Below are 144,179 nucleotides of genomic sequence, written 5' to 3'. Positions count from 1 at the left end.
TTTTTCTCTCTTCACACACACACACGCACACGCACACACACGCACACGCACACACACACGTATATACACACACTTGTTCTTTTTTATTATAAGAAACTGGCCAAAGAAATTATAGAGCCTTTGAATTAAGTAGCCCCCAAAAATTTCAAGATGAGTTGGTGAGCTATAGAACCAGGAAAAACAATGCTTTAGTTCTAGTTTAAAGTCCAAAATTCTCAAGATGAGCCAAATGTTTTATGTTTTTGTTTGAGTCCACAGACAGGGAAATGTTGTTATACCAATTCAAAGCAAGAATAATAATAATAACAACAACAACAATTCTTTTTCCTTTTTTTGTAGTTGGGATTGAATCCAGGGGTACCATTTTCACTTCCTGCTTTTTATCCACTCCAATGTTGATATGCATAATGGCTTCTTTCCTTGTAGTATTAATTCTAAAACAATTAGCAATATTACATACCTCTTGGGGAACAAGACTTCTTAAAAGAGTCATCATTTTCATGTTGCCCTTAAAAGGTGTGTTCATAATAAATCAAGGTTTTACAATATATGAACTTTTGAAATCTGTTTTCTAAATGTATCTTTTAAAATTTTCCATTTGTTTGCTGATATGTCACAGTTTCAAATATTATCATGTTATAATAAGTCTTGATGTCCGAAAGGGTAATTACCTACTTTTTAAAAAATTCTTCAAAACTGTCTTGACTCATCACACTTTTCATTATGTTATATATAAAGTTGCCTTGAGGTTTAGTTCAAAAAGCTAGAGCTGTGTTTATTTCATTGATTTTTTTTTAATGAACAGACCAATTTGAGGAGAATTTAAATATTCAAGAATATTATCTCTTAACTAATATCAGGTCTTAAATAACATGAACGGAAGATTTTTCTTCCACTTTCATGAGAATGAAAGAAGCATGGAAGATGGACTCTTAGGCTGTGTTCTCCTGAGGATTCATTGCAACTGCTCTCTGCCTCCATTTCTCCAGCAACACAAAGGCTTCAGTGGTGTGGATTCCCTCCAGAAGCTGCCCCAAAACTAAATAAACAGATGTGTATATATCACTTTAAACAAAGGCAAGAAAAATATAATAGATGTAAGCCATTGTCAAGGATGGTGTTATTAACACAATGAAATATTACTGGGCTTTAAAAAGAATGAAAAGATAGCATTTGCCAGTAAATGGATAGAGCTGGAGAATATCATGCTAAGCAAAATAAACCAATCCCCAAGAATCAAAGGCTGAATAGTTTCTCTGATATGCAGATGCTGATTCCTAATGGGGGATGAAACTAAGGAACAATGGATTTACTTTAGATGAGGTAGAGGGCAGTGAAGGAAGAAGAGGGAGTATGGGGGTAGTGAGAATGGTAGAATGAATCTGACATTGTTATTCTGTGTGCATATATGACCACACTGCTGGTGTGATTCTATGTCATTTACAACCAGAAGAATGAGAAGTTATATTCCATTTATATATGATGTGTCAAAGTGCATTCTACTGTCATGTATAACTAATCAGAAAAAAAAGATGGTATTATCATCATTTTTATTAGCTGTTACATCAAATATTACAAAGGGTTCATACTGGAACCTAGATTATCAAAAAGGAAAGCATAATTACATGACTATGAGTAGCATTAACTCACTGAATAATTTTGGATGACATTGTGAAATGCAACCCATTTTATAAAATTTGAATATGTTGATTTTCTATAACTAAACTAAACCATATTGTTTGATTGGAATGATTGAGACAAATGCATTTTAATGTTTATATAATTTTAAATCTTTTTTCATATATGGAATATTTTATGAGTCTTCTTGTTAACATACAAGAACACATATACACACCTGCACTCGTATTTCTTGTTTTTTTTTTTTTTTTTTTTTTTTTTTTTTTTAAGAGAGAGTGAGAGAGGAGAGAGAGAGAGAGAGAGAATTTTTAATATTTATTTTTTAGTTCTCGGTGGACACAACATCTTTGTTGGTATGTGGTGCTGAGGATCGAACCCGGGCCGCACGCATACCAGGCGAGCGCGCTACCGCTTGAACCACATCCCCAGCCCTCGTATTTCTTGTTAATAGGCCATTTTTAGAACAATATTACTTTCACAGGGAATTTAAATAACAAGTACAGATTTATCATTTGTTTCCCGCCTCTACAATTGCACAGTTTCTCCATATATGTATTTTACACTCCTAAGCATATGTGAGAATTGTTTTAGCCTTATGCAATCTCACAGTAATGTAAGATAGTATAGAGGGTGAATCTATGTTCTACTACCGTTGGCCTATTAGTAATATCTTAATATCAGTATGGTACATTTGTGAGATTTATTAAAGCAATTTTGATATTTATGATTAATTGAAGTTCATATTTTATTCAGATCCTTAATGTATGCTAATGCTCTTTTCTATTACTGGATACTCCTTGGATCTCACAGTAATATAGTATTCATGCAACCTTAGATTCCTTTTGGCTGTCAGATTCTCAAGTTTTTGTTTTAATGACCTTGAGAATTTTGAAGGGTAATGGTCGAAGAGACTTTGCAGGATATTCTCAATTGGAACATGTTGGTTCCTCCCTCGGTTAGAACAGCTGCATGGGGTTGAGCAGGATGGCAATGCAGGTCAAGCCTCATTACCATCCCACCAAGCCAAGGCTGAGAGTGCTGTGCGGTAGCTTTTGTCCAGTTCTTCTGCTGTCAATGTTCTCTTTTCCTCCCCTTTCTATACTGGAAAAGGTCAATATGCACATTCCACACTCTATTGAGTAGTTTCTGTCCAGTGGGTGATTTCTGTCCTTGGAGTGAGGACAGTCTGTACATTATTTGGAATCGCACTCTGGTGGTTTACTCCTCCCCCATCACTTGGTTGTTAATGTCATGATTTGCCTTTATGAATATGGATGCCTGGGTCCTTGGTTTGTACTGTGGTCTATACATGCAAAATGACTTCTCTATTTTGTTGCCCAGATTGTTACAGCTTGGGTTGTTGAGACATCAGGTCAGTTGGCTCTTGGGTTCTTTCATGTCCCCTGGCCATTATAGGATTTTACTTCTTATAGAGTACGTCCTTACATTCTGCAATTATAAAATTGTTTGTTCATCATATTTCCTACCCCTATGCTAGAATCAACTGCTTCCATTTATTTAAGAGAGATGTTAGATGTGTTCACTGCTTCCAGGATTTTGCTGCTTCTAAGCCATTCTAGCTGATGGTGCTGTTTTTAACTCCTGCATAAAGAATACATACCTGTAAATATATCCACATAGCTCTATCTGAATTTGTATTTTTTTAATATTTATGTTATTTCTTTGATTTAGTAGTCACATGAAGAATTCTACCTTCTTCTTCAGCATAATCTGTAACCTTCCACATCAGCTCTGAGAAACCTGGCTCCAAACACCCATGTCATATTTCTCATTTACTGGATCCCAGTACACATGCATGTTGTTTTCAAAATTGTTAACCCATAGCCCTTGGGGAGCAGCATTACCAACTAAATAACAGTGCTTATGTGCTGTTTATCTTATTTTCAATTTTTCAGAGAGCTCACAAAGGTTACTTAAATTAGCATGACCCACCATTCCCTTCACTGAGGTAATTTCATAAACAGAAAAATTCCGAGATAGTGTGAAAATAACACTTCATAAGTCATCCTATATCCTCCTAGTTACTGATTCTCCATCTTCTTAAAAGTTAAAAAGTACGATTTCTAACACCATAAAAATAATTTTACTTTTAAATCTTTGATAGAGGATTGTGAAGTATGTAATTAAGTGTGGAAATATTTTTATGGTAAACCAATGTAAGTAATAACTAAAATATGCATATTTAATTTTAAGGATTTATAAGGTGTAGCTTTTATAAAGTAGGATATGATACAAAAATCAACAACAAAAAAAATATTACTACTGAATCTTACATTCATTTGTAAAGCTTTAGAAAACATTGAGAAGATTATTTCCATAATTATTCTAGAAATTCTTTTTCCACTGCAATATGGGAGACACCCCTGTATTTGAGGAGGTCAGCATTCTGGTAGGTGTGAAAGTGTACCGTCTCTAAACTTCATTTTGCATTTATCTAATGGCTAATAAAATAACCATATATTCATAAGTTTCCTAGGTATTAGAGTACTCTCCTTTATAGGATTAGTTGAAACCTCTTTTCAGTTTACCTAGCAGAATATGTACTCTTTCATTTTGATTTTAGTTGTGTTTTCTGTAGCCTGAATATAAATGGGAGAATACCTTATTCATCTCTGTGATTTGCCCTTGCCTTCAGTTTTCTTTCTTCCATTCCTTTGAAATAAAAGTTTTCAAAGATTAATGTTGCTGTATTTATTAACATTTCAAAAATTTTGCATTTGAAGTTTTAATGTAAAGACATTCATGACCATTTTAAATAATATTTTGCCTAATGTTTTATTTTACTCATAATTTTCTTACATACAATTCAAAATACCTTAAGTTTGCCTTTTGGTATAATATTAATTGACACCTTATAGTATTTGTGTTTATATGATTTTCCGAAGACTATTTTATCATCAATTTGCAGTATTTTCTTTACTAAGCATTATGTTTTCATATACATCCATAAGTATCTGTATATATGAATGCTTTCTATTCTCTTCTATTTGTCAGCTTTGTATTCTATTTTTTCCAACAGGATGTTACTTACATTATTAAGGATTAAAAAAAGTATTGCCATTTTCAACATGAGGACTTCTTATTCAGTCCTTTTTTGTTTTCTTTTTTTTTTGGAAGTATAATAGTCATCATGATGATGATGATGATGATTGAATGGTCTTACTTTCTTGAACATCAAAGCTTATTTTTTAAAATATGTCTGTAAAAGCTATGTTTCCAAAACCTGATCTCAAAATCTGTTTAAAATGAAAGAAAATGTTGCCTTAGCTAATAACCAGAAAGTAATTACTTATGTGATAACAGGTGTCAAAATAAGGCTACTTTGAAGGCCTTCTAATTTGTCAATTATCATACATATTCATAAGACTGTGAGGATATCCATAACAAAGCAATTCCATTAAAACACAAACCAAATTTATATGGAATATCAAGAGAATGCTACACAATTATATATAATTACTAGTATATGATCTCCTTTTATGTATTGCATCTCTGTATACCCTGTATAAAATACCATACTATACATCACACACACACACACACACACACACACACACACACACACACACACACATTTAAGAGCACATATAATTAAAAAATAAATTTAAAAGGAGAAAATATATAACTCTTTACTCATCCATATGCATTTTCAGGTAGCTTTATTTGGTTTTTTAAATTTCAACTTTTGCAATGACATAAATGCCAGGTTTCAGTGATCAATGCTGTGAGATGTATAGAATTATTTTACAAGATGTGCCCCCTGAGTTCAAAGTGCAGGCTGGCAATGCAAAGGCATTGTGAACTTTCCTATAGAGCCTCCATCAAAGAGTCACAAAAGCTGGGGGACACACATCTTTCAGTTCAGTTACTCAGTCATTGGTCTGCCTCTGACATACATTTCAGAGACTGTCCTCCATTGCTACTTGCTTCATGATACACCTCCAGGTTACAATATGGCACATTTTATAATTGTGTGTATAGTTTTGTGTTTATGTAAACTTAGACTCCAACATAAGCATGTAGAATTATGGTAGTGGCAATTTTGTCTACACTGTCAATTACTTTGTCAACTACCAGTGCCAGATTCATACTACATGTTAAATAAATACCTGACTAATGTGTGAATGTAAATAAGCAGATGACTTTGCTGTAGAACAAGTTAAAAGATAGTAGAACCATTTTAAAAGCTAACAAAAGCAATGAAAGACCTACTGTTAAGTCAAACAAACAACCGCAAGATGGAGAAAGACTCAGAGGGGGTCATGTCCAATTCTTAGACAATTGAAGAATTCTCAAAATGTTCTGTTTCAAATTCATTACTTTAATTTAACCTGAATTAACTTCTAAGTTGAAGTTTTTTTTAATACATCTCTTTTTGTACTTTGTAAAATGCCAAAATAAGAGGAAAATCTACATCCAAATTTATGATTGGATTAATATTTCTTACTTCTTATCTTTGTTAGCTTATATATATCAGTTATTTTTATCATGGGCTAAGTTCTACCTATTCATCAATCTTTACTATGATGTTAGTAACTATGTGAGTTATGTGTGTTTATTTTTGGTTAATCTCAGGTGAATACTTCATATTTCATATTCTGAAGAAACATGTGTTATACAGAAATTGTGTGTGTATGTGTCTGTGTGTCATGCTTATGTACAATTTTAACAGAAATAATATTTTTAAATTTTAGAAAAACACTCAGAGATCATGGTTAAAAAATATAAGAATCTAGCATACTACAGGGACACAGCTACATCAATGTTCATAGCAGCACAAATCACAATAGCTAGACTGTGGAACCAACCTAGATGACCTTCAATAGATGAATGGATAAAAAAATATGTGGCATTTATACACAATAGAATATTACTCAGCACTAAAAAATAACAAGATCATGGCATTTGCAGGGAAATGGATGGCACTAGAGCAGATTATGCTAAGTGAAGTTAGCCAATCCCTAAAAAACAAATGCTGATTGTCTTCTCTAATATAAGGGGGGTGACTCAAAACAGGGTAGGGAGGAAGAGCATGAGAAGAAGGTTACCAGGAAACAGGGAAGAGATGTAGGAGGGAATGGGAGGGAGAAGGGGAATTGCATGGAAGATGGAAGGAGACTCTCATTGTTATGCAAAATACATATATGATGGTATGAGGAGGAAGGGAAAAAAGAGAGAGAGAGAGAGAAATGTGTTACAGTAGATTGGGTAGAGAGAGGTGGTGGGAGGAGGTGGGGATAGGGAGGGCAGCAGAATACAACAGACACTAGTATTGCTGTATGTATATACGTGGCCGTATAACCAATGTGATCTTGTACATGTGGAAAAATGAGAATTCATACCCCATTTGAATCAAACATATGATATGTCAAGATCATTGTATTGTCTCAAGCAACTAATAAAAATAAAAATTAGAAAAAAAATAAAAGAATTTCTATAGGTATATTATTTGAAGCACACACTAGTTCTGTAAACATAAAATATGTCAAAAACTCCAATTATTAACTACACTAAAAAAAAAAGAGAGAGAAATATGATTTGGGGAGTAGAACAGGCCAGCTGTACAAAAGAGAAAGTGTAGATCTTGGCTCTGAACAAAAGCAAAGGTTGGTGGATCATTTCTTCATGGGGAGTTGGAGACTAAATGTGTTCCATGAGAAACTTGGAGCTCAGTTGAAGCACATGAACAAGATGGCTGTCTTATGAAAGAGATGGACAGAACTGTTTCCTGTCACCCAGGGTTGCTAGGAGCCACAAACAAAATATAAATGGCACCTTTGGTTGTAAAGTGACGCCAACTAGCCACTGAGGTATTATTATGCTAAGATTTACATTCATATGCAAAACGCCAACTAGCCACTGAGGTATTATTATGCTAAGATTTACATTCATATGCAAATTGGGCTCCTGCTGTTCACCTTGGCTTGCTACAGGACTCAAGTTACCGGACTGCTGGAGAGTTCCCATTGGTTGGGGAAAGAGAGTAGGAGGAAATTCCGGGGAAGGTCCGGGACCCGGGCTCCGGGAGGCGCGCGGTTCCGGCAGACGCCCGCGTGGGAGGACCGGGTTTGGCTTGCCTGCGGCGGCTTTTTCAAAATAAAGTTTTGTTCCTGCTTGACTGGCTCGTGATTCTGTGCCCAGCCAAGACTGCGACATTTGGCGGCCCGCACGGGGAACGCCTGAAACTTAGAGGTGAGTAAAACTGCTCGCCCCTGAGGGAAGGCGACAGAATGGGTGAACATTTAGAAAAACAATGTGTTCTTGTTTTGATTTATTTTGTTTTTATTTCAAGCTCCCTAGCCCTAGAATTTTCTCAGGCGAACTGGGAAAAATGGTTGGCTCAAGGTTTGAAGTTATTCGGCCCTGAGAAAGAGAAAATTGATACAACCATTGTCTGTTCCGTTTTTGTTTCATTCTGTTTTGGCTTTGTTTTATCCTATCTTATTGGGTTACGTTACCTTTATAGTAGATTAGAATCCAATAAAAAACAAACCAAAAAACTGCTAAGTAAATTGTTAGAGGTCCAGACTATGGTAGAAAAAACGCTAGGTCAAGCAAAAGAGAAGGTCTCTCAAGCTAGTCAGACAGAGGAAAATTTAAAGAAACCAAGCTTAGAGGAAAAGCAGCCATCAGGTGGAGAATTACAACAGGAGGTTGCTACTAACTCCGTTCTATCACCAGAGGGCGTAACTCAACCAACAGCTCCATCTACCGCTGAGCGGCCCTCAACTCCCGTAGTTGATGGACGGAATTCTGAGGCAGGACCCCAAAGATTAGCATGCCCTGTACTTGAGCAGGCAAGAGGGCAACGAATTCACCGTGCTTTAGATTTCAAAACAATAAAGCAATTAAAGGAGGCTGTAACGACCTATGGGCCGCAAGCTCCCTTCACAATAAGCATGGTCGAATCTGTTACCAACTTGGACATGACACCAGCAGATTGGGCTAACATGTGTCGATCTGTGCTAAACGGAGGACAATATTTATTATGGAAAGTTGCCAATGAGGAATTTTGCATGGAGACAGCTAGGCGAAATGCAGAAGCTGGTTATCCTCAAAGAAATATAGAAATGCTTTTGGGGAAGGGACCTTATGAGGGTCAAAGACAGCAAATTGAATATGACCCTGGCGTATACGCACAGATTGCTGTAGATGCAGTTAGGGCATGGAAAACTTTACAGGGGCATAGAGACTTACAAGGTCAATTATCTAAGGTAATACAAGGAACTAATGAACCTTACGCTGAATTTGTAGATAGACTTATTCAGTCAGCCTCTAGGATATTTGGTAATACAGAACAGGTAATGCCATTTATAAAACAACTGGCTTATGACCAAGCAAATCGTTGCTGCAGAGAGGTCATTAGACCATGGAGACATGAAGATTTAAACACATATATTAAATTATGTAGAGACATTAATGAACAAGGGCAAATCTTAGCAGCAGTACAACAGGCTTTAGATGCCAGGCCAAAAACATGCTATAATTGTAATCAAACAGGACATTTTAAAAGGAGTTGCCCCATAAGAGGAGGGTTTAACAAAGCGGGGTATCAAAGGAATAGAATACCGGGTATTTGCCCACGATGCCATAGAGGGAAACATTGGGCTAATGAATGCCGTTCTCAAACCACCATAGAGGGTATTCCGTTATCAAAAAACGGACAAAGACCAAGTGTTTACCCACGATATCATGGAGAAAGGTATCAGGCTCCGTTGCCAAAAAACGGACTAGAGGGCCCAATGCCCCGGGGCCCAAAACCACAAATATATGGGGCAATGGAGGAACCCAACAGCACCATCAAGGTAGTGCCCAGGACGCATTATCCATTAAATCCCTCATCAGACAAACTAGAGGGAGCGCAGGGCTGGACATCTGCTCCTCTGCCAGAGCAGTACTAACTCCAGAGATGGGAGTTCAAATCATTCCCACAGGAGTAAAAGGACCTCTTCCCCAGGGAACAGTAGGCTTATTATTGGGACGCAGTTCTTCTACACTAAAAGGACTTACGATAAGTCCTGGGGTAATTGATCCCGATTATGAGGGTGAAATAAAAATTATAGCTAGTTCTCCAAGAGGTATATCAGTAATTTCACCAGGAGATAGAATAGCACAGTTATTAATAATACCCAGCCTGCATGATAAATTTTCCAGTCGTAATGTAGAAAGAGGTTCCAAGGGATTAGGCTCCACAGGTGTAGATTGGGCTATGCTGTCTTTGAATTTAGATTCTCGCCCAATGCTAAAATTAAATATACAAGGACATAACTTTAATGGGCTGCTGGACACAGGAGCTAACCTTAGTGTCATCTCTCGTCAAGAATGGCCAAAACATTGGCCATTACAACAAGCCACTCAAACGCTTCGAGGCCTAAGAGTGGCGACTAATCCCCATAGAAGTGCTATGGTATTAGATTGGAGGGATCCTGAAGGATGTGAAGGAACTATACAGCCCTATGTATTGGATCATCTTCCCGTAAATTTATGGGGACGAAATGTCCTAGATCAATTAGGATTGACATTAACAAATAACATCAATCCTAATGCGCCCACTACTAGGGCTAAAGAAGGCTTTAGGAAAGAAAAAAGATTAAGAGAACAAGAACAAGGTATAACAGCACCTATTCAAATAGATCAAGAAATAAATAGACACGAATTGGGTTTTCAGAAAGGGCCACTGAGACAATCAAAATTACTTGGAAATCAGAAAGACCAATGTGGGTTCCTCAGTGGCCCCTGACTAAAGAAAAGATACAAGTAGCCCATGACTTGGTCAGACAACAATTAGCGGAAGGACATATACAACCTTCCGTATCTCCCCATAATACTCCCATTTTTGTCATTAAAAAGAAATCTGGTAAATGGAGATTATTACAAGATTTAAGAGCCATTAATAATGAGATGGTTATTATGGGACCTGCTCAATCAGGGATTCCTCAATTGTCTGCTTTACCAAAAACCTGGCATGTTTTAGCTATAGATATTAAAGATTGTTTCTTTTCAATTCCAATTCATCCCGAGGATAGTCCACATTTTGCATTTACTATCCCTGCACTGAATCATGAAGGTCCTGATCAGAGATATGAATGGAAAGTACTCCCTCAAGGGATGGCTAACAGCCCAACTATGTGTCAAATTTATGTTAATAAAGCAATCCAGCCACTTAGAAACCAAAATCCTGAACTACAAATATTTCACTATATGGATGATGTGTTATTGGCACATAAAGATAAAAACACATTACTAGAATGTTATGCCACACTTACAAACTTATTGAAAAATTATAATCTAGAGATAGCAATAGATAAAGTACAATTAAATCTTCCAATTAATTATTTAGGAGTTCTATTATCCTCAACCATGGTCCGTCCACCAAAAATTCAAATACGAGTAGATCAACTCAAATCACTTAATGACTTTCAAAAGTTATTGGGAGACATAAATTGGATAAGGCCTTATCTAGGCATACCAACAGGAGAGTTAGGACCTTTATTTGATATTCTAAAAGGTCCATCAGATCCAAATTCACCCCGCATGTTAACGCCTGAAGCAAGAAAAACATTAAAAATCATTAAAACGTATATGGAAAATATGCATTTGGATAGAATTGATATAAGTTTGCCTTTATTATTTATTGTACTACCAACAAAAAATATTCCTACAGGAGTATTTTGGCAGGAAGGTCCATTATTGTGGATACATTTATCTTATTCTCCTAACACTATTCTTACTAGATATCCTGAGGCTGTAGGACAATTAATACTCAAAGGAATAAAAGCAGCTAAGGGAGTATTTGGGATTTCTCCCAATAAAATTATCACTCCATATACTATGGATCAAATTGATGAGTTAGCTAATGAGTTAAATACTTGGGCAATAATCATGTGTAAAACTAGTGTTTCATTTGATAATCACTTACCATCTAATCCTTTGTTGTCTTTTTGGTCTAAACATCCTGTAGTTTTTCCAAAAATGACAAGAAAAACCCCTATCATAAATGCTCCAAATATATTCACTGATGGGTCAAACAATGGTACAGCAGCAGTAGTTACTCCTGATCAAACTTTTACATTTTTAGTTCCCAAACAATCAGCTCAAAAGGTAGAGCTTAATGCAGTATTACAAGCTTTTATGATGTTTAAAGATTCTGTATTTAATTTATTTTCTGATAGTCAGTATGTAGTTAATGCTATAATATCCCTTGAAGATGCTGGTAGGATTTCACCTTCTTCTACTGTTTTCTCTTTGTTTTCTGCTATACAAAGTCTAATCTAGGACCGAAAAGATCCATTCTTTATAGGTCATATCAGGGCACATACAGGATTGCCTGGAGCCCTTAGTATGGGCAATGAACTAGCAGATAAATCTACACATGACATACATATTTTCTCCACAATAGAAGAAACTATAAATTTTCATAAAAGGTTCCATGTCAATGCCAATACTTTACAAAAACGTTTTAAAATAACTAAAGAACAAGCCAGACATATAATAAAACAATGTCAAAATTGTGTGACATTTTTACCACAAGTTAATCTTGGAGTCAATCCTAGAGGACTGATACCTAACCATATTTGGCAGATGGACGTCACACACTTGCCAGAATTTGGAAAATTAAAATATTTACATGTTACAGTTGATACCTCTTCCGGATTTTTGATGGGCTCCCTTCATGCCGGAGAAAAAACTAAAAATGTTATAGCTCATTGCTTACAAAATTTTGCCACTGTGGGTGTTCCAAAACAGTTAAAAACGGACAACGGTCCTGGTTATACTTCCACCTCTTTTAAACAATTTTGCTCATCATTTGGTATTACTCACATAACAGGAATTCCATACAATCCACAAGGACAAAGCATAGTTGAAAGAGCTCATCAAACTATTAAAATGTACTTATTAAAACAAAAGGAGGGAATTGGAAAGGGGTATATATCCCCCAAAGATAAACTTAAAATAACCCTTTTTACTCTAAACTTTTTAAATTTAGATTCATCGGGACTTAGTGCTGCGGAAAGACACTTGTACCCCAAAAATGTACATAAGCCTAAGGTACTTTGGAAAGATATTCTAACAGGACAATGGAAAGGCCCCGATCCAGTCATAGTATGGAATCGGGGTGCTGTCTGTGTTTTCCCACAGGATGAACAACAACCGATTTGGATTCCAGAGAGATTAACTAAAACAATTTCTACAGAAAAAGAAGATGATTTGACTCAAATTCATAACAGCTAACATCCAGAGCTCCAGCTTGGCTATTCTTACATCTGCGGCAGTGATTAACCAAGGTGTTTTTTTTTTTTTCAATATCTATTTTATTATTGCATTTTTCCCACACCATAAAGTTCTATTTTATTTTATTTTATTTATTTATTTATTTTTTGAGCTCATACAAACCTAGGTTAATGTTTTTCTGATCAATTTTATTTTTTGACTGTGTTTTATTTTTTGACTGTGGAGTTTTTAAACATTGCAATGGAGATTTCACCTAGGTATAGTTACAAGGCCTTTATTTACTATTGTCTTATGTGTTGTATGTTGTGTGCACACTTCTGTTTTGTGTTGTATGTCTGTATGTATGTATGTCCATATTTCTTATATGAGGAGCGCTCATGAAAAAATGGATCCAAATTTTTTCTTTATTCACGTGATTTATATGGTTTAATTAATTAGGTGAACAGCTGTTAATGATTGTTTTTAAAGATGGTTAACAGATCTGTTTGTTTGCTAATTTAAATTTGGTAAACAGCTGTTAAGGATTGTTTTTAAAGGAGTTTAACAGATCTGTTTGTTTACTTTCACCTTTCCTTTTTATTATATTTAATAATTCTGTTCAGGATAATGTCTCTTTAGCATCATTGCCAGAATTCCCATCTCCATCCCAGTGCCGGTGAAGACTAAGATAAAACCAAACTACAGCTTCTATGATAGCAATCACAGTAAACTATATAAACTGATGCATCAATGAATATAACTCAACAAGTAATGCTATCAAGGACTTGATTTACTTTGGGAGGAAATGGACACATTGATAGACTCCTCCAATTTGAACTGCTTCCAGAACTTGCCTGGACTATATATCAGTTGCATACATTGTAAAATATCATCTGGTGCACCGAATTGTGGTACTGCTGGCATATCTTTGCTGATGGTGTCACCAGTGATGCAATTTCCTTGCCAGCTCACCCCATGTTTATTGTGGTAATACTGGCATATCTTTGCTGATGGTGTCACCAGTGACGCAATTTTTCCAAGGAGCCATCAATTGGCTTAATGTCGTGGCATTTCTGTATCCTCCTCCCTTCTACTAGTGATGGTCTAAAATTTGGGGGCCAACAGAGGTGAGGCAAAGAACCTCACCCCCCCACTGGCACCAAGGCAAAATTTGGGGGCCAACAGAGGTGAGGCAAGAACCTCACCCCCCCCACTGGTGCATAGGCCTATCCACAAGCATGGCTGAATGCTGGACCGGTAGTCAGCGACGGGTTGCTCTGATTACAGTGGATTCAACCTAAGACAGGAAGCTGACGCCTAAAGGTCAGTTCTCCCATGACGGGTAAGAACCATATGTTAAATTGGACAACCTACCAGGCACGGTCCATAGCCACATTGCTTGTTGCTTAATTAAACAGAAGGGGGCAGATACTAGGAGCCACAAACAAAATATAAATGGCACCTTTGGTTGTAAAGTGACGCCAACTAGCCACTGAGGTATTATTATGCTAAGATTTACATTCATATGCAAATTGGGCTCCTGCTGTTCACCTTGGCTTGCTACAGGACTCAAGTTACCGGACTGCTGGAGAGTTCCCATTGGTTGGGGAAAGAGAGTAGGAGGAAATTCCGGGGAAGGTCCGGGACCCGGGCTCCGGGAGGCGCGCGGTTCCGGCAGACGCCCGCGTGGGAGGACCGGGTTTGGCTTGCCTGCGGCGGCTTTTTCAAAATAAAGTTTTGTTCCTGCTTGACTGGCTCGTGATTCTGTGCCCAGCCAAGACTGCGACACAGGGTTATGGCTGCCTAGGCATGTTGCCTGTGAAGATGGAGAGCAGAGTCACAGCCTACGTATCAGGACTAAGTCAAGCACACGCTGCTGAGTGATTGACTTCAGATGCTGTGAGCCAACTCGAAGATATGGTTTTGAATTGGGAGCCCTGGGGCTCCTAGTGAATCCAGTCTTCAAAATATCAGACAAGACATGGGGAAGGATGACAAGGTGAAAGAGATTAAACCAAATATACTGACATGCACACAAAATAAAGCTGTAAGCCAGGATTACATGAAGATATATAAGAATTGGAAATTGGTTTCACTCTAGGTAAACTACAAACATTCAGAGACCAAGAGAGCACTCCATCCCCACTGACTAAAATCATTATAGAAGAATGTACATCATCCTTCCAAATTGTGGGAGAAAGGAGAAAGATAAAGGTGAAATAAATTCATTTATGCACGAAAAAGCATTGTGTCACTGACTTTCAAAACATATTAACAATATTTTGGCGATTTTAAAAGTAAATACTGCAGATTGTAAAAAAAGAAGATATTCAGGAGTGTGGGCGTGGAGCTCTCTCTTGTTAAAGTATACTAGGAAACATAAATAAGAAAATAATAGAGTTTTGAAACATTTTAAACTTCTAGAAAGTATACTAAAATATAAATTTTAAAAATATTTATATAGACATTGCAAAAATAAAGTATGTTTATAGCTTCTGAACCAGCGGATATTATGCTTCAGGGGAGAAGAATATAAAAATAAAAACTACTTTTGGCAAAGACAGTAAAAGGAAATAGAAGGAACATGGGGAATTTATTTTGCCTGCAAGAAAATAGAAAATAAAGAGGAATACAGAACCATTCTTTGTGTTATCCTCTACACAAATAATCAAGCAAGCAAACAAAATTCACCACACTTTGCTACTGTGACAGGTCACTAAAAAGAACAACCTCATGAATCAGCTCAAAGTACCTCCCAAACAACAACTTACTGCCTATGAAAGGACAGAGTAATTTACAATAGAGAAAATTGATGGATACTTCTCTAAGCAAGTGATTATAGTTAAAATCACAATAAATGGGACAGGGTAATATCATGTACCTCATGACCGATAGCACAGGGGAGAATACAGAATTACTGCGATAATACTGTGAAATAGCTATAATCTCATGGACCAAATAATCAGGACTACCTAATCAAAAGTATATGTCATGCTTTGTGCAACTCTGCAAATTGCTGCAATGTAATTCAGAAAAACAAAAATGAAGGGGACTGATTGACACAGAAGTAAGGGATAGAGACCAAGACACAGAGAACATAAGAGAACCTGAAAGGTGCAGCAAATATGATGGACTATTTGGCACATGAGAGAAGGGGGAAAAGGATATAAAGAAAATGTGGGTACAATTAAGTCTGAAGTTACGGCAAAATAATAAGCTTTTAAAAATCTTCCAAGGAATTTTGCAAGCAATGCTAGAAATAAGGCAATAGTAACAAATGCTTCATCAAATTAATTTTACTTTTAATAAATGAATAAAAATTGTATGCATTTATAGATTGCCCCCAAAATTGCAAGTATGTAATAATAAGTAATAGTATATATTATTATGTAATAAGTATTTAAAATATATATTTATATCACAAACTTAGCAATGTTTTAATGAACTAGTTTGAGAAAAAATGACTAGAAATTGACTAATTTGTGAAAAACATAAAAAATAAAGGAGCAATTAATTCAATAAGAATTCAGAGTAATCATGGAATAATCACGCAGAATAATGCATACTAATAAGTATCAAATTATCCTCAAAAGCAAATTCATAACTGACAGTTCTTAAATAGCAACTTTATGAAATATGACACCATTGGTAGAATTTAACATATTTATATCTTCTTAAACCAGATAAATAGAAAATGAATATTATTTTCAAATATAAAAGAGAAACTTTACGAATAAGAATTTATAAAAATATCAATAAATTTAAGAAATCTAAATGTAACCCTTATTATATTCTCTGACCACAGGAAGTTAGTTTAAAAATACATGGTCAAAGTGCAGAAGGCCCCACTATATCAATATGATATATTGACACATGATGTCCTACAGAAATAATTTTCTAACTTTTCTTTACTATAGCACTATTGTTACTCCTATAATTTGCAAAAAAAAAAATATTAGTGATCATTCTTATTTCTAAACATTAATGTCAGTATTTTGATTTAAATATGAATTAATCTGTACAGTAAACAGTACATATAATTAGTATTTAAAATTCCATTTCTAACTTCTGGTTTCCAGTTCAACATACAAAAACTCTTGGGAATAATCACTTCTATCCTCATAATAAGGAAAAAGCTAGAAGACAGAAAATCAGTAACTGTTGTTGGAGCCTTCAGAGAACTAAAACCCCAGGGCGGGCCACACCTTGCAAGCTGCACAGAGGCTGGTACAGAGTAGCAGAGCTTATTGGAGCCACCATGGAACAAACAGGGGGCTTTAGAATGGCAGGACATACATTTCTGGAGGGAAAGGTCTTACAAGGGATGCCCACGTTTGTGAATTTTATCATCAGGAGTCACACCTGATGCTCAAGACTGGAGAAAAATCACCTCATGTTACTCATAGGAGAAACAAAAAATGTAACCACTTAGAAATATGCTCAATTTTTTTGTGGGGGAGTACCTACAAGTGCTTTATCACTGAGCTACATTCCTATCCCTCATTTATTTTAATGCAGGATCTCATTAAGTTTCTTAGGAACTCACTAAATTGATGAGGCGGGTTTCAAAGTTGTAATGGCCCTGCCTCAGCTTCCTGAGATGCTGGGATTAGAGCTGTGCATCACTGCACCTGGCTATTTTTCTCTTCTTAACAAGGACTTTAAACTGTTTTGTCCAGTACTAATTAGCATAGATTTTACTAGAGCCTTACAAAGTTGGGAGAAGGAAAACACTCATCCAGCTCCATTTAGCCATTCTGCCTCACCTCAAAGTTTTTTTTAAAAAAAAGTTCTTAGGGACACCTGTGAATGACACAGCACAAGATGATGGACCTATTAAAGATGGTGAGCTCACTACTGGATCATGGAAGACTTCCTTTGACCCCACATTTCATCATAGCATCTGTGGGGACCTTGTAAAATGAAATGGTACTACAACTGGAAGTAACTTCAAGGGTCTTGTTCTATTTAAGAAAGTGTCTCCAGGGAAACTTAAAAATATTAGGAGAGAAAAGGAGCAAAAGTGAAAACTGAAGCCTCTGATTTCAACAGCTACAGCAATCAATAACTCATAGCCAGAAAAACATAGAACATCACACTCAGAGATTAAACTCAGTTCCTTTCACTGAACATTTCATGTCTAGCATTCAACAAAAATTAACAAGCATACTAATGGGCTCCTTCCCCCTCAAAATCTGGAAGAGGCAGGACAAGCAGCAGAACCAGACTCAGATAAGATTTTTTGATTGAATTGTCAGAACAGGGGTTTTAACATATCTTTTATTAGTAGGAAAAGGTTTCTAATGAAAAATCTGGACAATACACAATGGGGAGAAAAAGGCTAAGGTAAGTAGAATGACAAAATTCTGAAAGAATCAAAATGAAATGTTAGAAATAGAAAAACATAAAACACATGATTTTTATTTTTCTTCTTTAAAATAAAGTTTTAAATGTCATTTTAACTTCTTTCTTTCTGAAAATACAAGAATTTCTTAAGGGAAGTCCACCAAAACAGTACAGATTCCGAATCTATGAAGCATAATTACTGTTACAATTGGAATCTAGAAGGTCCCCTGAGGGTTTGTGTGATTCAGTCCCCAACTGGTGGTGCTGTGGGAAGGGGAAGGGAACTCTAGGACACAGGGCCTGGGAGGATAAGAGGGCGACTGGGTCATGTCTTGGAAGGTGTGTTTTGTCCCCAGCCCATTTCTCTGCCTTTCTGTGTTTCCTGATTACCAGGAGGTAATCAACTGCTTCTGTCACACATGCCACAATGTCTCCCTGGCATCAGAGCCAGTGGGCCATGAAGAGAAACCTCTGAAACTTTGACCCAAAATATGCCTTTCCTTCCTTAAGTTGAGTTCCCCAGGTGTTTTGTCACAACAATGAAAAGCAGAATAAAATAGTCTCCCCTGACTGTGTGAGGGGATATGAACATTTTATCAGAGAGCATTAAGAGAAGTCCATAATTGCTGACCTTATTTCCTTTTTTCTTAATACTAAGTCAAAATAAATAGGCCTCTTACATAGGACCTGTGCATTAAAAATTATGAGGGACTCATCACCATTTGACCCAACTATTCCTCTTCTGGGATTATACCCAAAGGACCTAAAAACAGCATACTACAGGGACACAGCCACATCAATGTTTCTAGCAGTACAATTCACAATAGCTAAACTGTGGAGCTAACCTAGATGCCCTTCAGTGGATGAATGGATTAAAAAACAAAAACAAAAACAAAAAAAACGTGGCATTTATACACAATGAAATATTACTCAGCACTAAAAAAAAAAAAAAAAAAAAAAACAAGATCATGGCATTTGCAGGTAAATGGATGGCATTAGAGAAGATTATGCTAAATGAAGCTAGCCAATCCCCAAAAAACAAATGCCAAATGTTTTCTCTGATATAAGGGAGGTAACTCAAAGTGGGGTAGGGAGGGAGAGCATAGGAGGAAGATTATTTCTAGATAGGGAAAAGGGTTGGGAGAGAAAGGGAAGTGGGAAGGGAATATTAAGGATGGTGGAAAGTGATGGACATCATTATACAAAATACATGTATGAAGATTTGAATTTGGTGTCAACATACCTTATATACCAACAGAGATACGATAAATTGTGGTATATATGTATATTAAGAATTGTAATGCAAAAAAAAGAGAGAGTAAAAATGATGAGGAACTCCTTGATAAAGGTGAGTAATAGTGTATTTTTTCTTGGAAATAATTCAAACCAGGACACACCTGAGAAATGTCTTTGAAGTACTGAAATCAGTTTTTTACTTAGAATTCAGAAAAGAAATTCTTCTAAAACCAAAGAAAAAATTTTAAAAAATATTAAGATACATGAAAGCTACATGAATTCAGCTCCAGCATCTCCTTACTCTAAGAAATGTTAAAGAAAGATTTCCAAACAAGTATAAAATTATATCAGATGGAAACCTGAATCAACACAAAAGAATGGCAACTTCTGGAAATCGTAAAACAAGGATAATATAAATGTTTTCTTATCTGCAGGATTCTTGGGAAAAGTAACATATCCTAAAGCAAAATCAGACCTAATGCATTATGAAGCTTATGACCTAGGTAGAAGATGTATTTGTTTGTGTGCACTCATATGCCTTATGAAATGTTTCACCACAATCACCAGGGAGGAGTGACAATAAACTGTCATCACATTTTTATAAATAATATATGTGACATGGTATGTTACCTTGAGAAGTAAAATATAGACTACAAATCCTGAAGTAGCTACAAATACCCACACATATAGGAATTATAAATGAATAACTGACAATAAGGAAGTGTAATAAAATCCTGAAATATACCCATTTTAATTAAAATAGGGTAGAAAACAAAGAACAAAATGATGGTGCAAAAGATAATAAATAGCAAGATGGCAATATAGGACAATTGAATTAAAAATCAAGAATGTACACGGTCCGAGGCTCCAGTTTCCATGGTTTCCAGAGAGAAGGTAACACACACCCATTTGCTGCTGGAACCACACCAGCTTCAATATAAAGATGAAAATAAATACATAATAAAATGATAAAAAACAAGTCCCAAGAACACAATTGTGAAAGGTGATTATTTCTGGAGAAGTGTGAATACATACTTGTCTTTCAAAAAGTGAAAGTCTTTTATGAGTTCAATGCAAAGTAATTAATCCTGTAGAGATTGATGTCCTTGGATCTTGAGTTACAATTGAAAGGAACATGAAAGCCTGTGAGAGGCCCAGGGTTCAGTCCCCATCCCTACAAATCAAGTGAACAAGTAAACAAACAGAACCACCAAAGGTAGGGTGTATCACCTTCACCTTCTTAAAGAGTCACACTAAGTGAAATAAGCCAATCTTAAAAAAACAAAGATTAGATCTTTTTTGCTGATACATAGAAGCTACACCACAGTAAAGGGGCTGGGGGAGGTTCAGTAGATTAGATAAAGGGGAATGAAGGGAAGAGGGGTGATGGGAACAAGAAAGGCAGTGGAATGAATCTAACATAATTTTATGTACATATATGTACATAAATGAAAATAACTTTGAACTCCACCATCATGTATATCCACAAGAACAGATCCTAATTAGAAAAAGATATATTCCATGCTTGTATAATTTTATCAAAATGGACTCTACTATCATGTATATTGAAAAAGAACCCCCCCCCAAAATGAAAAGAAAGTAAGAAAGAAAGAAAACTATGGGGATGTCATAAGAATATTGGGGATTATTTCATTACTCTGATATTACTCTCAGTCTTTGGGTAAGAGAAAGGATCGTTTTCATGATTTTTTTTAAGTTAATGATTTTAAAATTTGTATCAGAAGATAAGTCCTGATATTTTGGGGGTCAAGGATCATATATTTAACTCCTCAACTTGACACCATATGAAATAACCTCTGGGAGTTCATATATTTCATAAAGTACATTTATGATGTGGAATTTTTATGTAATATCAAGTGAAAAAAGTCTCTTGCCTGAGATACTGTATGATTGCTGTTTTACTTTTTGAAGAGATCTAGATGATCTACTCAAACATGGTCATAAGCAAAGAAAAACATATTTCAGAATCAATTAGTAGTTTCAATTCTGAAAAGAAATGCAGTGTAATCTCATTGAACTTTAATTTTTTTGGAGTAAACTGAGATTGATTTTTTTGTAGCAGTAGAATTATTCATAAACACAATTGCTTGATAACAAATACAAGGTTTTCAACAGGATAATTTAGAAATGACATTTATCATAAGACCTACTTTATTTCTTTGTCCAGCTCAAGGAAATCTATGAAAATATTCTGTTGTGTTTCTCTATAAATGAAGTATTTAACTTTAGTTAATACTAACACTAAATGGTTAATGAAATTATTTTAATAGGGCTGGGGATGTGGCTCAAGTGGTAGCAGCTCACCTGGCATGCGTGCGGCCCAGGTTTGATCCTCAGCACCACATATAAACAAAGATGTTGTATCCGCCGATAACTAAAAAAAAAATATATATATATATATTAAAAAATTCTCTCTCTCTCTCTCTCTCTCTCTCTCTCTCTCTTAAAAAAAGAAATTATTTTAAAATATTTCATTTTAGGAATACTTTAAAGTATTTAAAATGTTGTGTCCATATTTTTTTCTATCCTGTAATCACAGTAAACAGTATTGTGAATAAGCATAATTCATTGTGATTTCCAAACCATGGAAGGGTAATCAGACATGTAAGCCTCCTGCATTTCTTACATAAATACGTTTTGGAGTGTATGTTAATATAAATAACATACTTGTAAGAAAGAAGAGAACACTGTCAGAAAACATAATGTTTGATTTGAATGTCAAAATCACACTCATGTGATTATCGGCTTTCCTCCAAAGTCAAAGGTTGTGATCCCACATTCTGTTTGTCTCTCTTCTGTTGCAATCCCCGATTATAAATTTTTAAGATGTTATGGTTAAAATCGTATACATTGGGGAGAACAATCTTTTCCACCTGTTCCTTAGATATTGGATTAACGTTCAGAATGCATAAAGAACTCAAAAACCCTAACACCAAAAACCCCATAATAATCCAATTAATAAATGGGCCAAAGAACTAAAGACACACTGCTTAAAAGAAAAATACAAATGAGAAATAAATATATGAAAAATGTTCAACATCTCTAGCAATCAGGAAAATGCATATCAAGATGGTTTTTGAAATTTTATTTCACTCCAGTCACAATGACAATTGTCAGGAATACATATTATAATTAATGTTGGCAATGAAGAGCAGGGAAACGTATACTTATGCTTTGTTGTTGAGACTGCAACCTAGTATAACAGCTTTGGATAGAAGTATGAAGATTCCTCAAAAATCCACCCTAAGGAACCAGCACATGACCCAGCTATCCCGCTCCTTGATATACATCCAAAAGATTTAAGATAAGCATACTATAGGGACACAGCCACATCAGCAGAGCAATTTAAAATAGCCAGACTCAAGAACCAGCCTAGGTGACTATCAACAGATGAATGAATAAAGAAAATGTGGTATAGATACACAATGGGGTTTTACTTAGCCAGAAAGAAGAATGAATTATGCCATTTGCTGGTAAATGGATTGAACTAGGGAACACTAGGCTAAGTGAAATAAGACAAACCCAGACAGTCAAGGGTTGATAATTTCTCTTGTGCAGACCAAAAAAAAAAAAAAAAAAAAAAAAAAAAAGGCAGGGAAGAAAGGTTTGTGGAAACCCCATGAAAATAGAAAAGAAGCCCATGGAGTAGAGGAAGAGGATTGAGGAAGAGGTTGGAAGAGAGGGAAAAGATAAAAATTATTAAATGAATCTGGCCAAACATTCCTGTGTACATATAAGAATATACTACAGTGAACCTTACCTTTATGTTTATCCGTAATGCACTCACTCAAAAAACTATAAATTAATAGGAAAAAAATCCTTGTAGAGTACATGAAAGAGAATATGGGGAGGGAGGAGTAGATGGAAAGGGGAAGTATACTGAGGAACAAATTGGAGCAATTATACCTATGCTTTTATGGTTAAATCAAAATGAACTTCAATATTATGTATACCCCTAATGAACTAGCAAAAATAGTATCCTTTTAAATTTCATACTAATTCCAGTCAAAGGAAAACACATCCTTCTTTATAGCATCCTTTATAGATAGCATAGACTAATTTGAAACTGTGTTTTGGTGACTTGATAAATGTCCCTTGCTATAGAAAAAGACATTCACTTATTCCCAGTAGTAACCAAATCCATTATGTAGCAGGCATCATGTCCTACAAATGATGCAGTAGGAAAGGCAGCCCTCTGAGAGCTGGTGTTCTACTTGAAGGAAATAAAAATGCAACCAAACTGCTTAGAAAGAAGACACATAAGTATCCGAAAGATAAGAAGAAAAAGTAGTTCAGGGTTTGAGGAGGTCCTTTGTGATAGGCTGAAAGGGAAAACTCTGAGCAAGGGAAGGCTGGCTTCTCTGATGAATCTGAGCAGCAGGAGGAGCACATGGTGAGGAGTCAGAAGAATGGTCCTGGAGGAGAGGCAAAATGAAGACAGCAAAGTCCACAGGAGGGACAGTCGCAGAACAGAGAGAAAGCCAAGATTGAACTTAAAAAACAAAATGGAAAACGTGGAAGAGGAAAGCCAGAAGATTCTGTGACAGGGAAGAATTTGGAGTCAGATATGGAGCAGCTGGTCACTATTGGAACTCAAAGAGGAATCCTGTGATTAGTCATGGAGATGACACAATGTCTGTATGAGATATGGGGAATGTTACTTTGGGTTATGGGTATTTAGCAGGTGCAATCATAATTAAACGATTCTGCATCAGAAGTCTTCAGCTTATATATACTAATTGAAACCAAGGGAGTAAGTGAAATAGTTCAGAGAATGTGCATCAAGTTTGACTAAGAACAAATCCAAGTCATAGGACTTAAGAGGAAGTCAGAGAAGAGCCGCCCTGAAATAGGTACAGAGCAGGAAAGACCAGAAATTAATTGAGCAAGCCACGAAAAACAGAAAGCAATTGATGGTCCTAAGAAGGCAGTGATTTTAATAAAAATACATCTGAGAATGTGTGATACTAGCTAGTAGCTGGTGTTTAGAAGGAGCTGGTTACCATTCCAAGGCCCAAGCTCTCTGACTTGAGAAGACAGAAGCCAGACGAGCTGTTACTCAACTATATGAACCCAGTGAGATAGAATCTGATATTTTGTGAATGTTTGTATACTTGCATGTGTGTCCATCTGTGGTCATTCCACAGAATATATATCAATGGTATGGGACTGTAAACTTAATACAGTTTAAAAACTACTTATACCAGGTTTGATTCAATTTGTCTTCTCTCTCCATAGAACGTGGCATAGCATAAGAATAAGCAACCAAACTTGGTCACTTTGTGATATTTGCCTTCATTTACTTACTCTTTACATTAAGTTGCAAAACTGATATTGTTAAGCCATTTGTATACAGAAGATTGACTCAGTGGCCTCCAAGCTTCGATTTTCATTTTAGGGCACTTTTTTTTTTTTTTTTGTAATTGTGTTTGTCCCCTAAAGTTTCAAATGTTCTTGAATAGAGAATTAATATTCTTTATCCAATGTTCAAGGGAGTTTTAGATGTTTTTATGGGATGGGGCTTATTGTCTGACTTTGCTCCATCTATATATGTTTTTTGTAATGTAATATCTATAGTTAGTCCAATATTTTAACCTTACGGAGGAAAATGCAAGAAAACAAAAGTTTAATTTTCTCCTCCTTGAAATTACATTGTCACCAACCTTGTGACAAAAACCCTCAAAGGAATTTCTAGGTTATTTTCTCTTATTTTATGTTTTTTGGGGGGAAAATAATAATATGTTTGCTTCAGCCAATTCTTCACATATCTCTACTTCTATGTAGCAATGTCTTATATAAAACAAAATAGAATTTACTTTTTTTTCTATCTTGTCTTGTTTTCTATTTTCTACTAAAAGAAACAACTCTCAAAAATGCTATGCCTAGTGAATATTAAAATGTGTGAAAAATCAACTTCCCATTGTCTTATCTTTTATAAATAAAGCTGGAATACAAATGCAAAGAAAAGAATTAAGCATGTTGTATTACCATAAAATTTAACATGACGATGTAAGAATATACGAAACTGGCAATGTGAACATTGATTGATCTGAAACTGATAATGGGAACATGGATTGACCTTTAATGCAGTTCTCAAGCTATGTGTCTGTCTCTCCACTCACACCAACAAGATGCACCTTGAAACAGTCCAGCATCTTAAGAGATGCAATTGAGATATGGAAAATGCCATTTTAAGAATAGGCCAAAAGATGGTAAAAGGTATGTTTAATGAGTCACAGTTCAGTTGTCACTATCTTTATTGTTGAGTCAAGTGCAATTCCCACACAGTCTGTGGAGGCAAAGAGAAAGCCACTACAGAACACTACTGAAACTTCAGAACATGTGTATCTAAAATTAATTTTATAAACTTTTCTTAATTTATCTATTTTCTATATTAATAGTGAAGCTGTCAGATGATTTCATTTTTCATTGAAACATAAGAACTGTCCCTTATTGGATGCAGTATGGTCTTTATTTTTTGGAGGGGACTATGTAGGGTCAGACTAACAGGTGCCAGTTGTTTGGCTTTACCAGGTGACTAAGACATTAAGTCAAAAAGCAATTCGCATTTTTAAGACTATGTCTTTTAACACTATAAGAGATTAGACTAGTTTCTTAAAACTGTCTATTGAAATGCAGTCACATATTTCATTTTAAGACAGGGTCAAATCTGTGAATTGTGCTTTGACAATTGGTGAAATGCCACAGTGTCTGAAGTGTATTTCATAAAGAACTTTGAACTCAACAACCTACAAAGTACCCTAATAAGTGATAATTCCTCTAGAGAATCCCCAGGCATTTTATGTCATAAGGGTATAAAAACATAGAGCTGGGCTTGTCATTTATTTGACTAAAGAAGAAATTTGAAGTCCTTCTGAATTTACCACATCTCTTCCCACATGGCAGGGACATTCACCTTTTGAGACTCTCTCCCATGTTGGATGCTACTGTTTGATGCTATGAAGTTTGATCACGCCTCTGTCTTCCGGGAGCATCACCCTCGTGGGTCAGGATGGCTTCCTTCTGTTGGCTCTTGTCAGGAGGATAGAAACTGTTATTTCGGGCTGGGGATGTGGCTCAAGCGGTAGCGCGCTCGCCTGGCATGCGTGCGGCCCGGGTTCGATCCTCAGCACCACATACCAACAAAGATGTTGTGCCCGCCGAAAACTAAAAAATAAAGATTAAAAAATTCTCTCTCTCTCTCTCTCTCTCTCTCTCTCTCTCTCTGTCTCTCACTCTCTCTTTAAAAAAAAAAAAGAAACTGTTATTTCAACACATCACACTGCAGGGATGTCTAACTGTACTTTAAGAATCATATTAAGTGACATCATGTACAATCAGTATATGTTAATAAAAGTTAAATCAATCATGATGAGGGCAGGAGGGGAGACAACCAGTGGAGCCAAATGATGGATATTGGCTTTTTATACACATTTCAAGCTGTGCCTTCCTCACTCATGCTTTCTCCAGCTCTGCTCCACTGATTCTTGGTGCTCATTTTTGTATTTGCACAGTCTCATTTTCTCAATGAGCCTTCTATAATGACCCAATTGACCACTGCAACCATGTCCAGGCTGCCCCAGCATTTCCAAACATCCTTAGCTTGCTTTTCCTTTTTCCATTAGCATGTATCATCCTCTCACACATCCTCTCTCATTTAAAAGTATTTATGAAATGTTTTTGTGGCACCAGGAACAGAATGCAAGTTTCACAAGTGTAGAAATTGCTGTCTGTAAGACTTTATTAATACATTATTAATAATTGCATTTAACAGGATCTGGCATGCAGTAGCCAGTATTATTATATTTTGTTAAAAATATTTTTATTCACTGTTTCTGATACTCCCTTTGCTGAAGATGATAAGGTAATTCCATAGTCTTCATTTCTACAATGTGTGTAAGATGCATTAAATGTCAACGGAAAAACAGAAACAAAAAACTTGCTTAATGCTATATACAATAATTAAAATAGATCATGGACTTAAATGCCCAACTTAAATTTAAAATTCTTAGGAAAAAATGAAGATAAATTTCAATGGGGTTTGGGCAAGCAATGTTTTATTAACTGGAAGATAAAAAGCACAAAAAATAATATTTTGATAAATGAATCAATATAATATATTTTCTGTTTTAAATGACCATGAGGAAAGTTTAAAAAAATAGTAAGAAAACTGGATAATTAGATTAGTATAAATATGAAAAATCATTTCCTTTATACAGAATATATAAAGAATCTTAACATCGTTAAAAAATAAAGAATAAAATGGACAAAATATTTGAGCAGAAGCTTCATTAAAGGACTCAGAAATGGCCAAGAAGCATTTGAAAAGGTATTCAACTTAGTTTTCTCTAAAGAGATGCAAATTAAAACATCATAGATGCCATTGCATTTTCCTTATAATAGCCAAAATTAAATACTGATAATATCAAGTGCTATTAATATGTGAAAGAATCAATTTTACATGAGTGGTGGGAACTGAAGATATTTCAATGACTTTAGAAAACAACGTATTTTTAATGAACTTGAACATATCTTCTACATGACTCTATGTTTTTACTTCAAGATATCTGCTCAAGAGAAAAGAAAATTTAGTTCCATAAGAATTCTTTTTTTTTTAAGAGAGAGTGAGAGAGGAGAGAGAGAGAGAGAGAGAAAGAGAGAATTTTTTAATATTTATTTTTTAGTTCTCGGCGGACACAACATCTTTGTTGGTATGTGGTGCTGAGGATCGAACCCGGGCCGCACGCCTGCCAGGCAAGCGCGCTACCACCTGAGCCACATCCCCAGCCCCCCGTAAGAATTCTTTTCAGAAAATTTATCTACATGAAATTTCACGGGCGTTTACTCATAAATGACAAAATTTTTAAACAACTCTCATGTCCCAGTAAGTACTTGATAAACACATTGAATATTTTCCTTTAAGGAGATACCATGCATTCATATAAGTATGAATATATTGTTCATACACACATTATTTGGAGGATCTCAAATGTTTTCCTGAGTTAAGAAGCTAAGTTCTTCATGTACATGTCATGTGATTCCATTGGATTCTTCTCCCACTGCATAGACAGACTGGTTCCACTGAGACACTACTAATCCCATATTGAATCTCAGAATGAAGAGCATGTGAACAATAACCAAGTCAAGCTAAGCAGACCCATAGCCAGAAGCACAGTGCCAGGCAGTCTACTGTAGACAGGTCATTTATAAGTGGCCCTAAGATGTGGTGGCTTGTTTTCACATACCATGACAAGAACAAGGAAACAGAAAATTTGGGAGCAACTAGATAGATTTACAAGAGAGATTTTTTTTCTCTTTGTGAGGTATAATGTGATCTAGAAAATAAATGCCTGTCTCTGTGAAAGAAATAATCCAATAAAGAAATGGAAACTTGCAGAAAAAGTATATTATGCCATATAATTAGATCTACTATGTTGATATAACTTATAATACCAACATAAGATATGCTCATGTGCACATTTATACCATACAACAAAGGGGTTAGGAAGTTCCCTTCAAATGCTTAGAACATTCCATCCTTTAGAACAGAGAAATTACAAATGACATATTCTAGCTATTTAAATCTTATTTTTTTCTGTTAATTAACATTTTGTTAAAGTATTACTTGGCTACTGAGAAAAAGGAGTAAATATCTTAATAGAAAGTTATGACAGTAAATGTTATTTTAATTTATATTATCTAGAGTAACCACACTCCTAAGAAACACATTTAAAAGAACCTGTTAGAACCATTCTGCAGATGGATATTTGAGGATGGCCTGTAACTCATTATAACCAGGTTTAGTATCTATCCACAACCAAACTACTTTATCTTATACTACACAAATCCAAGATACCCAATCTATGCCTATTTACTAAATAATTTTCAAATTTTCTGTTTTTATTTTCTATCCCTATCCCTCATAAATGGATTCAGTTCTTCTAATGAGTACCATACATCCCAATATAATATCCTTTCCTTTGTCTAATTTCCTTACACTCACTACTACAGAAAAAAATACTTCTAAAATAAGAATCAGATCTTGTCTTTAAAATAATCAGTAACGTCTTATAATTTCCAATTATCTTAACTTAGTCTTTAAGTAATTCACCATCTGGCTCCTGTTTAAATTTACAGAATTAGTTTTAACTACATTTTGGTACTTGTTCAGTGCTTTGACCATATATAACTGACATTTATTGGTTCTTTGGGCCAACTCTTCTAAGCACTTTGCAAATATTGGTACTCTTAATTTCAAAGATCCTGTGGTATATTAAACATTGACTTTACTATTACTTTTCTAGTTTTATATATTAGATAACTAACCCCAGAGAATGTAAGTGACTTGCTCAAAAATTTTAATGCAATGTTCATGTATGAATATACCACAATGAATTCTACATATATAAATATAATTATAATGTAGTGATTGAAATAATAGTAGTAATAACAATAATAACAGAAGATAGAGCAGTGAAATAGAACAAGTAAATTGGGGAAGGGAGGTGGGGGGAAATGAAGGTACAGGGGAATGAGATTGATCAAATTGTATTTATGTGTATGTACAAATGAGGCATAATGAAGTCCACTAATTATTAATAACACATATGTATACATAATAGTAGAAAACTTTCTAACCCAAATAAATAAAATACAAAATTTTTGTAATTTGAATTTTTAAGTATGGAAATAAATTATTAGAAACATCTTGTATTTGTTCCTGTTTTCTTTCTGCTCTGTGGATTTTGCAATTTAATTTTGTGAAATCAAATCACAGATTATTTATCCTAATTTCTTTTACAGTTTCAATGGAAATAAAATGCATTTTTAGTGAAATGAATTATCACTTTTAAACACTTAAAAGTGTTAAAATAATATAAAGAATGATTATAACCTTAAATTATTAAAAATGTGTTATATCTAAATTGTCACATGTAGTTTAACCAGAATACAATTTGCTTAGAAATCTGTTTCTTCAATTTTGTTTTATATTGAGATCATTAAAATTATACCATATGTAAGCTTAGAGAGAGTAATAAGTAAAATGTCAGAATGTATCATGGTTTGATTTTAAATAATTTATTAATATTATCTTAACACACTTGAAAATATTTTATATTTTATATATTTCATTATATAATATTTACATTAGCTCTTTGAAATAATAAATTTGTATTTGTTACTTAATATAATGCATTTTAAAATAACAAAAGAAAAATATATATTCAATGCAATCTTCATCAAAATACTGATGACATTCCTCAGAGATCAAGAAAAAAAATAGTTCTAAAATGTATTTGGAAGGATAAAATACCCAGAATAATCAAAATAATTCCAACACAAAAATCCAATTAGGAAGCATCACAGTACCTGATATCCAATTATATGACATAGTTATAGTAACAAAGACTGCATGGTGCTGGCATAAAAACAGACACTTAGAACAACAGTACAGAAGAGAAGACACAGAAACAAACCAGATACAGTTATCTGACCATTGACAAAGGTGCCAAAAACATATATTGGAGAAAAGACAGACTTTTTAACCAACCATGCTGAGAAAACTGCTTATCCATATGTAGAAGATGAAACTAGGCCCTTGTCTCTCAACCTGCATAAAAATCAAAATGGAATAGGACTTCAGAATTAGACTAGATAGCATGCCACTCCTACAGGAAAGTGTAGGGCCCATACTTAAAACATATGGTTGCAGGCAACAACTCAGGAAATAATGTCAATAGTCAATAAATAAAAACAAAAAGGAAGGAAGAAAAATGTCACTGGAAATGAGAGCTGTGAGGTGATAATAAAGCACATTATGGGATCAGGTGGGAACATGATTTGACATGCCAGCGCTAGAAATGAAGACCAGGAGCCAGAAGAGGAGGAGGAGCTGAACACATCAAGTGTGTCCCTGTCCCAGGATTTGTAACGTTTCCTGTGCCGCAGTTGTTAACACTTCCATGGTCGGCTTGAATAGAGGTGTCTTTCCTCACCACTTTCCTGGTCAGCTCCGACTCCTCACCCTCTTGACATGCTGATGTCTATACCCACTCCCTGATTTTGCCTACTGCTCCCTTCATCTGAAATACTCTCTTTTTCCTTCACACACACACACACACACACACACACACACACACACATATATATATACACACACACACATTTATATTTTATATTTACATATATTTATTTATATTTCCTTGACATATATTTACCCATTTACAAACCATTTATTTCATAAAACCCCAATGCAGACCAAATTATAGAAATATGACATACTTAGGGGTAGTACCTGCCATTGCATTAGCCTTAATTTCTCCACATGGCCAGTTCTGTCTCCCCAGGTGGACTTATGGGCAGTAGCCGCACCATAGAAAGAGCATCATACTTGGACTCTCAAGTACCAGCTTCAAATCATTTTCAGCTACTTGTTAGCATCATATTTCAGTGTAAGACATTATCATCTGTTTTTCTCATCAATGAAATAAGGACTACAGTCTTCAACCTCCAATTTTGTTATGTGAGTATGTGATATGAGAGTTTTTCACAACAAAATGTACTCTAACTAGTTGTGAATTGATTAGGCCACACAGTACCCAGCTATTTGGTCAAACTTTATTCTTAAAGTTTCTATGAAGGTATTTTTCAAGATGATAGTAGTATGTGAATCAGTTACTTTGAATCGATCTTATTACTTATATATTGTAAGTAGATCTCATCCAATCATTTGAAATCCTCTATAAAAATGCTGGCCTCCCCAGAGAGGGAATTCTGCCAGAAGACTGGTTTTGGATTTGAACTGCAACTCATCCCCTAGTCTCAATACTCGTGACCTACCATGAGCAGTTTGGACTTTCCAGCCTTCCTAGTTGTCTGAGCCAATTCATTAAAACTTCTCTTTCTCCCTCTCAAAACACACATGCAAAAATACAACCAGCCTTGAAGTTTTGTTTCTCTGGAGAACCATGCTGATAAGCTAATCCAAGTAGAAAGTGATTTATTATAGAATATAAATTTATTATAGAATAAAAAAGTTCTAGGAAATCAAGGTCTTTGATTTTGGAGGCTGCACAACCAGGAACAATGAAGCCTTAAGAAACTTCCAAATGCAACAAAAACGTCTGACTGTCAACAAATCTGAAAAAAACAGTGTTTAGCTTACTGTCTTTAATGTATAGGAAGGCATGTGCAAAGAGGGTTCTCATGGGGTTGAGAGAGCTGATGTGCAGTGTCTATTGCAGATGACATATAAAAGCAACTAGCATTGTGTCTGCCAATAAAAGTCTACTTCATAACTACAGAATCATAATTTTCCTGAGGAAAGAATCTTTTCCTTTGCACCCTTCTAAAGTCCTAAATTTTCCATTTCAAGGTCACAGATTCATTGATAAGCTATCTTTATTTTTGTTCCACTTTCTTCCTATTTCCTTCAATACTATGTTCTACACATTTTAAAATTTATTTTTTTTCAAGACAAAATTCTCATTTATTCTTGAAATTATACATATTTTTAATCCACCATTCAGGACGTGTAATCTGCAGCAGGAATACGCTAGAGACTATAGAAATAATTTTAACGAACATATTTTACCTAATTATGACGCACACATACAAAATGAATATACTAACAGTTCTACTTATTTTTTCCTGCAAGTTTATTTTATAAATGATAACTGAGAATATTTTGAGAGGTTTTATGTTTAGGAGACTGTGGCTGTAGCCATGCTGGAGCTGAAATACAATGTCTTTTACTTACCAGGAGAAAACAGTCTTTGTTTGTCACTGGAAATGACAAATGTAGGGTATATGATATGTGAAAGAAAAGAGAAATGGATGATCCTGAGGATCTGTTGATGAGAACACTAGGGCACTACTCCTGGAAGGAAGAGTAATGTAAGCAGAACACTTTAGGAATTAGGAGGGTCAGTGTCCCTGTTGCTTCATGTTTGTCCACAGGGATTAATAAGTGTGTGTTTTCATGCCTAATAAGACAGGATGAATGAGTGATTTTCCTCGGGAAGAGGATTGTGATGATTTTATGAAATGTTCAAGGGACTTAAAGTCAGGAATTTGTTATTGTGGTTTTGGAAGTCAGGATAGACATGTTTTGGGTCCATAAATTTTGCAAACATCAGAAACAGCATGAAATCTAAAAGTATAAGACTAGATGATGTCATTACCCTAAGTACATGTATGAAGACACATATGGTATGAATATACTTTATATATAACCATAGATATGAACAACTGTGCTCTATATGTGTAACATGAATTGTAATGCATTCTGCTGTCATTTCGTAAATTAGAATAAAAATAAATAAATTTTTAAAAAGACTAGATGAAATCACTTAGAACGTAATTTACATAAAGAATTCCTAAGACAGGCCATAAAATACTGAAGAGAAGAAAATGCAAAAGAAAACTAAGAGGAGGACTAGGTAGCTAACCTGCAGGAATACAGGTAGCATGACCGAGTGCAGTCTGAGCAAAATGCTGGTTTCTTTGGGAAAATCAACTGTGTAAATGAGATTTCCTAGTCAAGAAGTAGCACTGAGAAGTGAAGGAATGATAAATCACAAGAGGAAAAAGGTAAAACATTGCAAAGTTTATTTGAAATCCAACATGAAATGAACATAAAATAGAAAACTATAAAAAATTTAAGACAGACAATGAAAACTTTAAAAACCAGAATAAATCAACAAGCATGAAATATTTTATAATGGTTATTAAAGATATCATAGGAAAAAGGAAAAAAAAAACACATTTGGCTTAACAAATAAGTGACCTAGAAAATATCCTAATTGATGTCATTTTCTTATCCCAGTGATTCTACATTTTAGCTAGAAAACAAACTTTAGAAAGAGTTCCACATCTTATAACTGGACTGTCAAGACATTGAGAATAACACTACACAATGAGAGCACAGTAGGAGGGAATTTTATAAATAATTTTTATGCTTAAAGAAAACATCTTTAGAAATTTTAAATTAAAATATTTTAGCTCATTTGCAAAGAAATATTTATTTCACAAATTTAATTATGGTATAAGAAATTAGAAACAAATGTGTGCATAAATTTTATATTTATAAATGCAAATTATACATGTAAAATATGAAATTAGAATTTTCTTTTTTTTTTTTTCAGAGTAGAAAGTAGAAGTTTATTAAAGGACAGCAGAAAAGACTTCTCCCAGAGGAAGAAGGGGACCCAAAAGGTGGAATCCCAAATTAGAATTTTCATCACATTAAGAAACACTAAAATTATATTTTTCCTCATGAAAAAAATTCCATACTGAGTGTCCATTAAAGACACCAAAAAATTCTTTTCACAGAGCAGTAATAGAAGACAGCAGCCTTATTCAGACATGTAACAGCTATCAAAACAATAGATCAAATACTTCAATTATTAAGCATTAGTGGTAATTTCATAAAAGAAAAGAGAAAACGATACCTGCAATCAAATCTATTCTTCAAAATTTTGCAGGTAATGGTATGTGAAAAAAATAGCATTAGAAAATTAAATTTGGCATTTGGTTGTTTGGGATTGGCTAACTTCACTTAGAATTATAGATGAATTTTAGATAGTGCAAAGAGGTGGGAGGGGAAAGGAGGGGACATGGGGGTAGAAAAATTGGTGGAATGAGATGGACGTCATTACCCCAGGTACATGTATGAAGACACAAATAGTGTGACTCTTCTTTGTGTACAATCAGAGATATGAAAAATTGTGCTCTATATGTGTAATATGAACTGTAATATATACTGCTGTTATATATAACAAATTAGAATAAAAGTAAAATAAAAAATGAAAACTAAATTTCAGTTTCAACAGACATTTCCAGAAAAGTTTTAATATTATAGTGTGACAAGTATGTGAAGTACAAGATAAATGTAGAAACAAAGGTTGATTTTCAATACTATTGTCAGATACAATTAAGAAAAATCCTTTGATTGGCACCTTCTATCCTGAGGACCTTCTGTTATTTTTGACTTTAGCTACTCATGTCTGTGCTCATTCCCTACCTTACTATACAGTACCAATGATGGAATCTTAATTTCTATCATCCTCTTCCTTCAGGAGCAACTTCTCTGTTTACATATCACCCTAACTCTCACCCCAAATTCATTTTTCCTTCAATTACTTCAGGACTCAAAATCCATTGGTTTTATTATATATTTAATTATCTGTTTGTTTATTTATTTGTTTATTTATTTATACATACCAGGGAATGAATCCATGGGCACTGAACCAATGTGCCACATTCCAATGCTTTTTTTTTTTTTTAAATTTTAAGAGAGGGCCCAAGTTTCTTAAGCCCTTACTGAATTGCTACGGCTGACCTCAAATTTGTGATCCTCCTGCCTGAGCCTACCAAGTACTACTCATTTATTGTGCTGTGGTTTCATATTCCTTCTTTACTCGGCATATATCATGTAGTTAATCATGATAATAATTCCCTTCCTCATGTCCACTCCCTTGTACCATCTCGTGTAAGGTTGTACCCTACCCCTAGTTGAATCCATGTGTGCCTAGTCTCTTCTTTCACCTGTAAGAGCAGAGCATGGCTGGAGAGACGCATGGGGTACTGTAGATGGCTCTCCCTCTGAGTCACATACTTCACAACCCACAGTCCTTAACTGGCCCAAGCCTTGCACATTTCTTTATGTCATTCATTATATATATATATATATATATATATATATATATATATATATATATATATATATATATATATATAACGATGTTTCTTACACCTTAATAATCCATTATCAAATCCCTTCGAAATTTACTGCAAGATAATGATAACTTGTCTTCTATTTTAATGAAGAAATAAAGAACATTTATTTAGCTTGACTAAATTTTAGATGGGTTTATTACAATCTCTAGGCCCCTAACCTTCTTTTTCTTTGCACATTTACTCTAGAAAGCTTCTTGTTGTGAGTTGTTTTTGAGGGTGATGAGCCCATTTGAATTCCCAGTAGAAGTGTAAAGCATTTGAAAATGCTCTTGCCAGTGTATCACATATACCCTAGAACCATTCTTCTGGAATATAGTCTACTAGAAGACAGAGCCTGTCTCTTCCAGTCCAGGTGGAGGTCAGGAGTCTACCTTTTGCAAGGTGCCTATCTTCAAGCTGTAAACTTGCTCTCCCTTTTGTCATGACGATAAGGAAATTTTACTTGTCAATAATAAACAACTATTTGGCCTGGAAATTGCTATTCTGCTGGAGCTATGAAGCTATTGGGATATGGATTCCAGAATAGAAGCTTAAAAGACCTAAGTCCTCTGTGAAGGCCTCTCCTCTTTTATGAAAGGCCACTGCAAGCCAGAAGGAAAAAGCATGGGTAGAAAGCCTGTATTTTTGCTTATCCTGTCATTCAATATCCCTCTGATGCTAACACTGGCCCAGTCTGATAGGAAATAAGTCCTCAAAGAAGCCTGAAAAATGTGTCCTTCAATTGTTTTATCGCAGTGAGCACAGAGCACTATATCAAGTACAAAGATGAGAAACACTTCCCCAGAGGATGCTCATCTTTGGATATTGACTATCATTAAACATATCCTTGTATAGATAAATTTATCTGCAAAAAAACACAATAAAATTATCCATATACCTAAGAGGAAAAACTATCCATATAAAAATCAAGGACCCACACGTCTATCTTCCAATGTTGAAACAATACCTGATTACATTAATTCTCTTCTCATACAATCCCATCCAACCTGGGTATTCTGGAACCTGAGGGGAAATGATAGAAGCAAAGACAACAGCTTGTACTTACAAGTTGCTCATGTAGCTTATCTTCTATTTTAAGACATTTTTGAGAGTGAAAGTAAACTTTAGTAAATAATCTAAGATACCTGGGATTAACCAGCAATTTTCCAAGCAAGCATATATGAATACTTCACAAATGGCCACATTCAATCCTAACATTTTTTCCCTTCTATGTGGTATACTATCCTTAACAAACACATTAGTAACTTGTAGATATTTACCTGGAGAAACGATTCAAATTCCGTTTGCAAATAATCTAAGACTTTGTTGCTTCTGACTTATAGAGTAACTGTAAGGCTAGGAATGCAAGAGATCCCCTAAGATGATGCCCTGAGATTCTGACCAGCCATTTGTGTGTATTGCCCCTTGATGACCATCAATCGCACCAAGACACACAGGAATCTCTTATTGTCCTTTTGATTCAGTTCATGAAGACACTATATATTACACTGAATTTTAGGAATTATTGTGAATATTGAAAGAAATGTTCTAAAACTTGGAATTAAAATACCAGAACCAATAAAATGCATGATATTGAGAATTTACTTTTTTTTTAAATGAAAGCACTGTTAGACATAATAAAAAAAAATGCTTTCCCACTTGGATACTTGCTTTTCCAAATTTGTGTATTTTGGCTTTGATAAAATGCCATGATAAATGTTACTCTCTGATTTAAATCATTTATCACAGTTGTGGGTTAGCAAATAAAATCTGTAGATTTCACATTAATAAAAAAAATCATTTTCTTTTCACGAAGCAATATGGATAGACCACCATAAGAATCAATAATAAGAACTTTGGAAAGAGTATGGTGATAGAGATACAAATAATCTATATTGCCAAGCAATGCAACTTGGATAAGAGGATCAAAAGTCCATGAAGAATATTCACAGAATAAATGAATGTTTCAGTTATTTACTGCTGCATGAAATATTACCTTAAACATTTGCTGTTAAATACATGTTTTATTATCTGCATGACTTTGTGGTCAGGACTCAGTTAAGTGTGTGAGTAGCGCGCAAGTCTGTGATATTGACTGAATCCTCTCAGTGGTACTAAGCTAGCAGCTGATCCAATTGGAAGAGCAGAGAACAGATTTCAGATAGAATAATCCAAAAGATATTGGTATATTTAGAACTTATTTATCCCCATTCAATTTGGGTAGGTTCTTCCTATGTGTTGATACATTCATCAATATCTTATATATTTTCCAATTTATTGGAATTATAAGTTTTACAGATACTCTCTAATGATCTTCTGCATTTCAGAATTGTCTATGGTGATATCTTCATTTTCAACTCTAATTTTGTTGGCATGGGTCTTCTCTCTCTTTCTTTTGGTTAATCTTACTAAGAATTTATCAATCTAGTTTATCTTTTCAAAATAGGATCCGTTTTATTGATTCTTTATATTATTTTTTATTCTATCTTTATTAATTTTAACTCTGATCTTAGCACTTTTGTATCTTCTGCTGGTTTTGGAATTAGTTTGTTCCTGCTTTTCTAGGGCTTTGAGATGAATATTAGATTGTTTATTTAGGATATTTCAGAAGCAAACAAGGACATTTCAAGAAAAGAAAATTATGAGCAATATTCTTGCTGAGTAAGCCTCAGCAACTTAGTGAGAGCTTAAAATATTAGCAATCTGTACTTCAAAAACACATTCAGAAGACAATACACAATGATCAGACAGGTTTGTTCCCAGAGATGCAAGGTTGATTCAAAAAATGGAAATCAATAAATGTAATACATCCCATAAACATATTTAAGGACAAAAAAAAATCACATGTTCATCTGTGAACAAAATCCTGTGACAGAATTCATCAGTCATTCATGTTAAAAACATGAATGAAACATGAAGAAACTAGGAATATAAGAAACTTACCTCAATATCATAAAGTTTATCTATATATTGTTAGGTAGTAGTTAGTAAAGAGCAGTGAAATTCATGTCAAAGTTACAGGTTTTATTTAAGTTACTATCAGAGTCTTCTTTAAACTACTTTCAAGGCAGAGGAGTAAATAACATGTAGCAACTGACTTATAGAAAAATATCCAATGCGATAGACCTTTCTATATTCTATAAGCAAATAGTAATGAAAGGAGCTAATTGGGGATTAATTAGGGAAATGCATAAAATAAATAGGATTCATGGCACTAACTCTTCACAGGGTTCACTGAGATCAGGGCAAAGTTAGGAGTTATGGCTGTAGGTGTTTCCATATATTTCAGAAGGGAGATTACTTTAGTAAAGCAGGTGCACTAAAGTAATTCCCTACCAGCTACTGACCTGAGTAACCACATTAATGTAGGATTGACTTGTAGATAGCCCCCACTCCCACCGAATAAGAGGGCCACATACCATGAAACTTCCAGAGAGGATTAACTAGGGTCAAAAATTCAGAGGAGTCAAACACATGATTGGTGAGGAATGCAGAAGGTGGACCGCGATTCTCAAAGTAATCATGGAACAGCAATAAATTTTCAGACAACATCATTTCCTTTGTCCTCTGCTCAGAGACAGCCCACTTTCTCTTGATAATGCTCTTTGCTTGATTCTTACTTTACCTATAATAAGTTCTCTTGCTTGGCTTTTGGTGTTTAACTTTAAATTTTCTTTTGTTGGATCACAAGAACTGAGGTTGAGAGCTTTGATTCCTCACTCTCCTGTAATAACATGAAAACCCCCAAAACAGTATGTTACTGAATGAAGAAAAACGGAAAGCATTTCCTCTAAATTCAGGATCAAGAGAAGGATATCAACTCTCACAACAACTATTTAATCTAGTGATTGAAACCCCAAACCAGAATGATCAGAACAGAAAAGTAAATTAAAGGGAAATAAAAAGAAAAAAGAGAAGTCAAATTATCTAAATTTGCTGAAGAAATTATCCAGTTCTCAGAAGACTAAAATAAACTGCCTCAGAAGATTTCTAGAAGAATAAATCAAAGTCAGAGGCCACAAGATCAATACCAACAAAACAAAACAAAACAAAAAAACAAAAACAAAAACAATCTTTCCTATACACCAATAGTGAAACTGCTTAGAAAAAAATTAGGAAAGTAATTTCATTAACAAAATTCTCTAGGAAAAAAAAAAGTAAAAATATCATCTCAGAATAAATCTAATAAAGGACATGAAAGTCCTTTACAATGAAAATTGTAGAATACTGAGGAATAAATCAAAGATCTTAGAAAATAGAAAAACCTCCCATGTCCTTCAATGGACAGAATTAATATTGTCAAAATGACCATATTTCCAAAATCAATGTATATTCAAAGAAATCCCCATAAAAATACCAATGACATTCTTTAAGACATTCTTCAAGAACTAGAAAAATCAGTTCTAAAATTCATTTGTAAGAATAAACAAAGCAGCTGGGTTCAGTGGTCTATGCCTGTAATCCCAGTGGCTTGACAGGCTGAGTAAGTAGGATCACTAGGTCAAAGCCAGCCTCAGCAACTTAGTGAGGGCCTAAGAAGCTCAGAAGGATCTTATCTCAAAACAAAAAACAAAATGGTTTGAGAATGTTGCTTAGTAGTAAAAATGCCCCAGAGTTAAATCTCCAGAAAAGAAGGAGGAGGAGGAGGAGGAGGAGGAGGAGGAGGAGGAGGAGGAGGAGGAGGAGGAGGAGGAGGAGGAGGAGGAGAAGAAGAAGAAGAAGAAGAAGAAATAGTAATAATAACAACACAGAAGAGCTTAAACAATTCTGAGCAAAAAAGAACAATGTGTGGTATCTTGATTCGAAATTTCAAATGATACTATAGAGCTGTAATAGCAAAAACATTAAGGTGTTGGCATAAAACCAGACATAAAGACCAATAGAATAGAATAGAAATCACAGAGATAAATCCACATAAGTCTAGTTAGTCATCTGATCCTTGGCAAAGGTACCAAAAATGTGTTAGAGAAAAATAGCCTTTTAAATAAATGTTGCTCAGAAAATTGGATATCCACATATAGAAGAATAAAACTAGAACTGTGTCTCTTCCCCTTACAGAAATCAACTCAGAGTGGATCAAAGATCTAGGAAATAGATGAGAAACAGTGAAACTGATATAAGAGAATATAGGGTTAACAGTTCAACATGTTGGCATACACCTTGACTTTCACATAAAGACGTTTAAAACTCAGAAAAAAAAAGAGCCAGTGAGTGTTGATGACATCAAATTAAAATGCTTCTGCAGAGCAGAAGAAACATGAGTATGAAGAAAGAAGTTTCAAAATGAGAGGAAATCCTCACCAGCTACCTTTCCAACATGGGTTTAATATCCAAAATTTGTAAAGAACACAAGAGGAAACCTCAGAATAAAATAACACAATCAACAAATTGGGAAAAGATCTAAACAGATACTTTTCTAAAGAAGAAATATAAATGATTATCAAATACTTGATAAAATGTGCAAAATCTATAGCCATAAGGGAAATGAAAATTACAACTCCACTAAAATTTCATCTCACTTCAGTTAGAATGGCAATAATCAAGAATACAAATGTCAATAATTACTGGCAAAGGGTGTGTGAAAATGTCCACTTATATATTGTTATGTAACTAAAAATTTCTACAACCAGTTTGGAAAGGAGTTTAAAGACTAAGAATAGAACTAATTTATGACTTAACTACCCCACTGGTATTTATACAAAAGATCTAAAATCAGCATACTGCAGTAATGTAGGAATGGCAGTATTTATAGCCACACGATTCACAATGGCTAAGTTATAGAACCAGCCTAGTTTCCAACAATAAATGAGGTTTACTCAGCCACCTAGAAGAATGAAATTATGTCATTTGCTGAAAAATAGATGGAACTGGAAATTCAATGCCAATTCAAATAAGCCAGACTCAAAAACCCGAGGGTTGAATGATTTTACTCATATGTAGGAGTTAGGGACACAGAGGAAAAAAAAAGAATAGAAAGGGCATTTCAGGAAAATAGAAAGGAGACTAACAGTGTAGAAGATGGCATTAAAAGCGAGAGAGAAATAATGGCACGAGGAAGTACTCAGGCATGAAATCTACTAAATTATGCTATGGCCATGTACAAATATAACACAATAAATGTACCTTTTGAATGTGGTTATAATGCACTTGTTAAAATAATACTAAAATAGAAAAGGGATCAGTAGAGCAGAGCAAGAAAATCTAGTGGAGGGAAGAGTGTCGGGAAAAGACATGTTCAGTTTTGATCAAATTACGTTATGTTCAAGACTGATCAAATTATGTTATGTTCATGTGCATATTCAGCAAGATGAATCCCACTGTTATGTTTAGTTGTTTTGTCTTGCTTTGTTTTGTTTGGTCATCTGGGGATTGAGCCTAGACCCTCTAACATTCTAGGTAAATGCTCTACCACTGAGCCCCATCTCCATTCCTATAATTTATGTATAATTCTAATTCATTGATAACATAAAATAACACTTCAAGAGATGGGAGATGGAAGTTATCTTATCATGAGAACTACTATGGTATCACTTGTACCAAATGTTCTTTCTCTAAGTAGTCATAAAGGCCTCCCAAATTCAAGGTGCAAGGAATACTCTTTAACTCTTTTTAAATTTTAAAATACTTTTTAGTTGTATGTGGACACAATACCTTTATTTTTTATTCATTCATATGTGGTGCTGAGGATTTAATCCAGTGCCTCACACACATTAAGCGGACACACTACCGCTGATCCACAATCCTGGTCCCACTTTTATCTTTTGATGGAATAATTTTAATAATTGGAAGCCATATTTGTCTACCACACAGGGTGACACAATTTCTGTCAGATGCCAATAAAGGAGATGAAATAAAACAGAACCATAGTTCTTATGTAACTATGGGGAAAAGCCAAAGAAAGGCAGATATACCTGTCAAAGCTCAGAGGAAAACAGAAATTCAAAATTCCCATTGGAGTGTTCCTATAAATTTTGGAAGTAGCTGCTGGGAAAGCAGAGTGAAGATTGGAAGAAATGTCTTATGTTCCTTACCTCGTTAAGTTCCTGCAGGAGTCTCCTCTCTTGAATGGCCACCACCACATTATTCTTGTGACTCCATTTTGTCTACCACATTTGTTCACAAAAGTCCTGCTTGTTTTAACTTCAGAACGTATATGGAGTCGGACTTCTCTTCATCTCCCATCACTTCATACCTCTTTGACTTTTGTTTTTTCCTCTGGGCTTCTTGGATTACTCACTGACTCCCCATTTCACACCACACCCAACGCCTAAACCCTTTGTCTTGAGCCTTTTAAAAGTTCAGATTCTGCCTTCAGAGCTAGATTAATGTTCCTTTCAAGGATGGATATTATCAGTCATTTGTCAAAAGCCATCCTAATCTATTCAGCATGAATGACCTCTAACGGGCTATAAATGCCTTTGCTCCAGTCCTCTGAGTTGTCCTTCCCTGACCTCCCCCTAGCTCAGACTGACCCAGTCCTTCCATTCTCTGCTCTCGGGGAGCAGGTCTCCCAGCGCAGCCCATCTCAGGTCATAAACCTGTGCTTTGCCACTCCAGCTGCCTGCACCCACTTCTCAACATTTGGAGAGAAGTTTCCCTTCCAAAAACTTCTTTAACTTTTACCTCAAATATCACATTTTTCAATATATAAATCTCTAACAACACTAGTTACATTTGCAATCCCCTCTATCCCGAAGTCCCTAATTTTATCTTTTGCATTTAAAATAATTTAACTTGTAACATTTTCAACCTGTTTTGTTTATTTTCAGATATTTCACATTAAAATAAGATACCCTGAAACCAAGGCTGTAGGAATTTTCATCATTTTTGTTCATTATTCTAAGTTCAGTAGTGAAAAGAGTGCCTGGTACCAAATAGATACTGAAAGTTGAATAAACTCATGGATGGGTGAAGGAATGACTGATAAAAACCTGGGGAAATTTTAATATCATAACATCTCTATTTTTCATCTTATAGATTTCCCAGAATCTCTTCAGACTTTGGACTATATTTTTCCAATGCTGAGATTTCATGATGATATAAGTGAATTATTTTCTATAAAGAATCTTTTAAATCACTGTGATTTAAATTCATACTCAAAGATTCTTCAGTTACCCTACATGAAAATTTGATGTGCTTGGGAGTTTTATTTTATTGATTTGTTGCTAATATGACTGACTTATCTAAGTTTTATGAAACCATGAAAATCAGTTTTTGCTATTTTCAAAGCGTAGAAACATAGTGATAATAATTCAGGGTAGTTTGAGTTTTACATTATCTCTGAATGTATTGACTACTAAAAATGCTCCAGCATTTTTATTGATTGAAAAAGCAATGTTTAAGTGTCACTTGTGACAATTTAGTCGAAAGCTACTAAATTTACTCATCCTAATATTGTAAAATTAAAGTATGAATTCCTATATAAGTTCATACAAATCTGCTAGACTATTCTGATTAAAATGAACATGCTTGGGAAAATATGTCAGGACTTTGGAAACCAATGCTCATATTGAAATTTGCACCTATGCCATGAAATACAATATTATTTCTTGTCTACTCCAAGTTGACTCTTGGTAAGGAAGTCAACTTTTTCTAGTTCTGCCTCCTTGAAGATCACCATTAAATATCCTTCACTGTAGCAGCTATGTGCCTGTGTCTAATATTTCATTTTATTATTTTCAAACTGTAAGATCAAGTTTTAGTACATTCATTTCTGTTCTTTTCTCCCCTTTTAATTCCTGGCTGCATGGTTTACATACTAAGATATGGTCACTAATTTTAAAATTTTCATCAAAACTAATAATACCTGTCATTTTCAAGGTGTCACAACATAATATTTAATTTTCTCACTATTTCTATATAGATTAAATGAGGAAATTGATAATTTTCATCTGTTCATGGATTTCATCTGTTCTAAGATATCATTTTTGCTCTCTTTTCTCTAAGATGTTAAATATGTGCATATGTCACTTGCACTCTTGTGCTAAGTGCTTAAATTATTAAAATGAGCATAATTTCAAAAGGGAGCTGTGAGCATTCATAAAAAAAGACATCATGAACTTAGCATAGCATAAGACACAAAGACACATTCAATGATCAATGATAGCTGTTAGTTTTGAATGAATGTTTTAACTTTTGGTTATAAAAATTGCAGTCTGTATGCATTCTTTGAAGCCTACAATGATACTATAATTTCTCTCTGTGTGTGTGTGTGTGTGTGTGTGTGTGTGTATTCTGCTGTGAAATATATTGAATAACTTAAAATATTTTTTACCCAGGCATGGTGGGGCATGCCTGTAATCCCAGGGGCTCAAGAGGCTGAGGCAGGAGGATCAAGAGTTCAAAACCAGCCTCAGCAACAGCTATGCACTAAACAAATCAATGAGAACTTGTCCCTTGTTCCCTCATCCCTCAAAAATAAATCTTGGGATGTGGCTCAGTGGTTGATTGCCCCTGAGTTCAATTCCAAGTACCCCTTAAAAAATTATCTTTTAAATATGCACTGCTTACTACATTTCACATTTAATTAAATATATTTCTTGTCTGATTTGCTAATAACTGAGAACAAGAAATGAAGCAAATGATCATCTACTGACTGAGTAAAATAATAAGAGACACTCAAGAAACTGCCTAAATAGGAAATGGAATAGAGGAGAGTTGTAGAAGATTTAGTCCTTTCTAATATACATTTTTTTCTTCATAATAGTTATGATTATAAATTGACTAATATTTGAACTACAGAAGAATTCATTCTAATATGACTATAACAATATCTCTGATATGAATTATTTAATTTGCTTATAATAATGTGAGGAAAAGAAAAAGTAACTGAATATAAACTAAGAACATGCATGAGAGCCCAAAAAACAAAGGTTTTATAACCTTACTAATTGTTTTCATTGTTATCATAAAAAAAATATATATATATATATAAAGGGAGCACTCAAATCCAGTGGAGTGGAGTCCTTATCCATGTCTTCTAGACAAGACTTAAGGTTCTGCAGACTCAAATGGGCATTTCTTAAAGATGTAGAGTGGTTCTCAAAGAGAGGGCCTGCCTCTTCCACAGGGCATTTGAAAATGTCTGAAGACTTTTTTGGTTGTCACAACCAGGAGTAAGAAAGCTACTGGCATCTAGTAAGCAGAGTCCAGGACGGTGGCTAAACATCTTCTCCAATAAAGACAACTCCCACAGCAAAGAATTATCTAGTACAAAATGGTAGTGGTCTAACCATTGAGAAACTCGGATGGATGGGACCATGAACATAAAACAAATTTTAGATAAATGAACACATGTCCAACTTCTATGGGAAAGATGTAGCCAAGACTACCTAATACCTAAAATATCCAAAAGAGGAAGTGAGCCAGTGTTCTAGACAAAGTACCGGACAAATGTTTTCCGGAGGCACAAGCTTTGGAAGTTCCAAGAGCAGGATCAGATAAGAAACTGCTAAGTGATGACACTCCTGGAGAGGGTACTGCCTGCCTCAGTCCATTGGGTTGCAGAGGTTCTGAACCTATTGTGGCATAACGTGAGAATGCCTCATTATAACATGTGTGCCACCTCTGCTTAGTCTTAGTAGGTCATCTTGGTGCCAGAAGTAGACCTCTGATAGGAAACATGGAAACTGAGATGATTCAGTATGTAAAATGGAAAGAAAAGGGCAGGCTTTGGGTTTGTTTTTTATCCTATACATTAAGACAAGGTTTTGCATGCAAGGAGTTTATGTGGAGGAAATCCATGGATTCTGGGAAGAAAGAGTGAGGGGAAAGTGAGACTACAACTGGAGATGGGAGCATAAACACACCAAGAGTATCTGAAGCCATATTTTATGGAGAACTGTACGAGGCTGTGAAGAGAAACTGCCTAGAGTCATCACAAAAATTAGAGATGAGGGACAAAGGTTCTGCGATCCCCACTCCTCTGTGGGTGAGCTTTGCCCTCTTGAGATTTTCCCACACAGGTGGAACATGTGGTTATTTTTCCTATATTGATCCAAGTCTCCCTTGGGACTGTGAAGGTCACATCCAATTCCTTTTGCACACTGCAACCTTACAACTATTGGAAGATAACTAGAGATAGGTCAGAACAGGCTTATATGCCATGTGAGGGCTAACTCTATATCTTCCCAACTGAGAGGTCATGCTGGGTTGAAGACAGTTCTAAAAGACATGCACCATAGAAATTGAGAAAAACGTCTAAATCAGAGCTTACATAAATGTTATTACAATGACTTTCTTTTCTTCAGAAGACTGATTGTTAGACATTTATCAGTACACTCCTGAAGACAGCTCCCATCTCCAAGTTCTAGAAATGTCCAAGCTCACTGGCCAAGAACAGACTCAGCCTTGAGCATATAGCTACTAGGTTCATTCACAATTTTCTATTTTCCCATTACTACTATACAATGAACCAACATTGTTGTTAAAAGGACTTTTTACCTGCATCTTATGAATCTTTTAATAATTTTCCCTCATAGTAGTATCAGCAAGAAATTGATCATTATGAATCTTTAATTGTATTAGCCACTTAATAATTTATCATTACAATAAAATTACAAGTTAATGGTTCAATATGATAGGAGGGAGGAAATACTAACCAGAAAATGTCTTTTCTAGAAAATTATAAAAACAGTTTTAAGTTGTTTTTTCACTGCTATATTCTTGATGAAATAAAGCCTAAGTAGAAGAAAGAATGTGCTTAAATAAAACTGAACTGAATTTGAAAATCATTCACCCTTAATAAGCCACCAGAGGCCTACAGTGTCTTCTTTTATTTCTTTAAATAATCTATCATTTGAATCGCTCCTGCCTGGCAGTTATATAGGTAAGTTACTACATTTTTTTCACATGCCCTTTAGCTTATAGTACATCAAAGATAGTTCTGAGTTGTTCAGAATAAATGCCTTGTATTCCAAATGCATGGCATATTTTTTAAAAATACATTATATAACAATGAGGATTATTTCAAAGGACACAGGTTTAATTTTAAGATATGACCATAAGCTCATTCAACATTTGTTTTAGTTTGTGTTTCTTCATTTAACATGGATTTTGTAAAATAAACATTTTAATTTTAGTCCATGTTAAATTTATAAGACCCTCTGTCCAAAGCTTTGAAATAATTTGAAAACCAAGACATTGCCAGAAGTTTGATCGACAGTTAAACTTCAGTCCAAAATACATTAATGAGCATTATTTATCTCTTTAATTTATTCTACATAAAAGTGGAATCTTTAACAGAAGGGATAATCTGCATTTTAATTTTAGTTTTTCACTTAGCATTGATTAAAGATAAATTGATTATAAATAAATTAAATAAAATTAATTAAAAATAAAAATAAGCTATTAATAAGCCAAGGGAATGAAAGTATGAATGAACTATCATGGTAGGTAAGTGACATTCCTGCTTCGCTGATTTTATCCAACTCATAATGCCTTGTCATCAAAGCTCAAGGAAAACAACTTCTGCAGGTTAATAACTGTATGGAGATTGAGGGAAAGAGTCACTCCTATTAGGATTTTATTTCTCTTTTATTTTAATTACCATTATTTCCCCAACACATCTCTCTTGATAATTTCAAATACATATACTAATTTATGTAATGTACTGTTTATGTAATAGGAAGATATTCTTCTTAGAAAGTAGGGAAAGAATTAAAGTCAAGGCAAACAATTCATACATAAATAATTTATAATATTCACATTGTAATATTCATACCCACACTTCTATAATCCTTAAGTTTGCCTCTGACACTCCAAAATCTTGACTGGATATTCAGTGATATTACATTTTGTTTTAGTTCACATGACTAGACATTCTTATATTTATTTATTTTTTTTGTTTTTTTAAAAAGGATTCTTTATACATTCTTATTTACAGGTACTGAAATGATGATTAATAGCCAAGACTAGTGTATAAAATTATCTCTTGCTGCCCCAATTTTTACTTCTCATATAAAGATTCACAAAAAAATTATGCACAATGCATTGATAAATTTGCCCTAACTAACCTGAAAGTGAGAATGTTTAGTCCTGAGCAAGTCTGAATGAGGAGTACAGAAGGCAGTGTGGCACACCCCAGAGAATTCCCAAGACAAGCTTCTCTCATGCTCAGTTTCTGTTGCTTAAAGTGTGCTGTCCCCCTAGTCTTCCCTATCCTAGCCCAGATGCTTGGTTATTTCCTGGGCCCTGACTTTTATTCTGGATTTGCGAGACTACCACTTTTAGTCCAACGAGTTTCATGTTCTGATAAACTATCATAAGTGAGGAAAGATGGTAGATCTCACTCCAACACTCAGTCTCCTTGTGAGACTCAACCTGCATACAAATGTCCTACACTTTCCATGAGAGAGCATCCATATTTGGTTCAATTTAATGCCAATTATTATTTTGTGCTAAATTAGTTTTAAATAGTCTAGTAAAATAAGGAATGGTTATTACTTTGTGATACATATATGGTCTCTGTGAGTGGAACAGAAAGAGAATCATTTAATGAGCCGAATATTAAATAGAAAAATTGCTATAAGTGACCATGCGACTATGATTTTAAATATATATATGTATATATATGTACATTATATATATATATATATATATATATATATATATATATAAACTTTAATATTTTCCTCTTTTCCTCCTGAAATATGAATCTTTATGTATGGATTCCTGAACAATGCCTATGTGAATTCTAATAAAAAACAAAAATTGGGCTGGGGATGTGGCTCAAGCGGTAGCGCACTCACCTGGCATGCAAGCAGCCTGGTTCGATCCTCAGCACCACATACCAACAAAGATGTTGTGTCCGCCGATAACTAAAAAATAAATGTTAAAATTCTCTCTCTCTCTCTCTCTCTCTCTTAAAAAATATTTTTAAAAAATTGTTTTTAAAAACACTTATTAGCTTTTATCTACAATAAGTTTATGGAGGGAAAAGGTAACTCTAACTTTGTATTATGCTTTGTGTATTTTTTTTGCTTTAACTCTTATGCCACATTTCATAAAAGCCTCACTTATCCAGTGGTTTGTAATATGTCAGTGGGCTGAAGTTAAGTCCACAAACTTAAGTTAAATTTCAGCTAGTCAATATGCCAAAACCTTAGCCCTAAATATGAACAAATTTGAATGTTCTATGTAGAGAATGAATGATTTTTCAGTGACGCATTTTCTTGTATTTGTTTCTAGTTGTGGTATTTTTCCAGTCCTAACCAAATTTCCTACAGTGCATAGGAAGTTTCAAGGAACTCATTTGGGTATAGGATTCTCACATGTACATGTGTTTATTTAGAAATCTCTACTGATATTTAGCAAATCAAAGGGTTAGTTCAAAATAGTGGTGTGCTTCATGTGTTTCTATAATGTTATTTTTGTGGCATTTCTATTGTAGTCCAAATAAACACTTCATTTAAAAACGCTAAATCTAAGAAAAATATATATTCATATCATATATATCCAGTTATCTCTATATAAATATAATATATAACTATAATATATAATGTGTTTATAGGTAGAATAGATGACATTCAGCTTTAGTATAATTTAAGACTGTATTCTGCACTGACAATTTATTTACTTATTTTAAAATTAAATTATTTTCATATGGGAATGCATCTTAAAGACCTGCACAATCTTCAGATTGTCAGGAATGAGTCTCTATTTCTTCTTGCTCTAATTGTACTGAGCTACAGGCAGAATGATGATATTGCTTGTGGTGTGAAGTGAGGCAGTCAGAGTGGAATCTTGGGATCTGGGGCTGTCCACAACTCTACCATTGATTTCGTAAGGCAGCTTTAAAATTCATTAAAAGTCCTTGTGGCAGAGAGCAATGATTTATTTTGTATGCAGTTTCCTGTTTGGGGTTTGTGTTTATAGAAAACATAGGCCATATTTATGCATGGCAATGAATATCACTAATTCTTACAGGAACAAAAATAATACTATTTTAAAGGTTATTGAAAATTTTACATACTAATAGTTTGAAAAGTTCAATGATATTAAATACAAAATGCATACAGAATTTTTGATCATTGTATTAGAATTTAAAATATGAAGATACTGGAAAAATATCCAGTGTTTCTCTCAAAAATCTCTCTATGTAATTATAGCACTGTCTTATCTCTCTGTAAGGACTCATTAATTATTCTGTAAGGACACTACCATGTGGCTAATAAAAGTAGAATTGTATTTTTAAAAATGTACCACATTTCCATCAACATTTTTGGGGTGAGTGGATCAGGATTGAATCCAGGTATGCTTAACCACTGAGCCATATTTACAGCCTTTTTGACATTTTACTAAGAGACAGAGTCTTGTGAGTTACATAGGGTCTCAGTGTGTTGCTGAGGCTGGGTTTGAACTCTCAATTTTCTTCCCTCAGCCTCCAGACCTGCTGGGATTAGGGCTGTGTGCCAACATGACCAGCTCTATCAACAAAAACAAGGTAGCTTTTCATAACTGAGGCTGCTACTTCATGAAACTATTAATTATTACACTTTTCAGTAGCTGGGAGACCAGAGACAAAGGGAATGGAAACCAGTGGTATGCAGCTGTACTTACTACAGATAAACACATTAATGCTGCATTCACAAACAACACTTAATTTAGAATATTTTATCACCTCTAGGTGGGCATGTTGTGGTCTTTTACATGTTTGCAAAGTTCTACTTCCATAGGATATTATGTAAAATAAAATAAAAATTTGGTCCAGTTGTTCCTCCTAAGACTATCTGCAAGACACGGTACCCAGTGGTGTAGAGATCATTTGGGACTCTGTACTGTTATTGTGCCATTGAAGGGAAACTTGTATCCAGTTGTACCATGTATTTTTATGTATTTGAGTCAGAGGAAGTTACAATGTTTGTAAACTGTGCCATCCTAGTGTGGCAAGGACTAACTGCCTCAGTAGTAATTCAGATGGCTTCTTATCTCTGTCACGATGTATAGTATGTGGTATGCCAAGTCCTAGGATTCATATCCTCTCTCTACTTCTTTTTTTGTACTTGTTCTTTTTAGTTATACATGACAGTACAATGTATTTTTACATACCATACATACATGGAATATAACTTACCATTTTTTGGGGTTTGTACATGTTGTGGAGTTATCCTTGTATATTCATATATGAATGTAGGAAAGTTATGTCTGATTCATTCTACTGTCTTTTCCATTCCCATCCCCCTTCCCTTCTCCCCACTCTGCCCTATCCAATCTGATGAATCCCCACCACCTGGAACCATCACCTATTGTGAGGCAGCATCAGCATATCAGAGAGAATATTCTGAGGTTGGTTTGGAGAGACTGGATTAGCATGATAATTACCAGTTCCATCCATTTACAAAGAAATGCCATAATTTCATTTTTCTTTATGGCTGAGTGATATTTCACTGGGTATATGTACCACATTTTCTTTTTCCATTCATCTGTTTAAGGACACTTAGGTTGGTAGCATAGCTTAGCTATTGTGAGTTGAGCTGTTATAAATACACTGATATGGTTTTAAGTCCTCTGGGTATATGCTTGAGGAGTGGGATAACTGGGTAATAGTGGTTCCATTCCGAATTTTCTAAGGAATCTCCATACTGTTTTCCAGAGTGGTTGTACCAATTTGCAGTCCCTTCCGCAATGTATGAATGTACCTTTTTTTTCTCACATTCTCACCAACATTTATTGTTACTTATATTCTTTATAATTGCCACTCTGACTGGAGTGAGATGAAATCTCAGTGTAGTTTAAATTTGCATTTCTCTAATTGGTAGTGTTCTACCTCTACTGCAAAAACTATATAACACCCAGTGGCTTGGGAAGTTGAGGTAGGATGATTGCAAGTTCAAAGCCATCCTCAGTAACTTAGTGAGTTCCTGGGCAACTCAGCGAGACCCTGTGTCTAATAAAATACAAAAATCGGCTGGAGATGTGACTCAGTGGTTAAGTGCCCCAGGGTTCAATCCCTGGTGAAAACAAAACAAAACAAAAAACTATGTTAACAGTGGAAGGATTAATAAATATTTATCAGTTCCAGTGTCTTCAGTATTAAAATAATAAAGGTTCCTAATTTTACTCATTGGGTAGTAAATATAATCTTAAAAAGAATTCCACCCATATGATTGAATGGTACACACTTTAATTTTAGGAAGCTATAAAATCTCAATATGAAATCAAATTATTCGTATTAAATGCTTATCTATGGAAATGTTCTCTGAAATAGTGTGCAATACAATACTAACTTCCATTAAAGTAAACTAAGAGAAAAAAAGACTAAAAATTACTGTTTTGTTCATGCAGTTGTTAAAAATCTTCAGAATACTTAACTATAACTCTTTGCTATATCCACAAGCTCATTTGCTCTGTTGTAATTACTTTTTATTCAAAAGAAAGAAAGAGCATTTCACTGCATCTTATATAGAACCTTGCAACTCTATATTAATGATTTTATATAGACACTGTGGCATGTGTCACTAAGATAGAAGAGAGAACACATTCAATTTCTTGAAAATACAGTTAGTATAAAAATTTAAATATACACTATCATATATGCATAAATTTATAGATATTGGGAGTTAAGTGCCTTTCTTGATAAGATGCAAGCTTCTTTTTTTGTTGCTATTCATTTTGTCCTTTGTTGTCACTCAAAATAGAATGTGCACTTCAGGTCATTAATTTGAAAACAGAAAAGCTTTCGCTGTCATTTCTACTTAATACTGATAATCTCTCCAGGTTATTTGCACAAACAACTTGGATCATTCTAACAGATCAATAGACAAACAAGAAAAATTCTGAGGAGGTTAATAAATGGTTTAAACAGAGTCAACTAAATTCTTTGGACACTCATCAAATTATTTGAATAAAGGGTTTCAAGTACACCAGAGCAAGGTTTACAGACAACAAATAGAGCAGTCATAATTACAAACCAGATAATATTACAAAGACCAGCACTGGTCTTGCTTATTGAAAATGGTAAGTAGATATTGATTTCTCCACATTCTGACTCTCAACATTTTTAAATTTTTGGTCAGTGTAACTTGTATAATTCATGGAAAGACAATAATAATTGGTTATTTAAAATCATTTTACCTTTATTCCTTGCAAATAACAAAACAAACAAAAACTACCAATTTGGGGGACAGAATGAAATTACATGACCCTTTCTCAGGCGGTTGGCTTCTAAGCTCAATTTGCAAATGAACTTGGCCTTGAATTATAATTGCTTCCCATGTTACAAACTCTTTCTGGTGGGCTTCTGAATGAGGAAAAATATCCATCCAAAGAGAAGTCCCTTTGCTTACTACCCACACTTTCTTTGAATTTAGGCATGAGACATGGAAGCAAATGAAAGGGCAACATGTAATTCATGGGCAACTCACTGAGAAGAAGTGAAAAGAAAAAGAGACTGGTTAGTTGTTGATAGGCCAAATGGCCCCTGGTGGCAAGAAAAGTAAGCTAATTTCTTTAGCTATTATTAGGTGATCATTTTGGCATTTGCTAATCAAAATTTTTGTATCCATGTATACAAATTTAGCCTAAAATCATGGTCATGAATGTGCCCTATTTTAATTTAATGGGATTAATAAAAACCATTTGAGAGACTTTAATACTTAGTGATGGAGAAATGTCAGTATATAGCATAGTAATTGTGAAGGCTTTCACATGAAGAAACATGCTACAAAAAAGTAGAAAGGGATTGAAGGGAGTGATCTTCATTGGAAGAAAAAAGGTGAACAGACTGTAAGATATATACTTTAACATGAGACAAATAGCATGTAAGTAAGAAGAATTGGAGAAAAAGTGTGTCTGCCACATACATCACATACATGACTACCATATGTACATAAGGTAGTAATGTCTATTTCATTCCATTATTCTTCCTATCCTCATATCTCCACCCCTCCTCTTCATTCCCCTCCCTTCACTTCTCTTTGCTTAATCTAAGGTAACTGTATTCTTCTATAGTGGCCCCTGCCTCTATTGTGAATTATCATCAGCATATCAGAGGAATCATATGGCTTTGGTTTTTGGAGATTGGCATATTTTGCTTAGTATGATATTCTCTAAATCTATCCATTTACCAGCAAATACCATAATTTAATTTTTCTTTAAAGCTGAGTAATATTCCATTGAAAGCTTTTTCTTTATCCATTCATCTATTGAAGGACATGTAGGTTGGGTCTATAGTTTAGCTATTGCAAATTGCGCTGCTAGAATTTTTAGACAGATGTGAGTTGAAAATATCAAGAAGAAGATGAAGTTTTCCTAATAAGACAAACAAAAATGATGTTTCAGATTTGGTAAGGAGGAAATGAAAACCACTAGAACAAGATCAAGATGGTGCAGGAGCAGAGATGGAAAATGATCACTACCAATTTGAGCAAGATACATTAATATGGTCTAAGTCAACGAACGGGCTTTAAATTTCATTCATAAAAAGTTAAAGAGGTATAACATTAAGAATCTTTCTTCTTGTTTTGCAAAATGTGTAACTTGGAGGAAGTGAGAAAAGTAGAAGTGAAGACACCAGTGATGAGTTTTGGACAAAAAAAAATGACAGTAGATGGGGTAGAGAGAGAAGATGGGAGGGGAGGGGGGGATAGTAGGGGATAGGAAAGGTAGCAGAATACAACAATTACTAATAGGGCATTATGTAAAATTGTGGATGTGTAACCGACGTGATTCTGCAATCTGCATTTGGGGTGAAATTAGGGGTTCGTAACCTACTTCAATCTAATGTATAAAATATGATATGTCAAGAGCTTTGTAATGTTGTGAACAACCAATAAAAAATGATGGCAATTTGGATTAAAGAAGAGGAATTTACAGCAATGGAGAGGATTGGTATATATTTGGGACAGAGTTAACCTGATTGAATGATTAATTGGGTCTGGATATTAAAGAAGTGTCAACAAAGAGTCTCAGGTTTCTAGATGATGCTACTGACTGAAGTAGATGAATCTTTCATGAAATGATGCAGTAAACATTTAGAGTGGGGTTCAAAAATCCAATTTTGCTTCTTACTTTAAGCTATCCGTTACACTTAAAGTGGCAAAAAAATATGAGTACATCTTGGAAGAGAATCCAGGATCACATACATAAAACTGAAATCCCTCGCCATGTAACTATAATGAAATGACTAGCATAGCTTTCCAGACAACCTTAACCAGAGTTCATGGTTGATTCTCCTTCTGACACTCTTAATCCCACGATAATACAACTCAATCTAAATGTCTACAGTTATTTTGGAAGAGTAGTTCATGAAAAGTGGCAGAAAAGACCTGTGTGAGATGTTATTATATAAACTGTATATGTCATGTAAGTGCTTAGAGTTCCATTTGTGTAATCAGCATTTAAAGAAGGCTGCTTGGAATTGAAAGGCATTTTGGAAATAATCTAAAGTCTGTTTAATGCAAACCATGAAACCAACAACTGAGAAAAAATATGTACTTTGAGCTTCACAAAAATTGGCTATACAACAAGGAAACAATGAAATATTTTTTAAAAGCAAAATCTAATAAGTTTTTATATATGTAACATGACTCAGAGTGATTCTAATACAGTTAATGACAATAAAACTGGCTGAGAGGTGTGTGATTCAGGAGAAGAAAGGAGAAACCAATGAATCTTTGCTCTTTGCACATACAGATATAACAAGAGAACATGTGCTGAGATGGCTTGAACTTTTGAGAGGAAATACAACTCCTTTATTACAGACACTCTCATCCCCATAGAGTGGGAGACATATAAACTGATAATAATCTATCACATTTTACTATAAATTCCCCACTGGTACTGGTTGCGTTCCCAAAAGGTACTTTTCTGCCCCACTCCTCCATGGAAAATATCCAGAGTCAGTTACTGTACATCTTTGCTTACATCTCAGTGGTCGCCACATGCCTAGCTTAATACATGAGATATGGGACAAAGAAGAGAACACAACACTGTACTCCAGTAAGGATGTGGGAAAGAGACTTTGCCTCTACTCACAGCAAATTTAAACAAATTCAGCTTTCCTTAATTATCTCAACTGCTAAGTGGGAACACAAAAACAATATTGTCTCATGATTTTGTAGTCACAAAATTTACTAGAAATTGTAGCAACTTTCAAACATCACTAGTTATATAAGATATATCCTATAAAGGATTTAGCAATACTCTTATTATTACTTATTCTGGAAGCTATTAACTATAAATTGGGCAGTCACATTGGTATAGAAAAAGGGGGAAATGGAAATAGGTAACTAATTGTTTTTACTTACCCAGTGAATGGTAGAAATGTAAAAACAAAATAAAGCCACTTCTCACAGTAAGAACTATGATCTGAATTTTATCAAACTAGACATTTGAGCTCACACACCAAGTAGCTCTGAAGGTACCAGTCCAGTTATACAGAAATGGTGAATAAATTATGGAAAGTCTTGAAGCTAGGCCTAGCTAAGGATGACATTTTAATAAATTTCCATCTATAAAATTCAAAAGAAGACTTATTTGTGTTGACCTTATTGGTGCTCCCAGACTCCAGACTGGAAATAGGGAGAATTAGATGCCTGAGTTGTGCAGGGCAAGATCCTTGTTGGAAAGCAGGGGTAGAGATTGACCTTGAAGGTAGATCAGGAAAGGGTAGGGTTGTTACTCCTGAGGAGTCACGTGGAGGGCAAGGTGAGAGACACAAGGACAAAATATTCTTGGTGATGTCTTAAGTTAGTGCAGAGACTTCATCTCTAACATCTTGGTATCACAGGATCATCAGCCCGACTGGCACTATACTGTTCATGCAAAACTGGGTTCCCTTCAAAATTTATGTTTAAGCCTTATCTCTGTATATCCCAATGTCACTGTATTAGGAGAGGGGACTTTGAGGAGGTAGTAAATATGAGGTCATATGTACAGGTTCTAATGCATTCTGACTACTCTACTGAGGATATGCAGACATACCAGAGCTGTACACCAAGAAAGGACCATGAGACGACTTGTCATCATGAGTACATTTTCTGCATCCTTTATACTTTAATACATCAATGACACATTAACTGAGCAGCAATAAAATTCTCAGCAACAAAATGTTAATCAGTGAGGAGGCCATCCACAAGCCAAGGAAGGAGGCCTCAGAGGAAACAGATCCTGCTGACACCCTGATCTGGGACTTCTAGCATCCAGAGCTGTGAGACATGAAGTTTCTATTTTTTAAATCACTCATTCTAGAAATTTTAAGGAATCTCTAAGAAACTAATACAGGTATCTCCCTCTGAAGTAGGAAAATCAAGTGTCCAGAAGAAAATATGTATGGGGAGATAGAAAAAAAAAACAACTCGATTGGGACCAGGTTAGGCATGGGTTGGTTAACAAATGGCAGAAATGCTTAGGAAAATCTGTGAATGAGACAGTCCCAGTTCTCAAATGTGTTGGCTGAAGAACACAATCTGCTATTTTTAACATGAATATACGCATTAACATGTAACCCACACAGTACCTTTTGTACTTATAATAGATAATTTCTTATTTGTTAAACAAATATGTATATCAGTATTTCTAAAAGGTGTCTGGTCTTCTAATTTATGAATGCACAATAATTTTTTTAAAGAGAGAGTGAGAGGAGAGAGAGAGAGAGAGAGAGAGAGAGAGAGAGAGAGAGAGAGAGAGAGAGAATTTTTAATATTTATTTTTTAGTTCTCGGCGGACACAACATCTTTGTTGGTATGTGGTGCTGAGGATTGAACCCGGGCCACATGCATGCCAGGCGGCGCGCTACTGCTTGAGCCACATCCCCAGCCCTGCACAATAATTTTTTGATAAATACTACTTCTTAGACATTTTCTCAAACATCAAAGGATTAGCAGCCTGACTGTCCAAAATTACACTGTTCCTACAGAAATATGTTTTCTTCAAAATTTGTATGTCTCAGCCTTAACCCCTTTATAGGAAAATCTCCAAGTGTGGTATTTAAGGGCATTGGATTTATCTGAGATTAAAATTTTGTTGCTGAGAATTTTATTGCTGCTCTGTAAATGTGTCATTTATGTACTAAAGGGTATGCATTGGCCATGAGAAGCCATGATCGAACGTTACACTGAGCAACTGTGATGTGAAATAAAGTTTTTTTATAAAAATTCTTAAAATATCACTTATTACATACAGATGGTACTGCCATTAGAATAACTTTAGTCATATATGATAATGGTTTTGAAATAGTATAAGATTTCCTAATGTTGATTGTGATTTTTATTATCTATAATTTTTGTGTTTTAATCCTCATTAATTAGTATTTTAAACTTCACTAAAAATCCAATGAGTTTCCACATTTTTACTAGAATTTATCATAAAGATAATTTTATATATGCTAAAATGGTGACCACTCTGTATTAAAAATGTCAAAAGTCTTAGATTATTAGAACATAAGCTTCTGAAACTTTCAAAATCATTTTAAAACAGTAGAAAAGCAATAACTTTTTTGTTTTCTTCAATGTTAAAGCAGTAACCTTTTTGTTTTCTTCAAAGGTAATTTTGTCCTTTTAAAAAAACATGAAACAGATTTTGCACACTGTGAGTGGCTTCTGAATTAATCCAATTCATTCTCTTTCTTTCAGATGATTTTTTAAACTAGGTTCTATTGCTTTTCATTTAGGAAAATATTCCAATTTACCGTAGTTTTATTTACCAGCTCATGAACCATTTCATAAAAATGTTTCTATTTTATTCTAATAAAATTTCAATTTTTCTGTCATTTGCACCTCTTAATACACCCATTGTTGTTTGAAGTACATTTATATATACTTCATTAAAGTTTACTGTATTGATACAATTTTGTTTAAATATAATACATACCTTATGTGAACTTCTGGCATGAAAAAAAATTATAACCAACTTGAGAAAGGTATAGATTATTGAAGTTATCTGACATTATCTTGTATATATCCGTGCTATGCACCCCTTGTTGTATCTGTGGCTCTACCATTATGAAAGCCTTTCCTTAGTTCAGGTAAATAATTATTGTTGAAAACAAAATGTCATTTGAAGATGTCAATTTTTTTCCTGAGCTTCTCCAAAAATAGAGTAGATATTCCAGAACAAAATTCACCAGAGATTTTTTTCATTATCACTATATGCAGAGATTCAGGGTTATAGTCATAGATGAGACAGTTAGTTAATAATTTTCAAAAGAAGCAAAAGTGTACAGCAAACAAAAAATATATAGCATATGCATGAATGCTGAGTTCCCTTTTGTGTCTTTGAATTTGTTTAATTCTTCCTTCAACCAAAGATCACATGAGGAAACCAGGATGGGTCAGTGGGAATGTCTACATTCCTAAGCACAATTCAGAGAGGAGAAGAACACCGAGATGATTTGTCATAAAAATTCTTTAAGTCCCAATTCTGAAGAGATTTGTTTTATGAATTCTGGCCTGGTGGTCCAGCAAATGCCCTCAGGATTTCCACTAATTAAGGAAGTCGACTCAGGCTTTTTCTTGCCATGGAGAAGGGTCCACTCAGGGGCTCCTCCAGAAGAAGTACTTATTTATTCTGCCACCTAAAGTCTTCATACATAGAACCAACCTGGACCTACAGCCCTGTGCTTCAGCAAAATGGTTCTGTGTTCAACAGCATCAACTTCTATCAGAAAGATCTATATAATGAGGCTCAGCTCTTTCTGCAATCATTGTATGCATACCAGCAATGCAAAGGAGGTGCTACCATTCTGCAGGGTCATGAGATTGGCAGGAGCAGGGGAGTTTCCACTGGGGAACGTGGAGCTTCTAGTCAGCATTCTCCTGCATGGATGTGTATTTGTATGTGTGAGAGGGCAGATGTTCTTGAAGGTGCATCTGAAGATGAGTTGAAATGATAGCAAAGAGATGGTTGAGAATTTAGGATTGTGGATACTGGTCCAAAAAAATTATTCACAAACAGATCTTAAGAAAGCAAGGATAAGACACACAAGTATCTAATGTGATGAAAGAAAATATCTGTATAAGAGAGCAAATCCTTTGGATTGGAAAGATTCTCTAATGTCAAAGATGAGAATAAGTGTAGCCATAAGAACTCAATAAAATTCTGTAGACAAATCATCAGTGTCTCTATTACTGGCATAGTAATAGATATTACTAAATATTAATATACTAAATAGATATTAATAAAATATTACTATTTTCCATGGCACAATTGTCCTGCAACACATGGGGGGCAATCTGGGAAGAAACTCAGCTTTGTGTGGTGAACATTAGGTTTTCCCACATCACTCAAACATGGTAGTATCCAGTCATTGAGGAATGGTGAAGCAGGAGGAACAAGTGCTGGTAAGGCTTTGTGGAAGAGGGGTATAGTATCAAGCTGATTCTCCCTCATCTTTTATGTGAGAGAAGAATGCATTTTTCTTAAAATTTCTGTTACTCAATGACACCTTAATCAATAGACTGAACAAAAATCTCACAGATTGGAAGAAAAATAACATACCAGACACAAGATTATAGAAAGAGAAAATTAACAAAAAATTCACAATGGAAGGAAAACAAAAGTAGTTTAAAAGAGTTCAATTTCAGAATTTCTAATAAGCATGTAAATGTATTATAATAATAACTCAAACTTTAAACATTAAATATAAACATGAATTAGATTTTGTAAGCATTAAAATTTAAGTTATTAATATACTATGGAAATTATACTATTATAATAATATATTTGATGGATTATAGCAATTAGATTGGAAAACTATGAAAATTCATTCAAAACCTGTGTTGTCCAATTACAGATCCTCAGTATTTCCATGCTCTACTTGATTTTAACAAGCAATATATAAAAATCCTAACTGAAAATCAATTGCAATACAATTGATTCAAATCTGAATAAATAATTTAAAAAATATAAGTATATGACTAGGTTTAAATTTGGAAGTACTGTTTTCAAGTAAAAATATATCTAGATAAAAATACACAACCACATTAATAACTAAAACTATAAATTAGGGATGTATGTTTGTCTATCAAGTATATAAACTATGATTAGAAGAGTACTATTTAGGATAGGCAGATTTTAAATGTTTGGAATGGGTATAGGTACTCTGAATGTACAAATTCTTACCCTATGTGTCTATGAAGCAATTAGTTTGACAAAATATAAGTCCTTTTTACAGATTGTCTCTAGGGAGAATTTCTACTTTTATTTGAATCTCCTGTTTACTTGCTTTTAATACTTGTAAGTGAATATAAATTTCATTCATCAGAAGTTTGAAGTTTTCCTAAAAAGAAATAATATTTCTAGTGTGGATTTTAAGAAATGCTCTTATATACTAATTTTTTCTTTTATTTTTCAGGTATCAAAGAAATTAATTGTCAGTGAAAGACCTTGGGATTTTATGATAAAAATTAAGCTTTTCTTTTTAGCAAAAACATTGGCAAGTCAACATTATATTTTTAAGTTTATTGTTTATTTAAATATTTGTAAGTTAACAGAAAAGGAATGATTTCTGAGTAAATGTGAATGTGCTATTTCATAATTTACATTATGAAGAGACTGAAATTTCAGTAATCAGAAATGAATCAGACTCAGACTATGCATGCTCATGGCACCAAAACTTTCCTCTCTTAAAAAAAATGTCTATTTATATTGTGTATTGTTATGACTTGAATCTGAGGTATCCCCAAAAGCTCCTGTGTGTGACAGTGCAAGAACATTTAGAAATGATTGCATTATGAGAACTTCAACCCAAACAGTAAACTAATCCCCTGACAGAGATTAACTGAGTGGTAAGTGAAGGCAGGTAAGGTGTGGATGAGGAGGAGGCGGGTCACTAGGTGCAAGCCTTTGAGGTACATATTTCATCTCTGGTGAGTGTTGTCTCTATCTACTTCTGATCATGATGTGAGCCACTCTCCTCCACCACATCATTCTGCCATGAAGCTCTGTCTCACCTCCAGCCCCAAAGAATGGAGCTCGCTATCTATGGACTGAGACATCAAATAAACTTTTTCTCCTTTAATTGTTCTTATTGTAGCATATTGTTCAAGCAATAAAAAAGCTGACTAAAATACATATGCAAATTTAATATTTTTGCTTTGTTAGTGACATTACAGTAACTTATTTATCTTCATAATACTGCCTTGCATTTTGTAAATGAAACACTAGCACATTCTAGCCAAAAGAGAATAAGAGAATGTGGCATAAAGCAAGGCATTTGAAAATGATAGTGACTGATAGTTTCACAAATGGGCTAAAAAATAGAAGACTTTACAGATTTATAAAGACTAGCAGACACCAAGAGAATTAAAGTCAAACTAAACTAAGACAATCCTGATGCTAAAACAGAAAAATAAAATGCTGGATGCACTCAGATGAGGAAGCCCTCAGATCACTGTGTTCCTATGTGAAGAGTGGGTGCCATTCATTGAAGGAAAAAATGTCTATCTATGTGAAATAATAAAAATGATTTCCCAAATACACTTCTAGGAAGTCCTGTAATGTGTCCTGCTTGTATAACCAACATAAATAGAATGATCATAGGCACAGAAGATCAAAACAACATCATAAACAGCTACATTATACATTCTTTTTTTTTTAAAGAGAGAGTGATAGAGGGAGAGAGAGAGAGAGAATTTTTAATATTTATTTTTTAGTTCTTGGCGGACACAACATCTTTGTTGGTATGTGGTGCTGAGGATCGAACCCGGGCCTGACGCATGCCAGGTGAGCGCGCTACCGCTTGAGCCACATCCCCAGCCTACATTATACATTCTAATTTTAAATGTTTACAAAAATTGATAATGAGTACAATGACAAAAGCCAACTTTAAAGCATTGTAATCATTTAATGTGTTTCAATCATAGTTAAATTAAATTATAAGTTAATAATAAAAATTGAAAATATAAGTCAAATGAGCTTCAGAATAATCAATAAGTCAAACAAAAATTCAAGAGACTATTTCAAACTGAATAATAATAAAAATGTCAGCATATAAAAATTTGTAGGATATAGCTAAAGCTATGATTAGAGGAAAATGTATAGGCCTAAATACACGCAATCTCTATTTATGAAAAAGACCTTTCAGATATATAAATGAGAAAAGAGGAAAAATGAAAATCCAATGAACTATAATTCAGTTTAACAAATTTGTAATAAAAATAGAAAATTCAAATTATGGAAATTATGCTGCTAAAATATTTGTAATAAGTATGAGATACCAACTGACCTTGTTATTCCAAAAACAAAAAACTGAGAAGGAAATATTTCCAAACACATCCTATGAAGCTAGTATTACCCTGATACCCAAACCAGATATGGACAAAGCTTAAAAGAAAATTATAAAAGCCAATATCCTTGATGAACATAAACACAAAAACCATCAACAAAATGCTAGCAAACTGAGTTGGACTGCACCTAAAAATATTATCCCAATTTTCCCAAGTTGGATTCATTTCAGGACTTCAAGGAAGATTCAATATATACAAGCCAATAAACACAATACACCACATCAGCAGAATGAAAAACATATCATTTTATATGTAGAAAACCCCAAAGACTCCACCAAAATTATTAGAATTAATCAATGAACTTAGCAAGTTGGCAGAAAATCAAATCAATGTGCGAATTCAGGAGTATTGCTATATGACAAATTATCTTGACGGCTAAATCAAGAAAGTAATCCTGTTTATAATAGATATAAACAACAACAACAAAAACCCACCCAAGCTTCTGGGGAACTGTCAAAACTATTCTCCATGGTACATGTACTGATTTGCATTCCCACTGAGAGTATAAGACAGTTACCTTTTCTCCACATCCTCACCATTTGTTATTTTTTGTTTTATTTATTTATTTATATAATAGTCATTCAAATTGGGGCAGAAAGTCATCTTGTGATTTTGATTTACATTTCCCAGTGGCTAATGATGTTGAGCATTTTTTCAGATATTTCTTGGCCATTGGTATTTCTTTTCTTTTGGGAATTTTCTCTACATATCACTTGCCCATTTTAAAGTTGAATTGTTTGGATATTTGATTTTATTTACTGGGTTCGTTGCATATTCTGAATATGAATATATATATATATATGAATATATATAAATATATATATTCATATATATATATATATTCATATATATATATGAATATATATATATGAATATATATATTCATATATATATATAGTCCTTTGTCATATGAATAATTGACATTTTTTTTTCTTCCTGTGCTTGTCTTTTTACTCTATTGATTGGTTCCTCTCCTGGGAATGGCTCTTCATTTTCAAGGAATTTCAGTTTTCTACTTTTGTTTTTGTTCTCTGTGTTTGGAGTAGGATCATGTTTTTAAAAAAATCATTGCCTTTAATGATGTCAGAAAGTGTTTCTGTTTTTTAATAGTTTCATGTCTTACATTATAATCTTTTATTCATCCAGAAATAAATAGGTCTTTTAGGGAATATTAGTCACAGCAATTTAAGATTCCTTAGAATATGAAGTGTATAATTTGATGATATTGACATGTGTTTAAAGCACTGAAACCATCCACACAATGAAATCCATGAGATCAAAACTATGCTTATGGCTTTGTAATCTTCCTTCCCTTACAACATTCAATTCTCTAATGCTGTCTTCTCTCTCACTATAGATTGCTTTGAATTTTCTGGATTTATTTCATAAATACAATTATTTAGTCTGCACATACTGTCCAGGTTCTTTCACTTATCATAATTAATTTGAGATTCATTTCAAATATATTTATTGAATAGCACCTCATTTGTATTTATTGCTAAAGACTATTACACTGTACCAGAATGCTGTGCACTTTCTAATATTTTCATTAATATATTTTAGTTATACATAAGCATGGGGTTCATTTTGACACATTCATAAATGAATGTAACATAATGTGTTCCATTTCAATTCCTAGTACACTCTTTATAATTTTAAAATCCTTTAACTAGTTCAGGAGTGTTTAACAACTGGTGTTTGTTTCTGTTTTTTAGCTATTACATCAAAGGTGCTATGGACTTCACAGTTGGAGACTCTGAGCACCATTGTTCCACAGTCTGACAGGTGATGGAAAGGCTGACCTATATGGTGGGTACAGGGTTTATCTTTAAGGAATTGACAGAATGACTATCAATTTACATTTTCACTAGCAGTGTACAGTGTTTATTTTTCAATATGCTGAGCAATATCTAATATTGTTGGTCTTTTTAATATTTAGCCATTCAATTGTATGTGTAACAGTCCCTTCTTGTGATTTTAATTCTCATTTTACCTTGAAGGTTTACTGATTTGAGCCTCTTTCCCTGGGCTCCTCTTCTATACATCTTTGTTTGAAATGTCTATCCAAATTATTTGCCCATTTTGTGTGTAATTGATTATTTTCTAATTAGTAAATCATAGAGCCCTTTATATTACAGAAGGAATCTGGGGGCTGAATGTATATTCTGTAAATATTTTGTTTCAGTCTGTAGTTTATGGGTTTATTAATGATGCCTTCTAAAGGGCAAAATTTTAACACTGTCATTGGTAAAGTTTAATTTATTGTTGTTTCATTTGGCACTAATATTTATTTATTTATTCTGCTCTTATATCTATGCCTTTTGGGTTACCTTTCACTCTATAAGGTGGAATAAGTATTGAGATTCTTCCCCACATCCTTAACTGATCCAGCACTGTTTGTTGATAAATCTCACCCTTTCTCCTTGAAAATGTCTTGCACATTTGTCAATATTAGTGTATAATATATATGCAGGTCTATTTATGAACTTTGATTCCATTGAAAAAACATAGAGCTATGCTGTTTGATATTGACTTACAGTTCATGGATGTGAGCTCTGGTAGTATCCCACCTGTGACTGGTGATTCTTTCTTCAGTCCCCTGCTATATATAGTTCCTTCACATGCATGCACTGATCCATATTCAACTGAACACTTGGGGAACTCTTGCCAGAACTTTGGGTCCATCTAGATAGTTCCTTTTTGAAGTTATCTGCTGAGCCCTCTGTCAATGGATTGCAGCTACCTTTCTATCCCCAAATACTTAACTTTATTGCATAAACTCAACAAGAATGATAGGCACACTTTATGTTTTCTGTTGCCCTGTATTATGGCATGGGAATTCTTGGTAGCCTATAATCCTTTTTCCTCCTTGTATCAGTGATGCATGTGCAGGAGTGTAAATTCTCCAAAATTTAAAAACAGTTTCTTATGTTTGGTAGATGTTTTACTCTTTTAAAGATGGAGGGTAAAATTGACTTAACCTACCTCATTCTATCTGGAAGGCACATCAACAAATGTAAGGATCAAATATCAAATATAAATATATTTCAGTCAAAATGCTGACTTACTCACCTCTTAACCTCATATTCATTAAACCTCCCCTTGACCTGAAGTGTATGCTAAGTGTCAAATGAATGAACACAAGAAGTATGTCTGTATCAAGGAAGGGCATGCTGATATTGATGATGCCATTACTTTTCCTGAAGGGGAAGGAACAGGACACAACCATGCTGGTACAAGTTGGAGGCCAGGAAAGGCACATGACTTTGAAAGTAAATGGAGAAAAGGAGAATAAGATGTACACATAAGTAGCCATAACAGCTCAGAGAGTGCCTCAAGAGGATACCTGAATAGAATCTGCACTCACTGATAACGTTCGCAAATTATCACTTAAAAGATCCAGGTGATAACATTAAAAATAAACTCTGAAATTATTTGAAAATATGTCGTAGGAAGAAATTTTTCATGCTGGAAGAGAACCAAAATTATATTCAATTTAATCTGACAATTTTCTGTATAAGAAATAAATCCACAAAGTTTCAGTAAAAGAGCTTTCTATTAGAATAGGAAGAGGTTTTGAAAATTACTACAGTAAATACCATTTAGGTGTGACAAATTTTATAAACCTATTCTGTAATTCAGAGATGTGATTTCTGTACAAATCCCAAGCATACAGTCATTGGCGTTGACCTAGATCTTTGTGATACTCAAAGGTGGTGCAGTTCCCACGTGGAGGGTCTCATTCAACAATGTTGGTAGATGTATCTGCCTAGTCATCTGTCACAAATGCCTCAGGTGTAGCTATTAGTAGAAGCCTTTGACTCAACCTAACTCTAAGTCAATAAGCTATTTGCTGCATGATGCTCTGTGATGGGATGTGAGAGATTCAATTTTCATTTTGGAGCAAATGGAATAAATCTGTACCTGCAGGTGACATTGTGGTGACAACCTCATCCCAGGAATACAGTGCAAACCATGGATGTCCCCAGATTCATCATTTCTGAATGTGATTAGTGTAAGTCAGTCCATCTACACACCTGAAACTGCTCACCTAGTGACATTAGCTGGTATAGATTGAAGTGAATCAAGTATTCAAAATTAGCTATTGATGATAATATTTCAAATATAATTTCATAGACATCATCTCTACTCAGGGACAATCAAGCATCATTTATAACAAACCAGTAGAGGGAATTTTAATAATATTCATGAAATATCAAAAAATCCTCAAATGAAATAAAACAAAGGCAGAGCTGTTTTTAATTGTGCAATTATTGTATAGCAGAGAGTGATACATAAGTATCTAAAGGTAGGTACAACTTTCTAGAGCACTTCATAATTACAATGATCCCTTATTATTTCTGGGTTTAGAGTAGAATTTCTTTTAAAATTAATGAAACATTACAAATGGTGCTAGTGGGGAAAAAGTACTGACTGAGTTGGAGCTGATTGACTCTGAATTCAAACTCAGGAAACTCTCAAAAACATGAGTGCATAAAACATTAATATTTTTGAAATTTTTTGTTTCTGTTCCTTGAAATTATATGGCTTTAAAATGTAAATTATTCTAATAAAGTTAGTATCATAGAATATAGCTTTTTATTTATCTCTCATATCTTTTTACATTACAGCATGCTGTATAATATTTCTACAATAGACATATCTTAATTAAAAATAATGACATGGGCTTATTTAAATAAGAAATGGATTCTCTCTCTTTTTTTCCCTCCCCCTTGCCCCTCATAACCTCTTATAATTTTATGTATCATTGAAGGTCTCCTACTATTTCCATGTGCTTTCCCTTCTCTCTCCGTTTCTCTCCCCCCATTCGTCTTTGTTTACTGTAGTCTTTTCCTCATGCTCTTCCTTCCTGTTCTGTTCTTAGTTGCTCTCTTTATATCAAAGCAGACATTTGGCATTTGTTTTTTAGGGCTTGGCTAGCTTCGCTTAGCATAATCTGCTCAAATGCCATCCATTTCCCTGCAAATTCTATGATTTTGTCATTTCTTAGTACTGCATAATACTCCATTGTGTATAGATGCCACATTTTTTTTAATCCATTCATCTATTGAGGGGCATCTAGATTGGTTCCACAGTCTAGCTATTGTGAATTGTGCCGCTATAATCATTGATGCAGCCGTATCCCTATAGAGCGCTTTTTTAAGGTCCTCAGGGAATAGTCCGAGAAGTGTGATAGCTGGGTCGAATGGTGGATCCATTCCCAGCTTTCCCAGGAATCTCCATACTGCTTTCCAAATTGGCCTCACCATTTTGCAGCCCCACCAGCAGTGTACAAGTGTACCCTTTTCCCCACATCCCCGCCAACACTTATTGTTGTTTAACTTCATAATGGCTGCCAATCTTACTGGAGTGAGATGGTATCTTAGGGTGGTTTTGATTTGCATTTCTCTGATTGCTAGAGATGGTGAGCAAAAAAGAGAGAGAATTGAACAACAGCAGGGGAGGTAGAGAGGGAAGATGGGAGGGGAGGGGAGGGGAGGGGGGATAGTAGGGGATAGGAAAGGTAGCAGAATACAACAGTCACTAATATGGCATTATGTAAAAATGTGAATATATAACAGATGTGATTCTGCAATCTGTATTTGGGGTGAAAATGGGAATTCAAAACATAATTTGAGTCAATTGTATGAAAGATGATATATCATGAGCTATGTAATGCTTTAAATAATCAATAATATATATATATATATATATATATATATATATATATATATATATATATATATAAAGAAATGGAAAAATATTTGCTGTTCCTCAAACACACAAAGAAGGGCTGGGAGTTGGGGTCGTGGCTCAGTGGTAGAGCATTTGCCTAGCATGTATGAGGCACTGGGTTCTAGCCTCAGCACCACACACTAAAATAAATTAATATAAAGAAGGTATTGTGTCCATCTACAAATGAAAATATATATTAGAAAAAGTACATAAAAAATTGGATAGGAGCCATGTTCAAATGGTAATGCTGCTTATGGAGACCATACATCAACTATCATTGTTATAATATAAATTTCAAAATATTAAGGAAAGAAAATGGAAGGTAAGAAAATGCAGGAGCAGTCACAGTCTTCTAGATCTCTCTAGTCTATGATAGCTACCCTCTGAGTGACAGATTTTCTGTTGGTTGCTCGGAGGAGCCCATGGTGCATGTTTCCAAATCTGGGAGTGGACAAGAAATGCAGTAGAGGAAGTATGTTTGGGGAAAGACATGCTGGCAGGAGTTAGATATTTCTTTTTCAAATATTATTAGAGAATTAGACATTAATTTTTCAGTTGACCCAGATGTGTAAGCACAGATAAGTGGATTTGTCGACATTTGTCAGGCAGAGTAACTTTAAGCTTGATCTATGTGATGGGTCACTTTTTCAGAGGGTGCAGAGCCAGGGTTGGGGTTATAGCAAAAATGGTCAGAGAGCACGGAGGAATCAGTGCTCTAAGGCAGAATAAGATGAGCAAACTCAGAAGCTAGGTTGTTGCCTGAGCAAATATAATGTGTATTAATAGAATTCTTCAGCTCTGTATTAGGGTTCTCTAAAGGAACAGAATCAACAGGAAGTATAAATGTATAAAGAGGATTTATCAGATTGGCTTAAGTGACTGGAAGCTGGACAGTCCACAATGGCCATCTGCAGACTGGAGAGCTGGAAGAACCAGTAGCTGTGCAGTCCAAGAGGCTGAAGCCCCAGAACAAGAAAGATTAACGGTGCTACCCTATTCTGAGACCAAAGGCTTCTGGAGAATAACTGGCAGAGTCCACTTTGTAAGAGCAAAGAAGTGAGTACTATGTCCTTAGACAATCACAGCAGCAATCAAGAGCCCACTCAAGAAGACTCAAGACTCTGCTTATGCTTCTTTGTTCTTCCAACTTTTATTGCATCCAAGCCATCAGACTTTTTGCATGGTTATGCCCACTCTTAAGGAGGGTCACCATTTCAGTTGGCTCTCCCACCTGCCAATCATTTCTAGACACACCCTCCCTGACACACCCATATGCCTCTTAATCCTTGGCATATCTGAATCCAATCAAGTTGACAATTCAAATTAACCATTACAAGTCCACCCCTTGTCAACTTGATATCCAAATATGACTCTTTGCATCATACTTGATCTCCAAATAAACACAATAACAAGGTCATAATTCTGTCTAACATAACTATCCTTCCTACAATGGAAGGCACTAGTTCTTTCCCCAGAACAGAAGAAAAAAATTCATGGTGTTAAGTCAATCAATATTTCATTACATGATGAATAACGGGAGAGTAACAATCAGTTTCTCTTAATGAATTTCTAAGTATGCCCAAACATATTCTTAATAGAATAGGGAAGAATTATCAATGGCAGTTACAATCCTCATTTTTGTAACTGATTATGTGGCCATAGTTATCATTTACCCATTCTGTATTCCCTCTACCTTCATCAAGCACCTCAGCAGGTCATGGCTCTGTACCTGGGGGTGTGACCTACACTTTCATTCCTGAAGAGACATTTGTCATCTTGCCTGGAGAATAACTGTTGGGTTGTTGTAGTTTCCCACCGACTTTAATAACAGAACAAGTTCATACAAAGAGAAGCCCTAACAGATCCCCTGCACTCCAAGAGTGTGCTTTCTTACCCCAATTGTGGAGAAACAGTCCAATGCCCCTTTGGTAATCTCGATCAATCATTACCACCAGCACCTCAAGGGAGTCAACTCCCTACTTAGCCTGTTGATTCAGAGGCATGAGGAGCCCATTGTGGCCAGGGGAAGTATTAACTTTCAGTTTAATGAATAATCATCATTGTATCTCCAGGCAGAAACATTCCTCCATCTGGAACAAAGACTTCTAGCCCTGCATAACATCAGTTTGCAGGAATAGAAAGCAAAAAGTTTTCTTAGTGGGTTACTAGGAGTAATGGTGAGTGGTACCATTCCTGTTTTCACCCCTTGATTCCTAGACCCAGAAATTCTAGCAATAGGAGAGATAGTGCCACATAATGGATGCTCATTCAGAGAGTATAGATGGCCTTCTGAAGAATCTTGCCCCAGCCCTACAATGTATTGCCACCTAGCTGGAGCTGTAACTACATCTTCAAGAGTCCATTCCATCATTCTATCAAACCAGCTGTTTCAGGATGGTGGGGAATATGGTGAGATGAGTGAATACCATGAACATGATCCCATTGCTTCACTTCTTTGGCTGTGAAGTGAGTTCCTCACACTGAAGCAATGTGAGCAGAATACCATGACGATGGGTAAGGCAATCTATAAGTCCATGAATGATGGTTTTGGGTGAAGCACTATGTGTAGGGGAGGCAAATCATACCCAGGATAAGTGTCTATTTTAGTAAGGATAAACTGCTGCTCCTTTCATGATGGAAGTGGTCCAATATAATCAACCTGCCACCAGGTTGCTGGCTTATCTCCCCTGGGCACAATGCCCTACCAGGGGCTTAGCATTGCTATCTGCTGCTGAAAAATTGGGCTCTCAACAGTGGCTGTAGCCACATCAGCCTTGGTGAGTGGAAGTCCATGCTGCTGAGCCCATGCATAACTGCCATCCCTGCCACCATGACCACTTGTTCATGAACCCATTGGGCAATGGCAGTCATGGCTGTGGAAAGAGGTTGAATGCTATCCACAGAATGGGTCATTCTATCTATATGATTATTAAAATCCACACTACTGAGGTCATCTTTTGGTGGACATTTACATGAGATAAAAATATCTTCACATCCTTTGCCCATTCAGAGAGGTCTATTTGCTCTGATCTGATGAGAACATATCATATACATGTACTGAAATATCACACCATGTCTCATAAATATCTACTATTTTATATTAATCAAAAATTTTCAAAATTGTCTAAGAAGATGGAAATGCTACCTACCCTGATTTAATAATTATATATTTGTATCCAACTTTTACACTGTACTCCATCAATATGTACTATTGAAATAATAAATAAATGAGCAATTCTAGATAGAGAATAGTTTGACCATCTCCTCTGTGTCCTATTGGTGAAAGAAAGATTCCCACCTGGGTGGTTTAGGGATGTATCTACAGTGACACCCAATATGAGCCAGCGAGACCCACAGAAGCTTATTAATCACATGTATTCACAGCCCAGGGGAAGAGACCTACTCAGGGTCACATAGGATTAGTGATTAGAAGGAGACCTACTTTGGTAAAATGAGAAAGAACTCTGGAAATGTATTCATAAAATCCATGGTAATTTATGTCATCTTCATCTCCCTGGATATGAATAACAAACATGTAATCACTCAAGCTGTTGACAGTTCATGTACTCACTAAATCGACACACAGAGGATGTGTGACTAAAGAGACACACAGGGACATACAGTTGAAAGTGATTGTATGGAGAGACTCAGTGTGTTCCTAGACTTGAATCACAACATTTCAATGAGGGCAGCGAAGGGTCTGTTCCTCTATGGTGTTTTACATGTAATTTGGTTTCCTGTTGCTAGTAAAGTTCAGCTCTCTGAGAAGCTGTTCTCCTCCCCTTACCAAACTTTAACTTATTTGCAACAGGGTGTTTCAGGATTGAGAAAACCAGATACTTATTATATATATTTGAGGAAGAATAAACTCTGAGGTTGCAAATGTGTACCATGGACCTTCCTGAGTAGGAGCTGGCGAACAGCAAATTCACGGGAATGTTGAAAGATAACAGGAAGGCCATCTTATCCTCTGGGTCAGCGAAAGTGATCCCCAGGACATTTCTACTCTGGTCCTTGTTCAACAAAATGTTCTGCTCTTTCTGTTCCTTGTAATAGTAAATATTCTTGCCTTTGTGCTAACAGCCCTGGTCTACACTCTGAACTGTTCTATTGAATATTTGTATGTACTGCATATATTTTCCAGTTTTCAACATTTTTTTATCTATCATTGATTTTATAATATTATGCAACTTATTCAACAAGTATATTTTATCACAGATTCTGCCCTTGTCACAGTTCGAAGTCACTTCTTCCACAAGATAATGAGGTGCTTGTTTGTGTTAGCTGCAAGTAATATTTTTTTTTGTAGATGGCCCTGCATTAAAAGCTCTGAACCATTTAGAAGTTACTTTCACTAAGACTGTGAAGTTGAGATATTTTTTCTTCACACAATACTAAACTGTGCTCTGCCTGTATTTTCTATTACTACACTGATCTAGTCATTGTTTCTTAAGAGAAAACCTATTACCTTTAAACATTGTAATTGCGTAGCACAATCACATGTGATACATTATTAACTAAGCATCTTAAAATATTATATATATATTCTCATACCTAAATTTTTCTTCAGGAAATTTAAAATTGATTTACTAATTTATAATCCAAAAATATTGCCATTTTAGCTTTCAGATCACATTAAATTTATGCATTATTTTGACCTGTCACATGTGGTTTGAATCATTTTTCTTCCTATTTTAAAAGTGTGAAGCTTTTATGGTTTTCTTAATGTGGACTTCCTTAATTTGTTACAAAATTTATTTCCACATAATTTAAAGTTTTACTGCTTTTGTGACAGGAATTTGCTTTTCACTATGTATTCTAATTTGTAATTTTTGTTACATAGTAAAGATACTGATTTTTGCTTATCTATTTAAATAAATACCCATACTGAAATTCTGGTATTCTAATAATTTCTCAGGGTTTCAAAATTGATGATCATCATATAATATATTACTTCTGTTCAAACAAGAATACCTCAAATCAATACTTTAAAAAATGGTTTTTGAAAGCAACCAGGAAAGTGGTTATTCATACCTCATACTATGTTTCTTCATATATCTTTGTTATGGGTTTTATTTTGAGTTTCGTATTTATAGTTAAGTTCAATAAATGTCACTTTGGTTATCTGAACTTCATTTTTTCTATCTTTATCACATGTCAATCAGTATATGTGGTAAAATGTTTTTTTTTCTTTGACATTTTAAGCATTTACATGATGAAATATTAAGATGATTTCTAGTGATGAAGTCTTCTAGGGTTTCTAAAAATCTATCAATCTTATGCCACATTTTTAATGCTATGATAAATTCTACTAGTGGATATTTTTCTTACTCCTTTCATCAAGAGGCATCGATGAATTTTATTCATATTTTGCCCTTTTCATGTATATCTTTATCTATTGATGGCAACAAAAATCTGTGCAATAGAAAGCATGCTACCATGACCTCCAGCCCTTGTCATTCTGAGCAAACTGATCTTGCTGGTATGAATATCCCATTGATTTTCTTCATACTCAGATGACTATGTGTTATGTTGACCAGCCTTCATTGTTTTTTTTTTACTCAATTTGCAATATTCCTAAGGCATCTTTGCCATTTCCTTTTTAAAAGTAGTAATTCTTCTTTCCTCTTCTTACACATCTCATTTGCCATCTCAAATGGGAACAGATTCTAAGATAATTAATACCTTTTGATTCTCATGTTGCTGAAAGTCATCTTTGTCTTTGGCTCAAGCAAGCACTGCTTTATATTTCATAATTATAACTGACAGGTCATGATGTGGTTCCTCAGAGTCATCAATAATGAAAACTAAGTACCACCTGAGATTATAGCATCTGCTTCAACCAATTTAATTTATCCATCAACACAATTTAGGGAAAAGTGTATTATGGTTTAGAATAGTTAGGGAACAGGTGTTGCTAATAAACTATATCATTGTTGAAGTTGCATCTTGATGGTAAATGAGACTTTTATTTGACTGTTGGGTCCTGGTCCTTCCTGATGAAATTTATAATCTCTACCAGCAAAACATACTGAAAGACCACATATTTACATGTTACATTTCAGCATGGCACCTAATACAGAAAACATAGCATCCAATGAATGCTTTGTAAATATATCTAGTGGAATTTACAGAGTGAAGGGTAACAATATGGATTAGTAAAATGAAAGAGTAATTTTACTCAAGGATGGTGTGATATCAGTACAAGTTTTGTATTAGACACATACACATTCTTGCTTAAACCTGCAGCACAGTTTTCCAAACTAAATGTACTGGTTTATAGTCCAGCAGGAATGTATCATAGTCCAGTGTTTCCATTTACCTCCCACACTTGACATAATCAGGATTTTTAAAATTGTGTCTATTTTACTTAGTCATCATGATTCAATTACTGTTTTCTGACTTCTCATAAAGTGGAGTACCATGTCCTATGTTTATTAGATAAGCTTACTTGACATTATGAAACTGCTTTGAGAAAAATCTGTTTCAGATTTTTGCACTTTCTTTCTCTAAAGCATTATTTATATTTTTCTTATAGATTTGCAGAAGTTTTTATACCTCGGGATGAAAATAATATTCCTCATATATCAGCTTTTGCAAACATCTTCTCTTTTATTGATATCTCTTGATGAACAAAAATTTGTTATTTCTATTTCTATTTCTATTTATTTATGCATTTTAGTGTGAAATAAGTAAAGAGTAGGTAGGATGCAGCAATCACAAGATCCACCTCAGTTTGGCCAGTGGCATTTTGCTTAATCAACTACGGGATACACAAAAGTCAATTAACTACATACATTTCTAGATAATATGATTAAGTGGGAAAATACAATATGTATAAGGGTTAACTATTTACAAATACCTCATAATACCCTTCACAATAATTTTATTGGGCTTTTTAATTTCATAAATAATTTAAAATTTTTGATTTTCCAATTGTGGATTCTAAATAAATTCTCCTAAAAATTTTTGGAGATCGACTGCATGCATTTATTTTGCTCATTTATTTTTATGTGATACTAAGGATTGAATCCAGTGCCTCACACAAGCTAGGCAAGTGCTCTGCCACCGAGCTATAGTCCCAGCCCTAAAATAAAATTTAAAAATAAAATCATTACATAGATTTGGAAGGCTCATCTAATGCCTAGTTTTACTTACTGTCTTCATACCAATTACGGCTGCACATTACTGTCACTACTACAAATATCCTGGATACTATGACCATGAACAATCGACTGTGCCTACAAACCCTTCAATGGACAAACTCCATTTCAAAAATCACTATTTAGAGCTGGGGCTGTGGCTCATTGATAGAATGACCACCTCGCACATGTGATGCACTGGGTTCTATCCTCAGCACCACATAAAAATAAATAAAGAAATTGTGTCCAACTACAACTAAAAACAATAAATAAATGAAAAATAAAGAAATTACTATTTAGGTTCTAATTTTTTTTAAAAAAATGGATAAATATAATTCAATCCTCAAGCCATCTTTAAATTGAAGAATAGATTATTTGTAAATGTGTAGATGTAAATAAGTTAGTCTTCTATTGTGGAATTCTGAGTTTGGCATAATTCCAATGAGTAGGATCCATTTTGATACAACTATACAAGTGTGGAATATATCACATTCTAGTTAGGACTCCATTCTTGTGGATGTACATGATGTTGAGATTCACTGTGGTGTTTTCATATATATATATATATATATATATATATATATATATATATATATATATACACACACACACACACACACACACTCATAGGAAAATTATGTCAGATTCATTCCACTGTCTTTCTGTTTCATATCTCCCTCCCTTGTCCCCATTCACCATGTGTAATCCTCTGAATTTCAGGAGAAATTACTGTTTCTTAATAGATAAAGTAGATTCTTTCTGATTGCAGCAAGATTCCAAGTATTGACGAGGGAAAAAAGAGAGAAACCATTTTTCCACATGAAATCCAAAGTTTACAAATGCCCAGGGAAGATTTCAGAGTCCTGATATAGCATTTATTTATTTTAATAGAACTTTAAATAGAGTCTATAACACACCAGGTGTTTTTCAGAGGAAGAGTGCTGGACAAAATCAAATCTTCAGAGTGGACCTTGTTGTGAGTATCACAGAAAGAAGGAGAGCACTCAGACCAAGTAAGCAACAGCAGCAGTGTAGGGGCAGATCTATTTATTGACATGTGCACCTGTCAGCTTTTTGTACATATAATGCAGATTGAGACACAGGATGGTTCATTACATCTTATGTATTTAATAGTACTTATACTATTAAGTACTATTAAAATCCCAAGTTTCCTATTAAATAATCAGCACTATATTTTAGATATAATAACTTATTAAATATATATATAGATATATCCTTCAATATTTTATTCTGCACATTTGAATAAGACCATAAACACTTTATTTACATCTTAAAATCCTCTTATGTGCTTGAATTAAAAAAAATAAGATAGTAATAAATAAGACTCAGAGGGCATTTTTAAAAATCAGAGCATTATAATCATACATAATATTTGGATCCCTTTTTACAAATTTATAAATACAAGGGATTTAATCTCAATTTCCATTCCCCCTCCTCTATCCCTTTCCTCCTCTCCTCCCACCTCTTTCCCTCTCTTTTATTCCACCAATCTATTTATTTGATTGGTACTTTCTACATGTACATAAAAGAATTCTATGCCACTAATCTTCCTTGTATCTTTATGATAACTGACCCCCTGATTCCCTTCCCTGCCTTATTTCCCTTTCTTTATTCTTTCACATGAGAGAAAATATTCAACCCTTGATTTTCTGAGTCTGGCTTATTTTACTGAGCATGATGTTTTCCATTTCTATCCATTTACCAGGAAATGCCATTATTTCATTCTTATTTATGCATGGGTAAGACTTCATTGTGTACATATACCATATTTCTTGATCCATTTATTTGTTGACAGGCATCTGGGTTGATTCCATAATTTGGTTCTTGTGAATTGTGCTGCTATAAAATCACTGTGGCTGTATCACTATAGTGATTTTAGTTATTTTGACTAAATAGCAAGGAATGGGATAACTGAGTCATATGGTGGTTCCATTTCTAGTTTTTTTAAGGGATCTTGACACTGTTTTCCAATGTGATTGTACTAATTTGCAGACCTACCAGCAGTGTATGAGTGTATCTTTTTCCCTACATCCTCACCAATATTTATTATTATTTCTATTATTTTCCCTCACTTTCTTGATTTATTATAGTTGTAATTAATGATGGAATTTATTGTTGTACATTCATACACATAATATAACAATTTAATTTGGCCATTATCACTCCCCATCACTTACCCCTACCCTCTCTACCTCTCACCTCTTGATCTTGTTTCACTACTGATCTGCCTTTGATTTTCATGAAAATGTCCCTACCTTTCTTTTCCTTTTTCCTCTTTAGAGTTTACATTTAAGAAAAAACATGGATCTCTTGACCTTCTGAGTTTGACTAATTTTGATTAACATAAAGGTTTCTAATTCCATACATTTTTTTTTCAAATGACACAATATCATGTTGTGTTTTTGTTGTTGTTGTTGTTTTATGGCTGAGTAACACTCGTATATATATGCCACATTTTCTTTATTCATTCATCCATTGATGGACATCTAGGCTGATTCCATAGTTTTACCATTGTGAATTGTGCTGCTATAAACCTGGGTATGCAGGTATCACTGTAGTATGATGACTTTAACTTTTTAGAAATGACTGTGTTAGTCATTTCCTTTGCCGTGCAGAAAAATTTAATTTGATGGCATCTTATTTATTGATGTTTGATTTTATTTCTTGAGCTTTAGGGATCTTGTTGAGGAAGTTGGTGCCTGCGGTCTAGGTGATAGAGTGTGGGCTCTATGTTTTATTCTACCAGTTTCAATGTTTCTGAAGACTTAGAGTTTTAAACCATATCCAAAAGTGCTCAGAAAGAAACACCAAATTACTCATCACTAATTACTAGGTCAATCTCAAACTAAATAAAAAAATAAGTATGTTCTGAAAATAAGGTTGGAGACAAATAAAAATTATCTGACACATTACGCAGACATCATAAAATTGTTTCAACAATAACATGCTTGAAACAATGCAAGCTTAGAAAGTTATAGTGAATAAATCGATTAAAGATACTTTGGTGATATAAATATGTTAAGAAAGACTAACTTTGAGGAGGATTGAGTAACATAATAACAGAAATAAGAAGAAAAACAGGAAAAGGCATAGTGGCAAAACAGATCATGAATAAGAATCTGAGAATTTGAACACAGAACAGTAATAATATCCCATTTGAACAGTGTAGATTACACAGACTGAAAAAAATAAGCACAGGTTTAAGGACATGTGGGAGTTTAGGAAAGACACTAAACTAAAGTGCAGTCCTTTAAAGAAAGGAAAAAGGGTGAGGGTGAACTAATACTGAAAGAAAAAATGGCTGAAAAATCTTCAAATTTTCTAAAAGACACAAAACTATAGATTCAAGAAACTGAATGCACCTCAAGAAAAATAACTCCAAAGAAATCTTGCCAAGACACATCACATCAAACTTCTGAAAACCAAAGACAGGAAAAACTCTTGGCATAGCAGTGCCCTGGGCACAACAAGGAACTCCAAAGAGCCCAGGTCCTAACCCCTGGGACCTTGGAGCTTTACCTTGCCTGGTAAAATCACTTTCCAGACATGATTGAGACTAGGATTAAGATCCTACAGGGCTTAATCTGGTTTATCTGGATATATCAAATATAATGTCAGTTCTCCATCTGAGAGAGACAGGACCATTGGAGTCACCTATGTTAGCACCTGAGGTTTTACCTCTTTTGTAAGCATTTACAGGCATCTGGGTACACTTTTCTTCATCAATTTCAATAGCCTAAGTTTGACTGAACAATTCTTGGTTGAATCATTATTCGCTCATCTCCATTATTTAAAATGTTAAGTTTCTCAAGAGTTGAACTGTTTGTGAAAATCTGGAAATCCAGAATATGGAAGACAGACAAGTAAAGTAGAAGGCTAGGAAATGTGGAGAACAGAACAATGATTCAGGTCCTTTGGAAAGGAAGGAGTGAGTGGAAAGCAGAATGTTGCTTGTGTGTGAGACATTAGTTCACTATGAAGCGATCATGCAGTGACTATCCATCTGCCTCTTGCCAAGCATTGTGTATAATGTTCAAAGTGCATATAGAGAAAAGTAGTTATTGAAGCGCAAGTAATCAGAAGAAAGGCTTCTCCTTGCCAATATTAGGCTAAAACTCATTTTGCTAAATCACTGTTAATATTGGAAACCAGGAATATTGCTGTAAAGACACAAAGCTCTTCTGAAGTGACTTTCACAGTATACCACACAACATTTACCTTGGTAGTTATTCTTGTTATGTGGTGGGAAGTAAGGCTTTATGCTAGACAACCTTTTAAGTTAGAGATGATGAACTATATCAATAAATTATATTGCAACAAAATCACTGGGACCAGATGGCAGTCACTCAAACATTCTGCAGGAACTTTGAAATTAACTCACCAAGCTACAGACTAAAATGTGTGTTATCTATATTTGACAAATATCCTGCCTGAAGAATAACACCAGCCAACGCTGAGAGAATATCTGTGCTACCAAAAAGTTAACCAGTATAAAATCCAACAGAAAAATGGATCTTAAGAGTACTGCTTTCCTAATCTTTAATTGTGGGTGATGGGTGCTAAAATTCTTCAGGAAACTTGTTTTAATTTTTAAAAAATATAATCTATCCATATTTTCTACAAAGTCATATGATTCATTCTACATAGAAGAAAATGTAAAGTAAGTTCTTATGTGACAGAGTTAGGCTTCATATAATCACAAGTAGAGGACTGATGCATTAAAAGAATAGACTAACTGTATCTTACATACCATATCAAAGAACAAGCTGTTAGCTTAAGAACTTTAGAATTCTCTGGTGTTTCTGACTGTGAAATTAGAGTAAGGATATTTTCTAGCTGTCAGAAACCCTGTTCTATCTGTGAAGTCATTTATCTAGCCTTGTGGATTAAAGGTATTTTGTATCTTTATAACTTTTATCTTCATATATCGTATTATCTGGCTCTTTTTCTGAATAGCTATTTTACCAACTAGTGCAAACATGTTTAGAAGTTTGAGAATTGTTTGCAACTACAAAAATCCTATTTATCCTATAGCAAATAACCATGGAAATTACATTCCTTCATATCCACTGGTCTTAGAATCATGGGGAAAGAATTACATGGTATTATTGGTCATAAGGAATCATCCTACAGTCCTACCTATCACAAAATGCACTTCATTGTACTGTATACTTACTCTTCAAAAAGTATAGGAATTTTATATGATAACAGAACAAAACAAACCCTTCTGGATCCTACCCTTAATTTTTAAATGCTAATACAAATACTTAATCTTGTAAAAGAACACATGAGCGTGGCAGAAGTTCACCTCTTCTTCAAGCTACAATAGCAATATGTACAGGAGATGACAGTTAAAATCTTTGCAAGAAAGTTTGACTTTAATATGTGTCAAAAATATTCAAACTTTAGGTGAAAATTTTTTTGAGAACTGGATCAAAATTATTGGTGGGTGTCAATTACTCATTAAATTCTAAGGGAAGAAAGAATTCTTTGTATGGGCAATCTGGCAGACACCACCACATAGAGGTTATTAGCATCAATAAAGGCATGAAGTGATACCAGGTGTTCTCTGATATGATGCACTGAAAAGGACACAATTTCAAATATGTCATGTTTTTGCCAAAAATTCATTACCAGTACTGAGTTGTAAGGAAATGACTGGCAAACATGATGGTAGGAACGTCTTCAAACTTTTGTCCTATGCAGTTCAAAGATATCAATGTTAGGAAAGGCTGAAAAATGGTTATAATGAGAGACAAAATGTATTCCCATATTGAAATTTACTTTGGAGAAAAAATTTTGGAAGGAGTTTAATAAGAGAAAAAAATTAAAGATGAATTAGATAAGGGTTATACATACTGCATCCATATAAGCTTTCTTAATTTGATAATTCTCCTGTGGTTTCAAGAGAATGGAATTTTAGTGTTCAGGATATTCATACTAAAAATATTTTTGGATGAAAAAGCATGTTATTTACCACTTAATTTCAGGTTTTTAACAATTAATGCTAATGCTAATACATGTAAATTTATGGGTAATTTTGAATAATTAAAGCAATATTAGATTTTGCACATCTAAACAAATATTAATCCATTGTTTATTCTACTACTGCATTCTTGCAGTTTTTCTTCATACTTGGTAGCTTTCAAATTGATAATTCAAATAACAAGCCTATTTGAATATTTTAAAATATTTTTAAAGGACTAGTTTCCTTATAGTTATTTCTATATACTCTGGTAAATAAAAGTTGGAAAAAAAATAGTGAGAAACTTATAATGAGAATCCTAGAAAAATGTCATTTACTATAAGGGAACAGAATTAGAGAAAAGAAAAAAAAAGAAACAAAGACAATTGGTGCTCTGGCCAATTGGAACAATATCAAAAAGTAAACCTTATAGTATATGATTCATGCTTAAAAACACATTCATCTTTTTGTACTGTCTCATATCAATATGTAAGCAGAGCAGTGAATACACCCATGGAAAATAAATATATGACAGGCATGTATATGCCTCAGGCAATCTCATCCCCAGTGATAAGTACCTCATCTGACTGACTACACACCCAAAGAAATACAGAGTAAGAGAGAATGTGAGTCAAAGCAGTGTATTTTGTCAATCTATTTAATTACTCTTGTTCAGGTCATTTCAAAAATTTAAACCAACAAGCTATGCACATATAACTATGGGGACACACAAAAATATATCTGTACTCATATTTATATCTAGTTACATTTTGCTGAAATTACTGTGCTACTATGAGAAGTACACTGTAAGTTATTGGTAGAAATCAATGAAAATATTCCAATTCGAAATCAATGCCAGCTTCTGACACATCTTCACTAAAAATTTAAGTATTTTCATTGTTAGTAAATATACATGAAGACACCAAGAAAGATAATTTGTGTTATATATTTTCACTGGCCACATTCCTCTACTAGTAAAACCACTCTTTCTATACCTCCATGTGAAAAACAGCAAAAGCCCCTCCTTGGAGGAGGATATGATCACTGTTCCTGCACAGGTCAGACCCTATTTGAGATGAGCAAGTCTGTTGATTAGAATGCTCGACAAAGTCTAAGAATTCTGTCAACAGTGATGCTTGGTGCTGTTTTGGGGCAAATCTTGCTGCTGTGGCATTTACAAATTTTTGCTCTGATGGGCTTTCACGAATAACATGATGCCTCCCCTCTTCTCCCTCACCTTCCCTGTCTGTCTTCCTCTAGTTCTCCTTTCTTTCCTTCCTTCCCTTTCCTTACTTTGGTTCATTTCCTCTAGGTTCTGAAGTGATTTTGGAGGGTATTTCTGTAGCAGAGACAATATTTTTCAATTTTGTTCAACTGATTCACACTTCCACAATTATGTACAGGTTGAGGTGAGGTTGGAGGAGACTATATGAAATGTCATTCCGTGAGTTGGACACTTCACCTGAGGTTTTCATGACATTTTCGTTCTGCTATCCTCAGCAAAAGAGGGAGGGATGTCTCTTCTAGCCCCAGTATAGACTTTTGGAAACAGCCTAAATGAGAATAATGTAAAGGAATAGTAAGGACCAAAGGAAATTTGGTGTTTGAGAAATTTAAGAAAAAATCATATCAAGATGCCAGAATTCAAGCTCTGAGAGCTTCCTAATCTCCTTAGCAGCAACCTCCCTCTGGCACGGACATACATGGGGCTCCATATTTATTCTTCCTCTTTTGTAATGTATATATTCATACAATCAGGTCTGAGATTTCATGAGCACAGTTTTCTCTTGCCTCAAGGAGTTGAGTATACCCTTGCTGAGAGGTTCCCATTTTTACAACAACCCGTGGGTACATAGGTATCTAGTTTGAGTCTCTCATTTGCTTCCTTCAGATTATTTGCTGGCCTTAACAACAACCAACAAATTCTGTCATATATAATTACTTTTTATTCATCTAAAGCACTGTAGGCACTGCATGGGACAATTAATGCTTCTCACTGTGTGACCTTTCAGTTGATATTATGTAATAACCTGAGGAACTGTACAACACATCAGGGCAATTAGTAATGGAGGACTTGGTCAGAGTACACAGTCAATGCCATGATCCTATTCTGAACATTTGCTTCCTAGAACAACATCCAGTACCGTGCCTTAGTTTAGATTCCCCTAAAGGACTGCTACAAGCAGTTTCAAGTGCAAATAGTTTATTTAAAAGATAATCCCAGAAAAACAAATACAGAGTAAGAAAGTAAGGTATTACCAGAAGGCATACATTAAGCATCATATTATTGATCAGTTATCTTTGTGACTAACTAGAGCTTAATATCAATAAAAACTCTGCCAACCAGTGTAGAAACACTTGCCTAAGAATAATCCCACTTGAGAAGAGGTATTTGTGCATTAGCTCCCTCTGGTCATTGATTGAGGGCTCTTGAAATAGAATCTGGATCAATAATCATTACTTCCTCCAGCACCACATGATGCTTAAGGACTGAACCTTGTCCCCTAAAATTCATGGGTCAAAGCCCTAATCCACAAGGTGACCATATCTGAAGATAGGATTTTTAGGAAGTAAAATTAAGTGAAGTTTTAAAAAGAGAACACTAATCCAATAGAAAGTAACTTTATAAAGAGGAAGAAAACTCATCCCCTCCCTCATGTGAGAACACAATGAAAAGGTGGTTGCTATAGGACAGGAACAGTTCTCTCTATAAATTGAAATTCTTTGACGTTCCTGCCTCCAGAACTGTGAGAAAATAATTTCTTTTGTTTGAATTTCCCAGTATGGCAGCTGGAGCCTACTAAGACAGAGGCTGATTAGGCATGAAGGGAAATCAGACTCCTGCTGACAGAGATCTTCCTCAGGCAAGGTATGCAGATGTTGACTGCTGGAAATTAGACAAGGGTGACAAGAATGTTAAGCATGAGTATATTAAAGCCAAAGAATATCAATGGAGCGCTACATGTTGCAACTATTAATTAATTATGAAAAAATTACACAGATTTGGGGGTATTTTATTTCAAACATTTTAAATCCATAGAAGCAGACAGTTCACTCAAGAAATAATAAGTATTCTAGAGAGAGAATATCATTGGTCCAAGATTTCAAAAAATAGGGAGACATCATGTTAGGGTCAGCAATAGTTGAAACTCATAGATAGCACAACCAACAATTTGGTCATTTTAACACACTGGATATTGCATTTACTTAAATTTACAATTAGATAATTAAAATAGATTGCTATTATGACCTAATCAGTCACTGTTTGAAATTGTTCAATCAATTTTTGTTTTTTTTTATTGAGAGACTATTTTCCTATAGAAACATGTGAGTTATAATAGGTAGGAATCAAAATATTATCTATTTTAGTCATTTTAAGTAATTAAATCCAAGGAATTAATCATTTCACTATTTCAGTTTGGAACCCTCTTTATTATGACAAAATCAAAGAACATTATGTGATTTTTTCAGTTATAATTTAACTAATGCACAGTGGTACCAAATGCAAGCTATATGTAGATTTGCTTTTTTCCCCTTCTCTAAAAAGTATTTGGAATTCAAAAGGTGCATATATTACAATTTAGATTTTTATTGCTCTTTGGACTGATTATAATCTAAAAATTATAGCATATAATATATCATATGGGTGTTTTCAAATCAACCACAGCATACCAAAATGTTTATTGCTATATTTCATTCAAATCACATATACAATTCCAGTTTTGCCAAGGTGGAAACCTGCCATGAGGTTTCCGAGTTGGGCAATCCAGTCGAATTTTCTGCTGTAACATTAACACTCTATATCTCATTGGAAACATGATCAATGGTAAAAGTTTCAAATTTGTAACAGTTGACAATTTTTAAGCTTCTTGCTTTGAACTGGAGCTCTCACACAGATTCCATGGTCTGTAATTGAAAATAAGAGAAAGTCTAAATGCCCTAAAGAACCCCTGTGTTTTTTCTCAAACCATCAGTAGATGAAATTGTGCAGTGTATAACATTTTCATGCTAATTTCATTCACTTAGTAAAAAAGTATTTGTGGTTCCTTCCTTACACCCATGGCTTGATAGCTCACTTCTTTTATTCCATGAATAGTATGCCACTGCATGATATGCCACCATCTGTTTCTCCATTCAGCTATTGAGGGACACTTTTGGTCTCTTGCAAGTTGCATTGTAAATAATGTTGGGTAGGTTTTTGTGTGGATCTAACTTTGAAATTCCTTTGGGAAAATACCAAGGGGCATAACTGCTAAGTGTAGTAATATGTTCAGTTTATTTTATAATTAAATTTATACTTACTAATACACAAAAGCACAAATTTGTACATATCAATGGATCAATACACTTTGATACATTTTAAACATTTATTATTTCTTTATGTAAATACTATCAAAATCCTTGTAGCTTTTTGAGGTAGATAGCACATTATTATTACCTATAGTCACTCTGGTGTCAAAATGCAAACCAGAACCCCTTGCTCCTATCTAGCTATAACTTGGTACACCTTCATAGCCTTTCTCTGCTCCCAGCCCCTATTCTCCCCAGCCTCCAGCAGCCATCATTCACCCTGTTTCCATAAGACCAACTTTTTTAGGTTCCAAACAAGTAAGATGAGGTGGAGCTTATCTTTTACTGCCTGTCTTCTTTTGCTTAACATGATGATCTCCAGTTCCATCTCTGTTGTCGCACATTAGATAATGAGTCGTGTTTCCTTGTACATATATCCCACATTTCAGTTTTTGGACATTCAGGATGTTTGTGTTTCCTTGCCGTTGTGAACAGTGTTGCCATGAATGTGGAAGTGCTGATTTCACTTCCTGGGGTTGTACAACCATGAGTGGGATCCATGGATCATGGGGTAGTTCTGTTTCTAACATTTTGAGGAAACTTCATACACTTCTTCATGTTTGGTAGAAGTTCAATATGTCCCTCTGCACCCCAAGTCATAGAAGAAACTCGTAAAACTACTATGTCACCCAAAAGCATATATGAAAATTACTTTATTGTTGAGTTTTTCTGTATTTACTGAATCTTGTTCCATCTTTATACCAATCATTACTATGTATTGTGAATGCTAGCCTCTATGGAGCATTGTAAAGTATCTACCCTTCTCTCTTCACATTTTGACCAAGATTCTGCCTTTTTATCTATCTGTCTGTCTGTCTGTCTATCTATCTATCTATCTATCTATCTATCTATCTATCTATTTATTTATTTATATGTGGTGCTGAGAGTCAAACCCAGTGCCCACACATTTCAGGTAAGTGCCACACCCACAGCCCCATGAATTCTGCCTTTTCAGTTGTGTGAATTGTGTCCTCTGATTTCTTTTATGTTTCCCTAGTTCATGTTTATCTAGAATGTATTTTAGCAATCACAGACCAATTTAGTTTATTTATGAAATTTGAAATAGTTTTATACTTTATGTTCATTTTCTAAATTTCCTTCTTTCTTTTATTTTATTGAATAATATATTAGGCTATTTAGCTTTTATGTTCCTTCTAGTATAGTCTTCAGTTTTAAAGTAATTTCATATTTCATCCTACTCTGTAAGATCTTGCTCTGCAAATCTTTCTTTTTTTGCCAATCTTTTTTTTAACATTTTCAAATTCTGGCTTTAAATTATACAACTTCTTTCATTCTATTAACATATCTGACTATTCTTAAAATATCATTTTATATTTTATTTTGTTGATGTGGAATTCTATTATGCTTTCCTTGTACAAATGTTGTTATGCATCCATGAATCTACTAGAATATTTAGCTCCTAAACACAATGATCTGCTTATTTACTGATTTAATGGAAAATTATAGTGAAAAGAACTTATCACAAATTAAGTTGTGGTAGAAGTAAATTAGGGTTTTTTTTTTCCTCACAAAGGACTATGGGAGAAGTACAAAGAGAATGAAATCTATACAACATAGTAAGTCTTTAAGCACATGATCTTTGCAAAACAAAACCCAATGGTCCACACAGGGGTGTAACTTTGAAAATTCCATGCATTTTAAGTTGCTATTCTAATGGTTTCTTGGCATTCAATATTCATTAAAATATTTTCTGTATGTCTCCTTTATGAAAACTAGATAGTTCTTGATTTACTTTATATAGAGCTGAAAGCAGTTAATTTTATTATATATAAATGTGAATGTGTTCCAGCTTTTATTGACAGTGCAGAAGTTCAAGGCATTTTTCAACATTAATTGTAAAAATTATATAAATTATAATATTCATGCAAAATGAGGTATTGTCAAGTGTGACATCAGTTCAATGGGAGCTTTAGATTTCACTTGGTGAAATGATAAAGAATTCATGTTGGTTTTTCTTTTTTCTATGTCTATTCTGGTAGTCACACACAAATGTCACAATTCTGCATTTGTTTTGATAAACTAAAGGTATAAATATTACCATTTTGATTGCCAGTTTGTCAAAGTAAGTGTTTGGTTAATGCACATGGAAATGACAAGTCAAACTGATAAAGTGAGGTCTTTGTTTCAGAGAGTCATGTTGCTTAATAAAAATCAAATGTTGATTAAAAAAAATGTGACAATCCTTTGATTTACAAGCTTACTCAAGAGGGAAACAGGAGTAGAGAGCACTGTCCAAGGAGGGTTTACTCTTTCATGCCCATCCTGCCTGACCGGAAGATGATGGTCTAAGAACCTTCCTGGTCATCCATGTAGATTCAGGAGATTGCAGAGAACAATGGAGAACACAGGGAGAAGAGCGCCCCTTCCAGAAAACAAAGCTGTGCTGTTCGTGGAGCCTTTGCACATTCAGGACAATGGACTGCCTTGTGGATTTGCTGTGATTTCAGAATTCAGGTGGTCCTTTATCCTTACTTATACACCCATATGCATACAGTGGAGACAACTCAATTTGCCAGCTCATAGATGATAATTAAGAAAAGCAAGTTTGGGGCAAAATGTAGAAACGTCTATGTGTCCACCAGAGATCCAGCACATTAAGCTGGATGCAGTGTGAAAAAGGGACATTGGGCTGTTTTCTTCGGAAGGAATTCGTCAGTTCTGCGTAGGACAGAGGATGGAAAAGAGGATCTGAATTCCAGGAGGGAAGCATATATGACAGAGTGACAGCATTTACCAACAAAACTGTCCCCCTGCATTTCTTGACCACATAGGCAGTAGTTTTGTGGTGTCAGGTGACCAATGGCAACAGGATGTGGCTGACCTGGTGTATGTTTAATCCAGGTAAGGATAGTGCTTTGCTTTCTGTCCTCCTTGCCTGACTCATCAGATACCATGAGTAACATATATGTCAATATATGAGCCTAACATTGGATAATGAGTTTTTTTTCTTTCTGTATTTGTTTGATTTATATGCAACACAATCTATTCTTACTAATATTAAGTCATCAAATGTTTTACAGCTCATAAGTTTGGATATTTTTTTTAATTTAGGTTCTCAAATTTTTTGAGATATACATTAAATATTTTGAGTAAGTTTGATTCAGTTGTTTGTTTCATGCAATTATTCAAATTATAAGTATAGAAGTTTACAAAAGTTGGCCAGTGATGTACAACTGTACTCTCAGCTTCTCAGGAGGCTAAGATAGGAGGATTGAAACTTAGCTTGAGAAACTTAGCCAACTTAGCCAGACTCTGTCTAATAAAAAGGGGATTGTGTTGTACATCAGTGGTAGAGCACTTGCCTGGCATATTGAGGCCAGGGATTCAATCTCTAGTAACACCAAAAAAAGTGAATCAGGAAATATGAATATTAATTTTCATGTCCTTTTAAAATACTGAAGAAGAGAAAACCTATAAGGATGTTTTAGCAAGTGACTAAAATATATTTTAAAATCATACTTACTTATACATATAAATGCATATTAGCATATATTATTAAAATGTGACCATTATAAATTATAAACTATATATCCTCTCTCCCATTGACTTTAGATAGCAAATTCTCTAATATCCTAAATTCATTCCAGTGATCAAATTTTAATTCTATAAAATTAAAAAGAAGTCCTAGCAAGATATACTCTCAGATGTAACATCATGACATTTTTTTTAAACTTAAGTGTGTCTTCAATATGAAATAACAAGTTTTCTGACATCATGCCTTAACCATCTCTGACGTTAACTCATTAAACTTCACCTTTGCCACAAGACACATTGAAATGACCACAGTTCTTAGGTAAATCAACCTTCATTAATGGACTTGAAAAGTCACCTTTCCACAACTGTCCGCAATGACTACTTGTGGCAACATTTCATTTGGCTTTTTTATGGTACCCAGCACTTTATCAAGTACTTAGAAGAATATAATTGGAAACAATGATTGACACCTCACACCCAATTATGTGAGATGAGCCATACATTTTCTATGGTACACCAATTATTTGAAAATGATTTCAAAACTAAGATTTGCATCTCCAGAAATCTCTCTATGGTTGAGTCTCTCCCAATCTCGTAATTTTATCTCTGTGCCTGACCTTCTTTCTTAACATAACCTTCTTTCTGCCTGAAAGAGTCTGGGTGCAGTACACCTCTTTTAGACTTGTAGGAGAAGTGGACATTTTAGGATCACCCATGATAACTATTTGCAATTCTTCTCATAAAACACCAGCAAATTTCAGTTATTCTAATGCCATATGTCTGGATGGTATGTGTATGCATCTGAGTATGCATGTGTGCATACAAAATCCTGTGAATTAAACATGATGACCTCATTGATTTATTGAATTTCAGTAAAAAGCAACTGGATAATATTTTGATTCACTAAAATTATATATAGAATATATAGCAATTGTTTAAGAAGTTTATAAGTTTTACCCAGATAGATTTCAAATAGTTTCCAAAATTCTTTTAAAATTTAATTTCCCTGCAGCTCATCTAAGCAACTGTATTCTAACTATTTAGCTAAAACTGTCTTTGTCTTATTGAATGAAATGATGATTTGTTGGTTTCAGTTTTCAAATATCAAGACCGTTACTAAACGGTTTCCAACCAAGAGGCTAACTAATTAGTAAATGAGAAAAATCAGAAAAACTTTAGTGTGAAATGTTTGGAAAAAAAAAAACTTGACCAGTGTGTTCCATTTGATTTCAAAAACATATGTGATATTTTCATTTTGTAATGTCATAGATTCCAAAAGTATAGAAACTTATTTCCTGGAGTCAACTAGATTTTAACATGCAGAGTCAAAATAATTTCAGCTATATTAATGTATTGTCATGTGTAGTAAGCTGAATAACTTTAAATAATATCAGTTTGTAGTTGATATCTTATGTCATAATAAATGAAAAAGTAGGATTGTGAGAATAGTGTTTATGAATAAATGATTTGACAATGGACACTTCAAAAATTAAAACTAGTCATTTAATTCTCCCATACAGTTTATGAGGAGGTACCATGAAACCAAAGAGTCAGGTGAGGTGCAGGAAAGTTAAGGAATTACTCAAACGCATTCTTCCAATAATTGAACCTAGGTAACATGCCATATTAAAAGCCCTCCAAATTCCTTAATAGGACACCCATAGCACAAGAATTAATAACAAGAATCAACAAATGGGACTTACTTAAACTAAAAAGTTTTTTCTCAGCAAGAGAAACAATAAGAGAGGTAAATAGGGAGCCTACATCATGGGAACAAATTTTTACTCCTCACATTTCAGATAGAGCCCTAATATCCAGAGTATACAAAGAACTCAAAAAATTAGACAATGAGATAACAAATAACCCAATCAACAAATGGGCCAAGGACCTTGTTGAGAGCCACAGCCAAAGGGGCCCCAGCAAACTTCCAGCTGCTGGCTGATGATTGGCTCACAGCAGCCGCAGCAACATCTAGCCGATTGGCTTCTCTGCGGTGATGTTCATTGGGCCGTTTCCCCGCCCTTCAGACTACAAAGCTGATGATTGGCTCATAGCGGCCCCAGCAACATCTAGCTGATTGGCTCCTCTGTGGTGATGTTCATTGGGCTGTTTCCCTGCCCTTTCAGACCACGGAGCTGCTCATTGGGGGACTGTCTTTGGCTCCGCCCACGTGACACAGCCAATCGGCCCCAAGAGCAGGAGGATTGTGGGAGGTGGTGAGGCTTGTGTGGTTGAGAGGCTTGTGGGAAGCCGGTGGTGGCAGTTGGGCTCTGAGGGTTTTTTCCTGAGGAGCTGTTTTGTTTGGTGTTTGTAGTTCTAAAAATAAAGTTCGTTTCTTTTGACAAGTGGCTCCTGAATTGTGCCCAGCCAGACTGCGGCAGACCTGAACAGACACTTCTCAGAGGAGGACATACAGTCAATCAACGAGTGCATGAAAAAATGCTCACCATCTCTAGCAGTCAGAGAAATGCAAATCAAAACCACCTTAAGATACCATCTCACTACAGTAAGTTTGGCAGACATTATGAAGTCAAACAACAACAAGTGCTGGCGAGGATGTGGGGAAAAGTGTACTCTTGTACATTGCTGGTGGGACTGCAAATTGGTGCCGCCAATTTGGAAAGCAGTATGGAGATTCCTGGGAAAGCTGGGAATGGAACCACCATTTGACCCTGCTATTGCCCTTCTCGGACTACTCCCTGAAGACCTTAAAAGAGCATACTACAGGGATACTGCCACATCGATGTTCATAGCAGCACAATTCACAATAGCTAGACTGTGGAACGAATCCAGATGCCCTTCAATAGATGAATGGATAAAAAAAGTGTGGCATTTATACACCACTAAAAAATGACAAAAATCATGGAATTTGCAGGGAAATGGATGGCACTAGAGCAGATTATGCTAAGTGAAGCTAGCCAATCCCTAAAAACAAATGCCAAATGTCTTCTTTGATATAATGAGAGCAACTAAGAACAGAGCAGGGAGGAAGAGCAGGAGGAAATGATTAACATTAAACAGAGACATGAGGTGGGAGGGAAAGGGAGAGAAAAGGAAAATTGCATGGAAATGGAAGGAGACCCTCATTGTTATACAAAATTACATATAAGAGGTTGTGAGGGGAATGGTAAAATAAACAAGGAGAGAAATGAATTACAGTAGATGGGGTAGAGAGAGAAGATGAGAGGGGAGGGGAGGGGGGATAGTAGAGGATAGGAAAGGTAGCAGAATACAACAGTTACTAATATGGCATTATGTAAAAATGTGGATGTGTAACCGATGTGATTCTGCAATCTGTATTTGGGGTAAAATTGGGAGTTCATAACCCATTTGAATCTAATGTATGAAATATGATATGTCAAGAGCTTTGTAATGTTTTGAACAACCAATAAAAAAAAAAAAACCCATACTATACTGTGGCTCAATTTTTGCTAAGTTCATTTTCTGAAACATTTTCAGTTCACTAAGTGACATTGTGAAAATTGATTTCAATATATAATTGGAGCATCAGTCATATTTTTGGATCTGATAAAGAAAATAATATGCTATTATATATTTAGTAAAGGTCTAAAATAGCATGTTGTTTCCATCTGTCAATTATTCTGTGTATCTACTTATATGTCATCTGTCACCTAATATCTTTGTTCTATTCTATTTAGAATGTGTTGAAGTTAAATAAAGCTGAGAAATAGTTTTCCAAAAGCTGAGTGGGGTGGATGGCCCTGAAGATATACCCAGATAGGCAGAGGAATTGAAATCACTATAGTTCACTTGAGGTTGATTAAACTCTTGCTATAATTATAATTAGGTACCTACATAAACAAACATACAAACATTTGTTGCATAGGCCTAATTTCATTTAAATGGTTACATTTTATAAAGACTTGAGGGCCTGTCTACAACTCAGAGTGCTGTTTTCTTGTTTTTAACCAGATTACTCCTTTAATTATGGCATAGGGAATTCAATGCTTTTCTTTCAGGCATTCATCTCTAAGCTGCACAGCTTGTTACAGAAGTGGGTTTAGAAAAAAAGCATTATGAGGTTTGCACATTTATCCTGAGTGGTCACTGTAAGGTCCTATCTCTCAAGTTTCAGAAATTTCAAATACTTTCTTATTTCTATATGAGAGTAATAAATATGGCAGAAGTCTTTTATTTTGTACTATCTCCTGCACTATTTTTTTTTTTAATTTATCATGCTTGCTTAAGATCATCTTCTGGCCACTTTTGTTTGATTTCAAATGTACTTTTTTCTTCCATTCCTTGGTTTGCCCTTGCCTCTATCTCTTTACTTCTCCCTTTTAAGACATAAGATTTAAATTTTAATGTTAAGAATTTTGACACATGCCTAAATACATGCTAAAAACACAGAATCTGTACTCTGATTAATATTAGAACTTGGCTTGTATTTTATTTACTTGGTTTATACTCTAATTATAGGTATTATAGGGAGAACACAAATATCACATGAAAAATTAACAGAATTTTAAATCGGAATGGCTATTTATTTCTTTCATATGAACTGAGAAAGGAGAATTGAATGAGTTAAATATTTATAAAAGTTCACATGTTCTCAATTGTCCTAGACCTTAAATAGATGAGTATTGATTACCTAAATGTGGAATGGCAATAAAATTTACAACTTTTTCTGTTTTTTTTTTTTCACCATGTAGGATATTTTAACATATCAACTCCTTTTCAAGTACAATAAGAGACATGCCATCTTTAAAACTTATTTTTTCTCAAATATGAACAAACACACACATAGTCATGCAGGGTGGGAGGGATATTTCAGAAAGAAGAGTTGAAACTCTTTCACATTGAATGCAGACTTATTTTAACATTCTTCCTGATATTTGAATGATAACCCAGATTCAAGATTGGCTATAGTTTGTATGTTTAACGTTCACTAAAAGCCCTCAATAAAAAACTTAGTCCCCAAGTTGGCGCTATTGGGAAGTGGTGTAAACCTAAAGAAGAAGGATCTTGTGGGAAACTATATAATAATTATAAAATGAAAATACATATAAATAATTTATAATAAAAATGCTATAGGTTATAATACACGTTAAGTTGAAAATTGTTGAAATTGTTTGTTAATTTGCACCTTAATTTTTAATATAAAACTGTCCTCCTTGAATTCCTGGTTTTTCATTTGTTGACACTCTTATCTCTAATATTCTGAAAATGTTTATTAAAAGCTAAAAGATAAAATAGTTTTGTTTATAAATTTGAATCATCTTTTTATATTAAATGAAGAAAATAATTATTTCTGAATAACATACTTTAATAAATAAAATAATTATAATCTGATCCTGATTATTTGGAAGAGGTAAACACAAGTTTAATGAGATTATGAAATTTCATCTTGTTTTATTTCTGTTCCTTTAGTAGTTTGTAATATATATAAATATTTCAAAAAATTTGAATATGACCTAATATCATCTATATTTAAAGAGTTAAGCAAACATACAGATAGACTCTTTTGCCTTTTGAAAGGATCTTTATAGCACCATGATTTATTTACCTTTAACAAAGTGAATTAGAAATCTTACCAACCTGAATCATTTTCTTAGATTTCTTCCATACAAATAATAATTTGAAAAGGGTACTAGAACATAGGAAAGCAAAACAAATAAGGATTCACTTCATTCCTTTTGTAATAAACCAAAGTAATTAATTGTGGAGTAATTTAAAAATTTGTTCCTGTAGAAGGGAGTTCAAATGCAGATAAAATAGCGTTTCAATTAATCTGTTTTGATCAATGTGACATTAAGAGAAGCATCATTTGCAAACACAGGTGAACCTACTGAATGCTTTCCTGATGATATTATTGAAATGTTATGTATCAATAAATAATAAATATGTAAATTTATAAAGACATCTAGTCAGGGAGTATACCACATGTGATTTCATCACTTTCCACTTATTGAGAATTGTTTGTAAGAGTGATATGTGTTTTATATTCAGGAGTCTGGTATATTTCTATTCCAAAGCAGCTTTCATACATTATTTTGATATTATAAATTCATTTAATAGTATTGTTTAAAATGATTGCTTTCCTTTTTTATAAATTTGAAGTGTGGGGAATTTATTATTCATCGAAGAAGTTAATACCACCTACTTGTACAAAAGTGAAATGCCAGATGCAACCCAAAACAATTTAGGACATAAATTTTTAAAAATGCAATCCAAAGGCAGAAAGTGATATTCCATTGAAAGGCCCCAGTGGTAACATAACAGCTGAATGTAGCAGCCATTCTGGCGATAGTTAAGCTCTGAAAGTGTCATCCCATAAGCAAAATTATTTTGTGAACATATATACTCTAAGATAAGCCTGGATAAAAATATTTTTCAATGTACAGCTGTTACAACAAGATGACCTTTCAGAAAATGAGTTTGACTAGTCTATGAAAGTCGTAATGCTTTATTTCTTTACAATGTACAAAAAATCCTCAATCACCCTTTTCAAAAACTCGTAATGGAAATGCCATTGTGTGTGGGATAAATATTAATTTCTCTAGTTATCTGAGACTATCTGCTGCTTGCTTCTTTATACAATTTCTAAGCTTCATCTTAAAATATAATTTATTTTTAACTGGTGGAAGGGACATTTCATTTTGAGCTATAGTACTGCATAAATACTAAAACAGGGTTGAGAAAGTTTTCTTAATAAGAGTTCTATAAGCACCTTTTCCAATGTGCAACATAGAATATCTGCTCTAGAGTCCATACATCAAGTTCATGATATTGGTCCTATTGGCCCATTTATAGAGCTCTCTTAAGGAGGTAAAAGAAAGAATGTGGTTTCCTTTCCACCAGGCCTGAGAGTCCTCTCACAGATGTGTCTGCTAAAAACATGCCCCACAGGAAACAGGCTAAACCAGAAGAGGAAGATTTTCCTTGAACAATTTATCATCTCTTTTGGAGATCCTCTAATTTTCTGCTGTTTTGTTTACTTTCTTCCTCTGTAAATGGGGCACGTTGCCTTTAAAAAGAAAGTCAGATAATAGAAGATAATTGCTTTGGTGTGAATGCATTCTCCAAAAAAGTACACTCTGGAAACTTAGTGACCACAGAAACAAATATGTGGAGTTTGGACCTAATGAGACATGATTAGGCTGTGAAAGAGGAATACATGGATTAGTGAAGTTCTTGTGGAAGTACTAGAAAAAGAAGAGTTCAACCCCATTTCTGTCTCTTTCCCCCCACCTCCCTCTCCCCCTCTCATTTTTCTTGGTCTTCTGTCCTCTCTTGCCCTCTGCCTTCTATCATAGGGTCTACAGCAAAGAAAGATCTCACCAGATGTTGACTCTGGGAACTCAACCTCCAGACTGTAATAAATGAAATTCTTTATAAAAATAAATTACTCAATATCAGTTATTCTTTATAGCAGCATGAAATGGACAAATATAATAATTATATGTACTAATGAAAATAACCTGTAAAAAATGAAAATGTCTTTAAAACAGAAACTTGAGTAGAGCTATCATGGCTTAGGTTATGATGTCAGTTTATTTTCTGATATTCATACAAGGAGATCTCCCTCCACGCCGAATATATCAGGAGGCAGCAGGAGGTGTGCTTTTACCCTGTGTGTTCTTACTTCATACCAACCACTCTGACTAACCCCATTGCTACTGTGGTTGGCCACATGGCGTCTTTTAGACAATGGAATGTGATCAGAGAGACTGGGACTGGGGTTTTTAATGAAAGTTCCTGTTTGGCTTGGGTCCTGCTCTCTGACGAACCTTTCTGAGAAGAGAATTTCCAAGGAGCCTACAGCCTGGACTTGTGCAAAAGAAGTAATTATAGTTCCCTCCCAAACATACACATCCTAGTCTCCATGTGTGGATATGTCATCTGGTATGACAAAGGGATTCACAGATATGATTAAGAATCTTGAGGAGGGGAGATAATTTTCCATTTTATAGATAGATCTAAAGTAATCACATTTTTTTGGTAATAAAAAGAAAGCAGGGGAGAGAGAGAGAGACAGAGACAGAGAGAGAGAGAGAGAGAGAGAGAGAGAGAGAGAGAGAGAGAGAGATGATGATGATGCAGGTTGACAGAAACAGAAATTGGAACTGAACAATAGACCAGAAATATGGGAGGACCTTAGAAACCAGGAAAGACAAAACAAACAACATCAAAAATTCCACATTTTCCCTTAAACTCTCTAGAAAGACCACAGCCTTGCCAGCACCTCAATTTTGAACTTCGGACCTCCATAGTTTTTAAATAACAAAGGCATATTGTGTTAAGTGAAAAAGTTTGTGGTACCTTGAAATTGTGATAGGAAACTAATATGAAATCAATAAATCAAAGGACACACACCTGAATCCAACCCATAGCCTGGGCGAGGTTAGACAGCTGTCAGTCTAAAATACAGCCACTCTAGGTGAGCCAGAGAAAGCTGTGTCTCTTTCTCTTTGTCATGGTCTCAGTCTTTAAAAAAACAGTATTTCATCTGTTTTAACTAAATTAGATTTATATGTAAATGGATAGACAATGCATAAGTTCTGTTCTTAACTTGCTATTTTTATTTAACATCTTATACATCCTTTCACATTCACTTACATAGATATATTTATTTTTTAAATAGTTCCATGATATTAAACAGCACAGTGTATTTACTCAGTTGTCAAATAAGGGATTAAATTAAGCCTATATTTACAATAAGAGCATTTAAAATGATAATATAACTGAAAATTTTATAGTGAAGAAAATTTGATTGGAAAATTAATTGTTCAGAATTTGTTAATTACAAGTATAAATGAATGTAAATTCATGATGAATTATGAACCTCACATCTGGCCTGAGTGGCAGTGATTAAAATTTAAATGACAAGTCACGTTGAGAATCACATGCAAGTATTTCTTTGTTCTTTGTTTCAGGCTGATTTTTTCTCTGTACTTACAAAAGCAGATAAATGAAGGCAAAAAGGATTTTTTATAGCAACTATTGTCTACATGAAATAATTTGAAAATTTTCAAATAAACAACATAATGATGGTACTAGCAAAGTACTAGCAAAAATTTATGAACTAGCAAAGCAAGAGAAAACAAACCAAAATTAGAAAAGTAAAGAAATAGCAAAGATTAGAACCAAATATAACAAAATAGAGATGAAAAATTTACAAAGTAAAGCAAAGAATTGGTTTCTCTATGAAGATGCACAAAATCAACAAAGTTTTCCTGAGACTAACCAAAATGAAAAAGAAGGAAGACCCAAATAAAGAAAATCAGATATAAAAATAAAATATCCCAACTAATAATAAAGGAGTGTAAAGGATCATTAAGGAATGTCATGAACAACAATGCTCAAAAAACTAGAAAACCTAGGAGGAATTAATAAATTTAAAGACTCATAGGACCTACAAAAAGTTAACCATAAGGACATGGAAATCCAAACAAATTAATAAATGAGGTTAAATTGGTTAAACAACAACAACAACAAAAAAGTCTCCCAACAAGGAAAGTCCATTACAAGATGGTATCACTTCTAATGCCTTTACTTCTCAAAGTACTCCAAAGTATTAGAAGGGAGGGAGACCTTCTCTACTCATTCTACGAGGCCAGCATTACCCTGATACCAAACCTAGCTGAGGGAAAAAATAAAATTACAATAAGAAAGAAAACTACAACAAATATTCTTGATTATGAACATAAATGCAAAAATCTATAACAAAATACTGGGAGACTGAACCCAATAGCACATTTAAAATATTATACAGAACGATCAAATGGGATTTACCCTGGAATGTGAAGATGATTCCTTGTTTGCAAATCTACAAACATAAAACATCACGTTAAGAGACCCAAGGATAAAAGCCATTTAATTTATCAACAGATGGAGAAAGATCATTTAATAAAATCCAATACCCCTTCATAAAGCCTTAAAAATTACATACAGAAAGAATGCACCCCAATATAATAAAGATAATATATGGGAAAACCACAGATGATATCATACTAAATGAGGAAACATGATTTTTTTTTTCCCTCTAAGATCTGCAACAAGACAGGGGTGTCCCTTTTTACCATGTTCATTTAATGTACTATCAGGAAGTCTGTTTTTTATGGATAACAAAGATTGAGCTCAGGGACACTTCACCACTCGGCCACATCCTCAGTCCTATTTTGTTCTTTATTTAGAGACAGGGTCTCCCTGAGTTGCTTATCACCTTGCTTTTGCTGAGGTTGATTTTGAACTCATGATTCTCCTGCCTCAGCCTCCCAAGCCGCTGGGATTACAGGCGTGTGCCATCTTGCCCAGCAAGGAATTCTTAAATAGAGCAATAAAACAAAAGAAAGAAAGAAAGTTAATCCAAATAGAAAAAGAGGAAACCAAACTATTCTTTGCAGATGACATTATTGTATAGGTAGAAAAACCTGAAGAATCGACACACAAGAAAAAACTGTTAGAACAGATGAATAGATGAACAAATACAGCAAGATTGTAGGATACAAAATAAATAAATACATACATAAATAGATAAAATTGGCAGCATTTTTAGATGACAATAATGGAATTGCTGATAAAGAAATTAAGATAGTAACCATATTCCCAGTGCTTTCAAAATTTAAAATACCTAAGAATAAATTTAACAAAGAAAATTAATGATCTCTATAACAAAGAATACAAAAGTGAAAGAAATTGAATAGGGCACAAAAAATTGGAAAGATACTCTATGTTTATGGATTAGAAGAATAATTATTGTTAAAATGTCCATATAACTCAAAGTACTCTACAGATTCAATACAATCCCTTTTGAAATGCCAAGGATTTTCTTCAGAGAAAAAGAAAGAAAGAAAGAAAGAAAGAAAGAAAGAAAGAAAGAGAGAGAGAGAGAGAGAGAGAGAGAGAGAGAGAGAGAGAGAGGAAAAAAGAAAGAAAGACCTCCAACATTTGATAGGGAGCCACAAAAGCCCGTGAGTAGCCAAAGCAATCATGAACAAGAAGTGCAAAGCTAGAAACATTGTAATACCTGGCTTCAGAACATGCTACAGAACTCTCATAACCAAGCACTATGGTATGGGATAAAGCAGACACATAGTCCAAAGCAACAAAATAAAGAACCACACACACACATATATATGCACAGCTGTTTGTTGTTGTTGATGTTTTTTTGTTGTTGTTGTTTTTTTTTTTTTTTTTTGACAAATCAGTAGGAGGCTACTACATGCGGGAAAAGACAGCCATTTCAGAGCTCAACAAAAATAAAAGATGATTAAAATATGAAACAAATGACCTGAATAGATAGTTGTCAAAAGAGGACATACAAGTGGTTAACAAGTATATGAAACAAAATACTTAACTCCACAAATTTTCAGGGAAATATAAATAAAACAACAATGCAACATCATCTTCTCCAGTTTTAATGACTATTAACAATAAAACAAAAATAACAAATGTTGATAAGGATGTGGATAAAGGGAACTCTTCCACATTTGGTGGGAACATATATTACTACAACCATTGTGGGAAAAGAATGGAAAGTCCTAAAGAAATCATAAATAGACCTCCCATATGATTCAGTAATCCCACTACTTGTTATGTACACAAAGGAATTGACATCCATAGGTCAAGGATACATCTGCACTTGCATTTTTTATACCATTATTCACAATGAGATATGTAATCAACCTAGGTATCTATCAAAGGATGAACTGATTAAAAAATAATATATCTCCTTAATTGAATATTATTGAGACATAAAAGGAATAAAATTCTGTTATTTGCAGCAATGAGGATGGGAACAGAAGACATTATGATAAATGAAATAAGCACAGAAAGACAAATAATGCATGTTCTCACTTCAGCATGAAAGCTAGAATTGTTGATTTCAGACAGAGAGTAGAATAATGGTTACCAGAGACTGGGAAGTGTAGAGGAGAGGGAGGGATGGAGAAGCAATCATAAAAATACACACCAGTGCGGGTCAACAGGAGGAATACTTTCCAATGTTCTGCCACACAGAAGAATAGATAGAGTTGACAATTAATAATAAATATTTAAAAATAGGTAGCAGACAATGTTCCCAACACAAAGAAATGATAATGATCTGAGGTGATAGACATGGCAATTCCACAAACCAGATTATTATATATTATATACAAGTGTTGAAATTTCACATTGTACCCCATAAATATGTATGATTCCTATTTATAGGAATTGCACAATTCCTATTTATATAAAATTTAAAAAGAAAAAATAAAAACACCAGGAATAATGGTGCCTACCTGTAATCCCAGAAGCTTGGGAGACTGAGGCAGGGGAATCCCAAGTTCAAACAATTTAGCAAGACCCTGCCTCTAAATAAAATATAAAAAAGGGCTAGGGAATGTGGTTCAGTGGTTAAGTGCCCCTGGATCCTATTCTAGTCCTCCCCCCCAAAAAAATATGAAAGAAAACAAAAAAGGCTGAGTATTTTTACTTTTTAACTATATTTATTTTAAAAATAATACAGTGCACATAATACTTATATTCACTTCATTGAAGATATTTGTGATTTCAATATAAAATGATCAAGTACATATTTATTATTATCATTTGAAATAGAAATTCATGTTTATTCCCCCTAACTTGTGTTTTTCCTCAAATCACAAGAAAAAATGGACAAATACTTAAAATTCAAAACTACAGTAAATGTGTGTTTTGTTAATCATCCAGTGTTCTGATTTTGTTATATGTATATAACATATTATATATATATATATATATATAAACACATATATTTATAACAGAAAAATACTTGAAGAAGCTGTGAGATTATGTCACTAACAATGCATAAAACAGCTTAAATTTAACACTTCAGCAGCAGCACTCTCAATTGCGGTCATAAGTATTTTTAAATTATTTTTCTGTGAACATGGAATATGTATGTTTTTCTTTCTTCCTTTTTTTCCTTTATTTCTCCTCTCTCCTCTCTATCATCTCTCTACCTCTCCATCTCTATCTGTATCTAACTATCTATCAAATTGTTGGAGTAAATGCCAAGGCTGATGAATAAGGTGTAAGAATTAAAGTGAAAGGTGAAGAGTTAATAACAAGTCCTGCAAAGCTTTTGATGAAGCAGACCCTAAGGAAAAGCACACCCCAATGAATGTTCTGGACTACCTTTGGAAAGGGAAGTTCCTCATTGTCCATGAACTAAAAAAAAAATAAATAAAATAAATAAAATAAATAAAGACATCCCCTTGTGTATAGGGGTGATGTCACGTCCCACCTTCACAGCGCAGGCCCTCGAGGTTGTTCTGCCCAAGGCTTCCTCACAATGGCATCAGCAGGTGTCCAGAGGTAACTGCTGATGGTTGGTTGCAAGCAAGTCCTGAGAGGGACTCTCTCAGGAGAGTACGTGGACAGCAGGTGATATTTTGATGTGCCAAGCATTTCCTGAGTGACTGGAACAGATGAACAGAATTCTGTCAAGTGTTGAGGGGATACAAGACGAATGGGTATTGGAGCTGGGTGCAGGTGCAGATGCAGGAAGCTATTAGGCAAAAGAAGCTATGTGGATGGTGTGTGAGGACTCCATGTAGCTCTAATCCTCACCATGGTCCAGTACTGAGGTCACTCTTCCTGTCCTCCAAGGCAGAGGACTTCCTCTAGGGAACTGTTTGAGAATCGGCTTCTGTGTTGAGGAGCCCAGGATGGCGCTCATCCTTCCTTCCCCTCCTCCCTCAATTTGCTATGGGACCACAATTACTTGCTTCCTCTGAACATTTCTCCTGTTTGCCATAATGACTCGCTTCCTATTATTCTCAAGTAGAAGTAGAATGTGGCAGATTGTTACATTCAATCAGTTCTCCAGTTATTAAAAGTTTTTAAAAATTGATTTTTTTCCTACAGAGGAGAAAGGGCACAAAGGGCAATCACACCTAGAAGATGTAGGGAAAATAGGGATTCACCCTCCCTCTAATGAAGTAATAAATTATTTACATACAGATTAAAAAGTCAGTGGATCATCATTTTTTTTGTTGTTGCATTTAATTATAAGTGTAATGACAATGGCGGATGTTTTCTAGAAGCTTCTTGAGTTTCTATTGTTTGATATCATAAAAATGAACTTTTATTTAGCACTTGAGCAGTTCAATGTTGAGTAGGCTGACATTTACTGGGTAAAAATTCCTACATCTTAGAGCAAATGAGCATAGTCAAAAAGCTGGGATTTTTCCGTTCGAATAAAAGATATTTGCATTTTTTCTCCTGATTATGTGTAATAACCATATTGTTATTGTTTTCCATGATAGATTATTTATATACTCATTATTAGAGCAATATTTACATAATCTTCAAAGAATTTTGTCCTTTACTGGAACCACTTGACATCATTGTCTTTTATAAATGGAAGCAACTAAATTTGCAGGCAATTTGTTAATATTTTAAGTCATTTCATGTTTAATTTAAATTCTTATGCATTTTGTGCATTTCAATATATCTACAAAAATTTAGCATAATTTCCTAGTAACACATTTACTGAAGCTGGTTCATTCTATTTCTCTCTAATTCATTGCTATTGTTTAATCCCTTTACTCTGGAAAATAGAAATTGTGCCACAGGAGATTTTTACTCTCCAAAACTGTCAAAAAATTGTGACAGCTTTTCAATGAAGATGAATAATAACCTATGAAAAGAGGAGCTCAGCCATGTAAGTACACCTCTGCTCCTTGAAGTCTGAGCAATGAGGTCATGTGCCTCTTCCAGGTGGCTAGGTCACAGCATGGTGTGCGTCATGGATTGCTGTTCAGGAATCAGTAAGGGATAGTCTGAGATCTGCAGGCTCTGAGGCTTCTGTGAAATGTATACTTCCATCAAAGCCCTCAATCAACAGATACTCAGTGTTACTGCTAATAGCCCCAAACAACTAGAAACGTTGATCAAGACTAGCAATCCTTCAAAGAAGAGGTCGCCATTTACTTAAGTTTGTTTTTTTTTTCTTTTTTTTTTCTGTGTGTGTATGTGTGTGTGTTTAAATCTATCAAATTCATTACTAATAATAAAGTTTCAAGAGAGGTACCACAAATGACCTACTGGATCAATGAAATAGACTTCAATTCATCTGGTGAACAGAAGTTATTAATGATTATTTATGATAATAATCATAGTTGTAATATGTACCAATAAATTAAGCAATAGTTCAGGCATTCACATTTGTGCATTATGGGTTTTTTGTCTTCTTGAAGCATTTCAATTATCAGAGTATATATACGGGGAATGTATCAATTGTACACAGTGGAGTCAACCTCTACACCATGATGAGCATGATTTTCTGCCCTTTATATAGAAAAAGAATGCAATATGTGCAACTTAGAAAGTAAAACAATGTAGGTATTTTTATTCAGAACATTTAAGAATTGGAGAACATTTTTCATAAAATGTAAGTCATACATACATTAATTTTTATTATACTATAATTATTGATATATAGTATGGAATTTGCCAGATGAAATTGAAATAGTTAATGAACATTCAATGTTCTACTTTACAAAATCAAAAATTTTTTGCAAAGATTTTGCTATTTTAATTGTCCAATATTTAGAATATTTCTTTAGCAGGTAGAAAGCTAATATAAGATAACTCAAATTCATTAGCTTCCTTAGAAAATTAATCATCTTTTTTATTAGGAAAGATTTATTATCTTTCTATATAGATACTGTAACTGAATAAAGCAATTATTTTTCATCAACTATAATCATTGACATACTATTTTTAATCAAAATGTGATTTATTTTAAGTAGAAGGGCTTTATATATTTTGCATAATTTTCAGTGTAACACAATTATGATCTTACATTTCATGATCTAGTTTACATGATTATATGATGATTTTGATATTTTTCCTGTTAAAATACTTTGCTTAACTTAATGGTTCTGTAGATCTGTGAGGGAAATTATAATTTCTTGAGAAAATAATAATCATCTCAACTAAATTATAACAAAAATAAAGCACCCATGTTCAAACTGTCCACTTGCAGGAAGCTTTATATTGTACAAAACACTGTTAATTATATTAGTTTGCTTATCACAAAATGATTTAAAGATGTGGTTCCCAGATGCACTATACTTTCTCTGTCATAATTCTGATTTTTTCTTGCTAGTATACAAACATCATGGAGATAGTTAACATTTCTGATCTCCTCAGAATTGGCAAGTGAACTGGGATCTTCACTAAAATTGTAGATTCTAATCATTAAGTACTAAGATGGCCTCTTAATTAGTTATCTGGGCATATAAATTGAAATAGTGATACAATAATAAAAGCAGAATGAACAAAGCTGCACTTGAACAAAGATCTCCAGTACAAGAGATCTTTGTTTATTACTTCAAGTAAGTTTATCAGTTGGGTGAGGCTCAGCAGCTGGAAATATAGCAGATCCTCTACTCTCTGATTTATCTTGAGCTTCTGTTCCCTCTGCCATTCTCTAGGCTTCTGAAGATACAATTTAGGGTTTGCGTGAACTTGGATGATAAAATAGCTTGCATAAGACTCCATGAAACAGACTTGGCTATGTTCAGCCATAACACATGATAGTTAAATAGAAAATACTTACACCATTAGGGTCATAAAACCAACAAAAAGAGCAAATGCTTAGAGAATAACAAAAAACACACAAAATCATTATGTTAGCATATATATATATATATATATATATATATATATATATATATATATATATATAAACCTCTTTAAGTCAATTACAGACTAGGGAAAAGGCCCTGGTAATGACCACTTTTGAACAGTGCTCGACTGGAGGTGTCTGGACATGTCTCAAGATTGAGGCATGGCCTTCCTGCTTAGAGTCTCTACTTTTAGGAGTGAAAGAAACAGAATTATACATAAATATGTACATAAAGTGTCTCAGTGGAAAGAGCCAGGGAGCTCCTCTCTTTTATTATAGTTATCTCCTGCAGTTCCTTTTCCCATTATTAAATTATCAGCATCTCTAACTTTTCTCTTTTTTCTAGGTGCTAGCTAGTAAAATTCTGGTATTTGACCTTGATAGTTCACACCCCAGCTAAACATTAGTGAAATCAATCAGAGAAAGATTAAAAAAAAAGCAGTGTTTCCTATTCCTTTATACATAATTCACTGCTGAACTACAATATTCTAAAATTAATCCTGATAAATTGGTTAAATGATAAAATTCACCAAAACTCAGTGAAGAGAGGCTAGGGTTGTGGCTCAGTGGTAGAGCACTTGCCTAGCATGTGTGAGGCACTGGGTTCGATTCTCAGCACCACATATGAAATAAATGAATAAAATAAAAATGTCCATCAACAATAACTACAACAACAAAATCTCAGTAAAGAATCATGAAATAACATATATAATCCTCTTTTTGTTTTTGTTGAGCTTAGCCAAAGAAATAACTTTTATAAAAGCATGATTTTTAAAAAAATTTCTAGTTTATTTTAACTCATAAATAAAAAAAATATTAATGGGGTACCCTGTGATGTATTAATGTATGTGTAATTATATGATGTTTACATCAGGTTAAATATATATCTTTAAATGTGCATAATTTCTTTATAATGAAAACACTCAACATTTTTTCTTCTGGCCTTTTTGAAAGATACAGTACATTATCATTATCTTTAGTCACCCTACTAGCAGTAGCACATCAAAACTTCTTACTCCTAACTATAACATGATACCCATTGATCAACTTTTCATTTCCCACCCCTGTCTGGGTCCTGGTGACCACCATTCTACCTACTCTAAATTCCTCTGAGAAGAAATAGAAATGACTAATATATATCACTAACATCACTAAACATCAAGGAAATCCAAATCAAAACAATAATGAGATATCACTTCCGTCAAGTAAGAATGGCAATCGTCAAATAGGCCCAATACCTGAAGTGTTGGCAAGGTTTTAGAGAAAAGGGAACACTTTCATACTGTTGGTAGGAATATTAGTTGTTCTAGTCCTTATGGAGAACAGTGGGGAGATTTCTACAAGGGTGTCTTTCTTGGAACTTGGATTTCAGATAATGAGACTTGGGCATGTGACCTGTAACGCCTAAAATGTTACACTTTATATGGGTATTTTTATGAATTAATTTACTGCTTTTCTAGTGATGACATTGATTCATCTCTTTTGAAATGTATAAATGCACATCCATTTCATTTATAGAAATATAATAATGGTTTTATGATTTCATTCTTTCTAAGGTCCTAAATGTGTTAATAAATCCAACAGTTTCTTGGATTATTGATGTACACATATCGTGGAGACTTTGGGCCTCAAATAAATTAATAACGAGCTTCTTAACGATTGACTTGTCTAAACATTTACTAGTTAACCTCTTGTAATAGTATCAAATATTATGTTTTCACATAATGAGTTGTAATTTATATATAATAAACAATGTATAATGACTATGGGCTGAAAGTGTCCCACCTGATTTCATCCATTGAAGTCTAATCCTCAATGTTATGGTATTGTCTTTGGGAGGCAATTAGGTTAAGAGGGTAGACCATTCATAAATGGGTTGAGTGTCCTTCCCAATGAGGCCTCAGATCTTGCATGCCTTATCCACCATGCAAGAGTGTAATGAGAAGAATGCTTCCTTTAAACTTGTAAGAAGGCCCTCACCAACAACCTGGCTAAGCCAACACATTGTCCTCAGACTTCTAATCTCCAGAACTATGAGAAATAAATGCTTGTCTAAGCTACACGATGTATGCTATTCAGTCGCAGCATCCCAAATGAAGACAGTAATGCAATGTATGTTGCATCCATTAGTCCATTTTCTTCTGTAACAAAATGCGAAGGCTGAGAACTTAATTTTCAAAAGGAAGAGCTTAATTTGTGTGTAGAACTGGGCATTCAAGAGCAGAGTGACAGCATCTTCTCAGCTCTCTTGAGGACCCCCAGCTAAGTCACAATGTGGTGATGACATATTGAGGGAGCACACAGGAAAGGCAGGGTCACATGCAAGCCAGGAAACAAGACAATTGCGGCTTCAAGCTCGCTCTTTACAGTAACCTTGTTCTCAGGACCTAACTGATGCCTCACAAAAATGATGTTAATCTCCTCCAAGGTTGTGCTCCCAATGATCTAACCATTTAGACCCCACCTCTTAACTACCTCTCAATATAACAACACTGAGGTCTAGGATTCCAGCACATACCTACAGAACACACGCAAACCATTTCTCTGTAATAGTAAAATATGTATCATAATGTGCAATGCAATAAATATTGTGTAGATATGTATTTGTGTGTATTTTATTTAAAAGATTGCTTTGCTGTCTACCTAATCCAAATATGTCAACAGTGGGCTCAGTTATTCATACTAATCTTTCTTGTACTTGGTAAATGTAAACCAATTGCTCTCTAATAGGGAGAAACCCAGTCCCAAGGGACATTTAGCAATATCCAGAGACTTTTTAGTTGCTATAATCAATGAAAGAGGTTGCAACTGGCTTCTAGCAGGTAGAGAACAGAGAAGCTGCTGAACTCCTACCACACACAGGACAGGACAGTCCTGAAGACAGTCATAATTCTGAGATCCAGAAACCCTGATGGGTGTGATGTCAGACAAGTCACTAAATATCACATGGGTCATTTAGTCATCTGTGAAACAGTCAAAACCACACCTATGTTTTAGGGTAAAAGTGATATTAAAGCACATAACATCTTTATAGCAGTGGGTGTCATAAATTCAATGTTATATAAATATTAATATCTAACTTGAATACTGAGTATTATACATAAGTGCACCTGAAGAATTTCTTACTTGGCTGTTGATTTCAGAATGTGAAAGCTTTTTTCTGTTCCAAAGACACATTTCTTCACTTATTTCAACTACATTAAGCATGGATACTATTTTTTTTTTGAGGTTGTTCTCATGTTTCTTAAGTCTAACATGTTAAGGATACTTTTAAAGTGAATATAATTTTAATTTATTATTTCTGAAGCAAGTGAAATTATGAGAACATTCAAACAACAAGTAAGTTTCAGTCTCTCAAAGCAACGTCAAAAGGTGTGTTTCCATGTTATCACCAACATCCATGGCTTTACATGCTGCTCTTAGGTTGATATCTCTTAAACGTTGTATCAAGTCCAGAACCCCATTCAATTTGCACTCTAAAATTTGACAGTTTTAATAAAATAATGTTATTTCTATGTATGCCAATATTATTCTAAAAGTTAAAACAAATAGTGAATAATTGTTTATAAATAAATACCTTTATCCTTGCTCTGTGTAGCATGTTAAGTGAAACTTGTGCATACTGAATCTCAGCCTGCCATCTTCACATTTCAGTGCCCATAGTTTAGCAGGAAGTCCTTCAATGTGAAGAATCCTTATAAATAATATTTCCCAGTGCCCCTCCAACCCTCATGTGGAGACTTATGATGCTGTTTTCCCAGGTGAGGAAATTTTGGACGAATTTGAGAGATATTTTTTCCCCATTCTTCCATAGGAAAATTTAAATGTGTTTGTATTAAATTTTTCATAGACCAATTTGTAAACTTGAGTTTAATAATGTCTATATTATTGCATAGTTATGTGGTTTTGATTAGTTTTTTAATCTTTAGATCTTGAATTTAAAATAGCAATTTAAAATCTTAAGTGTAATTGTTTAATTATATAGAAAAACTTCTGTTGCAGTACTAAGGATTGAACCAAGGCCTCACAAATGCTAAGCAAATACTCTGCCACTGAGCCACATCTCCAGTGGGGTGAAATATTTTTATTATTAACAGTTTTCATTTTTATATATTAGTTAATAAATTTTTTCTAATTTCATTCTTCACATAGCTTCTATTTAGGCATTGTAGTAAATTAAGAAGAGAGTTATGAACTCCTACCTTTATATTGTATGCTATCAAGTTAAAAAGTAGCATCTATGTGATGAGAAGGAACTTCATCATTGAGGTCTTCCTACTTTGAAACTGACCACTGTGTAGTCATCAGGAAGCTCAAGCTGAGGCCACTGTGTAAATGCCAGGCCAGTATATTCAAAATTATCAAGATCTTCAAGATCAAGGAAACTCTGTGAAGAAGTCAGAGACCAGAGGAGACCATGCAGGTATGATGTCTGTATGTGAAGTGTCATCTGCGCCAGATTCCGGAACCAGAAAAAAACATTAGGGAAGATGAAATGAGATCCAAGTCAACTTTACAGTTTAGCTAACAAGAATTTAACAATTCCTTGGAAAATATAATATTTGTTTTCTTATTTCTAAAAAAGGAACCATAGCTGTATAAGAAATGGGCTATGGGGATACTTGCTTTGGTAAGTAGGAGAATTTCATATATTCTGTAACTTTCTGTAACTCTAAAATATCATTTATTTGTGTAAAATATATCACTCAGAGAAGATCCAAAATATTACCCAACATAGATCATTTTAAAAGCCATTTCAAACTGGAGATTATCTTGTGAAGTCAAATAAGCCAATTCCCAAAATCCAAAGGCCAAATGTTCTCTCTGATATGTAGGTGCTAACACACTATGTTAGGGAGAGGATAGAAGTACTTTGAATTTGACAAAGGGGAATGAAGTGAAGGAAGGGGGTATAGTATTAGAAAAGACAGTAGAATGAATCAGTTTACTATATTCATATATGAAAACATGAACAGTGTATCTCCACATCACATACATCCACAAGAATGGGAAGTTATACTTCATGTATGCATAATATGTCAAAATACATTCCACTGTCATATGTAACTAAAGAAGATCCATTTCAAGTAACTGATTTCTTCATATCTTTCATCATTTGGTATTACAAAATTCAGAACATTGTGATATTTATGAGAATGCAAAAAGAAAAACATTATCCTTTTTAGGTAGAGTTAAGATTTTAATTAGATCCTCTGAAAGCAAATTAGTACAACAGGGGGTACCTAAGAGTTAAAATTATCATGAACTGTTCTGAGTCCCAGCAATCTTCTGACCCATTTGTGGTGGGAAATCTATCACATGGTCTCCTGAGATCAGTTAGACTGCCACAATTTGGGGAAACAGGAATCGAGTACAAATGAAGCACAGGAGTCCATTTTTAAAAGGATAATATAACATTTGCACATCTGTATCCAAGTTTCACCTGGAAACTAAATATTTTATTTAGAACCTCCTTCATGAAAGAATATAATTGCATTTGCAAGAAGAGGCAATCTATTTCATACCCTGGAGAAATTACAACCTAACCTCAAACATAGTGGAGAATAGTTGATCTCTCTCATACTTGGAGCAAAGCAACAAATGTGTGCTGATAAAAGGATTCATATTCAAACCTGACAACCAAGCCTGATCATAAAATTCAAGCAGGACAAACAGGGGCATATAGGTCCTTGCCTAGAGGATCAGCTTTAGTTTTCTCCATTAGTTCTAGACTCTGACATTTCTTTCCTTCCAACAATTTGTAAAAGCTGACTCTCAATTGTACATAGACATTTCATTCAGTACCATGCAGAAATCATTCAGGTCTTACAGGAAAGAATTTTGGTATAAATTGTACACTATTTAAAGAGACTCCAGGGGCTGGTATTATCGCTCAGTGACAGACAGCTTGCCTTAGCACATGTGAGGCACTGGGTTCAAACCCCAGCACCACATAAAACTAAATAAGTAATGGTATTGTGTCCATCTATAACAACCACAACAACAAATAAAACATCCACTCGTGTTTTAGGAAGACGTTAGGGCAGTTAAACCATTTCTCATTGACCAGTAAGCTCTGGTGAAAGCTTATGAATTATAAGTGATGGGAAAGAGAAGACCCAACTGTGATGAATGGTATTCCTCATATGGCTCCACTTACCCAGACACGGTTTGCAGGAGCCCAGAGAATAACTCCCTTGTGCCTCCATGGCTCTTAGTGTAAGAATACACCAAGGAGTTGATGGATCCTGAAATGTAATTGAACGAGAGAAGTCATAACACAGAGAAGTGAGATACCACTGGTGGCTGCAAAATTTCAAAAGCAGTGGAGGATGTTATCATTTATAATGCTTCACATAGCTCAAGTTTCCTGAACAGTCGGCCCAGAGAAGTGATAATCATGTTTCAGATAGGCTTTTTCCTCTTGCATTGTGCTAAAATCAGTGATCTGTCCTTTTGGAAAACATTGGGATTTTTACCGTCCTGACGCACGCAGACTAGGAAGTCCAAGTAGTCTGATAAGGGAAATGACAATGACAACAGATTCTCTTGCCCATGCAGTTGGTGCAAGTGTGACAGGTGGCAAATTCACCTGCTTAGCACCAACTGGTGAAGTTTCTTCTTCAACATTTTCACACCATGCTTGTATTCCAGTTTTTCCAAAGCATTATGAAACAGATGGCCCTCAAATATGTGAAGAAATGAATGTCATTTGAAAAAGTAGATCCAGTAAAATAAAAAACACATACTCACAAAGATATAATCTCCTTATAGTAAAACATCCAGAATTGTACTATGAAAAAGAAAAGGGGAAACTTTTGGACACTGTTTCATATGTCATGTAAATATAATTTTTCAAATGCTTATTAGTAAAATGTAAAAGAAAACAACAGAGAATAAAGGAGAAAAACAGATGCACATGGAACATCATGAGGTGTGATGCAAATAATCTCACAATTCATCTTGAACTTCTGAATCATAACAGTCTTAAACTGTGGCACTATAGGATTTTTGATTTAACAAAAGTAGTAATTTAAAGTAAGAAAATCAAAGTACTTATTTGACATTAGAATAGTATAATTATATGCACATATGAGGCTATATGTGTTTTGTTTTAAATGCCAACTTCATTTTATATTTAAGTGTTACTAATAATTTAATACTGCTATCTTTAATATTCTGTTTAGGGGATCTTGAAAACACAGAGATTTGTATCTGGAATTATAAGCATATTTCTGGTGAAAAAAGTTACATATTTAATATTTTATATGTAATTAAAATTCCTCCTGGGTAGATTGTCTGAAAATAACATGCACAAGCCAATTCAGTTCTGTCTACATTCTATGTGTAAACCACCCAGTTATTAGTCTCATTTATCACAACATTTTGCACACTATAATTTATGTGAATTATTTAAGGATTATAGGACATAGTTGCCAGAAAGAGAAGTAACTTAGTGAATGAAATCTCAAAAATGAACTTAGAGAAGCTTATTTTCTTATTAATAGCAGAAATACAATTCCATATTATAAATTAACTTCATATGAAAAGGAACCAAACATTGTGTTGTTTTTCCAATTTTAACTGACACTTTGTGGGATCATTGCCTATTACTACTCCTATCAGTCCTGTTGACCACACATCTCCTTTCAGAAGCTATGCTGAGCTCTTTTTAGTTGGCAGATAAAAATGTTACATACTTGCTGTGCATCATATGGTATTCATATGTGTGGTGGAAGGGTTACGTCCATTATCTTACAAAATTATGTGTGTGTGTGTGTGTGTGTGTGTGTGTGTGTGTGTGTGTGTGTAAAGAACACTTACAACCTGCTCTTTGGGTAAGTGTCAAGTATTCAGCACTTCATTGTTAATTACAGTGGTCATGCTGTATGGTAGACAGCTTGAAATTGCTCCAATACTCTTGATCCTATATAGTTGGAAGAATTCACTATCCTCCCAGAAATTTTCTAAATATATATTTTAGAGTAAAAGTAGATGAAGCAAAACCTTCCTAATCTGGCAAAGTGTGTGTGTGTGTGTGTGTGTGTGTGTGTATAATTTTTTTAAGGCTATTTTGTATTTTATCAAGTGAATTAATACCTTCTTTAATACCTTCTTTAAAGTTTGTTTTGTGATGAGCATGGCAGATATTTAAAAAAATTATCCTTTTGTGTCTGGTTACACATGTATAAAATTATATATACAATGACACAGGATTGTCTATAACTAAAATACAGCAGTCACTAGCTATATAAAGAATACAAAATTTTTCATTTGCTTCACACAACTACTTATTTCCTTTTTCCTGATTTTTTGGGACAATTTTTCACTGTGTATTTTGCATCTATTTGTGTTACCAAGTATGTGTTCTTTAACATCCATCAGCTCTGTGGTTGGTTTTGCTTGTTTTGGAGAGCAGTGTTGAGTGGGTCATGTAGAATGCATACATGAATGTCTGGCACACACTTTCTAAAGGTCCTGCTTGTGAGGCTGTGCTGTATTTAGTTTCACTGCTGTCTGCATTACATTGTAGATATACATGCTAATCTCTGTGTGCATTTTACAGAATGGAAAACTGAGTTGTTTCAGTTTTTCAATGATTATAAATGCATATTATTAGTATTCCTGGGCATATCATCTGTTGAGAACATAACCATGAGCATAATATATATTGAAATGTTGTATGCAAAATTGCTTTCAAAGGGTAAAAATATATATTTACATCTCTAAAACAATGGGAATTCCTTAATACACTTATAAATACTTTCATATGTTTACTGATATAAAATATATTAATATAAATGCACTTACTACTTTTTATGAAATTTTCTATAGATTTAAGTTTTTGAAATATATGGATGGTAAATAATTGTATTTTTATTTGACACTTATTGAACATTTTTTTTTTCATTTCCAAGCATCTTCACTACAAGTTTCACTAGAATTGGCATTAATGGAGGTTTTACTGTAATTTATGTCTCATTGAAACTTCACTGTTTCACCACGAGGTCAGATATTTCCTATTTAGTTTTTTTGATAAACTACTGCATTTTATTTAAGACCTAAATACTATGGATTATTTTTTTAAGATATTATATAGCATTTTTGTAAGATAGATAAAAGGCATATTTCCTGGAGAGATTCCTAAAAATCACAATTGAATTTTGATATGTGTAATATTTTTCTGTGTTTTTAGTGAAGTCAGCCTCATATTGTATTACTGTGGTGAACTGCAAATTTTTCATTTATCTATATATTTAATTGTCATAAACATATCCAATAAAAATACAGATACGTGCTGCATGACACTTTAAAATACATGAGAATTTTGTTTAAAAAATAGGTATTTTTAAAGAAAATTTTATTAGTCTAGAATAAACACTCATGATATTTTCCAATTAATCTCTTATCGCTAAAAAGAATTTGAAGAAATTCAGAACTTTATACAAAACTTTTCCCTGACTGACTGCACTCAGTATAAAGTATTTTCTGGGTCTGCTGTCTCTCTCATCTATCAGTACCTTGTTCCTCCTTAGTGCAGACTAATGTTACAGTACAATTAACAAAAACATTTCTGCTTGAGTTGCTATATCAAACTATCACATCTGGGCATTTCCAATTGGGAGACAAATCATGAGACCATGACTTATTATCAAATTTTTCAGATTGTATTTCACTGGGGACTTATGGGCTTATGTTCATGTGGCCAATTGATTAGAATTTTTTTTCAAACTATGTAATTTTTAGTTTTATTTAAATTCAAATTAATTTGTGAAACTATCTTTAGTTGTTTTTTTTTTTTTTTTTTTTTTGTAATTTTTACGTGCAGAGATTCTGTGTACCACTCAGTGCCCACACATATCTGTTCCATAGGTTGCCATCCAATCCGGAAGTTTTTATGCCCATGAGCACAGTCAAGGTTCTCGCCATCTCCGCTGTTACACTGGCATGGCCAAATGTGCCCTCCCACCTACTGCCATGCAAATTGGTTTTACTCTGTTGACAACTTGCCATTTGTCTTTGGCTGACTCAAAATGTTTTGCTTTGTCTTTTGTTTTTATAGGTTTAAATATGATGGATCTTGGCACAGGTTTATGAAGCTTATTATGCTTGAGGATCCTGTAGCTGACTCCATGTTTGGCTGTTGTACTGTTTTCATAAACAAGGATGAGCAGGTCTCTCTTCTGTATGCTAATTTTAATTCCTTTGGATATATAGCAAGGAGTGTTATAGATGGACGATGTGGTGGTTATATTTTTAATATTTTGAGGAACATTTGTACTGATTTCCATAGTAGCTTTACTCATTTACATTCCCATTAGCAGTGTATAAGGGCTCCTTTTCTCACCCTGCATCCTCACTGGCATTTATTGTTTTTTGTGTTCTGCATGATAGTCATTCTGACAGAGGTGATAGAATCTCAATTTGGTTTTGGTTGGCATTTCCCTGATGACTAAAGAGGTTGAACATTTTTTCATATAATTATTGGCCATTTTTACTTCTTTGGAAAGTGTTTAGTTCATTTGCCCATTTAGTGTTTTTGTGTACAGGTGTTTTTTTTTTTTTCATTTTTTATGTATTCTAGATAATAATGGAGAAGTGACTGGAAAACATTTTCTCCACTTTGCAGGTTTTCTCTTCACTTAGTGGATTGTTTGTTGTATAAAAACTTTTAATTTAATGTCTTCCCACTTGTTGATTCTTGCTCTGATTTCATGAGCTCTTGGAATCCTATTCAGGAAGTCCTTGCATGTACCAATGTCTTGAAGTGTTTCACCCCTGTTTTCTTCTAAGCATTTCAAAGTGTTGTGATAACCATTCAGTGCGTGAATAGACAAGGGAAATGTGGTCCATGTACACTCAGTGGAGTACTACTCAGCTATCAAGAGCAAACTCAAGTCACTGGCAGGAAAATGGATGGAACTGGAGCCCACAGAGTTACATATTAGGAAGACTCAAAAGACAAGTATCGTGATGTTTCCCTCCTATATGGATTTTTGGGCAGATGACATGAACATAATAGGGCTGCAGAGAAGAGGAAAGGCAGGGGGAAGAGGGAAGGGGAGGATAAAGGGGATATCAGAGGCTGTCCTCTGCTGGATTTTAGAAGCTTCCAATTACATTTCTTCAAATGCTCTTTCTACCCCACTCCCTGTTCTTCCTTGTGACTCTAAAGTTGTGGAAGCTGCCCATGTGTAAGAGTCCTACAAGTTCTTGGACTCCTTTGTTTTCCTGTTTGACATTTTCTTTCCCTTTTTTGTTTGAGTTAATTTTATTGATCTTTCCTTACATTCATTTCTTGTATCTCCTGTATCTCCAAATGACATTGAGTCTAACAATTTTTTTAATCTTTAATATTGTGGTTTTCAGTTCTACCATTTTGATTTTGTTCTTTGCATAATTTTAATTTCTTTGTTGATATGTCTCAGTTTTCCATTTTTAAAAAATGTGGTGTGTAAAAATGCAATGTGTAACTTATTGATGAAGTATCTTTATGATGATTGCTTTAAAATTCTTGTTACATAATTTCAACTTATGATTCATCTTGGCACCAATTAGTTGCCTTTTCTCATTCAGGTTTTTATTCTTTTTTTATTTTTGTCCTTTTTCTGATATGCAAATTTCCAGTGGTATCTTAGACATCTTGTCTGTTATGGTTGGTGGAAACATTATGTCCTACTTAAGTGTTTCATTCAGGAGTTATTCACCTTACTTAGGTTAAGCACACAGATATTTGACTACTTCTATGGGCTGTTATTTTGATCTGCTCACTGGTTCTGGGGCTGCTGGACTGTCACATGAGAGGGAAAGCATTCCTCTGTTCCATCATTGGGCAGTAAATTCTTTCTGATAGCTTTCCTCTAACTGATAAGTCTGCATCTACCTATATTTTAGAAAGGTATTTATACTAACTTTATAATTTATACTAACTATGACCTTCTTGGAAGAGATTTACATTTTATTTCACTTTTTAAAAAAATATCAGCCCACATTCTGCTAGTTAGCATTTTTTCCCCCAGGGAGAAGTCTCTTGTCACTACTTTAAAAAAAAAATCATGTGTCTTTCTCTTGCCATTCATGAGATTTTTCTCTTACCATTTTCTCTTCATTCAAGCAATTCAATTATGACTTGACTTAGTGAATTTTGCCCTAGCATTTCTCTCTCTCTCTCTCTCTCTCTCTCTCTCTCTCTCTCTCTCTCTCTCATACCAGGCATTGAACTCAGGGGTGCTCTAACACTGAGCCACATCTCCAGCCCTAGTTTGTATTTTATTTAAAGGCAGGGTCTCACTGAGTTGTGTATCATAATATTTTTGTTGAGGCTGGTTTTGAACTCATGATTCTCCTGTCTCAGCCTCCCCAACCGTGAGGATTACTAGTGTGCGCCACTGTGCCCAGCTTATCCTAGTATTTGATTGTTTTTGTCTGCAATTTGTTCAGTTTTAATATTTATGGGTTCTTAGTTTTAATAAAATTCAGGGAAAAAAATGGCACATGTCCTTTACTTGGGGACTTCATGTTTTCCCACAGGGCATACAATTTCCCAATCTTTTATCTCTGTGATTTTTTTTATCTAGAATAGTTTTGGTTGCTACTCGTGCTCTTTGCTTTTCATTAGTAAGCTAGTCTTTAACAGGGAATTTTCTATCTCAAACATGCTAGAATTTATTTGAATCAATTTGTGTTTCTTTATAATCTGTATCTCCACTTACAATTGCAATTACATTAAAAGAAAAAAAATAATTCCTTCTAATTCTATACATTCTCCAAATTTGAGATCAGCATTAAACAATTGATGTTTTTTTTTCCCATGCACTGTATATTCTAGCTTCTCTATTATAAATTTTGACTTTTTTCTTGATGCAGGACTCCTCAATATTTATCCAAAAGAATTAAAGTCATCACACAACAGTCACACAGGTGAACTAATGTTTATAGCAGTGCAATTCACAATAGGCAAGTTATGGAACCAGTGTGGGTACCCACCAACTGATAAGTGGATAAAGAAAATGTTTATAGAGAAAATTTTGGATTTATTCAGAAAAAAATCAATGCAATTGTTATTTTAGGAAAATGTGTAGAACATGAGAAAATTATTTTAAGAGATTGACATTAAGTATTATGTTAAGTCAAGTATCCTATGTTTTCTATACTATGTGGAAGCCAGAAAGAAAAAAAAAAAAACTTTTATAATGGTGGGAACTCATGAAATTAGATGAAAGACCTATAAAGTAGAGAAAGGGTACTAGGAGGAGAGGGTAAAGAGAGGTATGGTGGAATAAAATTGAACAAATCATTCTGTGTATTTATGAATACCTCTTTTATGTATCATTATGTATTATTATATTATTATGTTTCATAATAATATTGATTAAAACAAAAATGGCAGAATAAACAAATATTGCCTTCTTGAATGATGGAAATATTGTATACTTATAAATATTACTAAATACTTTAAGTCAATGTTTATGATAATTGGAAACATTTTAAATCTTGTTTTGAAATTTTCTTTTTTTTTTTTTTTGAGAGAGAGAGAGAGAGAGAGAGAGAGAGAGAGAATTTTTTAATATTTATTTTTTAGTTCTCGGCAGACACAACATCTTTGTTTGTATGTGGTGCTGAGGATCGAACCCGGGCCGCACGCATGCCAGGCGAGCGCGCTACCGCTTGAGCCACATCCCCAGCCCTTGTTTTGAAATTTTCATTGTGAAAATATGAAATGAGTGTTTAGTATAGAGCTAATTTTTTTCCTACACCTCAGGCAAGAATCTTCTGAGCATTTAAACTAATATCCCAAGGAAAGCAAATATTTACTTTGAACTATCTGCTGGGAATATATCAAAATGAAGAGAGATATTAAATTATCCTGCATATTAACTTAAACTTTCATTGTAGGTCACAGAAATAGTTTTGATTTTATGCATATTTCTACAGCATAATTTCAGAATTTTTTTCCTACAACATTACTGTTCGCTCTTTAAGTACAGGAATGAAGTGCTTATTACAAGGTGTGTTATCTGGCTTTGAACTTTTCTTGAAGATCATATCCACTTAAATATCAAACATTCAACAAATATGGAATGAAGTGTCAAGGTTTTAACTATGTCTGAAAAAGTAACATCAGTGTCTTTCATTAGTTAAGTCCTTCCATGTACCCCAATCATTCATCACTTACTCAAATAGTGTTAATAGCTCTCTTACTCTGCCTTCATCAAATAGAGCCAAATGATCACAGAAAATCTGCCTATAGAAGAGAACAAATTCTCAAACTTCAGTCTGAAACACAGGGGGGCATTTCTCGTAAGCCCACATTTGTTCACACAGCTGGTTTCACTCACCCTTCTAAATTGTTAAAAAAAGGTTGTTATTGTTGTTGTTGTTTGAAATTACCCAGGGCTTTATATAAAGCTGATATAAAGATTATGACATCTATTTCTGGAATATAAAGATATAAAGTACACATAATTAATAATTCATATCACATTCAATTATGAACAGTAATTTAAAAATCTTGAGTAAATTAATGTATTTACCTTAGTAATGCTAGAAGAACAAGATAGATCAAGATCTAATGACATTTCTTCTGTGTATTCAAACAGGAGACCTGTCAATCTAACTGGTAAAATTTATTACATTTAGATGGAAAAAAAGACATCCGATCATATCAGTATATCTTAAACTTGTGTCAATGTGAATTAATATAAACTTCAAATTAAAACACAAATAAATGCTTACTAAACTAGAAAATAGATGTTACCTCTTCTGGTGTTAACTCATCAGCATTTCTCATCTATTTAGTGACAAACTGAAGGAAATAATCATGTTATTCATAATAAACAGAAATGATTACATTCCTGATAATATGGGATTATTTTTTTCTGAAGGAATTAACAAATGTATTTAAAGAGGCAGACATAAAACTTCTTGTAAGTTGAGGAAAAAGGAACATTTCTAATTGTAAATATTTGTTATTAAGGGTCAATTTTTAGGAAACATACATGAATCCACTAGCAAAATTAAAAACTATTAGGATGGCTCATAAAACTCTCTGACTTTTATAGGTACAAGTTACCATTTATTATGTCATTCATAAACCAGTTAAAATAGTAAACTCAAGATGTCATTTAAAGGGAAATCTATAATTTTATATTACAATGTATTTTAAATCTCTTAAAAATGTTTGAACAAGCCACAAGAAGAAGATTAGATTGAAGTATTTAATACATTTTTGTCCTAAATAAAATTGGTATATAAATTTTGGAATTATCTCTAAGTTAATTTGTAAATTAAGTACATTAACAACTTTATATATAGCAAATAATTTATTATTGGGGATATTTAAAATATCATCTGAATAAAAAATTACAGGACTAAAAATATGCAATGGAGAAAAGATAGCCTCTTCAACAAATGGTGCTGGGAAAACTGGAAATCCATATGCAACAAAATGAATTTAAACTTCTATCTCTCATCATGCACAAGACTCAATTCAAAGTTGTTCAATGACCTAGGAATTAAACTAGAGACTCTCTGTCTAATAGAAGAAAAAGTATGTCCTAATCTCCATCATGTGAGATTAGGCCCCAACTTCCTTAATAGGACTCCTATGGTGTAAGAATTAAAATCAAGAATCAAAAAATGGGATGGACTAAAACTAAAAATGTTTCTTCTCTGCAAAAGAAACAATCTGTGAGGTGAATAGAGAGCCTTCATCTTGGGAGCAAATTTTTAACCCTCAGACATCATATAGAGCACTAATCTCTAGGGTATATAAAGCACTCAAAAAGATAGACACCAAGAAAACAAATAACCCAATCAACAAATGGGCCAAGGACATGAACAGATGCTTCTCAGAAGAGGATATTCAATCAATCAACAAATACATGAAAAAATGTTCATCATCTCTAGCAATTAGAGAAATGCAACTCAAAACTACTCTAACATACCATCTCACTCCAGTCAGAATGGCAGCTATTATGAAGACAAAAAAAAAAAAAAAAAAAAAAAAACAGTAACTGTTGGCGAAGATGTAGGGAAAAAAGGCACACTCATACATTGCTGATGGGATTGCAAATTTGTGCATCCAATATGGAAAGCAATATGGACATTCCTTGGAAAACTTGGAATGGAGCCACCATTTGACCCTGCTATCTTTCTCCTCAGCCAAAGTACTTAAAAACAGCATAATACAAGGACACGGCCACACCAATGTTAGTTTTGAATTTTTAGTAGTTTCTTTTGCTGAGAAGAAACTTTTTAGTTTGAGTCCATTCCACTTTTTGATTCTTGATTTTAATTCTTTCACCAAAGGAGTCTTATTAAGGAAGTTGGGACTTAATCCCACATGATGAACATTAGGGCCTACTTTTTCTGCTATTAGACGCAGGTTCTCTGTTTTTATTACTAGGTCCTTGATCAATATTGAGTTGAGTTTTGTGCATGAAGAGAGGTAGGTGTTTAATTTCATTTTGTTGCATATGGATTTCCAGTTTTCCCAGCACCATTTGTTGAGGAGGCTCTCTTTTCTCCAATGCATGAGTCTGGCGCCTTTGTCTAATATCAGATAATTGTAATTTTGTGGATTAGTCTCTGTGTCCTGTATTCTGTACCATTGGTCTACCAGTCTGTTTTGGTGCCAATACCATGCTGTTTATTGTTATTATTGCTCTGTAGTATATTTTAAGGTCTAGTATATCAATAACATCTGCTTCACTCTTCCTGCTTAGGACTGCTTTAGCTATTATGGGTCTTTTATTTTTCCAGATTAATTTCATGACTACTTTTTCTAATTCTATGAAGGAATGTCATTGGGATTAACATGTAATTTTCATATAAAATTTAAGCATGTAAGTGTCTCCAATTAATGACTTAACAAAAGGAGAGAGTGTGCAAACAACTCTGGAGTTCCATAGATTTCAAAATACAGGTTATACCAATCATACTACAGTTATGTCAGGATAAGAGTTTGCTAAATCCAAGTTGGCCTCTGAAACCAAGTTAGAGCCAACTCAAAAATGTGGAAGTAAACACTTCCAAGGTCAGCTCAGTCATCCTTTGTAAGCCTATCTAGATCAAGAAATTAAATAATGTGTGAAGAAAAAATGGTACATTTGTTTATCATTAATGACCTGTTACATATGAAAAGCAACTGTTAAAGCAAGTTTTAAATTCTATACATTAATTGATTAATCACCTCTACCTATATTTCCCACCATTGTCTTGTTTTTTTATCAATCTATACCCATTTTCTTTTTGGAGGCATGAATGGTAAACTTTCCCTCCCACTCAGAAATATCTTACATTGCTGAAATTTCAAATACTTTTATAGCATTTTTTTCTTCAAGAAAATTATTCCCCATATGTTTTTCTTCAAAATTAACATGAGGTTATTAACACACATATGCTTTTCTGTGTCTTTACATTTTAATATTAAAATCAGTCACCTGTCTTTTCGTATTTGCTTGATAAATGCAGGTAATATTTATTCTGTCCTTTCATCACAATTAAAACTATCTGAATTTTGCGGATTGATTTTAAAAACTGAAAAAAATTATCATATTGTTATACATGCTAACAACTACTCTTTATCTTCATAGTTAATCAAAAAAATTGAAATTTATGGCACTCATGGGGGGTGCTTCTCTGCTTATTGTTTTGGTGTATTTTTATTTACCCAATTTGGAGAATTTATTGCATTTTTTATTCTATATATATCATTATTATAATCATTGAATCTATTAGTTGTGTGTTTCTGGTTTTTTTTTTTTTAAATGTAGGTTTACAGCTGGAGCTGGAGCTCAGTGGTGGAGCACTTGCCTGGCACGTTAGAGGCACTGGGTTTGATCCTCAGCACCACATAAAAATACATAAATAAAATAAAGGCATTGTGTTCATCTACAACTAAAATAAATATATACAAAGTAAATACAATGTAGATTTATATATTTATATCTAAAAATAAAGAGTATTACAAATTTATAAAATCTATATTATCTAACACATAGATGTCTAATACACACCGAGTTATCTATATGCATATTTGATTGACAGAGAAATAATTCATCTACTCTCTTCAAATAAAATAAATAGTAATTTTTAAAATTATTTCAATAGAAGTAAAGGAAACAATATAAAAAGTGGGTTGGCATTTGTCTGGCAATTTTTTGAAAGCATAAATAAAATGAAAAAACAATGATATCAATATCAGATAAAATATAATTCAAAGAAATATTTAGATCAACTTCATTACTTATGATTTATGTCAGTCATTATACATATAAATAATGTAGCTTTGAAATGTATGAAGCAATTTGTAATAGCGAAATAAGAAAGTATAGAAGATACTGAAACTAATTCATGTAATTTGTCAGATTGTATAGGAGCAATAACAGCATGAGTTGTAATTCTCCTGTTTGATGTAATAATCATAAAACTAATTTTCTCTTTTAAAGTTATTTTAAAATGTCAAAAATTAGTCAATGTCTTCATAAATGCTTACAAATAAAGGTACTATCAATAAAATTTTAAGATACTGAAATTTTGTGGATGGTGTATTTATGATAAAGTGTATTAAAATTATACCACAGAATTAAATCATTGTTATCAATAATGGTGTTTAGAAGGAACTGTATAAACCCAAATGTTTATGTATTGTAAAACAAATGTGTTACCAGAGTGTCTAACCCTGATTCTCTCCTTTAGGATGCCTAAGAAAGCTTGTGTCCAATCAAAATAACAACATAATATCTACTTCCCAAAATATGTGTGAGAGTCAGACTAATTGCCTTTTATTGATTATACATCTAGATATGTGATTTACTGCATGTACCAAGATTGTTTATTATAAATGAATATGCATGTATAGAAGGTATAGACATTGTCAGACAGGTTTGTACAACCTGAGAGTTAGCATTGCTAATGACACGTTAGTCCTCTTCAGCAATTCCAAAACCAAGTCACTTGTCTGATATAACAGTGATACGCTCACAGTGATCCGGGTTACTGTAACTCCTTTAACATGTTAATTCAAAACAATTATTAAAATTAACTACTAGGCAAGGCTTGTATTATATGTGAGTCTAAGTGGCCATTGGTCCTTTGTGTTTATGCAACTAGAAAAACATGGAAAATTAACGAAATACAATTCTAAACAAAAACTATATAAGAAATATATGATAGGATCAGATATTAATTAGCTATAACATTATACAAAAATGTAGTAAATGATATAATAGTATATTTACATCACAAAACCAAAAGTTGTTAAATGGAAATTAATTGTGCATTTTTTTTTAAAGAGAGAGCGAGAGAGGAGAGTGAGAGAGAGAGAGAGTGAGAGAGAATTTTTTTTTAATATTTATTTTTTATTTTTTGGCAGACACAACATCTTTGTTGGTATGTGGTGCTGAGGATCGAACCCGGGCCACACGCATGCCAGGCGAGCGCGCTACCACTTGAGCCACATCCCCAGCACTGAATTGTGCATTTGATAAATCTTTGCAGAGGGAGAAAGAAATCACAATTAACAGTAGAGTTCAACAATATTAGAAAATTAAATTTTTCTAAGTAAACGTGTAGCAGAATATATGAAGGAAATTAGAAAATATTATGAATGATGATGATAAAAATTAATAGTTTATTTAAAATAAAAATTTCTAAAGAAAAATCACAAATTTTTTCTAACTGCAGTGCACAAACATTCATAGCACTATCAAGCATATGGATGCACTACTTAAGTATACTACTTCAAAAATCAATATCAGAGTAAAAATTTAAAAGTGAAATATATTAATATTTAGGAAATATTTATCTTAATAAATAATTTATTTATTTATGTCACTAAGATAATTTCCTAATAATTGAATAGAAACATTAAAAGAAAGAAAATTGCAGTTCAGTTTTAATAAATGCAAATACAACCATTATCAGTCATATGGATAATGAGCTAAAAAGAAGGTAGTACATAATCAAGTTGAATTTGTAGGATGCTTGTTTTAAGTTTAAAATGTTAATGCACAACCAATGCAAAATATAATTTAGATGCAATATAATTTAGAATCTATTCATGTTCAGCATATTTAACACAGTAAGGTATAAAACATTATTTTGTAACCTTATGAAAAGAATCTATATAAACTTCACATTTACCAATACACATAAGAAATTCTGCAATGTGTCACTTTGTAAAACATCAAAAGCAATGATCTCATCTATTACAACTTCTTAATCACACTGTAATAGTGTGTCTAGCTTTCACAGAGGCTGGTGATTTGTAACGCAAGTGTGTAAGACAATGTCATACAAGATTTAGAACATGATTTTGTCATATATTCAAAGCCAGAAATAATCTTAAATTAGCCATTAATTTAAAAATATTTATATATTTTGTGATGCAAAGTCAATATTTAGATTTTTTAATTGTTATATATACATGAGAAAAAATTTAAAAATGTAATTGAAAATCAGAAGAGATAGTATTACAAATTACAATATTCTAATGTAGTAATTAGGCTAGATGTACCATAAGATGATTTATTCACATTGGAATCCATTATAAATATTTATTAAGAACTAATGAATGAATCCTCAAGTAATTCACAAATATTTTATTACCTTTTAAAGAAAGACTCAACTCTATAAAGATGTTAGTTATTTCTGAATTGCTCCAATGAATTGCTTCAATTTATAAAGAAAAATTTAACATTTTTTTTGAAAACTAAATATGGAATGATGTATTTATAAAGATTATCGAAAAGCAAAAACAAAACAAATGAACACATTTTCTAAAGAACAGGATCATGGTTAATGGACTTGCCCTGCCAGATAGTAAAAGAAACTACACTGTTATTATAATTAAGACAGTGTGATGCTTTCATAGTGAATAAAAAGAGTCTGCTGAATAAAATGAAGAACTCAGCTACTGACCCCAGTAATTGATGCCTGACACAGTGACCATTGAAGAAATGTGGGACTTGTAGATTACTAGTAGATGATGCTAGGACAATTGGTTTCCCAAATTGTAAAACAGAATAATGTTGGAGAGTGAGCTCTGTCAATTCTAAATATCTCTCTTTTTAACACCACAGAGTTAAACACATATACACACTGATGTATATGCATATTTATGTACACACACACACACACACACACACACACACATATATATATATATACACACACACACATATTCTATATTATTCATTCATACCTTTTCTTACCCTGAAAGCATATACTGACACTTCATAGTATATATTGATAATTGGTTGAAGAAGTCTCTCCTTACTCATTACTCATCACTCATCATGTGAAAATAAAATATAATTGTTTAAAATTTAATTTATTATTTATAGTTTTCATAAATTAGTGCATTATAGATATACATGAAGGTGAAATTCACTGGGATATTCATACAAGGGATAGTTTGTCAGCTAACAAAATTATTAAGTATATTTATTCCTCATTTTGGGGTATAGGAATGTGGAAATTATTCAACAAATATTATTAATAGTCATGATTATTTTATCACCAGTATATAATAAAATTTGAAATATGGCATGAGGAACTTCATCTGTAACTTGTGTGCCTACTGAGTAGCAAATTCTGAGAAATTCCCCAATTCTTCTGTGTTCAGAAAAATGGATAACTGTGAAAATTCCGTTTTCACCTATTCCAAGATAAAATGTGTCTTCATCTTTTTTCTTGATTATGCAAGGGGGACCTGTCTCCTTCCTTCCACAAGATTCCAGTGGACACATTGATGACTTCCTCAGGCACCTGGCTTATCAACCCCTGGATCCCTCCTTCCCTTGAGCCATGTCTCATAAATAAAAAACAATTTTATTTAAATAAGTCATGAGAATAAAATCATCTCCTCATTAGTTCAGTGTTATTAATCTGCCATACTGAATATCTACTACTGGCACTCCTTATTTACACATCCATCAAAATATATTTTAATTTCATGGATACCAGAGAAAAAATAATTACAATGAGACTATAAAATAAATATATTTGTATATGCATCTTATGTTTAAGTAAGAAATTAAATAATTTATTAAGGGTAAAATCCATGAAAAATAGATGAACTACAATTTTAAAAATCAATGTCTAATACTGTTACAAAAAGAAGAATTTTCCACAAACACCACCAAAATATCATACATAAAAGTGTATTTGAACTGTCTTCCTTAAATAGTCTGTACTGAACAGGTATTATTTTTCATAGTTTCTCATACCAATCTTTTCATGAAATAAAATTAGTAGAAAAATAAATTTTAAAAAGTAAAATATGTGATTTTCATTATTAGTTTAAACAGACATTGAAACAAACCACCGTTACTTATAAATATCTAGTTTAATGTATCATGCCCACCTCACTGTAAACAGGTGTCTCATGCAACAGCCTGGTCCACAGAGTGAATGAGCTCTGGATGTGAGCATGGGGGTCTGTCCCTGTTCTGTATCGAAATAAGGCCTCATACATAAATATTTCTTCCTCCATTGCATCACCTCTAAGTGAAAGGTGCAGACACTGAGCATTATAGGATTGTTGCAATAATTAAATGACAAGGTAATTACCTACAGTGAATATGCTTGGAGTACATTAAGCAGGCTAACGTGTGTTCACAATTTTACCGCGGAATAACCTTCACCAGAGTGAAAATAACTGCTTGTCTTACTGCTGCTTACCAAGATTTGTTTACAGCAATTGCTCCCAATGTTTGCTAACATGACAAAAATGTGTGCATGTTTGTAAAAATTTGCAAACAAATAGAAGCATATGTAAAATTACAAGTTCGGTTTTGTCTACTAGGTTTATTAGCCACTTGTTTTATTTAAGGTTTATTAATCAATTACATTAATTTTAATTTAATTTTTAGTGTTTCTATAAGAAAAATTCTGTAACATTAAGTACATTAACACTTTGCTACTCTCTTATATTATTTCTAGCATTCTATTAGTTTTAGTTGTTTTTACTGCTTTTCCTTCAATAATAAATTTTTACTAGTTCTTTTATTACTAAAAATATTTTGTTGTATGGATGTCTACAGTTTGTTTAACTATTCAACCACTGAAGAACATTTGGATTATTTCCAGTTTGGGTTATTACAAATAAAAATGCCATGAACATTAAAGAGAAAGAAAACTCACATTCATTCACAGAGCTCTTTCATTGACCTATATTTTCTTTAGATTTAACACCTGGATTTTAAAGTTTAGGTACTTTATCCATTATTTTCTATGATGCAATATGAGGAAAAAAGATGAAGATGAACTTTTCCTTGCAGTAGCTACCAACATATCCCTCCTTCATTAATAGTCTTTAATTAAATTTAATTTTGAATCTAAAATATTCATATAAACACTTATGTTTCAATTTGTTGACATACAAGATAACTTAAAATTACATATCTTCACAAAGTTAATTTTTGTGTTAAGGGTATGCATATCTGCCTGTATAATGGTAAATTACAAAATGTATGGAGTAACGTGTGCTACCTTGGTGCCCAGGAATGCTAAAATATGAAGAAAGTGTATTTAGGACACTGCAGTGGATGGAGGGAGCAATATAAAAATCATACAATAAAATGTCTTCTGATGCAAATTTTATATTTTTTTGTGCCTTAGCAGCAGATGCCAATCTCTCCCCCTCTCTCTCCTCCTTTTCTGTGGGCTGCTCTCACAGAAACAGCAAATTTCTTTGCTTTTGCAAAAGTCTTCTCTCAGAACTTACATATTAATATTTTTCTTCTTGCACTGATGTTGAAATCTTCCTATAGATTTATATTTTAATGGCTAAGATGGAATAAATAAGAGTAAACATAAGCATTTAGAGGAAGTGGTTAAAATATGCGACTCCCCAGAGACAAAGACATTGAGCTTTATGTATGGATGCATTCTTATTTCATGAATCAGATAAAATCATTTGTTCCATTCATTCTGAAAGAAAGAGAGACGAGTAACTGAACATCACAGTGTCTCTGATATCCTTCAGTGTACACTGCTGGAGAGAGTAGGATGACCCAAAGGTGAGAGACAGCCAACGGAGAGGAGCCTCTGTGGTTCCTCCTGGAGGAAAGGACAGGTCAAGTGCTCTGATGAGAGTTCCGGATGGGCAGATGGTGTGGGGGACAGAAAGCGTCTGTTGGAAGAATACGTTTGGAACCTGTCCGTCTCGCATCTCCATGTTGCTGTGCAATAAATTTACCTTCATATGCTTCCTAAAACTCAAAAGCAAAGAGGAAAAACAAAGTTTGGATTTGGCATCTCTGGGAGAGAGGTGAGGAAAGGAGTGGGGCTGGCGTGCTACAGGCCCTGGCTCCTGTCACATCAAGGCAGGGACAGGCAGCATCTGTTAATCATGAGGCCTTGCTCTCCTCTTCAGTCGACTTCTCAAGGACAAGATGTAGCCCCAAAGAGAAAAACTTCTCAGGAAAGAATCCTGTGTTGGATTTTTCAGAGATGGGTCTGGTGTACTGAGGCCAAGCAGAGTTGAAACAACAACACGCAGGGGTACCTTGTTTTTTCAGAGAAGCAGATCCAGCACAATGTGTGTACACACATAGATACATACATTTGCCAGTACAAGGCTTTATTATATAGAGAGGGAGAGAGACTAAGAAACAGAGAGAAGAGACACAGACAGATGCTGCAGGAAGTCTGACATGTGCAGGGAGACCAGAATGCTCGAGGAGCAGGGAAGAGCCAGTGAAGAGCCAGTGTGCAGCTTGAGTCTCCGGGCAGTCTGAGGCAGGAGTTCTTTTTCCTTAGTGAGTTCAATCTTTTCCACTCTGGCCTTCAACTGACTGGATGGAGGCAACCCACATTACAGAAGAAACTGTGCTTTGCTTAAGACTACTGATAAATAATGATCACAGCTGCAGCTAATGTTTGATCAAAAACCATGTTCTATGGACTAACCAAACTGACACATAAAATGAACCACCACCACCATGTACCTGGAAGTTAGTGGGTCTCAAGGACATTCTCACTCCTGGACAAACCAAGGGTGGTACACGTTAGGACTTGGGTCCTATCCTATGGGAATATTTTATCTTTTTTTTTTTTAAGAGAGAGTGAGAGAGGAGAGAGAGTGAGAGAGAGAGAGAGAGAGAGAGAAATTTTTAATATTTATTTTTTAGTTCTCGGCGGACACAACATCTTTGTTGGTATGTGGTGCTGAGGATCGAACCCGGGCCGCCCGCACGCACGCGAGGCGAGCGCGCTACCACTTGAGCCACATCCCCAGCCCGGGAATATTTTATATTCCACATTATCTGATAATGTCAAGGGAATCTGAGTTCACAATCTATCCATGCCAGAATGCTGAATACCGTATGACCTTTAGAAGGAAAGAATGTATCAGGAAATCTGTAGAAATACATGGCAAAAATAAATGCTAGCACAAATCAAAATATCCTAAGGAAGCAAAATGAGCACCTTCAAAAGTGATGGAATAACACTGTAATTTAAAGCAGGGATAATTTGGTAAAATAATAACTCATGCAGTAATTCCAGTTATGAACAATATAATGTCTAAAACTAAAATCTCCCTACATGAAATAAACATTGGAAAAGGTTCTGTTGCTAAGCAAATACTTAATTGGAAAGTGAAGTTGAGAAACTATTATAAATCATAAAGATGTAATAATGAAGGACACGGAAAGTTAAAACCCCAGGGATAGAAAGAGAAGAGACTAAATGATGTATCTAGCAGTACTCACTTATCCTAAAATTAGAGACCCGAAACGAAAAAAAGCATTAGGAATGTTTGTAGGACGGTGTGTCATGAATTTCTTTGAATGATAAATGGAAGAGCTGAGAAAGGCTGTTGAGAGTAGACGGAGAGGTGGGAAGAGGGTCCTCCATGTGTGCAGTGTGACAGTGACCAGGGAGAGGTTCTGTGGCACAGCAGGAGAATGCCACACATGATGACACTGTACATCCACAACAGTCAGAAAAGGGATTCTCAGTGCGTTCACCATATAAACATGATTAATATTCAAGATGGTTGGACATGTTATTTTCCCCAAGTTGATTACCAGTCACCACGTAAGTGATTAAAAAAACCATACTGTATTTCATAAATGTGTACAGATATGTGTTAATAAAAAATTAAGGCTACAAGAGGGAAGATAACAAAATATTGCACAGAGATGATAGTGATGTTTGAAAATATGAAAACATAAATTTCTAAAATGACCTACAGAACGGTGATGAATCAAGTTTTTTTTTAATTTAGACATCACTAACTGACAATAAATGATGACAAATAGGATTTTTTTTATTTAAAACGATGTAAGAAAAAGATAATCTTGTGTTTAAAAGGTTTGAACAACTTTCAGAATGTCTTCAAAAGATTTTTCTGTTTATACTTCCACTTTCTCTCTCAGAGAAAGAGAGATTGTGGAAACATATGTACTACATTCAAACAGGGTTACCAAACAGTCCAACATAAATAGCCAAGACTGTATCTCAGGCACATGGCTCTAATCCCTCATTGGAAACAGGACCATCTAGCATACTCTTGAGGAAGCAAGGGTGCTTTAGAGCATACTCATTTAGTGCCATCACACAATTCTCTTTAAATTCAAAAGATAGAAAATAAAACAATGCAATTCAGCAAAACTGTCCAGAGTATTATGCAACAAATCCCTTAATCCTCTATAAAACTTTCATATACGTGATTCTTAATAAATCATTAATCTGCTTTCACTGAGGGCTAGCACATTGCATGAGAAAACTGACAGATGCTAAAGGCGATTTTCGCATGTCTGGGTAGTTCTCACTGTGGTTTCATGCTCCTGTCACTCTTCTCCTCACGTTCTTCTCTTGATGGTACCTGTTAATGCATGTCGACCACATGAGCTTCCCATCCACTGACCTCTGTAAAAGTTCCATTTCTGAGCTTCCTATATGTGCCTTTCCTTTTTGGCTTCTGCTCCTACTATAGCACTATCTGTAGTATGTTCTTTTTCAATCAACTGTATGATTTTGCATTTGCATGTTCATGGAGTATACTGTAGTTTAAAGGGTGTATTGTTGGTGAGAGTGAGGAAAACACAACTCTCACAGGATCTCACAACTTCACAGGATCCTTGCAGGTTTCATGAACTTCTGTGGCAGAACTAAATCTCAGATTATCAATATTTAGCTAATTGAAACTATAAATCACCTCAGGTCCCCAGCATCACGGTTGGTTTTCATAGTCACATGTTCAATAAGTTCTGTGTTCAGCAATGCACTCCCTTTCAGTAACCAATTCCTAGGTCTATTTATTTAACCATGGCAATTTGAAGAAGAAAGAATTATTTTCATCCCCAAAGGAAGGGCAATGTGCATTGTTCTATAATAATTTTATACTTCTACTTGCAAATTATTTTTCTTTCCCCCGTTAGAAAAATAAAAAAAGAAAGCCTTGATGCTTTATATACATAAGGTGCTACCAAAATTCTAGCCATTGTTTCCCTGTGGAAAAAGGACATTACAGAAATATGAATCTTATTTCAGGACTGTTTTCCCAATGCATTAGTATACAGAGATATGAAAATATAGAAAATTTCTTCTTAAGAAAATTAGTGGTGAACACTGAAATATATTACAAAATATAAAATTATTATTTTTTCATAATGAAGCCACAAAGGGGCAGAATCTAAATTAATTAAAATGATTACATAAACCCATGCTTATGTTAGAAATGTTAGCCTACCAACTGTCCGGAGGCAAAGAGAAGATCATTCTTAATTTATTGTCACATAATTGACTTCATAAATGTATTTACTGCTGCTTCTTGAACTTACAATAGTATCATTTCATGTGTTGAAGTACAGAAATTTTAACACCCACATCTTGATCTCTTGTTGAGAAACGATCCTGTTAGATACAAAGTTGTCAGCCTTGGGACAAATGCAGATTCCATGACCAACCTGGTAAAAATAATTCTCCACAGCTTACATTTATTGAACTTCCCAGGGAAGTTCTATCTATTATGTCATTGGGTTCTAACTCCATCATTATGTGTACTGTACGGAAGTCTCAAAATTTCTAGTTGCTAAAGAGAAGATCAAAAATGAATGGATACTTTGAGTTACTAGGTTAAAAAGTAGTCAAAAATATTTGCCAGAACAGCAAAGAAATAAATAGCAGATGCAAATTTGGTGACCCCAAGTACCTCAGGAGGAAATAGTAAAGGGTGTGACAAAAATAAGGGGGAGGGCGAATTTTGAAATTAATAAATCCCCAGATTTCACTGTCAATTCAATGTGACTTTTCTTCACTTTATCAAAAGGCCAGGCTTATCTCACTTAGAGGGCAAACCAATCTCTCTGTCCAAGAATGCAAGGGAAGATGAGATGAGGATGTTAAACACAAAATACAGAGATTAAGTTGGCTCTCTACACTGGTCCTGCAATCCTCAGTTCTCTTCTCCAGCAGAGCATCCTGAATGCTGGTGTTTGACATTACAGAAATGGATACAAGGAGTTTTAAAAGCAGATAACCCAGCTGATCACTAACCTGTTACACAAACATCACCAGTCATTTGAGATTTAAAAAATCAGTTAAGTCCCAGACTTACAAATGAATAGAAAACCACATATAAATATACAACTGAGGAAAAGGAAGGATATCAAGGAGACTAAAAGAAAGACAAGAATTTAAAAAAATCCTAAAACTTGTATGTTACAACAAAAACCTGAATAACCCAAACCCATCTTGAGCAAAAAGAACAAAGCGGATGGCATTTTACTGCCTGACTTTAAATGTACTACAAAGCTGGAAGAATCAAAAGAGCATGATATTGGCAAAAACCACACACGGAGGCCAATGGAACAGAACAGAAAGCCTAGAAGCAAACCCCCACATCTGCAGCCCAACTGATCTTGGACAAAAGTGCTAAGAACAGTCCTTTCAATAAATGACACTGGAAAAAATTGAATATTCACTTGCAGGAAATAAAGAAGCTAGGCTATTTCTCATTAGTAAAAAAACAGCAACAAAATTTTTGAAAAAATAAAAATGAACTAAAAATATGAAACTGGTGAGAGAAAACAGGAAACTTTTCAAACTTGAAATGTGCAAGTATTTTAGCGGGGGGTGGGAGACATGTTCTCGAAAACACAGGCTATGAAAGCAAACAGAGAAATGGGATTTCCTCAAACTAAAAAACTTCTGTATAGCAAAAGGGAAAAATCAACACCGAAGAGACAACCTATAGGGAGGTAAATTTTAATCTGGCAAAGAATTGATATATAAAATGTATCAGGAACTGAAAAAAATTCAACAATAGCAACAAATAAAAATAATAATCTGATTTAAAAATGGGCAATAGACCCAAACAGACAATACTCAAAAGAATTCCATCAATGGCCAACAAGTATATGAAAATATGTTCAATATCACTAATTATCAGGGAAATTAAAGTCAAAACCACAATGAACACTCACCTCACCCCAGCAAAATTATCAAAAGGACCAAGATTACAACTACCAGCAAGATGTGTGTGTGGGGGGGGGCACTTGTTCACTGTTGGTAGTCACTGTAGAAAACAGTCATTGTAGAAAACAGTATGGAGTTTCCTCAAAAACTTAAAAAAATAGAACTTCATTCTCTCCTGAACATATGTACAGTATGTCAAAGAGATCTCTGCAATCCCACGTTCACTGTGGCATTTCTCATAATAGCCAAGACATGAAAACAACCTAAGTGTCCCTCAGAGGATGAATTAGAGCAAATGTGGTGGATACACAATGCAAAACTACTCAACCATAAAAAATAATGATTTGTCATTTTAGACAATGTGGATAGAATCGGGATTATTATGTTAAGTGGGATAAGCATGGTCTCACTCACATGTGGACCTAAAAGAGCTGATGTCACAAAGGTGGAGAGTGGAGTGTGGTTACCAGAGGCTGGAGAGTAGTGGAGATGGATGAATGAGCACTAGGTTGTAGTTAGATAGAAGCATGTGCTCTTGCATGGTAAGATAACTACAGATCTACAGATAGTAATGTACTTGGCTTTCAAAAAGCAAAAAGAAAGAACTTTGGAAAGTTTTATCATAAAGAAATGATAAATGTTAGAAGAGATAGGTATGATTAAAATGCTGTAAAAGATACACAATGAGTGTATATTTCTAAATATCACAAGTTACCTCATCAAAATATTCAGTATTATACATTATGTAGAATTAAATAAATTTAAGGAAGAATAAAATATAATAAAAATAGCCATTTAATGTTAGTAAAATTATTTTAACCATTGAATAACAATTATTCATATTTATGTAGGACAATGTGATGTTTTGATCTATGTATATATTATAGATTGAATCAAGCGTATTTATCATATCCATTGCCTAACTTACCATATTTTGTGTGTCAGAGAACATTCAGCATCTACTCCTTTAGTAATTTTGAAATAAGCTACACATTGTTTGCAACCATGATCACCATGCAGTCAAGAGATCACTACAGGGTATTCCCGAGTTATGAGTTTGGGTATTTCTTGGGCAACGCTTCTCCTTTCCTCTTCCCACCCCTCCCAACCCTGGACTCCAGTAATCAGCTTGCCACTCTGTATATGAGATCAACTTACATTTTTCACATAAAAATGAGTGAGTACAGTATCTGATTTTTGTTGTTGTTGTTGTTTAGGGTTTTAATTAAGCCTTTTGTTGGCTTATTTTAACTTTAATTAATGTAATTAAAAGACATATTAGCAAATTTTATATGATCCATAATATTTTACAAAATCCCATTAATTAAACCTGATGATTAAGAATAAAAACATTTTGAGTTAATCATTGATCCTGGTTTTAACTGCCAGAATAGTGAAGAGTATTTTAATTATATGCTTGCTAAAAAGAGTTGACATTAAATTACTTTTTGTTCTTTTGAGCTTTTTTGAATTATAAATTGTTTTTCCTTCATTTGATGATTGTATATTTACAACAGGTAAATTTGCATCTCTTTAAATTTGACAGCTAATTAATAAATAAATTATTGTTAAGACAATTCATAGATAAATTATTGTTAAGACAATCAATAAATATCCTTTTGACTCTTTGTTTAAATCTTATAATTCTTTTTTTCTTGTTCATTATTTCCTATGACCTACATTCTCAATAATTTATTTATTTATTTTTTATCTATCCAATTTTATGAGGTTGGAACAATTTTAATTCCTTTATGATTTTTTATAAGAGAACTGTCTAATTGGTTAGCAAATAGCAGTATGTAGCTATATATATTTAAATAATTTAAATTAACACTATTCTAGAAAATGCCTTTATTCTAAATAAAGAACTTTAAATTTCTCAATAAACAATCTGTAGTTTTAGAAATGATAGCTTACCTATTTCATATTTAAGGCTATTTAAATATAAAACATAACAGTTTAAATAATTCCTTATTAACGATGACAGTATCATTAAAAACAATGGACAAGTGAAATATTTTTATAGAATTTCTTATATAAATTCTGATCCAGATTTAAAATTATTTGGAAAGTATTAATTTTAAAAAATAAAAATGATCTCTGTTTATGTTTTTCCAAATTAAAAGCTGACTCCTTTATCAAATTGTTTATAATCCAACTAATTACTTTCATCAACATATTTAGTAATGTCCAAGTAGGTACAGATTATATAAAGATAAATAAAGTAAGATCTTCATCCTTAAATTGATTTGGGGGTCTAGAGATGGAGGCTGTTTGTGAAAAATGTTTCAGTGAACTGGAGAGGGGAGACGGGCCACATCTAAATTGATGCACAGAAAAAAATTGCAAATGGTAGGGCAAGGGGGCCCAACTCAAAACTCTACAAATAATTCAATGTTACTTAATTTTAAATATATTTCAAGTTTGAGCCTGAATGACAAGGCTGAGTAGCAGAAATGTATCCGTAAAAAGCAAACTCAAGGCAGTGGTAGCCTTACATGACTTTGGAAGAAATGGCACAAAACATGGCTTTTCCCCACCACACTGGACAGTAGGCTCTCTTTGTGTTTCCCATTACAGAAGAACATAAAGCCATATTTTTAAGATGGTGTGCATGGCTGAGGGCTCCTAGATCTTATGTTTCATTTTAAGGTTGATTGAGCAGTGTTATCCTTATGCATACAGCTTTATTGACCATGAATCAACTGCAGTTGACTAGTAATGACCATTTAAATACAGGAAAACCATAACAGCAAAACAGCCAACAGGGTCTGGACTATAGCGGCAGGAAAACCACAAGCAAGAGAGGAAACTGCCATCTGGGAAGTCTGGAAGAAAGCAGTATTGATTGATTGTCTTAACAATAATTTATCTATGAATTGTCTTAACAATGATTTATCTATGAATTAGCTGTCTATATATATATATATATATATATATATATATATATATATATATATATATGGTACATTGCTTGAATCTGAAGATAGGACTTATGAATATTTTGTGCTATTTCCATTTTTATATGTCTGGTATAAATCTATAGAAAAATTTGTTCCTTAACAGTTGAGTGGGAATTATTCTGTCAAATACATCTGCCAGCTTCCATCACAATAACAGAAGTGATGTTTTTATTCTGAAAATTCTTAAGATAATAAGCCAGCTGGTATTTGATAGCCTTGCTTTCATGTGTCTGCTGAATGCAGTCATGCTAAATTTATATTCTTATAGGTAGAGGCTAAGATTAAGTTCTTTTCCTCAATAGAGTATAAAAGTTAAGTAAAAAGAAAATGGGAAATATTAGATCACATCATAGCACATAATTACATAGCATTATAAACTGCTTGAATAATATAAAGCAATAATTTAGATATTACACTATTCACATTTAAGGTGATACTAGAGAGCATAGCACAATGAATCATCTTGATGCACAAATATGCAGTCCAGACAAATATATACTTACTGAATCTTATTTTGTACTTGAGCACAAAAATTGTTGCAAGATTATTAATTACATTTTATTTGCGAACTATTTCAGTTTAAGAACTCCTATGAGACAAAAAATCTATGAATATTTATTAAAATAACATTTCTATTAAACAATAGAATGTATATGTATACATACGTATCAAATTGTAATTGGATTCATCATCAATAATATGTGGAATAAATTAGCTAGCATCTTGTATGTTTTTGAAAAGAGAAGCTTGGCAGTTTTCCTGTGGATACAAAATAAAAAGCAATTGTGAAAGTGTTTCTCACATTCATAAAGCAGAGTCTGCTAAATTCTAAAACTCATTCTTGATGGAACTCAACCTGTGACTGAAAGCTGGCTTGAGAACATGCCCGGTGCATTAGGGAGCATGGAGTTCAAAATTGTATCTATTTTCAGAGTGATGCTATGCTGAACAATAGTTCCTAAATTTTGTCAGTTGAAACTTCAATATTCACCAGTGAATTGAAATAAGATTCCTTCTGAAATAAGGTTGTGAACCAAGATTCCAAAATCTAATGGCATAAACCCTGGAAAACCCATGAATATAAATAAGAAAGAAAAGCTGAGTTAAGCAAGACACCCATAAACAGAATTTGACTTAAGATGTTGTTTAACCCATAGGTGTAGCTAGAAGTAGTTCTTCCAAAATTTAAATATTTCACTGATAAATATTAGCCTTTATTCAGTGACATTTATTTTTATTTAAATTTATGTTTAGCCGATATATAAGAACATAAACATTGTACATATATATGGGCTATCATGATGTTTTGACACATGTAGACATTGTTCAACATTTAAATCAAATTATACACATTGACTGCCTCTAACATTTATCATTTCTTTTTTATTGTTTCTTTTTAGTTACACATGACAGTCGAGTTCATTCTGATATAATTATACAAGCAGGGAATATATCTTATTTTAATTAGGACCCCATTCTTGTGGTTATACATGATGATGGGATTCATTGTAGTATATTCTTATATGTACACAAAGAAAGTTTTATCACATTCATTATACTGTATTACCTTTTCCTCCATTCCCCATTGTGTGTAATCTACTCAAATTCTATTCTTACCCTCAACATTCCCCCTTTATTGTGACCTTTTGATTTTGGAGGCTGGTTTATTTCACTTACCCTAATAGTCTCCAGATCCATCAATTTACTGGCAAATGTCATAAAGTCATTTTTCTTCATGACTGAGCATCACTCCATTGTGTGTGTATGTATATATATATATATATATATATATATATATATATATATATATATATCACATTTTCTTTATTCATTCATCTATTGAAGGGCACCAAAGTTGCCATAACATTGATGTGGCTGTGTCACTGTAGTATGCTGATTTAAAATCCTTTGGATATATTCCAAGGAATGTCAATTATCAAGAATACAGGTAACAGTAAATGTTGGCAAGGATGTGGCAAAAAGGTACATTCATAAATTGCTGATGGGACTGCAAATTGATGCAACCACTCTGGAAAGCATTTATCATCTCTTATTGTAAAATCATTCAAAAGTTTCTTTGTCCATCTTTATGAAATTAGTAGTACATTATCATTATCTACAATCATCCTACTGTGCAAGAGCACACCAGACTCTCTTACTTCTGCATAAATGTTACAACTTAGTATCCATTAAGCATGCTTTCTACACCACTCCCTCTTTCCTATCATCCCAGCCTCTGTCACAACCACTCCATGCTCCATGTTGATGAAGTCAAATTATTTATATTCTTCATGTGAGGGAGACCATGGGGTACTTGTGTTTCTCTTCCTGGCTCATTTTATTTGATAAACCACTGGAGTGTCTCATGGAGGTTATATTTTGATTTTTTGAAGAACGTGTAAACTCCCTTAATAATGGCTCTACTGGTTTACATCCTCAAGAGACATGATTTGCTTCATGAGTTCCAAGTTCTCCTCACTTGTCTGCATTTTTTTGTCCACATATCCCCTTAAAAATTTTTAAAATATAGAGTTGGAAATGCCTCATTTTTGGTGACCAGTCTACTTAAGAACACCACATGTGTGGAAGTTAATAACAGTCTGCTTGCTCATGCTGAATTTTAACTGCATACCTCCACGAAGGAGAGAACAATTCTGCTATTATTTAAAACTGGACATACTTTTTGCAAAGGGCTAATTTTGAAGGATTTTATTCAGCACAGGTAGATAATCCAAGCCCAGCTGAGCATAGGAGCAATGAATATTTATAATTAATTAGTCCTGAATATTTCAGATCTATGTAAGATTTCTAGAATATTTCTTTAAATTTTTTATTAGTACTTATTTCTAATTTGTGATTCTTAGGTATACACGTGTGTTATTTGATTTTGAGGGAAAGTAACCTTACAAAATATGTAGACCAAATAGTCTTCCCTGTGGTTAAAATTGCATGTTTTAAAATGTTTTTATTAGTGCACTGTAATTATACATAGTAGTGGGGTTCATTAGGACATGTTCACATGCACATAACATAATGTGCTCCAATTCATTCCCAAATTCTTCCCCTTTCTCTTGCTTCCTCTCTTCATTTGGTCCCCTTCTTCCATACTTCTCATCTTTCTTCTCTTTATTTACACATAGTTTTTGTTGGTAAATTATAATTCTACATAAAAGTGTGATTTATTGTATTAAAGAACAGGTTAGAAATCAATAGAAAATGAGGTATGGAAGGAAGGGGGAAGAGCAGGTGAATAAAATCAAGTGAACTATCATACATGCAAGTATGAATATACCACAGTAATACTAAATCTTGATATTAGGGCTTGAGCCACAGATAGTCATGCAGTTTGCAGTCATCCATGATCAATAAAAGGGAAGCTTTTAACACAACCCCACCTAAGGTTCCTAGGTAACAGGTGACTCAGCTGTGATAGAAGAAATGGCTTAACTCTCTAGATGGGGGCATAAGATACTCAATGGATCCAGTAATAGAGTTCGAAAGCAGAGTTTGAAAACATTTTTTACAAGTGGGATATCAGGAGTAGTATTCTCACCTGATTCCAGGAAAATTGAAGCCACAGTTAAGCATTGGGTTTGAGAAAAGCATAGAGCCAGCAACCTGGCACCTGACATTACATTTCCCTTAATAACCACAGTTCTTTTTTTTTTTTTTTTTTTGCCAGAACAGGGAGAGCAGCATATGCAGGACTAGAAACCAAAAACCCAAAAGGAATCATGATGGCTTGGAGATGAGGAAGACACTACCCCAAAGGGGTACTAACAGCAGCAATTCTCAGATGAAGAAAGTAAGAAATTCATTACATACTTGATTTATTTATATTGCTTTGGAGATGCAAAGAGAGCTGCCAACATAATTAAGGACTCTTCAGCATGTGGTGGTATCACCCTCAGAGGACATTCTAGAGAAAGTACCTGATGTCTAAAATACACTTTTTATATTTTGCCCAACTGCATGAGGACTAGGGAGGGAGAACTTGGATGACAGATGTTGCTTTAAGGGATTGAAAATACT

This window comes from Spermophilus citellus (genome assembly GCF_964194105.1).
Source record: "Spermophilus citellus genome assembly, chromosome: 1".
Lineage (NCBI taxonomy): Eukaryota > Metazoa > Chordata > Mammalia > Rodentia > Sciuridae > Spermophilus > Spermophilus citellus.
This window is presented reverse-complemented; position numbering follows the sequence as displayed.